Source organism: Centroberyx gerrardi, chromosome 13, assembly GCF_048128805.1.
Source record: "Centroberyx gerrardi isolate f3 chromosome 13, fCenGer3.hap1.cur.20231027, whole genome shotgun sequence".
Taxonomy (NCBI): domain Eukaryota; kingdom Metazoa; phylum Chordata; class Actinopteri; order Beryciformes; family Berycidae; genus Centroberyx; species Centroberyx gerrardi.
In genome coordinates, this window is record NC_136009.1 from 1,431,623 (window position 1) to 1,553,582 (window position 121,960).

Here is a 121,960-nt window from a genome sequence, read left to right on the forward strand (position 1 = left end):
TCGTTACAACAGCTTCCATTATAGGTTTACATCCACAAATATGAATTGAAGACTCTTTTAATACGTTTCAAAGTTCAAGAGTTGAAACAGTAGCCTAGTTAAGTAATGTAATTGTAACTAAAACGGATTGTAAACTATCCAGGGTGATGATTCAAAATCAGTTACTCTACCCTGCAAATAAAAAAGGTGGTAAACTGAGTTTACCCTCCACTACATCCCTATTATGATGGCAACAACCTAACTGAATAGATGCACCTACACATTTAAATGTTGGAAAACAAATCTTAGGTGATGTGGAAATAACATAGGCCTAAACAAGCTGCTGAGTAGGTCACATCATCTCATTTAAGAGGTTATTATTATTAATTTAAGCGGATATTAATTACGTCATCTGGGTAGGCTATTAGTGCTACTATAGGGGCCATAAAGCTTCAATGACGTTTAGGCGATCTTGCTGTGTCAGTCCCGTTCATCCAGACCTACTGACACACGTCCACTTAACACTGCTGTAGAGATGGGAAAAAATGTATAAGGGCGCCATCTGCTGGTCACTATACCACACGACCAACACCGCAAACGGGGATGTAGAGGAGGGTAAACCATGGAGGGGTAAACCCATTTATTTACCCTCCGTGGGCTAGCTGTAGGCAAGCCCACTATGTCGTTCTTTTTTCACCCTCAAAACATGAGTGCCATCTCCTCCTACATAGTCACATAGAATGTTCAGAGCAGAGGAGGTGATGCCTTAATTGCCCAGGCCAAGGCCCAGGTGTGCTGCTGAGCTGACATACACACAGGCACACAAACACAAGGGTTCTCCCCATCTCTCAATCTCCATTTGACGAGTCAGAGAGAGATAGAGAGAAGGGGAAGAATGGAGTTGCAGGTAGTTGCTGCAACTGCAAACATACACACGCCCACACATGCATGCAAACATACAGACATGCACACAGACACACACAGTCTCCTTATAAAACACCCAGGCAACCACCTAGTAAATCACCTAGAACGGTGGTTCTCAACGTGGGGTCCGGGGTCCTTGAAGGGGTCCCAGGGGGTCCCCAGCAAATTGATGAATTGTTAAACTTCAGCAATATTTCATTTACAAGAAGTTAACACAATTAGAGAATGTAGAATAATGACCGTTTTGATCATAGTTTTACTGTTGTCTCTCAACCTACAATACAGATAGTCATGGAATTGTGGACAAAATCATATCCAACACTAAAAATATTCTCAGATTTGGGTTTGAGAGACAAAATCTCATCAAAATGGGGTAATTAGTAATTAACTAGCAAACACTAGTAATCACCTAGCAGCCACCTAGTAACACCTTAGAAACCACTAGTAATCAACTCAACTTACAACCACTAAGTAAGACCCTAGTCACCACCTTAGCAACCACTTGTAATCACCTAGCAACCACCCACTTACAGCTAGCCCACACATTTTCTCCAGGAAACGCAACTTTCTAGTTTGATGAATAGTTTAACTTTTTTGCTGACATAAATGAATAGTATACATGATGGTAAATAGTATCAAACTCATGTTTTAGTTATAAGGATTTGACTTTGACTTTTATTAATTCATGTTTGCAGTGAGGTATACTGAAGGATATGGTCTTTTAAAAAGGGGGGGGAATTATAACTAATGCTTTTCTGAAAATATAATTGTTGCCCTATGATGATCACTGACTGGAGGTCATAGTTTACCTTAATGATTATTTACCACTACATCACTGAGGGCAATCAAACAGCCAGTCACTTTGTTTGTCTGTTTGGTCTCAAGACCTAAGACCAAGTTTTGGTGTTCAGTCTAAAGGACTATTACAGCAATCATCACACCACACAAGTTACTGAAATTATTTGATATTTACTCAAGTAGCTGGTGTACTTTAATTCCATACAATTATGATGCTTTTCCATCAAGATCAATTCACATAAATGTATGCAAATGAATGCATCCAACGCAAACTGACCTAAGAACAAGACATGATAACCACAATTCCAAGTCTGACACTGAACTTTGCATATTCAAAGATGAGGAAAATCCTGATTAGATAGTTTGTACTATGGGTCAGCAAATGTATATACGAGACAGTAGTACAAGTATAAGGACTGACCCATCAAAAGACAAACCAACACTTAATCGTCCAGTATATAGTTAGGGTTGACCACTAGGAAGGGGTCTTCTTCCGTCACTGGATCCTCTCCGTCTCCAGCCTTCTTCAGCCCAGTCTTAGTCAGCTCAATGATGATGTGGTCCTGAAACACATTTGCAGAGACTTCATCTCCAGATCAAAACATACAAGGTCTCAAGATCCCAGGAATTTAACATATTCTATGTTGTGCATCAGTGGGTCCCCTGTGGATTTTTCCTGGTGGAGTGAAAAACCTCAAACAGCATGGGAAACTATGGGTGTGATCACACCTAGGGTTGGTTTTCGTTCACACTGCCAAATTACAAACCAACCAGGACTTAGACCAAAGTCACATGGACTCACAAGTAATTTTTTTTTGGACAGAGTTTCGGTAACCTGTCATAGAGACCCGCATTTTTAGGCGTCATGGTGTGGTTATTGGGTGCCATCTGAGTTCATATTTACGTCAAATCCGATATGATGTGAACGCATCACCTGAGTAATTAATGTTCTACTTGCTAACAAGCTCATGCTACTTAAAATAACTCAATATACTCAAATTTCACGCCATGGATAAATCGGATGTAGGCAGGTCTCATAGTAGTGCGAGTGTTTTATTAACTTTTTGCATTATTGTCTTAATCGTGTTACAATTGCATTGTGTGCGTATGTAAATGTGGTCAGTGAGTGGTCACCTACTCTGTCACTACAGACATAAGTCAAGTCAATGAGACCCAAAATAGTTACGAAAACGTTTGTTGAAATCCTTACATAGTGGATGAGTCGGTGGAGGACTTTTTCTATCAGGTTTTTCTTTGCGATCAACTCCTCCTCCGTTTCGATCTCACTTTCCATCTCCTTCAGATACCAGTTGATCACCTCACTCCTCTTCAGACAGCACTCATCATCCACTGAGGGAAAAGACAAACACAGCATAATCTTATTCAAAAGCCATGGACAGCCTAACATGTATGGACTACTGTCTTGATGTCTTGCATTGCATCTCTTATTTTTATTTCTTTTCCTAGCACTTGTCACTGACCCTTGACCTCCTTACTATTGGCTGTTTGTAATGATGGTGATCTTGGAATTAAAAGAAAAAGAAATTAAAGGAAATTAAAGAAATTAAAAGAAATTATTCTAATGCCATACTTATTTTAAGCCACTCTTAAGAGTGTCAGCTAAAACCCCCCCCCCCAAAAAAAATTTAAAAAAAGTAAATGTAAAAGAGGTCCTCATTCAATGTAGTTCAGTTATTACCATGTCAACACTGTCATGATACTGAGACTAATTCCTTGTACATTTTGTGTATTTGGTAATCAGAATCTTTATTGGCCTTGTTTTGCACATGCAAGGAATTCAACTTAGCAGGTTGCTCCCGTCGGCCACATTAAACATACCACAAAAATTATAATAGTATATTTAAAAAAAAAAAAAAAAAATAGAATAGAAATTTTTGATAGTATCTAAAAAGAAGTATATTAAAAGCAAATATGATATTAAATAAATAAAATTAGAAATTTATGAGTAGGTCTGTTTTCTTAGGGTTGGGGTCAATAAAGCAGTTCTGATATTAAAATTATTAAAAGTCCAGCAACAGGATAGGCTCTGCAGATTTATGTATGTATGTGTGTGTGTGTGTGTGTGTGTGTGTGTGTGTGTGTGTGTGTGTGTGTGTGTGTGTGAATCCCAGCTGTTCCACTGCTGCACCATCAACCCCTCTCACTATCTTTCACTATCCCCTGCTTTTTCTGCAAACAAAATTGAATTTGTCTAAAATGAGTATTGTTACACATCTGGATTTTTAGAGCCCTATCTGATCAGTGAGCAAGCTGCTTCTTAGGAAATTCGAGACATTTTCACACTGATTTCTGATAAATTGGCTGAAGCTTCTCATTAGCATCTCAGCAATGTTAGTACAATTCTCTGAATTGTACTTGAATAATTGCTTTCAAACAGTTCCATTACTTATGCTAACTATTGCTACAGGTTATGGAAGAACATAGAAATAGAGGAATGTCATTCCCAATTAATATTACTACTAATAATAGGGCTGGTGCCAAATATGCAGATGCAAAAATACTTTCTTACACTTAAATGTCCTGCTTTGAATATCCACACCCCATTTCCCCACAGGGATCCTTAACATTTCATTTAAATAATCCAAATCTACTAAAGGGCTTGATTAGTTCTTAGGTTCAACTTCTCAAAGAAATGACTCTTCCCTTTAACCTAACATGCGAAAGTCAACAAGAGATGTAAAAAGAAATGTTGCAAGGGAAGGAAACAAATCATTTTTGTCAGCCTCCGACTCACTCTCCTCCATCTTCTGCATGTGGAGGACTACTAGGTTGGAAACTCTACGATACTCTGCAAACGACATCTTCAGGACCGGCTTAGCAGCCACAGCCTTGTCTTTCTGCTGCTCCATGTCCATCTCTCCTGCATGTCCATTGGTCCCATTGGTCCCATTTCCCTCTGCTCCTGGCAGGTCATTCTGGTCTGGAGAGAAGGACAGAAGTTCCAGAACTAAATCAACAAGGAGGCATCTCAAATGATCCCATTTTGGCCGTTTATCACAGAGTCGGCGTGCATTTGAGAAGGTAAAAAAAACAAAACACTAACAGGACACAATATCAAAATGACCCGAAGTGCACCCTTAAAGGATAAGGCTGGTGTTTTTTAATGCATTTCTTACCGTCAACAAATCCTATGAAAATAACAAAATCAACAATGTGTTTGCTCTACTCCCGTTACTTTTCGACTTCCCACGTACCGTTTTTAGCCGTCACCCCGGAAGTCATTGGCTCCAATTGTAAGCTAAAAACCTTGAAATACAGCTCACAAAGACATAGTTTCAATTTTAAAAATCGCTAACTGTTACCACAAAAAGTCAGGCTGTTGTAGTTATTACCAAATCAAATGGGAACAAATTCTTCATTACGCTGGGGACTATTTTCGGTGCTACGGAACTACTTTCCTGAGATCGCAAACATGTTTACAGCCGGCTTATTAAGTTGTTTGAGGAAAAAGTCGGCCGGCCGGTGCATCGTGATGATGAAATATTCTGCCCAGAGCAACAGCATGGCTCTTTGACGTGTTTTTAAATCGTTTTTTTAATACAATGGAGTTCTATGGCTGCTGGGACATGGCTGCATTGGGCATCGGCTACATGGACGAGATTTGCTGGCAAAACAAAATCATTGCTGATTGTTATTTTCATAGGATTTGTTGACGGTAAGCAATGCATTAAAAAACACCGGCCTTATCCTTTAAGTCCATTTTTCATATAGTACTGTCCTGCACACTGCAGTATGTTCTCTAGTGTAGTGGTTTTCAACCATGTTCCAGTTGCAGGAGTTTTAGTTATACAAAAACATTTCTCAGAGACAAAAATAATCTCATAGGCTGAGTTAAACCTCAATGGGCCGAGCCAAATAACCAGTTTTTCCTGGCCAATTACCCTAACGTTAGACTGAAGTCCAGTGAAAGACCCCGTTTACACTTGGCATTAAAATGCCATCTGTATCCAGATATGCTAGCTAGATAATGAAAAATCCGATCATGCCCTTTGCATTTATATGCATTTTCATCGTCTCCATTCTGTCCACATTGTGATCAGATCTATTTTTTTTTCGCACAATTGGCCCCCCATATTTATGGGTGGCCAATTTATTATTTTAGAATTCTTTTAATTATTATTATTATTATTTTTTAATAAAGCTAAAAAATGCTCAAGTTATAGGCCATTTAATTTATGATGAGGCTGGATGACGGCTGCGTTTCACTGAACAGGCAGGCGGCGCGCCCATGTGGTGCTGAAATGGTTAGTACAATCAATAGCTGTGGACAGCACCCGCCTGGTGCTGAAAATGAAATGATTTAACGATAATACAATAATGACATTGTCTTCATGAAATAAGAATGCAATTCAATAGTTTGATCCAGCTTATATTTCAGCAAAACAGAAGCACAAGAACTAAATGCAAATCAGAGGAGAGAGCAATTCGCTCCTGTGGCTGGTGCCACATGTCCTGACCGCAGCCACAGCCGGAAAAGGGTGTTTTGTAAAAATAGCCACAAAACTCAAATATCTCCTTTTCTAGGTCTACATTACTTACAAAACCACATGCTTTGCAGTGAGTATTTTTAGCAAACGTTATTAAGGAGGAGAAAAATAAATGACACCCAGGCGTCTATGGCCGTGTGGTGTTAATGTGAAAAATTGCATCTCCCGTCAGTCACAATTTTCTGGATATCCGATGAGATGCGCAGGCAATTATCCATGTATCCACAGAACCCATGACTCTTTTAATGTTGCCTGGTCATGGAGTCTTAACTTCAAGATTAACTTCAAAGATTAACTTCAACTTTATCCCGAAGGAAATTTGGTTTGCAGCGGGCATTAAAAACACATCAGGTCACATAAAAACATTGACAACAACAAGCATCAGAAATATACAATAGAAATTAACAGATCAAGTAAAAGATGAAGACACTCCTACCATACTGAATTAGAAATTGAAAAGTTAAAATGGGAAATAATACCCAGATCCAATATTAATGCACTGCAAGTGAAGTGCAAAATAAAAAACAAAATTAAATCGAGTAAAGTGCTGTGGCAATAAATAATAAATAATATAAGGGTGTGCGAGTCTAAAATTAGGCGAACAGATTAAGCCTGTCAATGGCTACAGGGATAAAGGAAGCTCTGGCACGCTGTGTCCTTGTTATTGGCATCCTGAAACGGCGGCCAGAGAGAAGGAGGTCAAACTCCTTATAAAGTGGGTGGTCAGGACAGTTAAGAATGAATTGGGCCTTATTGATAACCCGCTTACTGTAGGTGTCCTGAAGCTGGGCTTGCTGCACCCCGATCACCCACCAAGCTTTGCCAGCCTATTTTTACTGGACGAGGTGAGGCAACCAAACCAAGCCACAATGCAGTAGATAAGAACAGATTCGATAAAACACTGATACGCATTTGTAATCAGGGACAATCTCAACGTCCTTATCCTGGATTGTAGTGTGAATAATACTGGGCTGTGACCTTCGAAAATCAATAATCATGTCCTTAGTTTTAGACACATTTATCGACAGGTAGAAATCATTGCACCAAGTTATAAAATCATCAACCACAGGTCCATGCACAACATTATCATCTTACAGGCATCTCTCTGTTGAAACATCCAGGAAAAGCACACACTCAAACCATTTTTAAAATATATCGGCACTAGGGAGGTAAGCTACAACAGGTATGTAACGGGCCAAAGGCCAAAAAGGTAACGTTGGATCCGAATGAGGCATTTTGAGTAGAGTTCTTTTAGTTTGTGTGATGTAGACCCATGCGTAGGAGTGTAAACACGAAGTGGGGAAGAATCACGTGAACGCGCCAGGTGTGGGGAGTAAAGATTTGCGCTAAATAATGGTGCAAATATCGGGTAGGTATTGTAGGTAGAGTAAGTATTGACAGAATTTTCATTTTTGGGTGAACTATGCCTTTAAAGTTACAAAAGTCAAAAGTAGAATTTTGTTTTTGTGAATAAATGTGTGCTTGGGGCGGGGGCCAGCTGGACAGCACTGTCAACTGTATGCTTGTCTTGACTGGATAATGTAACAATTAAAGATTAAATGTAATGAGTCCCAACTTCAGTATGAAGAAACTGCATAAATACAATGTAGCTCATATATTGAAATACATTTATATTTAGAGCACTTCTGATAAAGTAGTAGCATTTTTATTGGTGACATATTGTGCCATTATGCATTTTGCTTCTATGTTACAGTAAAAAGTATTCTTTCGCATAATTAAGTCCATCCAGTTACCGTTAATCTCCTGGTCATCTTGCTGTTCCTGGTCGAAGTTGATGTCAGGAGAATCAACCCGGATTATGGACTTGTTGAGGAGACGAAAAGCCTCTTTCACATGTTTGGGATGGACCTGAGAGTAACCATTGGAGAAAAAAAAAAAGTAGTAGAATTTACAGTCATTCATTACTACTGCAAGGTGGCTAATTAAAAACCTCCTTCATACATTTAGGAAGCATCTGAACAGTGTAAAACAGGAACCAATCTGAGGAAATTCAACTTTAATCCTGGGACCCTGTCTTCTCAAACTGCTGATGTTGTCATGTTGAAACTCACCACAAACACACCAATTTGAGGTCCTGAACTATAGTTTAGGAGTAACTGTAGTAACAGGCCGTTTATTCACTAATCATGAGGTTCTCTGGGCCAGAGCATCAACGTTTTGACATGCCACTTGGCTGTTAACTGTTATGTAGTCAAATCTATGTTTGTAGCTGAACAAGGCCAGCACCCTGATGGTATATTTGAATACAATACATATCAAGATATTAGGATAATTAGACATTGAAAACAGAGATAGGACCTTATAATTCTGTAAGGTCAATCTGGGTTTGGTTCTATAAGGTTCTATCTAACTGTTTACAATGATTTAATGGAATAATTTTATTATCAAGGCAGTTTTGAAGCACAGTAAGACTACACTGCATCAAAATAAATCAATTTTGGTATAGTGCTTTTTTTATGTCAGAGTCCAGAAAAACAACATTATGTAAAATTGCATTTACTTAAGTTATTTTCATATTAATTTAACAATTTTCCAACCCTAAAGTATTAAAACAATTTACAGCACAACATCTATATCAATTCAGTGATACACTAAGCAGCATGTCATACGTTTGGCAGCTGTTACTTGCCCTAAAGTAAGATAATTGCATTTTCTGCACATATTTGTGTAGCACTTCTGGTGCACTGTTGTTTGCATCTTACAGAATTCCATGAGGATGATTGGACACCCTCTTCCTGGCCTTCTTTCTCCCTTGATGCCCAACCCTCATTGTCTCCGCTTCTGCCTTTGTCTTCCTTTTCTAATTGATGTGGCTGCTGTTCTCAGTTCATGTTTCACTCCTGTCTGCTGTTCTCTTCTGTTCATCTGTCTCACTCCTGTCTGCTGTTCTCTTCTGTTCATCTGTCTCACTCCTCTCTGCTGTTCTCTTCTGTTCATCTGTCTCACTCCTCTCTGCTGTTCTCTTCTGTTCATCTGTCTCACTCCTCTCTGCTGTTCTCCTCTGTTCATCTGTTTCACTCCTCACAAATGCAGTTTCTGATAGAGATTTCCATCTTTCTTTTATATTTAACCCCAAAATGTTATTCATAAAAAACAAAAAACAAAAAAACACTACCACACCAACATTAAGTAACATTCAAATAATATGTGGATCAATTTTTAGTCAGAACCTTATAATTCCAAGCTTGCGTAACAGCAATCATTACCAATTCCCACACAGTAATGATTAAGACAGGGATCCCTTATTTGCATTTCAAGTGACCCCAACATCAAACACACATCAATTGTCTGCACAGTCCAAAAGTCCCTGACCGATTTGAAAATAATCAAATATTATTGCAGTATTTTTATAGTGATGAGGAGTTTCCCCTCCGTCTCATTTTTATGTCTAGGGATACAATTGGGGTCCAAAACAAAGCTGGGAAACCGTAGATTATAAAATAAATGAAGGACATGGGAAACATAGGATTACAACTATCATGTGTGTCGGTGTGTATACCTCATCAGAGCAGTATAGTCTGGCCATAGCCTCGGATAGTCTCAGCATACTTTCTAGTTGGCGCACAGTGATCCTCCAGGCCGACTTGGTGTTCCCTCCGCTGTCTCTCTGCCTCAGTCGTTTATACTGATCCACCACAAACTCCTGAGCCTCCGACGTGATCTGGGAACAGGGGGTGGTGGTCATCATACAAATGCATCGATAAATGTTCCTAGTTTACATATCAGAGAGGTGGACGTGTGCAGTCGTACTTGTGAGCTGCAAACATCCCCGAGGCCAATAATCCCTTTCAACTTTTTTCCCCACCTTACACTAGGCTTGGGCTGATATTTAGGGGTCCAAGCACTGAAGGTGCTGGAACCCTATTGTATTTGTAAGGATTCTTATTATTATTTTTCTCCGCTAAAAGTATGTGCAGCTCAGAAACTGTAAGTCCCAGAGCAACCACATTTGGCAGGTGGGTTCCTATGGCCCCCCACTACTCAGGCAAGGCCATTCACCCATGTCGACCAGATGGTGGCGCTATCACAAGCAACTTTACGTTTTGGCCTATAACTTCTGAACTGTAGGTCGTAGAATCCCGCCCATTTCTGTCTACTAGATTTTCCGCCACTTTGAATTTTGTCCGAAACTCTTTTCGCTACTCTTCCTAGGCCGTTCATCCGATTCACACGAAACTTGTGTGTGCAGAATCTTGGGGCCGTCCTGTGCATAAAGGTTATTGATAGGTCAAATGGTTTGGCTTTTATCGACCAATAAACTTTTTTTAACGAAACACGCCATAACACTCAATTGCCCATAACTCATTAACCATTCATCGAATTAAGCCAAAATTTGAAACGCATTTTGAGAAGTGTTGCATGAACACACCCCCAAAAGCATTTGGAGTTCCATCACTAGTGGGCGCTATAAATGCAAAAAGTTTATATCTCGTAATCGGCTACATGGATTCTTACGAAATTCGGTTCGCACGATCTAGGGTCATGACTCAGTCGGTGCATAAAATTTGGCAATGATTGATTAAAGTGGGCGTGGCTTATTACAACAAATCTAAATAAATCACCCGTACGTCCTACAGGCCTGAAATTTTTTCAGCACATCCACTGAATTGTGACAACAGTTTGCCTCACTGCAACCTATGGTCAATTCAGAAGTCTGTCACTATATTTTTCAAAATATGCAAAATCAATTAACATCTATATCTCCACAAGTCTTCATTCATATGCTACCAAAATTGACAAAGACATTCTCTAGATGGTAGATATCAAGTGTGTCAAATGGTGTTCAGATTGGTCAAACTGTGAGTCCGCAGTGATATTCAATATCTTACTGTAATTAATACTGTATGCACATCATTTTCTATTTTGCCAAATGTTTGATCAAACTTCACCAAAATATTTGACTATACACCCAAAACCAGCAGAATGATGTGTGATTTTTTTCTGAATTTTATCACTAACATTTTGACTGTTGTAAGCGTTTTAAGTTTAAATAGACAAAAATACCCTAGTTTTGTATGTGATGTCGTGAGAAGGTGTGTGGAAACCATGTCTCCCCAGTGGCGCAGTCAGTAAGTCACCTTTTCTGGGGATACAAAGGTCCAGAGTGCGAATCTCCAGGTACTACTTGCCAACAATGCAGCAATTCATGCATATGGTATGTTTTCAAGTGCTTATTGACGTCATATTAAGTCGAAGGTTGCCTATTGTGACCCTGTGAAAATTTCTTTTTATTATGATTTTTCTCTGCTAAAAGTGTTTGTGCAGCAAAAACTGTAAGACCTAGAAACACCAAAAAATTGGCAGGTGGGTTGCAAATTCCACCCACTACTCAGGCACATATAATGACACTCATTGACCTCAAGGTGACGCTGTAATAATCAAGTTTACGTTTTCACAATTAATAATGTGGCGCGCTAGTACAGTTATAATATTCTTTCTGAGGCTTTCAATATGGGTTGGACTAGCACCTGTGACCTATCACTTGTCGCTTTGTTTTGTTTCCCCACTGTGGTAAAGCTCAGGTCTTTGGACCACAAGGTTGTGAGTTCAAGTCCCTGATGGACTTTGACCATTTTGAAGTTTCATGAAAAGTAAATCAACACTAAATCACACAGTGCAGAAAACTCAAAGCAGGTGGTTGACATCATTTGTCAATGGCAAAATACCTGAATGTCATCACCGATTGGGGTGTGGCCAGACCTTTCAACCCATAGAGAGCAGTGCAGCAGCAGTTTTCTTGCCCATGTGACTTACTACTGTTTTATTAGTTAATGGAGAGCACTACAATGTTCATAAAGTGATTAGCACTGTCAGTCTGTCAATCATTGGCTGCAGTATCACAATACTTCTCCCTTTAGTTAGTTTCTCCTCAGTAACCTGATAACAGGCGTTTAGCTCAGTAGGTAAAGTGTGTGCCTCTTGTGTGGAAAGTCGTGGGTTCAAATCCAGGCTTGTTCTTTAGAAGTCATTAGTTGTCAAGCACAAGCGGTATGTGTTCTAATAGAAAGTCTGGCTATTGTGAATAACTTCAACAACGTGGTTGCAATGAAATGCTGAACTTTACAGAAGTCACGGGCCAACACAAAAGCTGGTGCTAAGCCTTAACTAATAGAGTGTGTGTCCGATCTTCACAACCTGTCAGCTTTTGTGTGTCTTTCTACCTTCTGTTTTGTCGGTCTTTTCAAATTGTGCTTGGACCCCGCAATTGCCACTTGCAGCTATATTTGATATTATATTGCGATATTCCCCGCGATATAAGATCGCCACCATGTGTTGCATAGATCACAATTGTACAAGCTTTTAAACTTACAAACCTAAAATCTACTAGTGGGAGGATAAAAAACAAAAATAGTCATACTTGAAGAGAAAAATGTGTCTTTTTAATTCAAGTGGGTTCCCTTTTCCACAATCAGCCCGTTTTGTGGAAATAGCAGGAATGAGCAAATTATACCAAATGGTCATGATGAAGAAGAAGAAGAAGAAGAAGAAGAAGAAGAAGAAGAAGAAGAAGAAGAAGAAGAAGAAGAAGAAGAAGAAGAAGAAGAAGAAGAAGAAGAAGAAGAAGAAGAAGAAGAAGAAGAAGAAGAAGAAGAAGAAGAAGAAGAAGAAGAAGAAGAAGAAGAAGAAGAAGAAGAAGAAGAAGAAGAAGAAGAAGAAGAAGAAGAAGAAGAAGAAGAAGAAGAAGAAGAAGAAGAAGAAGAAGCTTGGAATTTGATGTAATTTAGAAGAAATAAAATACCCCCCAAAAAACCTGAAATAAACAAACAAATCAATAAATAAATATCGTCCAAGCCTACCCTACACTGTGTGGCAAAATGATGCAAATTCGCCCTATGCATGTGTTGTTCCCCTGTCCTACCCTCTACCTAAGCCTTAAGCCTATAATCTCTCTGCTGATACCCGCCCATACCCACAGTGGGCCCAAGTAAGAGCCAAGCATAATTATTACACTAATGATACAGTATTGGATGCTGCCAAATGCGGGTCCCTTCTACAAAAATGTTCCCTCACCCTGTAAGTCAGATTACAATTGAACCTTATAGTCAAGGCACAGATGACACCTTGAATTTTTCTTTGAGTCCACTTCCCAAGCCAAAATAAAAATTGGCAGACTGACCTTGGGCTGGAACTGCCTGGCAAACAGGATGTACCTCTGGATCTCATCTGTAGAGTAGACCCTCTCTACAGACTCCATGTTCCTGTAGTGGAGGTCCACGATGCGACGGGCTATAGCATAATCTGTTACCTGAGGAAGGACACAAAACCCATGGTAAACTACAGTCCATTCACCAGCACACTTACCACCAGGGTCCCATTGTGGCCCTGATGTTAAATTCCATGACTTTCCATAACTAAGGCAGAGCACTTCCACGACCTAAAAATGTTCTGTTTTCCTGGCTTGTTAATATTTTTCAGTGACATTCTGATATTGATATTCCAGGAATGCCATGACTAGTGGGAACCCTGTGGCACTACCCTGTGGCACTAAGTTACCTTGTGTACAGAGAACATTTAAAAAAAGGGATACGCCACCTACAAAGACTATATAAGTTTTTTCTCCATCAGGGTCGTGCTGCTTGGCAGTAATATCCTCAACCTCATCACTGCAACAGCCCATTAACCGCTCATCATCCGTTAGCCCTCATGATCGGTACCCACGCCACATGCTAACAGTTAGCGACGTCATTCTCATTGATTTACAATGGCCCCCAGGTAACACTTTGAAAAAAACAGCGCATTAAATATATTAGAGCATTAAATAAATATTTAGTCTCAGTAGAACAGGGTATGCTTGTTTGTTTGGGGGTGTGGTAGCTGCTGCCAGCCCAGTGAAGACGAAGTACTGGTGACACTGTTGACAAGTGATCGCTGGTAGGATGGAGAGTTGATTCCAAAAGAATCGATTCTCGATTCCATCAAGTCGATTCTGAGAATCAATTCTACTAATTAACGGAATTGGAGTAGACTCCTTTCATTTCGACTCCAAACTCTGGAATCAAAACAGTTTAATTTAAACATGTTTGTAATTAATTCATTCTGATTTAGGCCTATCTATACTAATCTGTGTTCAATTGCCTTCTGATCCATTTCACAAGTGGGAAGGGTGGAGGAAGAAATTCAAGGCTCATTGGTTGAATGCCAACTGGCATACAGCTTAAACTTTTGTGTTGATTTACATTTGGAATTAGAATAGTGTCCATCAATTCCATGACAAGGAGTCAGAGTTGGAATGGACTCCAAAAAATGTGGAATTGTCCATCCCTAATCGCTGGGAAAAGCAGTTTGAAACACCACAACAATGACCGCTTGTGACCAATATACTAATAACCCAACCTGGAATGGTGGCTCATATTAAGCGAGGTACATTACCATAACTTAAAAAAAGCCAATCAACTCTGGAAAAATTGCATCACCATTCCTAGAGTATTAAAATAATAATAATAAATAAATAACCACTTACTTTCCACAAGGATTGTAGCATTTCCAGCCCATCTGTCATTTGCCCACATAAAAGAGGGCTTCTAGTAGCAGGTAGCTTACTTTAGTTGACTATTGTGATTAACACTGAACAATAGTGTATGAAATCTTGCATATTTAGTGTGCTGAATCCTATAAAATTCTTTCATAGGATTCCTGAGAGTAATTGATGCAATAGATTGCACCCATATTCCATCACTGTAGCCATGGGGAACATGAGGCTGACTGAATAGGAATTGTTTTCATAGCCTCAATGTGATGACACAATATTGTATCAATGAAAAGTATGTTCACTGTGCCTTAATGACGGACAGTGATAAGTCTATTTATTAATGTATTTACACCATCTGCAATTTTCCTCCAGCAGTCCTCTCCAGCCTCAGCCCCAGTGTTACTTTTCACTGTTGTAATGCGTTTGTCTTGCTATATGCATTCATTATATTAGGCTAGGTTGTTGTTCTTGAGAAAAACATGTTAGTAATCCATTTCTTTCCCATACTTACTATATTTACAGTCTACTTAACTTGTTGAAATTGTCTGTATTATGTGTTTACATAACCCCACAACTATATATAGTCTACTGCTTTCATTGGTTTACAATTTTTTTGCTTATTTTTATAATTTTCCCACAGGGATCAGTGGTTTCATCTTATTTTCATCTTATCTTAAATCGACTGCTCTGGATCTGTATTATGTATCTGTATTATATTATCTGTATTATGCCTGATTCTTTGTCCTGTCCCAGTACCAAGCTGTGTTTGTTAGGCAAGACATTTGTATACATTCATTGATGTGTAAAGCCACTGCGACAGCTATGTGTGGACGGTCCTACCTCGTTGCACTCGTCCACCAGGATGAAGAAGAGGTCAAAGCGGGACATGATGGGGGCAGACATGTTGACGTTCTGTTTCAGGGACTTGGACCGGTTGTAGCGGCCGTCGATGGGATTGGCAGCAGCCAGGATGGATGTACGAGCATTCAGTGTGGCCTGGAGGATAAACACTGCTGTGACTCCTGGATCAGTTCTTGCTAATCAAATTACTGGACTATTCCACAACATAATTTTCCATGACCAGTATTTGTCTGCGTCTATGTTCAAATGTTATAACTTATGTTGAATAACCAATTTGAATATATCAGGTCTTGATTTGGCTTGCTACGTCCATCACCTGGCACTGACATGATCAGACAAATTGTTATTTGAGTAACTAGTCTTTCAAATTTGGATGTGCATAATTCAAATTGTTTTGCAGATCATTTTCACTGCAAGTCAAATAAATACAATGATGTGCTTGTTGACAAGCCTCAGTGTAGAGAGTACATTTTATTGAGCTTTAGGGATGTGAGGGTTTTTGCTACAAACTGCAGGAACAGCTCAAAATTGTGGAGAAATTTGAGGGACTTGTGAAAAAAAACAAAACAGATTACAAATTTGTAATTTCCTGGGCAAGTAGTTAGCAGGTAACTGTTGAAATGTTTATGTAACCCTTGATGTTGTGAATGACAATTTCAATATTACCTCTAATGGATGTGTTGCCAAATGAGGCATTTCCTGATAACTGAAAATAAACCAGGCAATAAAAATAAAAAAAATAAAAAAAATGCAACTCTTACAATCAGATATTTCAATTTTTCAATAACTATTTCAGCATCTTATTTACTGTATCCCGGTAGTACTGTCAACTCTTCGCTGGAGCAGGCAGTAATGAGCCATCTGATCAGGAACATAAAATACCAGCAAAACAGCTGAAAACCAGTAGTCTCATTAGAAATGAAGGGGAGTAGGGTTCATATAACTAAAAAGTAATATCACTGATTAATATAGAGGGTTATGTTGGCCTGTAAGTCAAACAGTGAGCAGTGTCAGAGTATGTGAAATAAAGTGAGTGAGGAAGAACGTGTGTGTCCAGACCTTGACTCCAGCCTTGGTGATAGAGATGGTCTGCTGCTCCATGGCTTCATGAATGGCCACCTGGTCCTTCAAATCCATTTTATCAAACTCATCAATACAGCACACGCCCTAAGTCCAACACGGGAAAATCACAACCACAGTTATGCGCTACTCCAACAGCATATTAAACAGAAACAGCAGATATAAAACAGTTACCATACCCTACCCAGAATCAAACATCAACACACACACATGCACACACAGTGTTATTACATTGTCAGCCAGCATAAGGGCTCCTGCTTCAATGACAAACTCATGGGATTCTTCATCTTTGACCACAGCAGCCGTCAGACCGGCAGCACTGCTGGCTTTACCACTGGTGTAGACCGCACGAGGGGCGAAGTCCTCCACGTGCCTGGCAACACACACACACACACACACCCTTAATGTATGTACAGTAGACACCCTTAATGTATGTACAGCAGACACTATGGGTTAGATCATTTTGTGTCCTGACGCGTGTAATTTAGAGTCTGGTCCTTAAAGTGTGCTCTGTACCATTAGGTGGCTACAGTCTTGTCAACTATTAATGGATTAGTGCCATTATTTACATGGTTGAGGAAAAAAATACATATCTATGCTGTAATTGCAGCATAGATATCCAACAGCTGATTTTTCAAAATTGCCTGCGTTTTATTATGCAGGGCTCAATTGAACTTTTACTTTTTTTACTCTGTAAATGCAATAAAAAAAATTGCATGTGTTGAGAAAACAATACGCCAATTGACAGTCTGACAGTCTACCAATGCATTTTGATCACTATTTATCACATCATTTAGAAGAATTTGTTCATAGAATTATTGATTAATCCAGTTTTTGGTGTCTTGAAGAGGGGATCAACTGCATAATCATGGTCATGTGAGTATGGCGACATAGTGAAGTGGTAATGCCAGTGTAGTGCAGACCAAAGTGGGAGACTTTGGTTTGAATCTCAAGGTTTCATCATGTTGCCTGAAATAAATATCTAGGCTATGGACTGTTAGACCCGCAAACGTAGCAACATCCCACAAACGTAATAAACCACAAACGTAATACAAATCTGCAGCTTTTAATGTAATAATACCACTAACATAATAAGCTTCCCACAAACGTAATAGCAGTTGCCTACCACAAACGTAATACATCATTTCCCGCAAACATAATAATTATTACGTTTGCAGGGATTTGTTACGTTTGCGGGAAGGTGAAAATCTTCAGCTTTCAAAATTGTAATAACTTCCCACAAATGTAATAAATCACTAATATAATCAAAATCTGCAGCTTATACAAGTTGCTAACTCTAAATGTCTTCAACAGCCAATGACATTTTCTTCCAACATATTCTTGTCCTTTAGGTTCTTGCCTGTTTAGACTGATCAAGTGTTGTTGCAATTAAACCCCATCATATTAATTCCAGATTTATTCCAGGTTTTATTACAAAGCCAAGTGTAAAAAATCTCAGGAGAGGCAAAAACAGTAGCATGTCACTCTAGCAATGAAAGATTTACAACCAATCATACTTAACCCTATACAAAAGTTTCAGTACAAACTCACCTGCTGTACAATTAAACTATGCACAAGTAAAGAATGTAAAGTATTGATTGTCAGTAACAGCTGGATATTATTTATCCCCATTAAAGGGATACTCCACCCAGAACGTGATTCTACCTGATTTTCATTCCTGTTTGGAGCCAGTAAACTAATTTTTTAGAATCGTTTTTTCTTTATAAAGATAAGATAGTTTAACTTCTACATGCTAACGTTTTGCTAACAATGAATAGAATCTTTAATCTTCAACCTTTAGAAAGAATTAACTATTCTAAAAACTGTCTGGATGAGTTTATTGGGTCCAAAAGAGAGTGAAAATGAGGTAGAATCATGTTTTGGGTGGAGTATCCCTTTAAACACAATAGTAGCCTATGTTTGAACCATTTAAATAAAATATGTCTGCATATCAAAAGCCAAAAACTTGAATATGTATTTTGAACAGTCTTTCATTCTTTGAAATAATGAAAAGGAAACATTTCTGAAAATTTCCCAGACAAAAGAAAAGGATAAATTATATGTTACATTTACTTTAAATAAAAGTCTTTAAGTTAAGCGTCATCCAAGCTCTCATTCACCTATTATTGTTTGAAAGAATTATTTGATAGTTGCGTAAAACCACAGTTCTGACCAGTTTTGATCAGCTTGTACAGTTTCATAACACTGATAACTCATGATTTTTGTAATTCTCTGAACAGTTGTCGCTCGCCCGTGTCACTTGCCGTTAGGACACGGTGTTAGTGATTGTAGCTGTTTAAGTAGCGCTTGTAGTGATGAGCAATAGCTCATCATTTTATAGCTATCAATCAAAAAAATAAAAATAAAAATAAATAAATTCCTTTTGGGTCATCAGTCTGAAGTCTTAGTCTAGTCAATTAATGAGTCTTCTGTTATTTATGGTCACGCAAGTCGCAAGTCATCAAATTTGAGACAGATACCACAGAGGCTGAACTTTCTAATCAAGGCAATGAAGACCACAGTGATGAAGCAGATGCAGGCCTTTCTGATCATGCTTTTGGCATTTCTGAAGAAGCTATCCTGACACTTCCAGAAGAAATTATGTCCATGATTATAAGACACACCCTGGATTTGGACATGTCCATGATTGGCACATTCAATAGAGTGTCTCCACTGTTCAGAGAATGAACTGGAAGACACCTTCCCAGGATCTATATCAAACATCCGTTGTCTGAACATCTTGATATAGACAAAAATCATGACACAGATATCAGTGTTCTGAAACTGTACAAAGCAGCAGGTCGGAACAGCGGTTTAGCGCAACGTATCAAAGAACTTTTCTCAAACAATAATAAGTGGATGAGAGCTTGGATGACTCTGACACACTTAACTTTTGGGCACTACAAGGTGAAAGACTTTTTTTGGAAGTAAATGTAACATGTTATTTATCCTTTTATTTTATCTTGGAAATTTTCTGTTAGATACGGTGGAATTCAGATTCATTTAGTCAATCGTTTGCAAGCCTTTAATTTTCAGAAGTTTTAAGAAATGTTTTGTTTTCGTTATTTCAAAGATTGAAAGATGTATGTATGTATGTTCAAAATACATATGTTGGCTTACAATATGCAGACATCTTTTATTTACATGGTTCAAACATAGGCTACTATTGTGTTTAGTGAGGATAAATTATATCCAGTTGTTACTGACCTCTTGTTACTAAAACAATACTTTGCGTTGTTTACTTGTAAATATTTTAATTGTTGAGCAAATTCATACTGAAGCTTTTGTATAGGGTTACTATGATTGGTTATAAACCTTTACAATGTTTTTGCCCATCCTGTGTTTTTTTGCATTTGTCTTTGTAGTAAAACCTTGAAGAAATCTGGAATAAATATGATTGGGATTTATTGCTCATTTGTATACACAACACTTGATCAGTCTAAACAGTCAAGAACCTAAAGGACAAGAATATGTGGGAAGAAAATGTCATTGGCTGTTGAAGACATTTAGAGTTAGCAACTTGTGTAAGCTGCAGATTTTCATTATATTAGTGATTTATTACATTTGTGGGAAGTTATTACAATTTTGAAAGCTGAAGATTTTCACCTTCCCGCAAACGTAACAAATCCCTGCAAACGTAATAGTTATTATGTTTGCGGGAAATGACGTATTACGTTTGTGGTTGGCAACTGCTATTACGTTTGTGGGAAACTTATTACGTTAGTGGTATTATTACATTAAAAGCTGCAGATTTGTATTACGTTTGTGGCTTATTACGTTTGTGGGATGTTGTTACGTTTGCAGGTCTAATATGGACTAGGCTACATTTACAAGCTTGGAAAGAAACACTTACGCAGCTGCAATTTTTTTCCCAAACAAATAATAGTGCCAATCCAATAAAAATGAGCTCATGCTAAATGCATACAAAGATGTAGCGTGACAAGACAATAGCCACCTAATGGTACAGGACATACAGTAGATTATACAGAGAAGATACAAAAATGGACAGGACAGCACATAAAGGACACAGGATAGGACAAAGTTGCCACCTGATGGTACAAGGCTGTCATTACACAAAACAAGACAAAATGGATGGAGGATGGAGGATGGAGGATGTTTAAGAACCAAGTGCAGGCGGAAATTTGGTGGGATGTGAAGGCAAGGCCAAAGTAGTGTTGTGTGTAAATACATACTTGAGGAACTGGCTCTTGGACGTGCTGGGGTCTCCGACGATACAAACATTGACGTCGCCCCTCAGGGAAGTACCCTCCATGGTCGTCTTGGCAACGCCACCAAACAGCATTAGCAGAATGCCTCGCTTGATTTCATCATTACCTGGCAACCAGACACCGACGAGGGGGATTTCAATTATTATGAGTTTAAGTGGCGTTTGGAATCAGAATTTGGCTGCTGCTACAATGACCCAGTTTCCCTACTGGGTCACAAGTTTTATCTCATCGCAACAAGACCGATTTAAGTAATATTCTGAGACATGTTTATATAAATAAAACTCTGTTTTGCCACTCTCCATCACTTGATTGATATAACAATACTCATTTAACCTATACCCAGTTCATGAAAAATTATGGGACTACAAAAAGGAGGCTCAGCAGACCAGTAATCAACAAAGAGGAGCATCACTGAATATGACGCAAAAAATGGGTATACTTTGAATATACGTACACACTGAAACACAGCAAATTTACCAGTGAGGTACATCTCACATGAGGCAGAAAGTACAGGAAAAACAGAGTACTCGGGCAGAGAAGAAACACACCACACATTTCAACCACAAGGGTCTTCCTCAGGCTGTGCAACCAGAGTGAATAGTGCACACCTAGGATAGAGAGGAAAGAAAATGTGTCAGCGGGAGTCACAACAATCCTGACAGGTGAGTAAAAGGTCCAAACGGGTACCAAAAATCATAAACAAACTGGTCAGAACTAGATTGAGCTATGTGTGCGTGTGATTGACAGACAGGTAGGGACGCCTACTTGCAGAGAGCTGTCCTGGTTGGTTGTTAAGATTCAGGCACCCTGAGATTTTGGAGTGGCTGATTACAGGGCCTGGGACAGTCACAGAGACCGCAAGACAGAACAGCAGGGCACAGGCAGGCTGTATTTTTACTCTGATCTCTAGTTACCACAAAACCTGGAGATGCCAACTTGTAGTATTAATGCACCACTATGCAACCTCAGACTTTGGCTGCACAAATTGGCAGCAAAGGGTTAACTGAATTTTTCAAAGTTTGAAGGACTTCATTCATCCTGTGCGATGACATCGGTTCAGCCGTCATTGGTGAGTAGCTTTCTCTGGACGGAGCGCTGCCTCACTGCTGCTTAGGAGACTTTTAGATTTCCCACCAGTGACCATATGGACACCAGAATTTAATATGAGTAAATAAGGTTGCTCTACTACTCTACAGTATCTCAATTAGTGGGGATGGGACTAATTCTCTGTTGCGGCCTCACTTCCTGATTTAGGCTGATAAGACGGCTGGATTTTTACGTAAAAATATTGCCTAGTGCAGCTTTAAAAAAAAAAACGTTTTACCATGGATGGTGGGGAAGAGGCTGCTGCACAGGTTGTGGTAGAGGTTCTTGTCCTGGCTCATCTCAAACACCTTCTCCCATTCCTCCACAGTCATCTGGCTCTTCACACTCTCTGCCGTCTGGTCCTCCTGACGCAACTCCTTACCTCCAAACTGACACACATGTGCACACACACAGACACACACAGTGGGTTGATAGGACCAAATGTCCTCACATGAAGAGCCTTCCTTAGAGGGCAGTTTGAGTTGATGCTTAGAGGCCTAAACAAGAGTAAAAGAACCAGGGCCTCATTTTTCTCTGCAGTTAGATTGATTTTCGCATGAAATGATGCTGCGTTTCATGCCTGTATAAAAACTGTGTGTTTCACACTGATGAGTGACCTTGTCCTGCATTATATTGACGACTGTCTGGTCTCATCTATTCATGCATGTTCCTCTGGTATATGTTGTGATAGTTTCTTATGAGTTTGTGTGTTGTATTGTGCTTTTGTATTTCTAGTAATTCTGTGTTTTTATTGTAAACCTTGTACATAAAGCAAATCCCCACCCCCACAAGTCCTGGAGGAAACATTTACCAAGTGACAGGAGTGTGTGTGCGTGTGTGTGTGTGTGTGTGTGTGTGTGTGTGTGTGTGTGTGTGTGTGTGTGTACACTAACCCGTGGGTTGGTAGGAGCGACATGGCAGGCTAAGAAGGCCAGTCTATAGGACAAATCCCTGACACCAAGAGCCCTCAATCCTTGGATCCCATCAGTGTCAAAGCCCTCCTTCCCTGTCACTCTGGTGCTGGTTTCTGAACGAGTTGCTGATGGATAGAGAGAAAGTGATCCGCAGCCAATTACATCAAGAGCGACTGTAGGATACCTTAAATTCCTCCGTCACCAACATGTAACCAATCAAGAATTATTTCCATTCACTATGGAAATAGGGGAAATCATTAGGGCATCCAAGTGGGGAAAGGCAGCAGGGAGAGATTTGCCACCCGCCCATTAAGGCCTATGTAGGCGATTACAACTGTGACTACAACAGCACCCTGTACAAATGGGCTGCTTGGCAAGTTCAATGATAACCTGAAATGGAGTAGTAGGGAAGTAAAAAAAAATGCAAATGCAATGCAAATCAAGAAGCATCTTTATTGTCAAGGAGAAACTAAGACATAAGATTCTACATTGATGAAGAGGCAGTTCCAATAAGAATTGACATTGACGAAGAGGCAGTTCCAATAAGATTCGACATTGACGAAGAGGCAGTTCCAAAAAGATCAGAGAAGCCTGTCAAAAGTTTGGGAAGATGGTATGATACAAAACTAAGAAAGAGCAGAATCGGGGTTTATGACTGGATGTGATAAGAGGTTTAGAGCACAGAGGTATCAATGTTACCAGGCAAGTTTAAGTTGTGGTGTCACTGGCACTGTAAAACAAATCTACAAGGAGGCATAACCACGTCACGTGTCAAAGTCCCTGGAAGCAGCAATTGAGTGAATATGACATCACTGACAAAACATGGTAGGCAATTTGTTTAAAATTTCCACTCCTTTCCAAGAGGGGGTTAAATATGCCTATAGGTGTACTACATAAACCTGTTGTACTGTAGCTTATGTTAATTATCAAACTAACATCAGCAGGATGGCAGCACAGACAGAGTATGAATATGACATTCATATTTCATGCTGGGTGCGCATAAAAACTTTGGCTATGAGGCGTATTATGGACTGGGGCTACATCAGTTATGATAGGGCCACTTCATCAATAGCAGATGTCTATTTTTGATGATGGAGTAGAAAATAAACTGGCCCAAATGGCCTCCACTTTCCCTCGCTCCCTGCTCTCCTCCACTCCACTCCACTCCACTCCTCCCCTCGTCTCTTGCCAGTTACTTCCTGGTAGGAGAGGAGTGATAGTGAGGGAGGGAAGGAAGGAGTAGTGAAAAAGCTTTGGGATGCACCCTTACAGTCCCAACATAGATGATCAACGACAGTCTAAGGCCTGAACTAGCACTGTGATCAAGTACACAGACTGCTGAAAGGAATATGAAAGGAAGCAGGTAGCTGAGGCTTAACAGCGACGCTGGAAATCCAGCGTACACCCTGTGGAGGATGGTTGCTGTGGATTTGTAGCCACATCCACCACTAGTTTACTCTCAAACCTGCTCTCACCCACCCCTCTTTCCTCTAAAATCCAAGTTAGGTTTCTACATGGATGCTTTCCCAAAATAGCTACCTGCGGTAGTCAGTGCTGCCACATCGGGTACTACTATGAGTGTCCCGGTGAAGTCACAGCGGTCTCCAGCCTGGGCCATCTCCACAGCTTCTGCTCTCAGAACCACCTCGACACTCCGCGGGATCGATCCCCGGGGCAACTCTGCCTGAGTTTCCTGGATTCGTACCTGGGAGAGGGTGAAACAAACTTTCATTTTAGCGTTCGTTTGTCATGTATTGATTGAAACTTGAATGGATGCAAGTGAGGTAGAAGGCAATAATCTACTCCTGGTTGTGACAAATTACAAGCTTACCTCGGCTTTACATTTGCACCTGGGAGAGAAGGAAATGCACATATATGCATACACGCACACACACACACAGACAGCACACATCAAAAGGTCTCACTTTAATACAGTCTATAAACTAAAATTCCTCATGTACACTTGGATGTGTATGCAAAATAAATGCCCTTCGTGGCCAGTTTTATTCAAAGCACCTTACAATAGTGCAAGAGCATCCATTTTCAGGGTCAAACTCACAATCCTGGCAGTGCTAGTGCAAAATCTTTAACCATGACAGGTTTAGTACTGTGCTCTAGAACTACACAGGGCCTCTAAGGCTAAAGGTCAACACTGACCCACCTTCTGAAAGTCGACAAAGCGGGACTTGTTGGGGTCCAGCATGAACCTTCTGCGGTTGGCGCACACAGGGTTCTTGCAGATAGACGGCTGGGTGTATTTGAACTGCTGCTCCACTTCCTTGATGAGCGACTGGCAGTCCAGACACAGGAAGGTACCGCTGACCAGCTCAGGATGGACCGGGTGGCTCCGAACCACCTGGCCACTGATCCGGAGGAGAGAGCCAACACGAGCTGTAGACAGCTCCCGGATCCTGGGCAGGAGGTACACTGGTGTCAGTTAGGGTAAGAACGATATATTGGTTTAATATATGACATATGGGGCTGATATTTGCTTTTTTTTTTGGATGATGGAGGTTCCTACCTGACCACAGTTCCAGAAGGTGAAAGTGTGGTGAGTCACCCTGCCTCACAGAGCTACTAACTCTAAAACTAGTCTGGGTTTCAATGGAAAGTTTTAGTGTCCCATGGTCTAAATGCCATTTCAGAGTAAAAACCTGGGGGAAATGTTGAATACTTGGCTGGTTTTGGAATTTCAGGCATGAAAATTGACACATTTATAGCCATTGAATATCGACACAAAATATGATCTATCAGTTTCAGTCAATAAATATTAGTATTGGCCCTCAAAAACCCATATCTGTTGAACCCCAGTGTTAATAATGCTACAGTATTGCAAAGCCAAAATCGCAGGTCTAAATGTTAGTTATTTAGCAATATATCAAAGGATGAATGTTTTTCTGTGATGTGTATTGAAAACATACTTTTGTCTAGAAGGGAAGTCAGAAAACGCCACGTAGAACTCTTTGGATGGAGGGATGGTGCCATGGTCTCTGGCAAAGTGGCGCACCGCCCGACATAAATATGAATAGACCCTGTAGGAGACAGGCAGTCATACAGACAGGCTGAAACTAAGGCTGGACAGACAGGGGCATATCTTGTCAAACGTTTCTGGCAAGCTACATCACCATTTTTTAACTGAAGGAGTGATGAGCTGGACAAGTTCTCTTAAGTTATTTTTATGGCATTTCAGCCAGAATTGAACCCACAATAGGGTAGGGCAGGCAGAAAATGGCCTGTCTGGGAAGATGCCACCCCTTATATATTGGGAGATGATGGAAAGAATTAACAATAGAGGTTGTGCTATATTGAGTTATGGTCACCTGTGCTGCAGTCATGGGAATGACAAAATGCCCGACCTCCAGAATATTATTACTTTTATACAAAACTTTTAGAGTAGCATCAAACATTAAAAAAAAAAAGACACTAGCTTTGGGTTTTAATTTACTCATTTTAAATTGTCCCTCTGCCAACAAAAAATGAGTTCCGTGTTGCCAAGCAATAAACATCCTTGCTTGCTTAATTTCTCTAGGGGAGTTTACAAAAATTTTTTATAATAATCCCATGACCTTTCACTAGCAGGCTGACATGAATAGTTTTCTCTAGTTAACACAACTGCCTAGTGCAGTTTTCAAATGCCAATTTCAAATCAAATGGAGCATTGCGTTAGTTCAGGCAGAACACTGAAGTTGTGCACGCAATCAGATGATTGGTTATCAATTGTCCAATCCAAGCTGACTCATCACCAGTCACATTCAAACAAATCAATGAGGCAGTCTTTATAATCTGCCAGCTCACACTGCCGTTCATTCATGCCACTGCTGCTGTTGACCCAAGTCGATGCAAACTCCTTCCACCACCCCAATCTCCTCCTGTTATCAGTTCCCAGGATGCTTGTGCAAGCGATTTCTGAATTATATCTGGTTTTATGTTAGTTTCATATTATTAATGATACGTCTACTATACCTTGGGGGGTTTATTGCGCTCCCCGCAGAATCTCTTGCATGCCGTTTGGATTCATTGGGGAGCATCCTCAAGAGCAGAGCCTTTTCCGCCAAATACAACTGTATAACCATTAGTGCTATAATGGTCCAAACTCCTTTGACGTTAAGTGTCTCTGATTGAAATCTACATTTTAGAAAAGATTTTCCAAAGTGTGCAAGAAGGAAAAATCATCAGGCAGGGTGTTTTCACTTGCCCTACTCTACCACGATGCAGTCAACCTCAAAAAGCCAAACATTCAATTAAATAATTAAACCTATTGATAGAGGCACTGGCTACTTGACCCAACTAACCATCCCATTACCTGTAATACTCCTCCTGGATGGTGGTGGCCAGTTGCTGGTTGAAATGCTCTATGTTGGTGAAGCTGACAGTCAGGGTGTTTCTCTCAGGCCGGATCAGCTCCTCGGCATCGGGCAGGTACAGCAACTCACCTGTTGGGCTCTGAAACCTGCAGGGTAAACCAAGGTTTTGGTTGCTGTGTATAAAGGCAAGGTTATGGCATGTGTTATGACCTCAAAACCTGATTATGGAGAAGGGTTTTGTAGCTGATGCGTACAAGTTAAACACCGCAGCGGGGAAGATTCCAGCGAAGTCTGGGTGCGCTCAAGCATGAGCGTTTTAGAAAATGACGGCTGTAGTGAAGATTTGCGCTAAATAATGGTGTAAATAAAGGTCTTAATTTTAAGGCATTTCTTTTGCCCTTTTTGGAACTCTAAAGACCTGGTCCCCATTGACTTCATTTGTTTTGGATAAGGCTGCTACGGAGTTGTGCTGGCAACCTCCCTGTGTGTTATATGGACAAAGAAACTTCACCTGTGTTTCAGCTGGCGTGAGTGCAAGTAGATAATGACAGAATTTTCATTTTTGGATTCTGTGAACTATTCCTTTAAAACAGGTATGCAGATTTGATATGCTGGACAGTAGAGTTTCATTTATGGAGGCCACAAGCACTCTACTGATGTGTGAGATGTGTAAAAAAGCAAAAACACAAAACCATTAAAAATTAAAAAGGCTAAGGCTAGTGTTGCTCTAGTCAATGGTTTGGTCTAGCTCGGAAAAACAAATGGAGCCAATCAGTGCCTCTGTGGACAGGACTAAAGTTTGAACCGTTCGTGCAATGGTTTTTCAAAGACAACATTTTTGTCAAAAACCACCAACATCAGAAAATAATGTCAGAGCGGCCGGATACGTCAGTCACTAGTGATTGGTTCGGGGAAAATCAACCCCCCCCCCACATACAGAAAACGGCTAACAAGGAGGCAATCTGAATCTGAATATCAGGCTAGGTAATTTCTACTTCTGTGTCAACGCCACGCCATCGGTCTTTACGGTGCTGGCATCGCCCGCAGAGGCTGCCGCTGTAGCTTACATGCTCCTCCAAAAATAACTGTGCATAGTGCGACATGGACAGCAAGAACTGAGATTGGCCTGCTTCGCATTTCCTCCTACCTATATCTGGTTGATGTCCGCCAATAGTGAAGACAACATGGAGCAGAAGAGAGACTAGCTGAGGTTTGCAGATATGTTCATCTGTAGGACACCTCATTTCTGAATTATAAAGACTACCAGATGTCACTGAATTCATGGTGAGAAATAGAGTTGAGACGTGAAGACATGGGCGTGACTATTTCTCGGTTCAATTCCTTCCGGAACCGAACGTCTCAACTCTACTTTGACGCAGAAGCATAACTTGCTCTTAACTAAACTCAAAACCCAAATCTGCAAAGCATGCTACTGAAATGGCCATCTGCTATTCATCTGCCATTTCAGTAGCATGCTTTTTAGCATTTGATGTCAGGCTTTACACAGATTTGGATCTGGGGTTTAGTTACTTTTTAGTTGATTTAGTTCGTTTTTTAGATAATTTTGGCCTTGGTCAGCACGGTCCCTTCCATCTCATACACCCAAGCCTCCGCCAACAGCAAAAGAAGCAGAGCGGTGAGTCTTGCGAGTGTCGCCTGCCTACCAGGAGCAGTGTCGCTCACTCTGGTCCTTTGTTTGTGAGACCAAGAAGCTGTAAAACATGGAGGCGAGCAACATTGAAAAATAGCCTACAACTATTATAAAGGGTACTAATTGGGTATTCCATATCAAATCAGCAAGGCCCGACACACACTGTCTCAGATCTCTATAAATATTCAAACGGTGGGGTCCATGAGGGACTTTTGGTTGTAGTTTTGGATTCCTTGTACCTTAATCATTAATTGTGCCAAAGCTTGTCCAAATCAGTCCGAGTTTTAAAATTGACAGTTAAAGGAACCATCAGAAATCAAAATGGCCAACCTTAGCCCAAATTAACTAACATGTATGCAACCAAAGAACATTTTTACAAAAAAGTGCCAGGAACCCTTCTTCTTACTGACACTGTATCAGAGGTTACAAACTAATCTGAGACAGTGGGTGTCAAAACCTTGTTTTTGTTTTCAGGTGAACTGACATGGAATGGCCCTAATCTGCTGCTTTGTCTAGGCGCTTTGGATGCTGACGATGATGGCAAATGCATAGAGATAATGATGAACAACGGAGTGCTCCTTTAAACTAACAACTATAAGAAAAGAACTAAAACATCTATAAGAAAACTAAACTAACAAACTAAGCCATAAAATCTGGACCCCATTCCCGAAAAGAAAAGGGGAAACATAACAGTACAAAAACAAGCGAATACAGCAAGTTATGCTGTTTGTTCCTTACATGGGCACCACCCTTACCAACATTGCAGGTCATTAGGGTAACTAGGAACACCTGGAGAAAGACGAAAAAGGAGGGAGAGAAACAGTAGCCAGGTGTGGTACTCTCCATAGTGAGCCCAAATTTGAGACCTAAGATGGCAGAAGTCCATTTTGGAAATAAATCTAAGATTTCACATAGGTTATGGGAGCATACAAGACCAATGTTCCCACTGAGCTGATGCTTCGGTGACCTACATCTAATAATGTATTATACTTAAGATATCAGATGTCAGTCAGAAATGTATTGGAAATCAGCTGACTTTAAACATTTTGTAAATATTAGATGCAGGGACTTCGCCATGGAATGTCCAACCATAGTCCATCCAAGAATCTGCATGTTTTAAATACCAAACCAAACACTACAGCAGCTGATTTCACTCACTGCTTAGTCCCTCCTCTCTAGTTGAAGGTGTTAAATCAGTAGCGTTTGGTTGGAATGAAAACGAGCAGACTCTTGTGTCTCCGTGGATCATGGTTGCCAATTGTTGGTGTTGGGTTTAGTTATCCGATGCTTAGCCTACCGTGCTTTTGTAAAAAGGTCACACCAAACTCCATTCTCAATCTTAGGAGTTTAATGCTGCCTTGCTTATCGGCAACGGTAGGCTACTTACCTGGTACAACATTTTGACGTTGTATGAATAGTTAGGACACGCTCTTCAATTCGGCATGCATCCAATACACCGGGCATTATTTATTTAGAAAAAAAACAAAACGTTTAGAACCAGTTCACCTGTTAACATTTTCCACCGAAACACACCATGGCGGGCGGTAGCGAGCAATGTGACCCAATTCTTAAATCTTAACATTTAAATTTTGTTGAAATGCAGTAATGCTTGGTGGGTTATGGTTTGCCTATATACCGAATACATCAGAAGATACTGATGACTTATAAAAGGTCTTAAGTCATGTTCTACCAGGTATGTACGTTTGCCGAGAAGCAAGGCAACACTGAACTGCCAGACTTTGAATGTAGTTTGGTGTGACGTGCTCTCCATACAAGAGATCGGAACGCATCCCCGGAGTTCCTCGCATTCATTTGTTTCTCATTTCAAAAATGCATATCTTCCAACAAGACCTCTGTTAACATACTTACTCTTCCAGAAACTCCAGAAATAACTTCTGACATTTCTCAGAGAGTTCGTCCTTCAGTTGGACTCCGGTGGCTCCAGTCTGTTCAGGATCCATGGCAGCAGCGGTGTGTAACTCTACTGTTGACAAAGTGTTTAACACAGGTGAGTTCTGTCCTCTAATGGACTCGGAGCTCCGCCCATTGGCCTGACAGCCACGTGCCATTGGCCCTGATGACATCTTTCTTTTAATCTACAAGACATTGGGCCTCATTCACGAAACTTTTCTTAAATTGTTCTTACTTTTGTTCTTAAGAAACATGCCTACGCAAAACCAACGTGGGATTCATGAAGCATGCGCAGAGTCTCGATTTTTGCTATTCCAGGTGTATCTGATGATGAATGCCACTTGTTCCTTAATTGGATGCGCGTGCCTGTTGATGCTGATTAGCATAGGTAGACGCCCTGGCAACTCCATAAAAGGTCTGCTGTCTGAAGGGTCGTGCGCAAATGGAAAGCATTACTGGAGTGGTGGAGAATGGCAAACAGACCCAAGAAGAAAAATTCAAACTCTGAAATAGAAGTGTTGTATTCGGGAGTGAGAGAAAAATATATATATACTTTTTAAAAGTGTAAGCGGTGGAGTGACAGCAACTGAGAAAGAAAACATGGCAAGAAATTACTGACGCTGTCAATGCTGCAACATCAGAAACACACACCTTGAATTAAATTAAAAAGAAACGGTTTGACTTACAGTTAGAATCTAAAAAGCGAGGGCGATAGTGTAACTCCAAATAGATGCAGTTTATTAGCTCCAGGCGGAGGGCAGGGCGCTGCCAAAATGTTTGGGGAAATAATATGGAGACTGTGCTGTCAGGTGTCCAGTCATCAGCGGAGTTGGACACTGGTTTAATTCAAGCAGCATCTCCATCTGATGGTAAGCTCAGACTTTAGGCTTTATAATAATATTGCTGGTTTTGACTGTAGCTATTGACAGGAGCTTTCTTCCTGCGGTGTCCAAACTCACCACAGCCTTCCAGCTCAGTATGCTGCGCTCGCTCTGTGGCGGAGCGAGTGCACGTATGATAATTATATAATCGCTGCTGAGGGGTCTGAAGGTTTATCAGGTGTGTCATTAGCAATGTGGTCAAGGCATAACCTCTATCACCTAGAGACAAACTAGTTAGTCTTGAGACTCTGGTTAATTTAACTTCCATTCAGTCCTATATGCGCCGTGCCTCTCCAGCAGCACCTGGTCAAGACGCACGACACCCTGCTGTTCTGCAGCACCAACGAGTCGTGGATCCCTCCTGGACAGCTGGAAACCACATGTAGGAGGTTTAGGTTGGCGTCACAAATTAATTGAATGTTTATGGTGTGTTATTGTTTGCGATTTAAATGAAAGCGTTTGGAGACGGTGCTTTGATGCGCACATCTATTGCTCCTGTGGTAAGATAAGATAGAACTTTATTGATCAATAAATAATATAATAATATAATATGATAATATATATACGATACTAATTAATCACTTTAATCACTCATGTTTCAAATTGAATAGAATTGCCTATGAATTTGTTCATATCGGCCTAGCTTTGTTAGTATGGTTATTATCACCAGGCTTACAAATGGCCTGAAACACATTTTGTTGTTGATATGAGGTCTGGGACTGCTTTAATAGATTTCCCTTAATGAATAAGGCATTTTAAGCAGAAACCACTTCATGCGTAATGCCCCAAGCATGTTTCCAAACACACGTAGATTTTGATCGTACCAAAGAACAAATTCAGGTAAGAAAAAAAATGATGAATGCCGAAATGTTCGTGGAAACGTTCGTAAGTACACTTTAAGATCAAATCTGATCGTACGCACGTTTTGTGAATGAGGCCCATTAAATCTAGAGAATTCTCGTTGACCAGTTAGACCCACTGCCTTTAGTCTCTCAGGCATGGACACCTTCACCAAAATACATAGCCCACATGTATTTATACACACATCTATCTATCTATCTATCTATCTATCTATCTATCTATCTATCTGTCAGCCAGTCCGCAGCACTAAGTTGTATGAAGATAGAGTATTTAAGAGTAAAACATACATGCTTTTCTGAAAATCTAAATGATTTTGTTAATATTGGTGTTTGTGGACCATGTGTGAAACATAAATACCATTTGATATATTGTACCAGATTTATCTTAGAGCTGCAGTCCCTTGGCAGGTTACAATTAGAAACATACATAATTTCTCATTACATAAACATTAATTATCCATTAAAAAGAACAGCTTTAAAAGAGTAAGGTATGATGGGTTTTTAAGGGATTTATTCATGGGTTGATTCACAGAGACACTAGAAATTAAGGGATTTTATGCCTTTTGTGCATGGTTTACAGGATTATTAATGAGTTATTAATGGAAAGTCCCTGTCTCCCTGAATTTTACATTAAATTAGAAAGTAAGCAGTCAAACATTAAGGGGTGATTAAGGAGGTTTTGATGGGGTCTCCTCTGTTAATAACATCCTTAATTAATTTTAAGGGGATTTTGCATGAATTCAAGGGTGAATTAAGAGTATTTTAAGGGATTACTGGTTCGTAGAGTATACAATCCGCAAAAATACAAACACATAACACTAACCCATAATAGACACTATTATGGGTCTAATAGACAACATTTTAAAACTAGTGCAAAGTGCAAGTCATGAATAGTATAGCCTACACACAGTTCTGCTCCAGTCGTCATTGTCTTTAACAGGTCTTGGAGCCCATTATGATGGTTGTTACGTAACAAAAAGGTAGAAATATTATCAAAAGATGGTCAATGGAAATAGAATGGGGTGGGAGTGTCAACATGCATACACATAAATCACATCCCTACTGTTAATGGTGTGTATGAATGTTTTTTTTTTTTTAGTAGATAATGATTTTATTATTCTTGTATGACCACATAACTTAAGTACCTTAAAAATATGTAAATAAACACAATATCTTATGGAGATGAAGGGCGATTGCATTGTTACATTAAGAGAGCAGTCTTTCAATATTTAATGTGTGATCTGCACATTGTATTATAATATGTTGTTATTTATTTATTTATTTTTTTAAACAATATATTTATTGACATTTTCAATTTTGGTTTACAGCATTTGTGACAGGGAAAATACAGTGATTACCAAAATCCTCCCTCCCAAACCAATCCTCGCTGGTCACTTCCCTCCCAGCCCCCTTCCCAGCCAACCCAACACATACGCCATGAAAAATTCAATTAAATAAATAAATGAAAATAAAAATGGGGGGTTACAGTATACTCAGTAAAGCACAAGCAATAAAAGGCAAGACGTCAACAGTGGAGAAGTACAGTGAGTACAACCATTTTATCAAGTGTGTTATACCAAGAAGAAGAAAAAAAAAAAAAAAGAAAAAAAAGATACCTGTTGTTACACCATCAGTAGTCCTTAACCAACTGACTGTGAGATGTTTTCTAGATACCACCTAAAGTCACTCCAACATTTGTCAAAAAGACAAGGTTTTTTTTTTAAGATTGAACATTATTTTTTCAGAGGCCATATATGAGGCAATTTCTTTAAGCCACATGGAGACAGGGGGGGGATCTTCACTCTTCCACGATATAGCAATGCATTTGTTTCCAGCTATCAAAGCTAGTTTAATGAAGCGTACCTTTTCCCTCTTATCAATAGGCAGAACCGATATGTCCCCTAGCAAAATCAATCTTGGAGAGCAAGGTATTTCAACTCCTGTGATCTTTTTGAATGCATCCAGGATAGAACCCCAATATTGTTCCAATGTCATACATTTCCAAAACATATGAATAAGGCTTCCTGTTTCTATCTTACATCTAGGACAGAATTCTGAGATGGTGTTGTTCATTTTGTGGAGTCTTTCTGGTGTAAAATAAATTCTATGGATGAGATTGATCTGCAAAAGCTTGTGGCGACTATTATAAGAGAAATTTTGGGCTCCCTCACATATTGCATCCCAGTCACAGTCTTCAAAAGTAAAGTTAAGATCTTGTTCCCACTTAGCCCTAGATTTTAGAGTTTTATTTGCCATAAGGTCCAACATTCTACTGTAAGGTAAGGATACAATACCCCTGGGGTGTTGAATATCTTTTAAAATCTCATCATTTGGAAGAGAATCTAAAGGGATTGGATGCCCGCCCTGTTGTGTGCTAATGTAGTGTCTGACCTGTAAGTACTTAAAGAAATCTGCAGTGGGGAGGTTGAAGGCACCACTTAGCTGTTCAAAAGATTTAAGTACGTTGTTTTCATAAAGGTCTCCAAATGTTTTGATCCCCATGTTATGCCACATCTTAGTGAGACCATCCCGTAGTGCAAATGGTAAAGCAGGGTTATTATGGAAGGGGGTGTTACTATGTAATGGTTTTACACTTTTGAGACGTGATTGTATAACTGACCATAATTTGGATGTATGATTTATAAATGGGTTGTCCATGCCATTCTTCAAAGTATGATATGACTGAATAAAAGGAATGCCAGCCAGCGGCACATCTGCTGCGTGGAACTGCTCTATTTGCCTCCAAGCAGGGGGGTTATTCATCTCTGTCTGCCAAAACCAGATAACTCTGATCTGAGCAGCCCAGTAGAAAAGTTCAAAATTAGGAAGCTTCAGTCCGCCGTGCCGAGGAGTGTTATATAGGGTTTTAATTTTAATTCTGGGTACCTTCCCCCTCCATATGAATCTAGATATCACACTTTCCAAATTCTTAAAAAACTTACTTGGAATCGATATGGGAAGGTTTGGAACAAGTAGAGAAATCTAGGCAGCACATTCATCTTTATACAATTCACACGCCCTATCAAAGAGATAGGTAGCTGCTTCCATCTGTCCAGGTCCTTCTCCACCTTCTTAAACTATAAGTCGTAATTAAGTGAGAAGATTCTATCTAACTGAGTAGGAATCTTTAAACCCAGATATGTAATATATTGAGCATCCCATCGAAAAGGGAAGTTTGCCCGTGGAATTTGTTCAGCTGAGGGGTTAAGGGGTAGGGCCACACTTTTTTGCAAATTAACTTTATATCCCGATATTCCACTATATGTGGAAAGTAAAGCTGTAAGGGCTGGCAGGGAGGAGTTTAAATTTGTTAGAAACAGGATTATATCATCTGCATATAATGAGATGATGTGGTCCGCATCCCCAACCCTGACCCCTGAGATGGAGGGTTGGGATCTTATTGCGATGGCTAAGGGCTCAATTGCTAACGCAAAAAGTAAAGGTGAAAGCGGGCACCCCTGTCGGGTGCCGCGTGAAAGGGGGAATGGGGATGATATGTCTGAATTTGTCTGGATCATGGCTGTGGGATTGAGGTACAGTAATTGAATCATACTTAACATATTCGGGCCAAAGTTCATTTTACGTAGGACTGCAAAGAGAAAGTGCCATTCGACGCGGTCAAAGGCTTTCTCTGCGTCTAGTGAGATAGCCAAGACTGGGTCATTCATGGACTTAGCGCAATGCACTATGTTAAGAAATCTCCTGACATTATCGAATGAGGATCGGTTTTGGATGAATCCGGTCTGGTCCATATCAACCAGTGTGGGGACTATTTTCTCAAGCCGGATAGCTATAATTTTAGTAAGCATCTTATATTCGCATGACAAAAGTGAAATAGGTCTGTACGAACCACATAAATTAGGATCTTTCCCTGGTTTCAACAGAACTATGATGAGGGCCTGCTCCAAAGTTTGGGGTAATTGATTGTTTTCAATTGCGTGATTGAACATGTCTAGAAGGGGGTCGATTAATTTACTTGCAAATGTTTTAAAGAAGTCAGTTGGGAAACCGTCAGGCCCAGGAGCTTTCCCCCCTGGGAGCCTAGCCAGGGCGTCTAACACCTTTTGATTCCGATCTGTGTTTCTCCTGATAGCCTTGGACTATCCAAACCATCTAGAAAATAACACATATCATGGGTCTTCTCACCCTGTGAGGAGTACAAGGATTTATAAAATTCTGTAAAGGCCTGGTTAATGTGCCTGGGGTTGCGGACCACGTCACTCCCATCTAGTGGCTTAATAGCAGGGATACATCTGGTGGCTTCCTCCCTTCTAATCTGCCAAGCTAGTAATTTCCCTGACTTGTCACCCTGTTCGTAATGGCGCTGTTTCAACCTAGCCATTGCATTTTCCACCTCCCGTGTTGTAAGAGTATCGTATTCAGCCCTTTTGGCAATCAATTGATCAAGAGTCACCTGTGTTTAAGAGCGAGAATGTTCATTTTCAAGGGATTTGATGTCAATCTCTAGGGACGTTGTTTTGGATTGATATTGTTTCTTTTTCCAAGAGGAATAGCTAATTATAGAACCCCTGATATAAGCCTTTAAGGACTCCCAGATTATGGATGGGGAGGCAGAGCCTGTGTTTGTGGTGAGAAACAAATCAATCTGCTCATTGATTAGTTTGATGAAGTCCTCATCATTGACCAAATGAGTGGGGAACCTCCAACGTTTAGGTTTTTTGTTTTGGTCCTGTTTGGCCAAGTGAAGTAGGAGAGGGGCATGATCTGAGTGTGTCTTAGCTAAATATTCACAAGATGTGATGATGTACTCCTTCCCTGCATGGATAAAGAAGAAGTCAATCTGGGAGTAGCTGTTGTGTACGTGTGAGTAGAAGGAGTATTCACGAAGAGATTTATGCCTCTCCCTCCACACATCAATTAAATTGAGATCTGCTAGTTCTTTTTTAAGGGCCCTAGCAGCTGAGGATAGAGAATTAGAGGTTGAAGAGGATCTGTCCTTGGCTGGGTCCAAAACCAGATTGAAATCTCCTCCAATGATAAGCTCAGTGGGGGGACAAGTTATATTGAGAAAAAGATTCACAAAGAAATTTGGTTCATTCTGATTTGGTCCATAGACATTAAGCATGGTGACTGGCTCATCGGCCAGAAAGCCTCTAACCAAAACATATCGGCCACCATTATCCTTCTCTACATGTTCCAAAAGAAAGGGGATCCCTTTTCTAATTAAAATGGCCACCCCCCTTGCCTGAGAAGTGAATGAAGAATAGTGTGTATGAATGTTGAAAGCTGCTGAACCCCTGAGCCCATGTGATACTTACCATGTATGCTACATCTGAATGCTCTACATTTTAAAACATGAAGTCGGCATTTGGACTCAACTACAGGATTTCAGGAAGACAATTTAAGACCTTTAATGCTACCTGGAAATGAATTTTAAGACCAATTTAAAAGAATAAAGAAACACAGCTGGAAAAACCATACAGCCAACTTAGCTAGTTAAAGTTGTGAAACTATAGATGAGCAGAATAAGAAAAAGGACACCAGGAGATTAGGGGACAGAATGTTTAACTGTGTTCAGATACAAAGGATATTATAGAACTACTAACAAGGTGTCATTACTATGAAAAAAAAAGACCCCTAATAACTGGATTTAAGACATCTTAATACTTCGAAACAAACAAAACAGACCATTCTTGTCTGATGATATTTCATTATGGATTGAGATCAACACATTACCAGTTATTTTCCATTCCCACTGCATATATTGTTTAGTAATAAAGGAGACCATGGAAGGGATCTAATCACTGATGCCTGGTCAGCATCTTCCACTATGGGATGGTTTATTTCAGTGCTTTTTAAGCATTGTCCTGGGACATGTTCACTAATAAAAAATAAACAGATGTAAAGTACTTTGAATGAAAAAAGTGCGTTTATTAATGATCCACATAAGTGCACAAATAAACAGAAGTGCTTTTTTTTTCACTTGATACATGCCAATATGACTTCTTTCAAGAAATCATCATAAAACAATGAAGAAACTCTGAAAACAAGAAACCTTCTCCAAGACAATTTCACTTTTACCAAGTAAAGGTCCTGAAACAAGTTACATTGTTGTGAAAAAAAAAAATCTAATTTGTTGAAAATGGTAAAATTATCTGCCAGTGCAGTAAGATAATTTCACACAAAAAACCCCCAATAATAATAAGCTTAAGTCTGGATACAAGATGAAATAACTTAACAAGTTTGTCAGTTTTTGCAGTGTATATACTGTATGGGTAAGACATCTCACACCCTTCAGACAATTATTATTGAACATAAGAGCAGTATAAACAGGAAGGACACCACTTTCCCACTTGCTACCCATTTTATGGAACATGGACTGTCTGTGTAACCGTGTCTTCGTCAAAGCAGAGGCCCAGTGGATTTTAACGTGGGCGCTATCTCTCTGGAGGGACTTGAGGAACTATATTTCTCATGTTGCCTCTGATTTTTTGTTATATGTGCATATCTATGCAGACATCTTTATATTTACCATTTGTATACTGTGGCTATTGGTAACGCATTCTGGGACTCTCTCAGGTGATCTCCCCTTTTCCTATTTCTAGGGTCCTCCTCCACTCCTATTCAATACTACCTGAGGAAGAGCTTTGTGCTTGAAACACGTTGCATAGCTACATGTATATAAGCCTTTTCTTTGTTCACCCCTTGCTCACTTATAATAATAATAATAATAATAATAATAATAATAATAATACATTTTATTTGATGGCGCCTTTCATGGCACTCAAGGTCACCTTACATCATATAAGCCCAGCAATAGAACATACAATAAACAACAAAGCAACAGCAATAAGACATGAGTACAATCAACAGCAAGACATGCAACAAGCAACAGAGCATAGCTCAGCAAATGAGTAAAAAAAAAATCGATATCGCAGCACAAAATAAGATGCAGCCGATGCAGTCAAAGTGAGTAAGCTAGTTTAAAAAGGTGGGTTTTAAGAGCAGTTTTGAATTCTGTAATGGAGTCCAATATGCGGATGTGAGGGGGAAGGGAGTTCCAAAGTTTGGGTGCAGCATAGGAGAAGGCCCTGGCACCCATTGTGCTGAGGTTGATGGTTGGTAGAGCCAGTAGACCTGCTGATGAAGACCGCAGGGAGCGAGAGGGAGTGTAAGTCTGAAGGAGGTCTGTGAGATAAGCAGGGGATAGATTACGAAGAGCCTTAAATGTTAATAATAAGATTTTAAAGTTAATCCATTGTGACACAGGGAGCCAGTGTAATTGAATCAGCAGGGGAGTGACATGTTCAGTGGACTTTGATTGTGTAATAATCCGTGCTGCAGAGTTCTGGATGAGTTGGAGTCGGTGAATAAGTTTGTTGGGGATGCCTACCAGGATCGCATTGCAGTAGTCAATGCGTGATGTGACCAGAGCGTTGACTAAGACTTCCGTGGAGTGTTGTGTCAAAGCAGGGCGCAGTCTGGAGATGTTTCGCAGATGGAAAAAGGCAATCCGGGAGATATTGTTTATATGACTGGAGAAAGAAAGGGTACTGTCCAGGATAACACCAAGGCTCTTAACCTGTGTGGAGACAGGTAAGGTGGCTCCAGCGATGGGGAGTGAGCAAATATTAGTTTTTGAGAGTGTAGATTTAGAGCCAATGAGGAATAGTTCAGTTTTACTACTGTTGAATTTTAGGTAGTTGTTTGTCATCCATATCTGTAAATCATGGAGACAAGCAGTGAGGGTACTGGAGGGGAGAGTGTGAGTGGGCTTAGTGGAAACATAAAGCTGCGTATCGTCAGCATAACAGTGAAAATTAATACCATAGTGCCGGAAGATATTGCCAAGAGGGAGGAGGTAAATAATAAACAGGAGTGGCCCCAACACTGAACCCTGTGGAACTCCGTGGTGAACTATGGAGCTTTCTGACCGGTAATTCTGAATTTGTACAAAATGTGTCCTGTCTGCAAGGTAGGAGGCAAACCACTGATACACAGTGCCCCCAACTCCAATACTGGCCAGACGATCCAAGAGGAGCTGATGGGATACAGTGATGTGATTTTCAGTTGGAAGACTGAAGTCACAAAGGACAGTGGATGGGGACAGCTTCATGGCGCTTGTTGATGGTAAGTCGGTCTGCATAATGTTAGCAGAGGCCAGCTGCTCATGAATTGTAGTAATTTTGGAGTTGAAAAACGTCAAAAAAGCAGAGCATTGCTCATTATAAAGGTTACTGTTCATATTGGTTTCAGGTGGTTTGAGTAACCTTTTCACTGTGGAGAAGAGAGTTCTAGTATTCCCTTCACCTGTACTGATGATATTTGCATAATAGGAGGTTTTAGCTATTAAGAGAGCATTTTTGTAGTGGAGTATATGATCAAAATACATTTGTTTATGAACAGCAAGTCCAGTCTTGGTGCAGAGCCGCTACTTTTTGCATTCAAGGTACCTCCTGTTTATGTTTTGACATATCTTTGGGCTTTGGAAGACCTTTCCCGCTGTTTTTTTTTTTAGATGTTTGCAAATATTAAATATTAATAAACATTATCACAACCCCAAACCCCACAGATTTTGTGGATTATGCACACTTACAGCTACAGAGGCAAATTTATGTGTAAAATACAGCCGTCTTATCAGCCTAAATCACAAGTGAGGCTCCAACAAAGAAGAGCATCCCATCCCCACATATTCAGATGCGGTAGATTCATTCTATTTAAAGCATCACCAACTGGCCGGGGCTGCGGCAGTTTACTGACCTTGCATTACAGAATTTCTGGATATTGAAGTTGAACCAGTTTTCAAACAGTTAGCTCTCACTGCAGAGGTCTTGAGTCACATGACTTGGACTCGAGTCCCAATTTTAATTGCTTGAGACTTGACTTGATGCATGAAGAGAAGACTTGAGACTTGACTTTGACGACTTGAAAAGGTTTCTAAAGTCTTGACTTGAGATCTTGTGTTTGTGTAAATGACTTAGATTGAAAGTGATTTGTTCCAGCAGATGACTGAATTTAAATTCTGTTTCCTGAATTTGTATGGAATGATTGAATTTATTGAAGTTGAAACTGATTATAGAAATCAAACTCATGATGCTCTTACCAAGTTTGTATCCTATTAAAACCATATTGCATTGAAAAGTCCTAGATATTTCGTTTTCTTTAAGATATTAAATTGATACTGTACTATTTATTTGTTCTCACTTGACTTGTTCTACATTTAGACTTGCCTTTGTAATCTATATTTAGACTTGAGACTTGTGCCTCAAGACTTGAGACTGACTTGGGACTCGAGCAAAGTCGACTTGGTCACACCTCTGCTTGGCACCCAACCCAACTGGATCAGGCTAATGGTCATGTGATCCAACGGGACTGCCAACATTCAGCCTGTGAGGAAGTAAAGACCAAGAGACGGGCACAGAATACAGAAACCTTTACTTTTTATTTACCACACATTAAAAAAAGTGAACCACACTATACAAATGCGAATCTGCGAGCAGGTAATGAAGCAGAATACACATCCTTCCTTCTTTTACAGCAGTCTCCTACCACCTCAGTCCTGGCTCTTACAACTGGTAACACTATAATTCCCATTAACATAATACAATTTTGCAGCTAATAGTTTAATAACCCTGTTTATGTTCTAAATTTCCCATTGATGTAATAAAAGTTGCTTGCCATTAACATAACTTTTTTCCTGTCAACCTTACAATTGCATTTTTGTGTTTTATTATTCAGGTTTTAAAAATGTAATAACTGAACAAAATGTAGTAACAAGTCAGAATTCGCTACACATTCCATTCAGATTATTTGGTTGGTAACAGTTTACACAATGATGTAATAATTATGTTAACAGGGAAAAAAAAGTTATTAGGTTAACTTTTATTACATGAATGGGAAATGTATAATGTTAACAGGAATATTACACTATTAGCTGCAAATTATGAATACGCTAACACTGGATCGTCTCAGGGTGCCAGTCTGGTGTATATCTTTACGTTTTTTGGTTCCAGTGTATACGGAAAGTTCAACCGATCCTGGAAAAGTAACTGAATGGATTACAAAAAGTCTTCTAGGCTTCCTCACTGCTTCTCTCTGGATGTGCTACTTTAGACTGACCGACCCGCTGACTGTCAAACAAGTAGAGTGTAGCTTCTTTACATGGCTTCACCTATTTACCTATGAGTCTCTTCCACTTGTGCTATTTCCTGTCCCCGACTGAGTTACACCGATTGCGAGTCGTCGCGGAACTTAAGCGAGCGACTCATAGACGTCTTGCGTCAAAATGCGGGTAGGCGGTAGCATGCAAACTCCCCCCACTCTGGATCCAGTAAGGGCTTTTATTTTTGGCTGGGGGATTATTCTGCCTTTTTAAGATAAAGATAGAGGGGGTAGTGTCTGCGAGAGACCTCTGCGTTATTTACAGATTTAAAACATGTTGATATCTGGAGGTGATCCTGAGCAGTCCTGATGGGATTTAACCGACAGCCACAGAGCAGCCAATCCCATTGCTGAGTTTTAAAAGGATGTTGGGCTTCACGTCTGATCACGTCGTGGCGATTCTCAAGACATCAACGGCAAAGATCCCTCCGCCACTTCTCCGACTCTATATTTGTATTTTTTTTAAATGTTAATACATCCGTTCGTGCTTGCATTGCCGACGTCACTGATGAAGGTATGGTGGAAATCATGTCCCCGTCCTTCTTCGTGGAAATGACTTCTGGAAAAAGAAATGAAAAAAAACCCCAAGAGAACAAAAAATGAGGTGGTGTGATGGAGGGATAAAGAGGAGGAGGAGGCTGAACTAAGCCAGGTAGCTGTAAGTGTCTTTCTCTCCATCTACTCGTTCCAGGTACTCCTTCTCAATCAGGATGTCGATACATTTCTGGAAAACAAAACAGATCTACTGAGATAAACAGGTTAATTACTGACACAGAAAATACAAACGGGCACAATGCAATCTCACTTTTGGAACCAAAGATGCTGAGAACATATGAAACATACAGAAGAGGATTAGTGCCACATGTGAAAAATGTATTTCACGTGGCACTAATGCTCACATTATTTATCAGAATTCTAAGTTTAAAGTCAGAATTCTGACTTTATTCTCAGAATTCTGACTTTAACCTCAGAATTCTGACTTTAACCTCAGAATTCTGACTTTAAACTCAGAGTTCACATTTTGTGGCCCTAATCCTCTTCCATAGAAACAAGTAAATTCATAGATATTAGAGAAATTCCTATGTGTGCAGACAACAGGGAATCAAGGTTGAAACATTCGAATCCAAACTAAATGTACCCAAATCATTCAGACTTGCGTAAAAGCACCAAAGTTGGTCTGCATGTCGCTGCAAAAAAATTTTTCTATCTGACAATGAGGCATATGGTTAAATTTGGGTAAAAAAGCAAGCCATGTGTAGAATTGAGTTGTCTGTGTATAATCTTTCTGTGTGCAAAAGTTACTAAACAACTACAAATCCTTTTTACACATTCACAAATATACAACAACCACAAGCTTTTTGGGTAACGCTTTATTTTCTGGGTCCGCAATTTCCTAACAATTTCCTAGAAAGGAACTGTTCATTTCTTAGGAAGTTTCCTGGAAATAACCATTACATTATGTACTAATTACAGTGAAAATAGAGAAAGAGTTCAAAGGTAGTTGGTAGTTGGTAAGTACCCAATCTCGGAACCCATCGTCTATCGGTCTGATGACGATTAGACTCTGGGGGCGACGGCCAATATTTCGGGGTTTCCGGTGTAGCCAGCGGACATCCAGGCCAAGACTTCCCTTTCCGTGCGCCGGTCATTGTTTACAGTCCGATTAGTTGAGTTGAGACGTGAGAATGGAGCTGGAGTTGAGTACAATACACAAACATCAATACTTTTTGTAGGTGTTTTAGGTCCAGACGACATTTCGGCTAATCTCTATAAACAGATATCTGCATGTGAGACGTCGTCTCTCAACTCCAACTCCATTCTTGCGTCTCAAGTTGCTAATCGGACTGTAAACAATGACCGGCGCATGGAAGAGGAAGTCTTGGCCCGGATGTCCGCTGGCTACACCGGAAACCCCGAAATATTGGCTGTTGCCCTCAGAGTCTAATCGTCGTCAGACCAATAGACGATGGGTTCCAAGATTGGTAAGTACCTGGTCATTTCTTTTGGAGTTCCCAAGACAGAACCATTAAATTATGTAGTAGTTATATAGAAAATAAAAAATTAGAGGAAGGAATTCAACAAATAACTATATTACATAACTATATGAATAATGACTTTGGTTACAGTTCCTTTCTAGGAAATTGTGGACCCAGAACATAAAAACGTTTGCTTTTGAAACGTCTGTTGACAAATTATGATAGTGATTTGAGCAGACAGGTGCAGAGGTGCAGGTGCAATCCCCTCATGGTCAGGTCAGCAGATATAGAGGAAAACCCATTTGCTGGTTAAAAAAAAATGGCCGCCACAGTCGATTGGTACCATCTTTCCCGTGGCTGCAATTCTGAAAACATTCAGGTTATCAAAAGGTTCATGTAGACCGACCTTGGTGCCTTTACACAAATCTGAATGATTTGGCCTACTTTGCCTAGGATAGTATGTGTACATCAGTTTCAGTGTGTTTCTACCTTAATAACAGGGACTCTAGGTTTGAACCTAGAGGATAACTGGTTGAGGACTTCTGCCAGCAGCTGTTGGTGTTTCAACACTTTACGCATCTTCATAATCCTCACAATGGCAGCCTGACGAGACGCAACACAAGAATGAGAGAGAAAAATACAGAAAGAAGGAAGAAGGGATAGAAGACAGAGAACACAATATTGGCAGGAGGGAAAGGAAGAGAGAAAGGGGGGCAAAGCAAGAAAGAGCCAGACGTAGGGAGAGGGAAAAGAGAGAGAAACAAGGTAGTGAGGGACAGAAAGGAGAGGAGAGCTGAAATGCGATATTCGATATCGTGGGAAATATCATGATATTTGGTGAAAATCGCCATATTTCCCGCGATTGCAATAATATCGAATGTCGGCCCAAGCCTAATTCACACATTCAGCAATTTTAAACATCTTAGTGGAGACAATATGGTCATTACAGTGTTTTTTTTCAGAAATCATTCAGGTCTCAGGGGAAGAATAATATCATCAGGAAATTAGTATAATAACTGTAGTACCCCTTACTGCCATATGTACCCACATTTCTTACTTCTTTCCTTTCTAACATCATACAGTTCGAATACGCTTGGAAGACATCTCGCACTCTGATGGATCATTGACTAATGGCAAGCCAGGGTGTGACATTAACACTAGTTAATTTTGAGTGTGGCTGGTAAGTCTGTCAGTTCATCAATCAAAAAATTATTTCTGTTTTCAAATAACCCGTATATTGTGATTTGCCACTTATCTCATCCATAAGCGGTCCGCCATTAATTAAGGAAGTATGGCCTCTATGGATGAATTAAGAAATCAGTGGTAAAAGAACCTGCAGCCTACTGTTCCATTACTAAATACAGTTCAATTCATTCAATATGTCTACTTTATTTTTTTACATTTTGAAAAGCTGAATACTTTTGGTTTACTGGCCTATCACACTGAATTGACAGATTACACCGTATGGGACTTTTGTGCTTGGTCAATTTAATTGACCAATTTAAATTAGTTTTTGTTCTTGATAATAAATTACTGGAATAGTCAAGGTAAGACTTGATAGATTATTCGAAAAACAACATAATTGATAGTTCCGGCCACACTGAAAACGGCTTCACTTCTTCCTAAGAAATTAAATTAGGTGGTAAAATTCTGAAATACTAGCCCATGTGGCCAGCTGACTAATATGTTCATGCCCTGTCGGAATGCGCGATTCTTTTGTTTTTTAGGTACTACTGTGATCCTAGCACAAAGCAAAGTGGCTAAACTGCTGAAATACTGGAAAGAGACCACGGATGACCAGACAGCACCTGGATTAGCAGCTTCCTGTCCTCCTCGATGTTCTTGTGAGTGGTTTCCTGCTCCTGTTTCTGCTCCGTCTTCATCGGCACATTGATGTTCACCCGCAGTTTCTTACTAGGGGGTGAGATGGTACAGACAACCTTTATTGACTTCACCAGCTTCAAACTTACAGCTGGGTTAGGGTAGCTGCCCAGTACAGTCAGTCTCCCACTGTTGGCCACTGCAGCTCCACTACAGTGCTTAGAGGTTAAGGTCAGGCACCAATGGTGAAAAAACATCCTTTCATCCTATCAGAATGAAATTTTATATGTTGAAAAACTTTTTGTTTCATGACTTTTAGTAATTTAGTGAATAACATTCAAATTAGCCATAATTCATAAAAACATTTGAATTTGCATTGGAGTTACAACATCTATTCTCTATTGCAAAAATCCCTATATTTTTATTAAGAAGCAGCAGTTCAAATTTGATGGCCATATCTACAAGTTTATTTTGGATACAGGGAAGATGTCATTTGGAGAAAATGGCCACTTTTTTTAAGCTAATTTTGTTCTTGGTGTACTTAATGCAATACAAAATGTATAACTATTTATAGTTATTTTTGATAATTTTATATTTTATGGACACCACAGCAGTTATAGGAGCAAAATATTACATCTCCAAATTGACCAATTCAGCCAAAAACACCACTTTCACCTGTGATGCTTCTCCTCAAGGGCACTCAAGGGTACTAGAAGGCAGAGTGTCTCTGGTTCACTTCCCTGACCCAGATTCCTCTAACCTTTACTTTAAGCTGGGAACTCCATTACAACTTTAGAAATGTTCAGGTACTTTAGGAGATGTGCAGATGTACTGAACTATTTTTTACACTGTTTATGCTTTTTAAGATATTTAACTTTTATTCTTATTTTTTTCCATAGAAATGAATAAAGAAATGTTCAGATTTACTAGAGTGAGATGTGACATCTTCAGCTGATAAAGCTTAATCTATGAAATACATACAGCATTAACATCATAGCATCAATGCTTTTACCTCAGCTGCTCTGGATTCTTTTTTTTGAACACTTAAAATACATTCCGTTAAAGATTTTATTATAGCCAGTACCCATTTGTACACTTGCTACTGGGAAAACTTCCAGCATTAGCTGATGCAAGCACGTGTGCAGCTGCTTTCAGATTTTATGTGGAATTTCTGTACATTCCACATTTCTGTGGACAATGTATTTCTCTAGTTTTTATTAGCATTATACCCCATGATACAACATACTATATTGCATGTATATGTATCTATATAGTATGAAAAGCAAAGAAAGGATATGAATCAAACACAAAAAGCATGACATAATGGGGAGAAAGCAGGAATTTCTATCTCAAGCAGGGCTTGACATTAAGCTTTTTGAGGTACTTTTTTACTTGTCCAAAAGCATATATCACTTGTCCAAAAATACATATCACCAATGCACAATACAGTGTATGCTGAATCAATAAAAACAAGAGCTGCCTATTACAATGACATTTTATCACAAAATAATCTTTCACAATCACAAAGATACCTGAGATATATTATTAATTTCATGGTTTCATGGTGCCTTTGACAAACAGCTCTTATTGAGTTAACTGAAGAGCTAACTGGAGGTTACTAACCACCCTAACTCTAACACAGCCATCGCAAGGTCCATGTAGTTCTATTAACCTCCTTGGTACATACCACAGTGTAATTACTCTGCTCTAATCTGTACCATACATAATGACATTCACTCTCATTCAGAAATATGACAGCCATATTCAAATAAATACTGTAGTTACAATATTCAAACCCATTTATTTCACTTGTCCGGTCGAGCAACTGGAGACAACATTAACTTGTCCGACCAAAATATCTACTTGTCCTGGACAAGCGGACAACCGTTAATGTCAAGCCCAGTCAAGGATATGGCACTTGTGTGTCCAAATGCATATACACCAGAAAAAGACAAAAGCCAAACCTGAGTAAGGTTAGGCAGGACTTACTTCTTGTAACCCAGGAAGAGTTTGATCAGAGTGTCTGGTTTGAAGTCCACCTCATCCACATTGGCATTTTCATCCTCCAACACCTCCACATACAGAAAACAGGAAACAATATTTAGTATAGCCAGAATAAAACACACAGAAATTAGCACTCAACATCTCAACGTGCAGCGACCATATTATAGGAACTGAAATTGTCTTGCATTGACACAGCTGTTTACAGAAAACACTCAAAAACATTTAAAGTGGTTCAACAGCTGGTGCATAAATAAATTCATGAATAACCTCTTTAGAGCCATTTTGACAATTGATGGTATATTAGTTTAATTAGAGGGACCTAGTCAGCTAGGTCAGGTCAAAGTTGAGAACTTGAGAGAGTGACAGCCAGCCACTGGATTGTCATGGCTAATCAGCGACACTATATGATGAATGAGGTTGTCAAATTTGGATGCTGACATTTGAAATGACTGGAAATGCCTTTCTTCATGTTCTTCAAGTTCTGCATGGGTGACATGATAGAATAATATTCCCATCTTGCATTCTTAAAGGATACATGTCCACTCCTTGCTTCAACTTTTCCTTTAAGTGGTGATTGAGAATAAATAAAAGTATACTTTCCTCTACAGTAGCTATTTTTTAAGGATAAGGCTGGTGTTTTTTAATGCATTGCTTACCGTCAACAAATCCTATGATGCTCTACTCCCGTTACTTTCTGACTTCCCACGTACCATTTTTAGCCTTCAACCCGGAAGTCATTGGCTCCAATTGTAAGCTAAAAACCTTGAAATACAGCTCATGGATCAAGACATAGTTTCAATTTTAAAAATTGCTAAAATCGCTAACTGTTACCACGAAAAGTCAAGCTATTGTAGTTATTACCAAATCAAATTCAAATGGGAACAAATTCTTCATTACGTCGGGGACTATTTTCGGTGCTACGGAACTACTTTCCTGAGATCGCAAAGTGTTTACAGCCGGCTTATTAAGTTGTTTGAGGAAAAAGTCGGCTGGCCCGGTGTAACGCGATGATGAAATATGCTGCCCAGAGCAACAGCATGGCTCTTTGATGTGTTTTTAATCGTTTTTTTAATACAATGGAGTTCTATGGCTGCTGGGACATGGCTTCATTGGGCACCGGCTACATGGACGAGACTTGTTGGCAAAACAAAATCATTGCTGATTTTGTTATTTTCATAGGATTTGTTGACGGTAAGCAATGCATTAAAAAACACCAGCCTTATCCTTTAAAGCCTGCTCTGGATCACTGGCTCCAGACTAGTGGTTTATAACCTCAGTCAGGCTCCAGGGAGCTGGTTGACGTACGTGTATTACGTAAGCAGAGAGCTCGGTATGTCGCCAACTTGCGTTAACGTATAAGTGCCTTGTGTTAACTATGTACCAAGCCTTGGAGATGACATTATCAATACCATGTGTCTCCTGCTTAAATGTTGCTGAACGGAGATGAGCACTGAAAAGCTCAAGCAGCTACAAGAGTATTTGTGTTTGTTCTCATCTTTGTATGCACAACTGGCCATAACCTGTGCCATAACCGGCCATTATGAAAAATGACACCTGGCTATTATCAGCTGACAGTGGTGGATGTATAGACCTACCAGGAGTTTAGACTTCAACAGTATCTGAAGAACTTGAACCAAGATGTCCTGAAAGCAGAAAAAATGTGGTCAATATATATGTCTGAACAATTTCCAAACAGGCAATATTCAAGAGGCGATCGTAACCCCAGCAGCCACATTAGCAGCATCATTGTCACCCAGATCTAGGAAAGCCTAGGGGACCTAGATATCTCTCTCTCCCCTCTCTCTCTCTCCCTCTCTCTCTCTTCCTCCCTCTCTCTCTATCTCTTTAAATAATGACATATAGGCCTAAATAAATTAAGTAGCCTATAAATAAACAAACCTAAACATGTATCCTTGTTTACTTTTGTGGTAATTCAATAACAGATGCAATTTTCAAAAGGCAAGTGATAATTCAAAACCAGATAGATCATCATCCTACAATGTATTGCATTTAAAACTTGCATCAGTGCAGATGGATTCATCAACAACAACAGTGAAGGCCCTGGTAAGTTGATCATTTAATATATTTGTGCTTCTGTGGTGATATAATGGAGATATGACCATCTATAGTGTTTCCTATGGTGTTTTCCTGTGAAATGCGCGCCGCGGCACGCAGAGAAAATAGACTAGACGCCGAAACTGGCGCTCCAGATCGCGAGCCACAAGCGGAGCTCCGTGCCGCACAGCGGCCAGTGTGAACGACCTGACCTATTAACATGGGCGGCGAAAGGAAGCGGCCTCCGCTTCGGGGCCGTTCCGGGGCCGTTCCGCGGCTGTTCCGCGTCCTGTGTGAACGCGCCGTAAGAATCTAATCATCAACACCATTCTGTTAACTGTATAGGTTTACACCGAGGGGAGCTAAGCTGACGCTTAAACCGTTTTTTTTCCTATTAAATGGCATCCTAGCTGTGCTGGAAATATCTGGTGACATCACGTCTACGTTTGGCCAGTAATCCATGTAAATGAGAAAAATACACCACCAAACAATAAATTGGGCCCATAAATAAAAAGGTACATCGATCTTTAAGTTAAAGTGTTTTAGGGTGGATTTTTCCTTTAAATCAAGCAGACTGCTCTTACTTCTCACAAGCGTTTTTAATGTGTTATCTAGCTTGTACAAGTAATTATTTTTGCCAGGTCAGATATAGATTTTCATTGAAACTCGATAATTGTGTGGCCAAAGAGTGGTCTCTACATCATTTTGACTCAATCACTGACCAGGAATAGACTGCCAAGGAGTCAAGGAGTCAATGGGCCTCTCGGGCTGCAGCTATCGATTATTTTAGTAATCGAGTATTCTACCGATTATTCCATCGATTAATCGAGTAATCGGATAAGAAATACTTTTGCTTAGAGCAATAGTAAATATACAAAAGAGAAAAGCTGTCCGCACGAAGCTGTCCATACGACACTGTGATTTACTGAAAACAAGGTGAAATAATAATTATTATTGATATTTATTACTAGGCCTAAATATCATACAAGTTCATAAGACTGGCTAATGTACATTTATTTACTATGTTGAAGGGTTGCCCTACACCTGCTGACCCTACTCACTGCAATCAAACTAAACTGAATATACCTGCTGTATTGGACTGGTGCATTTTAGGCTCCAATTGCTACTTACACCACCTGATATTTTGCTTTCTGGGGTATTTTATGCATCACTGTGAGGGGAGTAGGTGTGTGTGTGTGTGTGTGTGGGGTGTGTGTGTGTGTGTGTGTGTATGTGTGTGTGACTATCATAATAATAACATGAATGAAGCTCAGGCTTTCACAAATTGACTGCAGCATTTTATTTTCTGTGGTTATTTTCTTGAGCAAAACTTAGCTAACTTAGGGACATCATAACTAGCCACCATATTGATTTATGTTCTTAACTAGCCATTACATATAGCCATAATTAACGTGCATTCTTTACTAGCCTTCATCTCATCCCGTTTTAAAATTAAGTGCTGACTCCGCCCACCTGGGCCAGTTTCGGCGTACGCCGGTAGCAATTACAAGTGGACCCTATCCTACAGTCCCTGCTCTCAGCAGAGGGAGGGGGCTACACTGTGTGTGGGAAGCGCTGTGATCGTCAGACCTCTCTGGATTAGACAAGCAAGTAGAGAAAACCGGCATCAGCCGAACCAATTTATTGCCAAATGCTTTGGGATTCAACACATTAACATTGCTTCCCATGGTCAGAAAAAGTCGGCAGATTTGTCGCTAGTCGCTTTTGAGAAATAAAGTTGCCAGGGGGGTCTGAAAAGTCGCTAAGTCTAGCGACAAAGTCGCCAAGTTGGCAACACTGGATCCGAAACTTTGGACACTTTCTGTCGTTTTCTCTGGCCTGTCTCTTCTCTTCGCCCCTCGCTATTTTCTCTCTCTTTCTCCAGCGCGTTGTGCAACAGTAATAATCATCCGTGCGAAACACTGAGCGTGTATATAGTTATATGGATTAAACGAAGCTTCGATGCAAAGAATTTGCATCGATGATTTTTAGTAATCGAGTTACTCGAGTTTCTCGAGGAATCATTTCAGCCCTATGGGCCTCATGCAAGAACATTTTCGTATTTTTATCGTAAATTTCTCGTACTTTTTTCGTGAGGTGGACTCGTATGAGTGTGCCACGTCAGATTCACCAAACGCTCGTATCTTCAGAAAACAGTCGTAAATGACCTGCGTAAACATGATGAATTCCACCTGTTCTAAATGAACGTGCGTTCACGAGAATAGTCAATTAGCATAATTGACGCCCCTATAATACTATATAAGGTTAGGCGTCTGGCCCATATGTCAGGAAGCTTCATTCATAAAAATGACACGGAAGACTAAGGAGAAGTCTACCAGCTCTGAGACTGAAGTCCTACTATCAGAAATAAGTCAACCAAAGCAACCCATTAGTCAACAACAAAGTTTTTTTTTTGCTTTGGAGAACGGCAGGTTGATTGTACGTGACTCGTACGACAGGTCTGGACCACTCGTAAATTTTGTTCGTACCTAAGAGAAAATTCTAAATACGAGAAAATTGGTGAATGCGGCAAGTTCTCGTAAATCGCTCGTACGAGTGATTTACGAACAAATCTGTGCGTACGAGTGGTTCTTGCATGAGGCCCAATGAGTTGACTCTCAATCTCCAGCAGCCTTCTCCAAAACAAATGGAGTGAATGGAGACCGTTTCTTTAGAATTCCATAAAGGGCAAAACATGTCCATAAAATTACTCCAAACAGCACAATCCAAGTGTTCTGAAGCTAAACAATTGCAATGTGGGTCCAAAAGTCCAACATTTACCTCATTGTCTCTAGATTTTTCGCACTTGTTCTGCACCTTGCCAACCGCCACTACAGTAGCAAGCAGATGTTGCTTTCAAATGCTGTCGGAAATATTGTAGTTGCGGATAGAGTTTGCTTGAACGACCCAATAAAGTGGTAAATACAATTTTACATTTTACCCAACATTCTCACTCTTTGTTTAACTTTTAGGTGCCATGCATAACAACTTTAAGCCAATAAACATATTAAATATCAATTACAAAACTGATGCGAATATTCTCCTCTTCATTCTGCCGTTGCAGCACAAAGTAGCTCTAGAGACCACTTGGTTTTCAAAATAGTCACCAAAAAAGGCTGCTCTGGTTTCAGGGTCCATTTTGTTATTTCTGACTAAAAAGTACTTGAATACATGACGGGTTGTATTTACAACTGTAAAACTCGGAAGTACGAGCTGACGAGGAGCTCATGAAGACAGAAAGACTCTTCCACCAGATCACTGTAGGGCGACCAGTGCTCTGTGAGTGGGGAAAATCTAGGAGATAATGAGGTGAGTATTGGACTTTTGGACCCACAGTGCAATCATTTGGCTTCAGAACACTTGGATTGTGCTGTTTGAAGTAATTTTATGGTCATGTTTTGCCCTTTTTGGAACTCTAAAGAAGCGGTCTCCATTCACTCCACTTGTTTTGGAGAAGGCTGCTACAGAGCTGCGCTAGCTAACTCGCTGTGTGTCATATTGACAAACAAACTTAGATAATGACAAGTTTTTCATTTTAGGGTGAACTATTCTTTTAATGTGGGCAATGAGACTGTAAATGTGATTAAGAGCTATACTAATAAATTTGACTTGATCTACTCTATGAGTTGACACTGCTGTTTCCTGTGTGTGTGTGTGTGTGTGTGTGTGTGTGCACTCACAGTTTTGATGTGTGTGCTGTCTGTGAGCTGTTGGACTGTGTAGACATCCTCAGTGTTGTACTGTAGTAGGATGGCCATCTGGAACGTAGATGCCTGCAGAGAAAAGATAAAAGCAGACATGTTAGCCAAATACCAGATGGTGTGCTACTTGCTTAGGTGCATAACCTTTGTGTAAGCTTCTCTCTCAAGCGGCCAAAGCCACGGGTGAATTTTGAAGCCAATACAGAAGTGGCGGCAGGCGGCGATTACTCTAACCCTAACCCAAACCCGGTCAAACTCCATGCAAGACAATGGGACCACAACCCAACTTCTTGCTAAAAATATAAATTTGGTAAATTTCGGTAAATTAAAAAGACGTTATGGTCTCAGTAGCTAATTTCACTTCTTCTAATGTGTATCCTTAGGGCGATATTCAAAATAACTGTGTCATTAACGGGATATAAAACGGGGTTGTTTTCCTAGTGACTGACAGGTCGCTTGTCCAGTGATTGACAGGTCGCCGATTACGGGCCAATACCAGGCGATGCTGTGGTTCTGCATACAACACTCAGCCTTGCTTTGACTGCTCTGGCTCCAAAAAGTGTCAACAATGGCGGCGATCGTAAACCCAATCTTCCAATCATCGAAAATTATTTTATTGAAAATAAATCCCAAAAGTTCATCATTGTTATCGTGGCAAATGTTTTTGTATGATGTAATGATCGAGAACATTTTATCTTCCAGCTCTAGTATCAGCTAATGTTGGCCAACATACAACAAAGATGGGTACCTTACACACCTTATACTACCAACATATATGACATTGCTGTGAGGTTGTGGTGGACAGATACTTCCAAAGCCACTTTTGAAGTGTTGTGTAATGACAATGAACCATTGTTCATTCATGGCAAAAATTGCATCATTATTTATTTGACAAATATGATTTATCGTGAAATTTCGTTGCTGGCAAAAAAAACCTTCCACTTCACGCAAGCATAAAAACGTTTTTTTTTTAAGTATTGACAAAATTTTATCACGTTGCCATTCCCATCCAACTTTTCTAATTTGACACATCACAGTTTACATTAAAATACTTGGATAGAAACCCACCTAATGTAAAACATCATTTTTAAGAGGCATGTGTGATTACCTGCGGTGTGTGTGTGTTTACCTGCAGTGTGTATCTGTTCTTGAAGCAGTTGGTGACCAACTCCCCTTTAGACAGGTGGTAGAGCCAGGTCAGCTTCCTGCCACTGTGTCTGCTGGCATAGAAGGCTGTGAAACGCTGGTAGCTTCGCTCCAGCTAAGACCAACGAGAAAGAGGGGGCAGATGAGAAGATGAGGGGAAGGAGTGATGGGAGAAAAGAAGGGAAGAGCGTTCGGATTTGTTTGTTTGGATTTGACGATTTGCAGTTTGGATTTGTTTGTTTGGATTTGACGATTTGCAGTTTGGATTTGGGGGAAGTGAACAGAAGAGAAATTAGAAAAACGGAACAGACATTGCAGAATGTAGCAGTAATACAGTTAGTAGTAATTGTTACTCTGTCGGTACCTCTGAGGGGAGAGCGAAGGTACAGGACTGCTGGAATGGCCAAGAACCAGAACTGAGGACCTGGATGCTGAAGTCCACTACAACACACACACAATCACAAACACACACACACAAAAAGATCTGTTACTTCATGTATTCATCTTCCCATAATTCCTTTACACCAACTCCATCTCCCACAATATCTCTCGTCTTTTACTGCCTGTTTGGAATGATTTGTAATCATTGTGTTAAATTTGATTAAGGTTTGTTAACCAGTAGTGCTCACAGTCTAAGGGCTCGGAGTTGATGAGGTGCTTCTTGAACTGTTCGTTGAGGTCTTTGCTGACTCCAATGTCCTGAAACATGCGCTGTAGCTTGGAGGTGTACTCAAAGCCACATGCTTGCTGTTGGACAGAAAAGGAAAGTTGATTGTCCCATTGGTCATCTTAGTCGTTGGATGGAAACATAGACACCAAAGTCAACCATGTGTCCCCAGTATATCATTGGCTCTGGTGCTCCAGGTTGCACACACAAACCTTGCGCGGCCATGGTGGCCTCGCGAGGTTTGGTAATGCGGACGCTACATACATTGGAGGAAGACTAAATAATGGATAATATATAATTTTTTCCACTCACAGAGTGATCAGAAGACTTGTAGGGAGTAATTTTATGGTTATTTTTTGTTATATTTGGAACTGTAAAGATAGGTCCTCAAAGACTTCAGTTGTTTTGGAGAATGCTGCTACGAAGTTGTGCTGGCAAACTCCAGTAGTGTTATGTGGGCTAACAAACTTCACCAGTGTCAACTGGCATGGGGGTGAGTAGATAATGACAGAATTTTCATTTTTGGGTGAACTATTCCTTTAAGCATATAATATGTTGAGTGATGGTAGGCTCCACGCTAAAGGCCATGACATTGTGGCTCTGTGGACGCAAGTACGGAATAGCCTTAACGCTTAAAGGAATAGTTCACCCATTATCTACTCACCCTCATGTCAGTTGAAACACCAGTGAAGCTTGTATGTCAATATAACACACAGCGAGTTAGCTGGTGCAGCTCCGTACCAGCCTTCTCCAAAACAACTGGAGTGAATGTTGGCCATTTTTTTAGTTTCAAAAAGGGCAAAACAAAGGGCAAAACATGACCATAAAATTACTTCAAACAGCACAATCCAAGTGTTCTGAAGACTTGTTTGCCTTCAGAACACTTGGATTATGCTGTTTAGAATAATTTTATAATAATTTTTTGCCCTTTTTGGAACTCTAAACTGTCTCAATTCACTCCACTTGTTTGACTGTTGATTATGCGTCTGTAACAGGGTCCGAAATTAACAGTCGCCAAGCGCCAAATGCGGGTAGATTTTCCGTTTGACGAGTAAATCTCGGAAGGCTATCCGCCACATGGCGGGTAAATGTTTGTACCAAAATAGTCATGTAATAAAAAACTATGCTGAGAGTCTCTACCGCGTTTTGGTGTTGGGCGCGCAGAGAGAGCAAGCGAGAGAGAGAGAGAGCGAGAGACAGAGAAAGAGAGAGTGCGAGAGAGAGAGAGATCACGTCTGTGTCGGAGTTTCACAAGGGCGGGGCTGAGCTCCTACACACACACACACACACACACACACACACACACACAGGAGCGCCAGCCACAGACCGTCTCAAGCTCTCCTAGTTTAGCGGCACTGTTTACCGTACAGGACATCAGCTACTCCACTGTCACTTGCCGCCGGTCTGCTGCTAGCTACCGTTAGGCTAACTAAATAGCTATTATGTGGCGATATTTACAAGGAATAAGCCAACCTTTAAAACGAAAACCCACCGCCACTGACGAAAAGGAGGATGAAGCAGCGGAAGCACATACAAAAAGAAAGTTTTGTGAGAAATGGAGGATGGGAGATAACAGAGTTTCAAGAGACTGGCTACAGTATGATGCGGAGGCTGTGGTGATGAGTTGTTCCATGTGTCGCCAGTATGCCAAAGACAAAAACAGAAACAACTCATTTGTCATCGGATAATGCTAATATAAGATAATAATAAGATAATAATACCTTATTATCTCAATGAAATGTACTGAAACGAATGTGTAGATATATATATATATATATATGTATATATATATATATGTATATGTGACACAAAAAGGCAATTTATTATTTTGGCCGGTAAAAAATATGCTTGGCCGGATCTACCAGCCACCTTGGCCGGTGAGTCAAAAAGTTAATTTCGGACACTGCTCTGTAATAGCATCATCAGTTTACCTTAGCACTAACCGCCAACTTACTGGACGCACTAACCAAATTCCGTGACATTTGATATTTTAGAGGGTGATTGGCACAATGGTGTGGCCTAGATTAAACCCTGGCCTATACCTGTATTTGCAACATCAGTGGTCTAAATCTGAGTCAAGACATGTTTTATGTATTGTCCTCCAAACCCTCTCCCCCATCTTCCCCATCTCTCTCCTCTCCATCTAATAAAACAAAAATTCTGCAACAACAATATCATAAATGTACTACACCTTGAGTTTGGAGATCATGCTAGCCTCGGCATCGTCACTGGCGCTGTTCTGGTGAACTAGCCTCTTGGCAAGCATTTTAGCGTAGAACTTCTGGAAGACGTCTTTGTCTTCTATGTACTTAAACACCACCATCTAACAAAGGGATGGAGGAGTTGTATTCAGTCAGAATGAAAATATAAAAATCTACGATAAAGGATCAGCTTAAAGAGTAACTAAACACCAAATAGCCAATAGCAGGTGGCAATTTCAATAGCATGCCTTTAGATGCCAGGCTTTACACCGATTTGAGTTTGGTGTTAAGTTACTCTTTAAGAAGGTTTTTGTTCCCCGTGGGCTAGGGTTACCATCTTGTCTGTCATACAAAAAACAAACGATAACACAAAAAGGCAGAAAATAATGGAAGGCAAGAAAATGAAGGGGAGAGGTGGGTCAAAATGCATAGTGCTCCATCTGTTTTCTTGTACTGAATTTAGGATGAGTACACAACTCCTTTAATTTCTCTTTTCTATAACTCACCACTTGATTGAGAGTGTCTTCAAGTTCTGCCTCTTCTGGGTTTTTAGAGCTGGAAAGCCAGACAATAACAGCAATTACAAACTTTTGGGTAGTGATACCCCTTCTGTGTGCAAAGCTGTAACTATCTACAGCGTTGCACTGTAAAATGTATTTCCCTAATTTGTGACGCTGGCAATTACAGCAAAGCAACACATTCATCACAACAGAGAAAATGGACGATCTTAAGTTATCTAAAGCAATATGTTCTGACAAAACTTTTGGCAGAATTCACCTGTGTGCAAATAAGCATTTCTTTGATGAGGTATGTTATCTGAAAGGTTAACATTTCTTAACCTGTAAATCTTTCCATAGTTAACATAGCAAGAAATCTTTCAAGCTAGAAGGAGTCTTAGATTATCATGGCGAAGACACTGTATGTTTAATCTTCAATATGTTATATTTGTTTTATACTGATGTAAACTGTTCTGTGCTGCTGAAATGATCCAATTTCCCTGCACGGATCATTAAAGCTTTGTGTAATCTTATGTTAGATTGTATAAACAAACAGGAAGCCCACCTCTTCTTGAGCAGGGAGTCACAGTATCTGGCCAGCAGCTCAGGTGACTTACTGGACGACTGAACCATCTTGGTCACAGCATTGTTGTTAATGAAGCGACCGCAGGCCTGGGGGAGAGACAGAACGAGGGGATGGTTAATGTGATGAGAGTCGCAAGGTGTGAATAAGTATGCTACCAAAGCTGAATTCACGTTTCTGGAGATATTGAAATCCTTGTCACTATGTTTTCTGCGGATGTTGGAAGACAATGATTCACACAATACAGTGCAGTTACAACTAACTCGTTAGTAAAATAAAATGTTTCCATTATTTGTCAGTTTCCTGCAATTTGTTTTATTTAAATAAAACTATAAATACATAAATACTAAAAAGGTTGCATTAGTCATATGCACACAATAATGCCACTATTGCCCTGACAGCCGCCAATGCTTCCTGACACAATAAGCTAATTCTGCCAGGCAACAAAGACTATTCTAAAGACTAAATCATGGAGGCTTAAAAAGTTCCACACCACTCAATATCCAACTTTCTGTGCATGCAAATCTTTGTGTGTCTTGATAGTATCAGAGTAGGCGTGAGCAGGCTAACCTTGTCCAGAGCAGCTACGAAGCCAGCATCATTGTTAAAGGCTGACATGACTAAGGCGTTGTATTTTTTATGGACGTCCAGGATGGTCTGGACATACATCTTAGGGTCCTAAAGGAGGAGACAATAACAACAGAGAGAAAATTAGGAAGTTAGTAAAAAATAAGTTAACTAAATAGACAGTAGCAGGTTTCTATCCAAGTATTTTTTGCAAATTATGATGTGTCGAATTAGAAAAGCTGAATGGAGTTTTTGTCTCTATTGGAGGCAGAGTGAGAATCACATGCAACAAACATCCCAGACTGGATCCAAAGCCAGGACGCCCCAGCCAACTGAGCCACCGGGACACCCCATGGAGACAGCAAAATGCAATAACATTTTCTCAATATCAAAAAAGCTTTTACACTCACTTGAAGAGGAAACGTTTTTGTTGATAAAAAAATATGCAATAAATAGTGATGGAAATGCATTTGTCGAATAAATAATGACATTGGCTTGGCATGATCAGCCTGATGAATGGTTCAATTTAAGTGCACGTTAAATATTTGTCCACCACAACCTCCAGAAATGTTATATATGTTGTTTCTAACTTGTGTAAGTCTCTGCTGTGGTTGTATGGTTGTATGGTTACGGTGGCGGATGGGTGCAATTGCTCTATATGCAATTGCTTTGGGCCCTTGTAGTGCATTTACACCTGTCGGCCACCATAGTTGGTACATTAGAATATCATACATGTTATTTCTAACATGTATAAGTCTCCATCGTGGTAGTATGACCATTAGTTGGTACATTAGAACATCGTCAAGTGCATTTGTTTGTTTTCGGCTTCAGATGAAAGCATGAAATATGACCAATATTAGCTGACACTAGAACATTATTACACGGCTTTATTGAATACTCAGTTCTGACCAATGAACACATTCTGAGTTATCTGTTATTTCTGACATAGCTAGTACTAGTACTGAGCAAATAAATACGTAACGGGAGTGGAAAAAACACTGCAGATTCCTCAACAATTACTACTGCCTTTCTCCTGTCTTGAGAGCTATTTTCTTACATTGAGAGCGGAGTCGCCACACTTCTCGATGGCAGCCAGGCCCTGGTTGTAGATATGAGCCTCCAGCAGTTTCTTCAGCTCCCCAAGACCATCGGTGATCCGAGATACCAGGTTGTACATTCGCCCCAAGTCTGAAGGAAAAGGATGATGAGGGACAGAAAGAAGGTAGAGAGGGATTTGAGGAAAAAGGTGAGAAAATGAGTAGAGAGCGGGGGGGGGGGGGGGGGTTGTTGGGAGGGAAGAAAGATGAGGAGAGAGAACACTGCCAAGTGAATTTAAGTTATACTTAACGGGATGGCGCTAGAGTGAGCGGCTGTGTGCTGGTGTCTCTCCCAGCGTATTGTTTAATTTGCAATTAATTTACTAACCTCAGTCCACAAAACTTACAAGGACAGTTTAGTGATATAACCAGGAAAATGCGCTAGCGCTAGCGCTAACTCTGCTACTGGCAACGAACATGGTGGCCATTTGACTTCTCCACAACCTGGACTTTCCTCTGAAGCTTTGCTTAAACACATTGCAGAGGTGGTCGCCGAAGAGGGGCAGCGATCACAAAAGATGTTTAATGATGTGTTCGCCAAATTCGAGGCTAGATTGGACGAGAAAGTTGACACTATTTTTAAACGTGTGGAGGAGGTTGCCGCGGCTTCCGATGTCCTTGCCGAACGTCAGACAGGCGCGGAGGCTCGCATCTCCGCTTTGGAGGACGACACCTGCCCCATGAAGGAAAAACTGGATGGGATGGGGAAACTTATCACGGAGCTGACAGATAAGATTACGGACTTAGAGGGGCGTTCCAGGCGGGACAACATAAGAATTCTTAACCTTAAGGAGTCAGCTGAGGGAAGTACTCCTTTACAATTCTTCGAGGAATTTATCCCCAAACTACTGGGATTGCCAGTCACCTTCATCGCAATTGACTGTGTACACCGGGGATTGGGAACTCCTCCACCTGGTCGGCCCCGCCCTGTCATCGCCAAGATCCACCGTTCAAAGGATGTCGCCATGATTTTGTCCACAGCCAGACGTGAAGGGACTTTCCAATACGAGGGTTAGTCTATCCGCATCTCTCCTGACCTTCCGCTGGCTGCCCGGATGGCACGAAGAGCCTTCAACCCAATCTGCACAGAACTCATCCAGAGGGGTGTTCGTTTTCAAATGAGTTTCCCTGCCATTTTATCTTTTAAGGTGAATGGTGTTCAGAAGTCATTCAGATCCGCAAAGGATGCCAAGGCTTTTTTGGAGGAGAACCGTTGATCTTTGAACTTTCTCTACTTTACACATTTCTTGTTATGTCAGACTGAGGGTGAGTGAAATACCAGTTCTTGTCCCCAAACTGGAACTCAATACGTTTACAGTATTACTTATCTATTCACTATTTATTTATTTTTATTTTATTTTATTTTCAGTATTATTATTATGTTACTTCGTTATTATTATTGTCTTAATTGATAATCTATTTTTCTTGTGATTGAGTTCCTCTGTGGGGGTCTACTGTTTACTCCTACCTGTCTTAGTTTTTCAAGGAGGGGCGGGGGGAGACAAAGCATTTTTTTTGTTAGGAAGTCTCGTTTTTCATTAAGCTAGGTTAAGAAGACAGGGTTGGTTTGTTTGTTGTTGTTTTTTCAGTTATTGGGGAACCTATCTCTTGGGCTTTCTCCGCTGGAGTTATAGATATGGGTTCATCCTATCTTCTCCTCGTTTTATGTTCGTTTGTTCTTGTGGTTTGGGGATGGGTGGGTTTCTTAAGGACCAGGGTACATCAGTTTACTCTTCTTTGTAGTGCACTCAACTTTTTTACCTTTTTCTCATTTTCAATGGCAGTCCTCATCGCTGGGCCTGTGGCTTGATCTTTATTATCACTGTTCATGGCTGAGGGAGCTCAATTGAAATTTCTCAGCTTCAATGCGAGATATTTAAATAATCTCATGAAACGTGTTGCTATCTTGGACCGCCTTCGTAAAAGGGGAGTCCAAATAGCCCTGCTACAGGAGACTCACATAGTCAGGCGAGATGTGAATCGCCTGTCTAGCAAATTTTTCCGGGTGATTGCATACTCCTCGGCCATGAATAAATCTAAAGGGGTGGCTATCATTTGTCGTCGTAACCTGCATTTTGAGTTATTGGGTACGTGGTCAGACAACGAAGGCAGAATAGCCATTGCAAAAATTCGTATAGAAAGCAGGGATATTGCACTTGCTTCAATTTATGCACCAAATGCCTTCGATAAGGAATTTTATGATCTTGCAACTAAATCTCTTTTAGACCTTACAGGCTTTAAACTCATCATTGGTGCTGACTTTAATGCAGTAATGGATCACTCCATCGATAGGTCTGGACAGAGTGAAAGCTTAGATCAGAGACTGACTTCAGAGGCCTTTCGGCATGGGCAACTAACACGGGGGTTGTGGACCTCTGGCGCATTATGAACCCCACTGCCAGGGATTTCACCCACCTATCAGCAAGACATAAAAGCTTTTCACGAATTGACTTCATTCTTGCCTCTAAGGACATATTCCATAAAATTAAGGATGTGGGACTGTTGCCTGTTACCCTCTCTGATCATAAGGCAGTGGTCTGCCTGGCTTCATTACGTGCCGCCCCATCACGAGCCCCTAGGTGGCGCTTTAACGCCACACTACTCCGCGATGAATCGTTTAAGTCCCAGTTTACGGCCCAACTAAAAGACTTCCTTAACGTTAATAAAGGCTCTGTTGATGACCCAAGGATACTTTGGGATGCTACAAAGGGTTTCATCAGAAACAACACTACATTTTACGCATCCACCCTTACGATAATTAGATCAGCCAGGCTTCGTATGCTGGAGTCTGAGTTCGCGGACTTGGACGATTCGTTACAACGTAATTTTGATGATGGTGTTGCTCTTCAGCGTGAGCTAGTTAAAAAAGAGATAAATGCTATCCTTAAACGACGTGCAGAATTTTTAATACACAGAACACGGCAAAATTATTACTTTAATGGAGCCAGGCCCAGCCAATGAGCATCTATCAGACATCAACGTCATTAGAGCAAGTAATGGTTGTATTCTTTCTGATCCGACGCAGGTTAACACAACGTTCCGCAGCTTCTATGCTGACCTATATAGCTCGGAGGTCGTCCATGACAGGAGCGCATGTGATGACCTTTTGGGCAACATTCGATTGCCTAAGCTGTCAGAGGAAGATTCGTCTTCACTGAACGTTCCTATCACCATTGAAGAACTTAGGGAGGCAGCGCAGGACATGCGTAGGGGTAAATCCCCCGGTCTGGATGGTATCCCCCCAGAATTTTACACCACCTTCTGGGACAGTCTAGGCCCATTACTTTTGGACATGATTCAATTCTCACTAAATAAGGGATCATTCTCAAGAGACGTAAATATTGCCATAATTTCACTCCTGCTTAAAAAAGATAAAGACCAGACAGAATGTGCAAATTATAGGCCTCTGTCCCTCCTGAATGCTGATATCAAAATTTACGCAAAAACTCTTGCGCTCTGACTCCAACCTTTTATGACCAGACTCATTCATTGTGACCAGACTGGCTTTGTCAGATCCAGGCTGGCATCGGATAATGTCAGGAGGTTACTGCATATAATTAATGGTGCTTCCGGCTTTCCCTCTCCTGCAGCGGTGCTCTCGCTAGATGCCATGAAGGCGTTTGACCGCCTGGAGTGGCAGTACCTCTGGTCAGTGTTGGAGGTTATGGGCCTCGGGTCCATCTTCATACACATGGTTAGGTTGTTGTATGCAAACCCGACTACAATGGTATTGACGGGCAGGATTTGCTCCTCTTTATTAAACGTAGCCAGGGGCTCCAGGCAGGGCTGCCCACTAAGTCCGCTGCTCTTTGTACTATCTCTGGAACCTCTGGCCCAGACAATACGCCAGGATAATGCTATAACACCCATCACCATATCCGGGTCCCGACATCACATATCTTTGTATACGGACGACGTCCTGCTCTATGTTGACAATGTCCAACAGTCAATCCCTAACACATTGTCTGTCTTTAAAAAGTTCAGTAACATATCGGGTTATAAGATAAATTGGGCAAAGTCAGCACTTTTACCCATGAATGAACCCATGAGATGTTTAACATTGCCTTCAGTTATACCAGTGGTCAACCACTTTAAATATCTGGGTATTGAGATTTTTTCATCTCTGCAGACCATTGCTAAAACCAACTTTGAGGTCTCTCTGACTAAAGTCACCCGTGATTTTGATAGATGGACTGCGTTGCCGAACTCTCTCAGATCTCAGGTTTCAATCATTAAAATGAACGTGCTTCCCCGGATCAATTATGTTAGCTCAATGCTGCCCCTACCACCTCCACTCCGTTTTTGGGACAGACTGCAGTCAGCAATTACAAAATTTGTTTGGAGAGTAAAGCGCCCTCGTCTCAAACTATCTACAACACAGCGTGACAGATTGGCGGGGGGGGCTTTCCCTCCCTAATTTTAAGTTGTATTACTGGGCCTTCACACTCCGTCCTCTGGCCAGCTGGTACAATAACACAGTTGAGGTTGCATGGCGAGCTCTAGAGGAGCTCTTGGTACTCCCATTAAAATTGTACGAAGTGTTGTTCTCCAACACAACCGCAAGCCAATGCAAACATCGCTTTGGCCCAATAATATCTCAGCTGATTGTGGTTTGGAGGGCAGCAGCGAAAGTGTGTGGTGTGTCATCTAACTGGAATCCATGTTCTCCTATCTTTAATAATGATGGGTTGTTGATTGGCAAGCGGCCCATTAAATGAGGTAAATGTCGTCAATGGTACGACAGGGGTATTCGCAAATTTAAGCACATTTGTGGAGACAATGGCCTGCATTCTTTTGAGGATTTGTCTATTCAGTTTAATTTACAGCGTTCCACTTTTTACTTTTATTTGCAATTAAGGACTGCCATGAAGACCTACGGGGTCCCTTGGCGTGCTCTGCTTAAAGCGCATCCACTGCTCGAAGTATTATGTGGGGTTGGGGGCACAAGAGGGCTGGTCACTAAAGTCTATGGTTACATATTAGAGAAAATGTGTTTTCCCTTGTCGCTAGACTCTATTTGGCGAGCTGATATCCCTGATCTGGAGCCAGATTTTGACTGGGAGATGGTTTGGGCCAATGTAAGGCAGTCGTCCAGGTGCCCTGATCACCAATAGATCCATTTCAATTTCATCCACAGGACATATATGACTCCGCGCAAGCTTTATATTATGAAGGTCAAGGCTGACCCAAAATGCACTCTGTGTCCTGTGGGTACAATTGGTACCTTTTACCACATGATTTGGGAATGCCCGAGGGTGGCGCGGTTCTGGGAGCTGGTAGCGGATAAGCTCTCCGCTATGTTGCAGGTGACTGTGCCCCTGGCCCCGTCCGTGCTGATCTTAAATGAGCTCTCTCAACTTAACTTACAAAAATCTCAAGAGCGTGTGTTTTTGTCCGGTCTTACGGCCGCTAAAAAGATGGTGGCTACCAGATGGAAACCGCCACACGCGCTAACTCTGCAGCAGTGGGTGCTGACTTTTCTAGATGTAGTCTATCTTGAGCTGTCTACGGCGCGCATCCATGGGGCAAAGGAGGGAACCATAAGGCTTTGGACCCAAGCAGTGCAGGATCTTAAAGATCTTCTGAACTGAATGCAATGGATTTGTGTTTTTCCTTTTGGTCCTGGGGAAGAGTGGGTGGGTTTTTTCCTTATTGACCGTTCTCTTTTCTGGTTTTGTTTCTTTAGTTTGTTTTTGTTACTATGCAGACATTTTTCAGTGTACTGCCACGGGTGAATTCAGAGATATGGTGCTAGCAGCTGATTTCAATACTGAGAGTATGGCTTATCATTTTGAAATTTTGACTTAATTTATTTCTATATATATAGGCCTACCTGGGTGGCGAAGGTATGTGTGTTGGTGTGTGTGTGTGTGCGCATGTGTGTCTGTGTGTATGGATGTGTGTGTGTGTATGTGAGTATGTAGTTTATGTATGTATTTGCACATGTACATCTTTATATATACATTTTTATTTTGCCAATATTATTATTATTAGAATTGTATAATTTATTTATTTTAATTTCTATTACTACTATTTTTAATGTTATTTTTATTTGTTTATTTTTTCTAAGCTGTACTTAGTATAAAATGTCAACCTCTTTTGCACATCATATTTCTGCTATGTTATGTTTACCTTTTTAACTGATTGTATGTCTGCAGTTTTTTGTTGAAAATTAATAAAAATTTGGTCCAAAAAAAAAGTTATACTTAACGGCTACTAGTAATGTAGACTAGTCTTCTAAAATATTTAACATATTCAACAATAATGCGCTGTGATACTAAAGATTCTTTGCACAAGTTCTCAACCTCCAGTTCCTTATGAATAGAAAATCCACATTCCACACTCGCCTGGCCATGCGAGAGGAGCAATAGACCGTGGCATACTGGCCATATCAGAATAGGAGGCATTACTGGCCATGTGACTGTAAAAGTACATTGACTCTGTCACTTAAAGGTCCCATATCGTGTAAAACAGGATTTCCCTTGCATCTTTGATTATAGAGTTGGATGTGCTATCTAAACATCGCAAAAGTATCAAAACGCACGGTAGCCACCTAAATCCACACAATCCATATTAGAAAAGCAAGCCTCTAAACGAGCCGTGTGGACTTCCATAACTTTGTGGCGTCACAAAGGTTCGCTCATTATCATTTTTGTAAGAAATAATAGACTAACAAAGCATTTTTTTCAAAGCGGTTGAGCGGTTGTCATTGTTTATTACCGGAGAGTTTTCCCTACCTGTAGCTGCCTGTTCTAATGGGTTGTGGTGTCTCACATTTCACTCTTGAAACGGTTAACCAATCAGAACAGAGGGGTCGTTAATATTCATGAGCCTTAAAGACACAGCAACAGAAACAGCGCTTTCCCCTTTGTAGCAGAGGGGTTGTGTACAGTTATCAGAGATGATTTAATGCGGGATTGACTAATCAAATCCTAATCCACGTTCGTGAAACGGACAAAGCCCGAGCTCAACTGATTAGATAATTCGATCCGGCACGCGTCCAACTGGATTGTCACCCATAGGAATAAGTAAGCTAGCATAGTGTTTTTTTCAGTTTCTTTTAAATCTGATCAAGCAACTGGTGTGATTTTCATTGAGATTTTCTTAACCATTTGTCTAATTCAGATGGACGTGTCGGCGGGAGCAGATAAATTGCCCACACTGAGAGAAATCAGTGTGACTATGAAAAAATATATATATCTTTTACTTTTCGACTCAAAACTTCATGTCACCATTTTATTTGTGAAAAAAAAAATTTGAAAATGCGTATCCCTAAGACCCATACCTTCATTCTTGTCAGCGTCCAGTAGGTTCTGGAACTCAGTGTGGAAGATCTCGAGGTGTTTCTCGATGAGGACCTGCTCACACTTCCTGGCCAGCTCATCCTGAGTGGACTCATGGAGGTAAACCTGAACACGACGCTGCTCTTCTAGAAGACGGCCTTCCGCCTGGTAAGACAGAAACAACAGATGGTCCAATAGCGATTCTGACTGCTTAACCTTTTAGTACTGGACAATACCAAGGACTAATTAGGTAATTACTATGCATCTATCTACTTAACAACTAGCAGGATTTGCGGTGATGTTGCGGTGGTGACACTTCATTGTTTCCCTACATATGTGATTTTTGAGCGAGTCAAAGCTTCCCAGTTCTCTAAAACTTTTATTTGAAATTCTACAGGAATAAATGTCTCAGAAATGATGCTTGGATGCTTGTTAACTCATTAAAATCAGGAAAAAATACATGATTTGCCAGTTCAAAACTAGCAGCAGACCACTACATACAGTAGATGCAATAAGACCGTCTCACACTGTCCACAATCATAATCAGTCAGAATAGAGTGACCCATCAACCAAGTTGCTCACAGATGTGTACAAGCAGCCAGACCACCCACCTTCTTCATGTACTCGGTAACAGGGTTCTGTTGGAGGAACTCGGTACTCTCTCTGGTGTAGAAGCGCTCAGTGTCAGCCAGGAACTGGGACTCAAAGTACTCCTTGTACACAGACAGCGTGGGGCCTTTAGCAAATGCATCATCTTCATTCAGACCCAACTCCACTGGACAGGTGAAAGCGAGACAGGATTAATAAAAAAAATAATGCAATATTGACTACCGCTCCAGATCACAAGAGCAGGCAAGGAAAGGAAGGCTTCCTTGACATAGCATTCTGGTGCTGTGCAGAATCCCTGGCCCTCGAATCAAGTTGTGCATTGGAAAAAATCTTTCACTGTGCTCAAATTAAGCAAATATTACACATTGTGTCTCTTTAATTTTTCTCCTTTTCAGGTGTTGAAAAAAAGTTTTAGATCATCAGCGAAATAAATTTTGATTTAGCAGATATTTGGAAATTGAAAAACCAGATGCAATTAGATATACATGGAGAAGAAGTAGGCACGCAAGCCAAATACATTATTTTTTAATTTCATATACTTTAGTTTCTAGTGTCACAAACGACTATGATTACTCACGATTGGATCATAGACTCATATAGTATCCTAAAGGGCCTGGTTATCGGAATTTTAATCAATCCTAGAAAATGCAAAATTGTAGGAAAAACTTAACTATTTATAAATTATTTTTTCTCCATAATGTCAGATCTGCTGATCCTCACATTTAAATGCTTTCGGAGAACATTGAATTAAATGGGCCTCTAGGAATAAAAGACAGGCTCTTTTATAGAAGAATAAATGAATTGAAGAGATAAATAAACTGAATACTCAAATAGATAACACCACCAACCCCACTCTGGAAACATTACTCCAACAGGAATTGGAAATGATATACACCGAAAAAGTCAATAAAGTGGTGTGGATGGAAATGGGGTAAAAGTGTCCTTTCTCAGATTAAATGAGAGAAATCAGGCTAAAAAGATCATTACAAGATTAATGACATCTGAGAGGAGTTTAATCTTAACATCACCAAAACTTGTATGACAAGAGGAAGTAAATAATTTAAATGTTTTCACTCGGGGTTTCTGGTACAACTTCACCTACTTCCAAGGTGCATGGAGAAGGGAAAAAGGTCTAAAAAGGTCAAACCTCCTGCAACACTTGTAGTATAAAGAACAACTTTATTGTTAGACCAACGCGTTTCGGCTTGTGGCCTTCATCAGGGTCATCATGAAACACATTACAAACAACATTTGTAACATCTATTCAAACCAGTATCCTACCGTATGACTGAACCACTCCACTGATGAGCCTGGTGTTGATGGTCTCTCCATTACGCTCCTTCTCAATCAGCTTCAGTACAGCATTGGTTACCTGGACACAAAACACAAAATTCATACTCATTGAAATTATCACAACATAAAGCTCAGTTGGAAAAAAACAACAGAAACTGGATATTAATTGACAATAGAGCAAAAATAAGGCAATGATTGCTCTGATTAGACATCACAGAAAATGACTTTAATTCAGTAAAATCACTTTCCACATTTTTAACGTAGGCGTAACATAATTTTAAGTAACACAAAACAGCCATACTAGCTGTAGCAGATCTTGAGTTTTAGCGCTGACTCACCTGTTTATTCAAAGGCCTAAAAAGACACTCCCTCCATGTCACTAGAGCAAGCTGCAGGGAGAGAGAAAATTAACAAGGAGTTAAACGGGGAGAAAAGAAAATTAACAAGGAGTTAAACGGGGAGAAAAGAAAGTTAACAAGCGTTCCATAAACATTTGGTACCTGATACGGATAGAGCGCCATTTTCAGGGATTAAATTTAAAGCTGCACTAGGCAAGATTTTTAACAATTAGCTGTCTTATTAACCTAAATCATGAAACAGGGCTGGAACAGAAAGAACGTCCCACCTCCCCTCATTGACACTCCATAGATTCACCCTATTTTCCCAAATTAAATTCTGGTATCAGTATGGACACCGGTGGAAAATCTTCACACAGAGAGTGAAGACTGGAAAATGTTTTATGAGCATCTTTAAAAGAAAAAGTAAAATACAAGCAGCGCTGGGCGATATGGCTGAAAATGTCATGATAATTGTTCAGTCGCAACTATTTGAAGTTGTGTTTAACTGCAGTGCGAGTGTTACTGTGTTGAAAGGAGATGTTTTAATCACTTTTGGGTTCAATGGTTGGAGAGTGGTTGGAGATATTGTGGAGTTATTGCGCTGTGTGAGTGTATTAGACAGCAGCTCTCCCGGGTAACTGAAGCTACATCAAGCCCTACAGTGAAGTAAGTGCTGAAATTTTGAACACAATCAATAGTCATGATGGTATAAACTAGGACAATAAGGCCCAAGTTGAAAATAACTTTCAAGGATGAGGAACTTTGCTATGGTCATCATCAAAAGTTATTGAGCTGGTTGTGTTTAGAAATGTAGAAAAATTTCATCGAGATAATTATCGATATCATTTTATCGCCCAGCACTAAATACAAGTTATCAAGATACCCCAAAGGACGGTGGAATTTCTGATGAAGTTACCTCTGGCTGCCATTTGGGGCCGCCAACTTGAAAATTGCATAGTGCAGCTTTAGATTCTGCAAAATCTAATGGAAAGAGCTTACAGGTAAGGAACTTGTTTCTCCTGAATTGCACCTTCCACTTAAGTGCTATAGTGCCCACATTTTAGCAATCAGGTAATTTTGTAAATGCCAGAAATCATTGCCAAGACATATTATTAATCTAAAAGAAATCTGTCCAAAACAAAAAAAGAAAATGAGACAAGAAAGAAAAACATAAGCAAAGTGAAATGAAATAAAGGGTAAAAGGAAAGAACACAAAGAAAAAGAGAGAAAGAGAAGAGGAGGAATAAGAAATTGTCATTTCACCGAGTAGATTTCGTAGATGCCCTTGCGTCCCTCATCACATTCCCGGCGGACCCAGTGGCGGTTGAGGTAGGCACAGATCCCGTTCAGGACCTTGCTGGAGAAACGATAGTCCTCCCACTGCTGGGTGTAGAACTTCAACACCCCCTCGTCCATCAGGTCCTCCCCATCCTGACCAGGGAGGAGGAGGCAAAGGGAGGGAAGAAAAAGTAGGATTGGGTGGAGGGATAGAGAGAGCAGTGGAGATGGACGAAGAGAAGGAATGGGTTGGGTGTGGTGTGATAGAGGGATGGAAGTTTGTAAGTAGGCAAAATATTATCAATTCTGAAGGGACCCATGACAATAACTTAAATGAATTCTGAGTAACAAATGAGAAAAATTGTAAACAAATATTTACCAGTGTTAACACAGGTTTGAACATTAGCATATTAGATTTTTACAATTTTACACCCTCACAGAAATGTGTTTTCCATAGTACTAGAATATAGCAATAAAAACAGATTGGGTCACTTGTACTGAGCACTGTTGGTAACCAACCTGCCACTTTAAAGGAAAATTCCACCCTCAGATACTCTTACATTGTTACGTTCAATGCATTCCATGGGTTATTTTGTGATGAAATGTTGTAATTTATTTTTTTGCAGTACCCACTTTTCCTCAACCTGCATGATCTACTTCTACTCCAGTTAGTGGTTTCCTACATTCTCCAGAATGCCTTTTAACAACCTCCAGAGAACATGCCTGAACTTGTTCCATTCAACTGTGGGTGACAGAGCAATGGCGATGGCAAGAAAGTGAGGTTTTCCAGTCGAGAAAAATCTATAGCCACACCCCGTACTCAAAACACAACATGACTTGTGGCTACATTGCCTTATGGTCTATTGAGGTTACTGTCAGTGGAGAAATCAGTATCTCTACCTCTGCTATGATGGATTTCTCCCTGTATGATTTTAAACGTCAGTACAAAATGGCAGCTCTAGAAAGAAGCCCTTGCTCTTTGATTCTGAGGGACTGACACCAAAACATGATGTTTACTCTTGATGTTTTAGATAGCTCACATATTTTCTTCTCTTAAACTCTATTGTAGCTGCACTGAAAATATCTTGACTTGACGTCATATCTATGTTTGGCCAGTTATCCACAGCAATGTGAAAAATACACCATCCAAAAACAAAAAGGGGCCTAGAAATGCAAGGTACATCACGAACAATAGTTGTATTTTTAGATGCGAAGCAACTCATGGACCTGCAAAGTAAATCACTTACTCACATCCTCACAGTTAGCCTATCTGGCCCCTAGTGCCCGTTAGGAGCCATGGTAATGTCTACAGACAACACACTGAGCAGGATCATTCAGTGGCCTCCTCTCCGCAATACAGCTGAACTGTGTGGGGTGCTTCGGATCTATGACACTGTGTGTATTTGTTAAACAATGTTTAAGTGTTTGAGGGTGGATTTTTCCTTTAATCTTTCTCTACAAACTACCCAAAGAATTACTCCCACAGCCACACTGCCGTTCTCCTTTATTTTTACCTTGAGCAGGTTGATAAGGTAGGACTTGAGAAACTCCTTCAGCCTCTTGTAGAGCTCCAAGCCAACAAACTGGGCCCCACCAGGGGTGGGGGATTTCTTAGAAGGCTTGGATGGCGGGGGTCCGCCCCCCCGTGATTGGTTAGATTGGTGAACACTGGTACAGTAGTTATAGACATGTCTGGGTGGACATTGGGTAAAGGCTAACAAACAGAAGCAGGGGAAATTAACTGCAGCCACAAGGATCTCGGTAATAAGACACAGCAGAAATAAAGCCAAGAATGTTTGTTACCATCTATGGCCTCGTTCATTTAAGCCATTTAGGTTGAAAGTGGAAGATTTCTCATCTCAGTCACACTTCTTGATCAAATTAAGCACCACAGTTACTATCCCAGCCAACTGTTCAACATTACTGTGCATTCGCACTGCGAGCACGATCGACAAGTCAGAAGTGCTTTCATTTCCTATAGAGCTGAGCGGCCAGAGCAGCTCGGCTGATGTGTGGACGGTCAGCAAGCTTGTTGGTGCAGAAAAGTTGGATGAACTTTTTGCGACCATCCGCTATCAATAGCTGATCAGATTTCCACACTTGTTTCTCTACCGATATGATTTTGTCTCATAAACAATAGTTCGCCTGGAAAAGGCAACATGGACAAGAAGCTGATTCTCGCAGTTTGTGTTGGTTTTTACAGTTTTGGTTGGTTTTGGTACAGTTGGTTTTTGAGAAATAGCATATTTTAATTGGCCCTCCCTTTAAGAGTTTTCACTCAAATTTTCATTCACACATAGGGGTTCATTCATAAAACTTACCGGCAGGTTTAGCGTGACGTTAGGGGCAGATACCGTCACGGTAGGGTGTTTTCTCATTCATAAACGTGAAATACCAGGACGTTATCAGCGTGAACATTTTCCCCGAACTCCTACCCATTTTGATCATTTGCATTTTGTGAAAGCAATACATAAAAGCACACCTGCCGCAAAAAATTCCACCTGCTCTGGCCAGATGGTATATTGTAAAAATACATGTTTGCCCATCAAAATAAATTGAAAATATTTTTTAAAAAATCCCTCGTTCTGACATGTCTATGCGGCACACAGGCGTGGACAAGGTGTTAAATATGTAAAGCTTAATTAACATGTTACATCTTAACCAGCGCTAATGTGGCTCCATTACGGTATTCACAGCTGTGGTAAATTTATGAATTACTGGGTTGCAGATTTGGCGCGCCACTATTCTGTTCCGCTATTCTGAATTTTATGAATGAGCCTCTTAAACTTGTACAAAAGCTTGTACTTAAGCCAGTAACACAACAGGACACCAAGGACACAACAGAACACAGGACTCCTTTTTGCTTTTTCTTTTTCATTTTTCATTTTCTTTTTTACTTTCTTCCTAGTCAGATGTTGAAAGGATACGTGTAGAGTTCCATGTAGCGTGACTTCGCCATGCTTTGTCTGGTATAGACCTAGTTCAAGAAAAAAAATTAAAGAGTTACTAAACCATGCTACTGAAATTGCCGTCTAATACTTCTAATCTTTGGTGCCAGGTGATGTCACCTTTTATAGAGTACAATAGGTGGTGAGGGAGAAAACTTGCATATTGTAGCTGTACAGAATGAATAAATGGATGAATGAATGATTAAAAATCATACATCTGAATAAAACCATAACACACACCACTTACTATGAATTGCAGGTCAGACATAGCAATTTTCACTCAAAAATACTTACCCTTCACAAAAAAAGAGTCTGTCTAATGTGGCCCTCTTAGAAAAAATATCCAAACAAAATTTTAGCACTGAAACTTGCCCTAGGACATAGCTCGAACAGCCTCAAGATGTCACTCAATTTGCATTTAATTGCATCAAGCACAAATTCGGTCGCAAACCATTCAACACTGACTTGTGTGTGACCCATTAAAAACTTGACCACATACCATGGCTTCGTTCTTCATTTGTCCTACAGCACAAGCATTCTTCTCTGTCAAAAAATAACTTTTTAACCTCCCCTGCCAAGGACTGGTAAACTAAAATAATTTACCTGCCCAGAATAATTGCTGCCAGCCAAAATAATAAATATGTCACCCTACCCATTTTCAATGCTACTCCTTGTGTAGAATCAGGTACTGTGTTCATTTAAAACTTTCACACTCACTTATAGAATGGATCAAGTCTGTAATTCATCATGATGTGCACAGAATTCAAATTACAAGAGAGAATCTTGAAGCTTACCACTTGTTGCCTCAAGGTATGTGGTCAAGATTTTCTCCAAGGTTTTGAAAAGGTTGAATTTGGACTCAAGATGCAAGTGAATGCAAACGAATGACAGAAACATCTAGAGGTCTTTGGGCTACCTAGGAACAAAACTGGAATTGACCCAGGGATGAACATCAAACCAAAGCCAACATGACATCACCAGTACACAAACCTGCTGTATTCCTGCCCTCAGGTCATCCCAGATCTGGTCCAAGCCAATCTGCTTCAGCCCATGGGGGTTCTGGCTCCTGTTGGATGACATGATGGCTGCCCTTTCCACTCAGTCCGCTTTACAATGTCTTGGAATGAGGCTCTGAAACCTCAGTCCTCCATAGAAGGAGTAGGGGGGTAAAGATGAAAGCTTAGGGGTTCTTGGATTACCCCCCAAGTTCAAGTGGTGATCAGGGGTCCCCTCTGCCTACAGACCTATGGTGAATACAGAAACATACTGTAATACATCAGAATCCACTTTAAAGGTCCCATATTATTTGGTTTTCATGATGTTGTTTTCAAATATGCTATGACTCAGGATAGGAATAGTGTTCATGTTGTTTTGTAAATAAATGTAGTTTAGGTAAAAGTGGAATTGAGTTAGTTAAAGCCGGAATAAGCGATTTTCTAACCACTAGAAGGTGACAGAAACCGCAACACGTTTGTAAATAAAGCACAGCAAAACTACTGCTCTACAGAGGCCCCTAAGGACAAACCTAGCAAAGCACCGTCCATAACGGCTAGCCTAGTAGCTAAGCTAACCGTACCTACGGACGCCTGCCAGGCGTTTCTCCCGCTGAAGGTTACATGTCCCACAATGACAAGTGAAGAGGTAGGTAGCAAGTTTACTAGTTTAACAAGTTTACTCGCTCGCTTCATCGATTCCACCATTGCGAGAAGTTTTTTCAGGAATGGGAGGGGGTGAAGGCCACTTTTAAACAGCGAGGGAGGAGACAAGCTAGTTTTAAAAAAATTAAAAACTACTGAATGGAGGAGCCTCGTTTCAGAGCGGAATTTGACAACAAGCTTTAGAAAAGAGGTGAAAACAGGAACACAGCTGGCCCGCGTGTGTGGATATTGGTTTATATCATTATGTCTCAAAGAAATCTCTACATAGCACACGTTAGTTTCAGGATTGGTTGCTGCAAGCTCCATCCATATTGGACCAATTTTTGGGGATTCCTCTCACAGGTCTTTGGCCAACCTTTTGGCCCATCTCCTTTGACAGCACTTTTTGGCATAGCTCCAAAGGAAATCAAACTTCCCAGACACCAATTAATTGCTATTGCCTTTGTCTCTTTGATCGCTAGGCGGCTGGTCTTACTGAAGTAGAGGGATGAGGCACCACACTCATATGCACATTGGATCAGAGACCTAATGCAATTCTTGCAACTGGAAAATATATTTGCTGTAAGAGGCTCTACCTGGCAGCCGTTCCTCTCTTGTAGATAGATAGATAGATAGATAGATAGATAGATACATACATACATACATAAGAACTTTATTAATCCCAGAGGGAAATTCAACTGATATTATGTTGAGAAATTAGAACTAGACCCTACCACGTAATTACCATGGTTTATGTATGCAAACAGATCTTGGAAGTTGAACTGTTTCAGTGATGAACTTACACAAATAAATTTCTTTTGGAATATGAACTGCTTATTTTATTCATTCAATTACACATCGTTTCCCTTCCCCTTTCTGTATGTTTTTACTTGCCCTTTTATTGCGTGTGGGTGTAGGTCAGGGGTGTCCTCTTTGTTTTGTGGTTTGGGTGACATAATTTGGCATAGTTGTATAGACTATCAGTATGTGATTGTAATAATTTTGAAAAAGAGAAATAAAGTGTTACAAAAAAATCAACAGAGAAGAGCATCCAATCCCCACTTATTTAGCTGCTGTAGATTCAACCTATTTGCCAAAATGCTTATTTCCTGCATTCCCTTGCTGGTTTACATCACTGTAGATCGTTTTCCAGTGCTTTCATCACGTTATGAGATAATTAGTATTTATCCTTCGTCTTGGTTCTCAATGTAAATATTTTGAAGCAAACTTTCTCTAAATATTATAAGCTACTCCCAGTAAAGTAGAGGCCAGCTATTTTGAGCTGCAATTGTGTAAAATCTAGCTTTAATTTACGTTTAATTTCACAGACAATAGCTGCTTCTAGTAACCTTCTTTGCTCGTAGAAATTTCAATGCTACTGACAGTAACTAGTTAACGTTAAAATTTCCCAGCATGCTAAAGCAAGCAACCAGATTATCTCCAGTATGGGTTGGTAGTTTGAAAACCATCAACTAAACTCAGTCTAACAGACAGACAAGGCCTGCCAACAGCGATACTACTGTTGCTCTCTGACAGCTAGCTTATCAATAGCTAGCGCTGTGACGGCCTGCCATCAGCTCCATGTTAGATGGCACATATGTGAATTCACGTTAAGATTGTTTTGCTTTTATAGAACCAGCACTTTAGTTAGCCAGGTAGCTGGCAACGACGTACTAAGCTGGTTAAACTAACGCTAACGTTAACTGGATGACGACATTAGCAGGCAGGCTAATAGGTTAGCTCTCTCTTACCATGGTGGGAGTTCTTCCTCCTTCAGCTCTCCGGATAAAACAAACCAGGATAAACAACAGAATTGCGGTAATGTTTTAAACGAACAAGTTGAACAATTTATTTTAAAACCCAGCGCCCATTGGCAGGTTAATTCTACTCTGTCACTGCCACAACAAAGCTGGAAAGATGCACTTCCCAGTCATAGTCCACGGAATACCTGTTCGTCTGGAAACCAATGTGTAACGTTGGTTCCGCTTGCGGCCAAAGAACACTACACAACTCTACTGTACTATACTGTAGGCCCTTCTAACCGTTTCTTTCTTTCTTTCTTTCTTTCTTTCTTTCTTTCTTTCTTTCTAAACATAGAATATATAAGAACTATACATATTATGGTATAGAAAATAAAATAACTTAAAAATGCCAGGCGTTTCATACATAGCTTTCTTATTCTTTCGTATTTTATACAAAGTAGTGCCGTACATTTTCATTTCATTTATAAAATGCAAAAAAAATGTCTGGGACCATTTGTTCTTATGTGTATGAATTTTACCCATTATAAGCGACTGGACAAAATAATTAATATCTTTATCTGAGTCAAATGATTAATTATAGATTATTAATCAAGTTTAGATTATTGATATATTAATATGCAATATACAATAAATATACTACACTATAATTGGTATATGAATAAATCGTAGTATCAAAACCATTCACTGAAATAATATGTCCAGTTAATGGACATGGTGACAAATTAATACAATTTTAATGTTAAAACTTAAATTTATAAGAGGTAATCATGTTGAAGCCCTTTGCACATATCCACTATTTATTGTATAATATTATGGTTTTTGTAAATTATGTGATTACATGTTAGCCCTGTACCTGTTAAACCACGTATGCTCAGACAAGAGATCACAATTTCAAATATATCAAAAAAAGGTTAAAAGGTTCTTTAAAAGTTTAAAAATAAGAATCAACTGAAAGAGGAGAATGAACATCATACCAAATGCAGTAAATTTTAAACAATATTTACAAACAATATTTACTTTCTATGCCTCAAGGTCACACGGCTTTAGAACTAGCTTCATGCATTTGAAGTAGGACAACAGAGGGAAAACACAATGGCTCCTGTGCAGAACACATGAATGATTTGAATAAATATTAAACATTAGTGATAATAATACATTTAATAGATCTTAAATAGATCAGTGTTGATCTAAAGTTAAAGATAAGGACTTGTTCTATAAAAATATTTGATCAAATTTCTTAACTTCTTAACTTAAATTTTAAGACATGGTTTGACCCAGTTTCAAGAATCAGTGAACTATAAAAATATACTGAAGATGTTGTCAGTTGTTGACCACAATGTTGTCTGTCTTTCTTTTTCCATTCCACAGAAATCATATAGACAATATTGGATAAATTATTTAAAATTTTGAATGCAACTTCCTTTAATATGCTGCTTATACAATATTTATTTAGGATTTTCCAATGTTTGGTCCACTGTATATCTTTATATAGAGAATCTTGCATGTGGAAAAGTAGTCTGATAAGGTATTCCTCGTCTGTTTATTGCTGTATCTATTCTTTAAAACATTAATTTTTCCTACGAACAGATTGTTTCATACACCAATATTATTTATACAGCAAGAGAGTTTTGATGGGAAAAAATGTGTTTATAAGCTAAAACCCAAGCCAAAAGTACCTGTTTATGAAAATTTGACTATTTGACTAATTACCAATTTACTTTAAGGTACTATTTAGTATCAATATCTAGTACTTCAAGACCACCTTGTTCAAGACTATTCCTATGAACATCGCTATTGTTTAACAATTTGCATGCCTGTTCTTGGGACACACCCCTATAATGCCTCCTGTACAAAATATCAAATTACAAATCAATTTGGTGATTCAGAAGGGAGCATTATGACAGTGTGTAGACTCCATCCTTTATTTTCTCCTTTTTTTCCCCCGCCTTTGACAGTTGTAGTGACAAACAGGAAATATTGAGAGAGAGAGAGGGATGACATGCGACAAAAGTCCTGTGCCGGATTCGAACCAAAGGCGTCACAGACATAGAGCGCGCCCTAGACCACCGAGCCACCGGGACACCCCCCCTCTTTTCTTTTTTTTCACCATTTTCACCATGGTTCGCACCCTAGACCACTGAGCCACCACTCTCTCCTATTCCATCCTTCTATTAACATACATTATTTGCATAGTGGTAATATATGGAGCACTGTATCATTTTGCAGTTCCTTATGCTTGGAAAGCCTAGCATAACAAAATGAAGTTTGGACTGATTCTCATATTCAGCTCTTTCTTCATGTGTTCTTAACTGGTATGAACACCAAAGAAGAAGAGCACAGACAAGTCCATCATACTTTGCCAAAGTTACAGAGACTTGAGCTAGGCGGAGGGGAGGCAGAACTTTTTTCTTTAGATATTCCAAACATATTCAGCTACAAATGCTTGGTTTTTCACTCCACTTAGTCTTTCATTCCACTCAGATGCAATCCAATTGTAAGGTAGAGAAGCTGGTGATTTTGCTGTACGTCATAAGAGGCAGCTGCAGTGCCCAGCCCGGCAGGGGCTGTTGGATCCCCTCCCCACAAAAGTCAGCATGTCCAAGCAGCTCAGAGTAGTGACGGCCAGGAAGACCTCGTTGACTCCCTCCAGACTTGCCTGGTCCCGCATGTTCTTCACATAAAAGATCCTGAACACGTTGTACGGCACAAAGCACACTACCAACACTGCCACAAAGCACAGGCTCTTCACTTGAGCCCAGAACTCCTGGTGGGAGAATGTCAGGTTCCCGTGGGTTCTGTAGACCTGGGCTAGTATCCAGATCTAGAATAGAAGAGAACTTTTTTAAGTAGACTGTCGGGACATTATCCCAGCCTATATCCAAACATACAATCTGTACCAGGCGCAGGGTATAAAAGCAAGCATGAAGATTCATATTCAGACAGGCAGTGCTATAAAAAGTAAAAGCAGGCACTGACCTGGCACCAGGTCAAAGCCAAGGTAATAATGATGATGATACTGCTCAGGATGTAGTTGAAAATAGCCACTGCTGGCTCATTCAGTTCCCCACCAAAACGGAAACACTGGTACGTGTCTGTTGATGTGGTGTTGTCGCTATCCGTCGACCCATACTCCAGGATTGCCACAGGGAGAGCGACTATCAGCATTAGAAGCCAAACAGCAATGCTAGCACCGACCGCGTGTAGTGTCCGGTAGAACTCCATGCGGTCACTCTGCTTGTAGAATGCAAGGTAACGGATCACCAGAATGATGATGTAAAACATGAAGGCCAAGTACATGTGGGCATGGATCATACCACTCACCACCCTGTAACAATGAACAGCAATTACTGGTATGAAACCTCTGCTCTCTTAAAGGATAAGGCCGGTGTTTTTTAATGCATTGCTTACCATCAACAAATCCTATGAAAATAACAAAATCAGCAATGATTTTGTTTTGCCAACAAATCTCGTCCATGTAGCCGGTGCCCAATGAAGCCATGTCCCAGCAGCCATAGAACTCCATTGTATTAAAAAAACGATTTAAAACATGTCAAAGAGCCATGCCGTTGCTCTGGGCAGCATATTTCATCATCACGATGCACCGGGCCAGCCGACTTTTTCCTCAAACAACTTAATAAGCCGACTGTAAACACTTTGCGATCTCAGGAAAGTAGTTCCGTAGCACCGAAAATAGTCCCCGATGTAATGAAGAATTTGTTCCCATTTGAATTTGATTTGGTAATAACTACAATAGCTTGACTTTTCGTGGTAACAGTTAACGATTTTTAAAATTGAAACTATGTCTTTGTGAGCTGTATTTCAAGGTTTTTAGCTTACAATTGGAGCCAATGACTTCCGCGTTGACGGCTAAAAACGGTACGTGGGAAGTCAGAAAGTAATGGGAATAGAGCAAACGCATTGTTGATTTTGTTATTTTCATAGGATTTGTTGACAGTAAGCAATGCATTAAAAAACACCGGCCTTATCCTTTAAGGAGCTAGAGACATCTCACATATGTTTCATATGATGAAGCATTATATAAACAAGTCTAGTAAGGGCCCACAGCAAACACAGGTTACATGTGGCTCTTTCATTTGAATTAGTTGACATCTCATATGAAATTACTTGTGAAAAAGGGTGTACTACTTAAGGCTGTGAATAGATAGGACTTTTTTTTCTCCTGCATCTGTGAGCGTCACTAGTAACAGAGAGGTCAAAGGGCTATCATTCTGGTTGCTATACAACACGTTTGACTACAGCTTGCAAGCTATCTAATTAGCGTTAGCTAGCTAACCCGAAGTAACAACGGGGATAAAATTGTTGAAATTAAAACTGGACAAGAGAAAGTTAGTGATTGCTCTGCTTGCTGTTGAAGAAGAAGCTGAGGAGCCCATTCTGAAACGGAGGATGTGGGTACAGAGGAATTTAATTGGTCATTGGTCATGTGACCCTTACAATACACCACCATTAGGCAATTCCATAGTCAAAGATTCAATACAGTCAAACCCATTACATTTTCTTTACCAAATAAATATTCACAAATATACACGCAAATAATATACAAAAATAATCTTATATAGTAAACTAGAAAAATAGAATCACACATAAATGCACATAATGCCATGTGTATGGATATCCACAATCTAATTCAGTTCCTATCTCATAAAAATGGCCTTAGATCAAGTGTCATTAACGGGACATAACTGTTATAAAACGGGGTTATTTCCTAGTGATTGACAGGTCGCCTGTCCAGTGATCAACAGGTCGCCGATTATTGGCCAATAGTAGCCGGCGCTGTGGCTCTGCGGACAACCCTTGGCTTCGCTCTGGCTCCAAAAAATGTCAACATGGCGGTGATTATAAACCCAACCTTTTGGCTTCAGAATGGGTGACGTCACACTCACTACGTCCATCTTTTTTCACAGTCTATGGTATAAACCCAGACGGAAAAGGTGGATTTACTCCATATACCTTCATTTATACCACAACTGCTCTACAGTACCCACCTGCAGAAGCCTTGACCTAGCCGCCAGTCCCCAGAGACGTAGGAGTAGATCCTAAAAGGAACAGTGAGGAGGAAAAGGATGTGGACAATGATGAGGTTGATGACAGCCGTGGTGGTGACGGACCTCACGTTGGACTGCAGGATGTTAATCATCAATGACATGCTGATGCTGCCTCCCACTAACACCAGGGTATAGATGGAGAGCAGAGCCCATCTGTAGGTGTCAGGCAGGGCGGTGGAGTTGTTCAGCACCGCAGATCTAGCAGTCACTTCCATTTCACCTTGATTGGTCTAGTTAAGTTGTCTTGTCATCTCTTTTCTCTTCTCTGCTCAGCTCTCCTCTCCTCATCTCCTTTCACCTCCTCTTGTTCCTCTCTTCTCTTCAGGCTCTAAAATAAGAGACAAGAGATTGACGTTAGTATGTACTGAGAGTTTGAGCCATGCGCAAAGCCTATTAGTTATTTTTAGACTTAAAGGGGTATTAAGTAAACTATGACCATAGAGCCAGTAGGAATTGCAACATCAGCATGAGTTGTCTCCTCCTACACAAGTGACTGAGCTATGGTGGCTTGTAACTGACACAGTCACATTTTCACCGAAGTTTTGAGACATCCAATATGGATGTCCTGGAGACAGTTTTTAGGAGAGATAATTTCATTGAAGTTTTTAATTCGGTCACAGCTTAAATAGATCTGTGTATCATCTGCATAAAAGTGGAAAATTATATTTTGTGTGTGTATGAGATGTCCTAAAGGCAGCATGAAAATGGAAAATAAAATTGGACCAAGTACCGTACCCTGAGGAACCCCGCAGAGCAGTTTTGAAGTGGAAGACCTAGAGTCGCCAATACCCATACTAAAAGTCCTTGTTTAGTAGATAGGACTTGAACCAGTCGAGACTTGAGCCAGAGACATCTACTCAGTGCTCAAGACAGCCAAGGAGTATAGCATGGTCAACTGTGTCAGATAACATAACCCTAAGGAGAGTAGTTTCAGTACTGTGGTGAGCCCTAAAACCTGACTGAAATCTGTCAAACAGTTTTCATTCAAGAAGTTGATTTGCAACAACTTTGTCAAGGACCTTTGCTAGGAAGAGAAGTCTTGAGATTGGTCTGAAATTGTTAAGATCATTAGGATCAAGAGTTGGCTTTTTTAACAGAGGTTGAATCAGAGCATTTTTGTAAAACATAGGAACAGTAACCGTGGAAAGTGAACCACTTATAGCTTGCAGAATAAAAGGACTGATTGTATTAGAAACTTGAGTTGAAAGAAAGCAGCACACCAATATAATAATAAAAAAGAATATAACAAAGAAGACGTCACCTCATTTTCACCAATTTATTTTTTGGCCTTGACTGCTAATGCGTTTCGGTATTACACCTTCATCAGAGCATCAAGACAATAAGTCACAACGCTTTCTATATATACTGCACAAATCAGTGTAACAAGCTGCACCGGCCGGGGGCAGTGCCCTAAATCGAAGCCACTTACAAAAAAGAAAAAAGTGTATAATACACAGAAAAGAGATATACATATATATATATATATATATATATATATATATATATATATATACATATAGGCCTATAGATGATGCAAGATAAGACTCAATGGGTTACCACAGTAAGTAAAAACTGATAAACTGATTTATTGATGATATTATTTTGTTTTGGACATCTTCCCAGTCAGAGTTGGATAAATTTGTAACCTATCTAAATAATACCACCACATTTCTGAAATTCACCATGGAATGTAGCCCCTCTATTGTTAATTTTCTAGACTCCATGAACAAGATTCAGACAACAATCTACCGTAAACCAATGACACATAACACTATTCTCCATTATGGAAGTAATCATCCCTCTCATCTTAAAAGTAACAGTCCCGTAGGGCAGTTCCTAAGACTGAAGCGCAACTGTTCTACCAGTGAAGAATTTGAATGTCAGGCTGAACAATTGGGCCAGAGATTTACTGAGAGAGACTACCCCCAAACTGTAATTCAGTGCGCAAGAAACACCCCACGTTCTACATTAATGTCAAATAAGAGGAAGGTGGACCGCGATGAGAGACTCTGTTTTGTCACCGAGTTCAATCACTGTGCAGGTACAATAAAAAATATAATTTCTAAACATTGGCATATCTTGCAGACTTAAGCGATGCTCCAGTCAATAATAAAAAAAAACCTGCATGTAACATTCCGAAGAGCGCGTACAATCAAAGACACCTTAGTCCATTCTTCTCAAAAGTCAGAATGCACCACTTGGCTGTCACTTAATGGTAATTATAGATGTGGGAGCTGGGCCCAGTGCAACAACACCACTAACTGTAAATATTTTTCTCACTGGACGCAAATATTTTCACAGACAATTTATCAATTGCAAATCCACAAATGTGATATATATGCTTACCTGTCCATGTGGTAAGGCCTATATTGGTCAGACAAAAAGGCCTTTAAAAATTCGTATTTCAGAACATAAAACTGCGATACGCACCGGCAACATGGATTACGCAATGGCCAAACACTATCTTGAGGTTAAACACGGTCCACCTTCCTCTTTGAGATTTGTTGCACTTGAACAAGTCATTTCTGCCAGAGGGGGCAACCTTCCAAAAATGCTCACACAGAGAGAGATGTTTTGGATTGATAAATTTAATACTATGTGTCCTACTGGTCTTAATGATGATTTCTCGTTTCTAATGCTTTCTCTAACTTGAGTTGTATGTCTTGAATGTTCTTACTGGCCTCAATGATGATTTTTCATTCAGGTGCTCTCTCTAATTTGAATTGAGTGTCTTGAATGTCCTTACTGGCCTTTATGATTATTTTTCTTCCCCCAATTTGAATTGAATATCTTGAATGTTTTTGTCCAGGAGCAACCCAATGATATTTAGTTGCTTTTTGGGGCCTATTTATCTTCATTATCTTCATTATCTTCTGATTTTAATGATTTATGTGTAGGCATATATCTTTTTGTCTTGCACAGATGTGTTATGTTTGTACATGTATACGTAGGATATTCATATGTGTATGTGTGTGTATATATGTTTTTCCTTATAGTCTGTGTTGTAGATTGGATTTACTGACCGATGCGTATTCAGGTATCGCAGTTTACTTATTGTGGTAACCCACTGGGTCTTATCTTGCATCATATATATATATATACATATACATATGTCTCATACATATACATATGTAGCAGTCATGGCCAAAAAATAAATTGGTGAAAATGAGGTGACGTCTTCTTTGTTATATTTAGGGGTCCCAGCACCGAAGGTGCTAGAACCCTATTGTATTTGTAAGGATTCTTCTTATTATTTTTCTCCACTAAAAGTATGTGCAGCTCAGAAACCGTAAGTCCCAGAGCAACCACATTTGGCAGGTGGGTTCCTATGGCCCCCCACTACTCAGGCAAGGCCATTCACCCATGTTGACCAGATGGTGGCGCTATAACAAGCAACTTTACGTTTTGGCCTATAACTTCTGAACCGTAGGTCGTAGAATCAAAATTCCTTTCCCACTGGATTCCTTGGGTCATTCCGCATCGATCTATGCATAGGCCACGCCCATTTCCGTCTACTATAATTTCCGCCATCTTGAATTTTGTCCGAAACTCTTTTTTCGCTACTCCTCCTAGGCCGTTCATCCGATTCACACAAAACTTATGTGTGCAGAATCTTGGGACCATCCTCTTTCAAATTTGCATAAAGGTTATTGATAGGTCAAATGGTTTGGCTTTTATCGTCCAATAAACTTTAACAAAACACGCCATAACACTAAATTGCCCATAACTCATTAACCATTCATCGAATTAAGCCAAAATTTGTAACACATGTTGAGAAGTGTTGCTTGAGCATGCCCCCAAAAGCATTTGGAATTCCATCACTAGTGGGCGCTATAAATGCAAAAAGTTTATATCTCGTAATCGGCTATATGTATTCTTACAAAATTCGGTTTGCACGATCTAGGGTCATGACTCAGTCGGTGCATAAAATTTTATAATGATTGATTAAAGTGGGCGTGGCTTATTACAACAAATCTAAATTTCTAGACATTTCACATTCCAAAATTCAAAAAATCTAAATACATCACCTGTACGTCCTACAGAGCTGACATTTTTTCAGCACATCCACTGAATTGTGACAAAAGTTTGCCTCACTGCAACCTATGGTCAATTCAGAAGTCCGTCACTCTATATTTTTCAAAATATGCAAAATCAATTAACATCTATATCTCCACAAGTCTTCATGCATATGCTACCAAAATTGACACAGACATTCTCTAGATGGTAGATATCAAGTGTGTCAAATGGTGTTCAGATCGGTCAAACTGTGAGTCTGCAGTGATATTTAGTATCTTACTGTAATTAATACTGTATGCACATCATTTTCTATTTCACCAAATGTTTGATCAAACTTCACCAAAATATCTGACAATACACCCGAAACCAGCAGAATGATGTGTGCTTTTTTTCAGAATTTTATCACTAACATTTTGACTGTTGTAAGCGTGTAAATAGACAAAAATACTCCAGTTTTGCACATGTGATGAGATTGCCTCAACTTGTGAGAAGGTGTGTGGAAACCATGTCTCCCCTGCTGTCTAATATTAGAAACATTCCGAGTAAAGAAGTGAGAAATCCTGTGAGAAGTGAGAAATCCTGGGAAATCTCTCAGGAGAAGCATGATTAAATGGATCAGAGGGAGCATCGATGGCACGACTCACAACGTTAAACAGCACTTTAGGCTTGGAATGATTATTCTCAATGAGGTTGGCAAAATAAGCACATCTGGAATTTTTAACCTCTGCATTATAGCGTTTCATCAAAATCCACAGATTATCTAAATGAGCGGGAATCTTGGAGGCCTTCCAGAGACACTCTGCCTTGCGCCAATCACATTTTAATGCTTGAATATGCTCATTTATCCAAGGCAAAGAGGTTTGGACTTTCTGAGCCTATAAGGTGCCATATCATCTAAGATGGAGACGCAGCTGTTATTAAAATTATTTAATAACTCATCAGCAGAGGATGAGGGCTCTAAATTACCTAGAAAGTTGTTAAAGGCAATAGTGAATTTAGCAGCAGAGGTGGAGTTAAAAATTCTAGACCATGTTTGATTACAAGAGCTTATAATACAGAGAGGCAAAGCCATATAAAACAGGGTACAATAGTGGCCAGAAATGTAAGCATCTAAGCACATTAAATTGCTAAGCCATAACACCAAGTCAATAGTGTGACCCTTGGAGTGAGTGGGACAGTGAGAGCACGTGCTAAATTGAGGTTAAAGGATAACGCTGGTGTTTTTTAATGCATTTCTTACCGTCAACAAATCCTATGAAAATAACAAAATCAGCAATGAATTTATTTTGCCAACAAGTCTCATCCGTGTAGCCGATGTCCAATACAGCCATGTCCCAGCAGCCATAGAACTCCATTGTATTAAAAAAAGTATTAAACACGTCACAGAGCCATGCTGTTGCTCTGGGCAGCATATTTCATCATCACAATGCACTGGGCCGGCCGACTTTTTCCTCAAACAACTTAATAAGCCGACCGTAAACACATTTGCGATCTCAGGAAAGTAGTTCTGTAGCACCGAAAATAGTTCCCGGCGTAATGAAGAATTTGTTCCCATTTGAATTTGATTTGGTAATAACTACAATAGCCTGACTTTTCATGGTAACAGTTAGCAATTTTTAGGGGTCCAAGCACGTAGTGCTGGAAACCTATTGTTTTTGCTGGAATTCTTTTTCTTTCTTTCTTTCTTTCTTTCTTTTTCTCCCCTAAAAGTGTCTGCAGCTCAGAAACCGTAAGTCCTACAGCAACCATATTTGGCAGGTGGGCTCCTATGGCCCCCCACTACTCAGGCAAGGCAGCCCACGCATATTGGCCAGATGATGGCGCTATAACAAGCAACTTTATGTTTTGGCCAATAACTTCTGAACCATGTATCGTAGACTGAAAATTATCGTGTCCATAGATTCTTTGGAAGGTGCCGAGTCCAACCCATATCACTTTCAATGTCCACCATATTGTATTGTCAGCCATTTTGAATTGTTTAAGAAACACTTTTTTCGCAACTCCTCCTAGGCCGTTCATCCAATTCACATGAAACTTGGTGTGGAGAATCTTGGGACCATCCTCTTTCAAAGTTGCATAAAAGTTATTGATAGGCCAAATGGTTTGGCTTTTATCGACCAATAAACTTTAATGAAACACGCCCTAACACTAAATTGGTCATAACTCATCTAATCAAGCCAAAAAAAGAACAACATGATTTTTGAAATCGTCATACCATAATTAGTAAACAGAACAAAAATTATAATGATATCTTGAAAACTGAGCGTACGGTAGATGGAAATGTGCAGCTGCAAATAGTTTGATAAATTGACAATGTGATAGTTTGATCAATCTTCATCAAACTAAAGACAAATGTCTGGACTCTCAAGATGATGTCTGTAAAGCCATGTGTAAATTGATTAATGTGGGGCACTAATACAGTTATAATATTCTTTCTGAGGCTTTCAATATGGGTTGGACTGGCACCTATGACTAATCACTTGTTCCTTTGTTTTGTTTCCCCACCATAGCACATTAAAGTGGAAGTTGGCAGAGTGGTAAAGCTCAGGTTTTTGGACCTCAAGAGTGTGAATTCAAGTCCCTGATGAAATGAGACCATTTTTGAAGTTTCATGAAAAGTAAATCAACACTAAATCACACAGTGCAGAAAACTCAAAGCAGGTGTTTGACATCATCTGTCAACGGCAAAATACCTGATTGGCATCACTGATTGGGTTGTGGCTAGATTCTCTATTCAACACATAGAGAGCAGTGCAGCAGCAGTTTTCTGGCCCATGTGACTTACCAGGGGCGATTCTAGGATCAGACCTTTAGGGGGGGCTCAGCTCCTAATGAGAATGTGACATGCATAGGCTACAGTGCCTTGCAAAAGTGTTCAACCCCCCTGCTAAATCATTAATTTCACTGGATAACAATGAATACATTCATATTTTTCTATATATGATATTTTAATTTACAACAATAATACTTTTAATGAATTACTAGTAAGTAACATGAGTTTTACACCACAAAATATTTTTTAAGAAAATGAAAAATTGAATATGCTGTTTGCAAAAGTACTGCAAACCTCAATTCAATTAGGTACACAATGTTACCTTCAGAAGCAACCTAATTAGTTGGGTGGTCTATTGTAGTGTATAATAATAATGGTTCAGAATGAACAATCATAGATTTCAATATAATACACCTGTTTTAGAGAGGACCCTCAGTTAGTTAATAAAACCTGAGGCAAAGACTCAATCATAATGACCAGAACTTTCCAAAGTAAGTAAAAGATCAAGTTATAGCAAAGCAGATATGAGGAGAAATGAACAAAACATTGTTTCAGTCTCTGAACCACATGGGGACAGTCCACCATATCATCAAGCAATTAATGAATGTGGGCAAAACAGAAGCTGCCTTGGCATTATAACTATGTGGTCTTGACTACCTGTCCACTTTCTCACCTGGTTCTTGCGCTCTCTCTCTCTCACTCTCTCTCTCTCTCTGTGACGACTCCATCCTGCTCTCTCTCCTTCTCTCCCTCTCTATCCTCCTCTCTCCCTCTTTGTGCTGTCAACCAAAAGGCAAATATAACAACCAAACAGAGTATTTATAATCTAATAAGAGGTATAAATTGATCCATATCAATTTATAACATTATTCTAATTGAATATTGGGTTGCTGTAGGCAATGCAGTCAGGTAACGTCATTTTGACCTTACTCTCTCACCTGAACCTGGCTGTTTTCTTGAAAAAAAAAAATCATATATCTATCTATGGAAAAACAGACATTTCCAATGAGTGAGGGTTTGTTCCAATGCTTCAATTCCCTGTCTATAAATGTACTGTAAATATACCATAAAGCCCAATTCTATCAAAATAAGAAACATTGTGACTACTTTAACTAAAATAATAAAGTGCATCAGTTAAAATCTCCCCAAAAGACCACCTGAAGACCTTATGACCTTGAAAAAACACTTTAGAAAACTTCAAAACTTCAAACAATCAATAACTTTTGAAAATTGGAGATTTGTGCGATTTTGCCAATTTTGATGATTGGATGACAAGCACTATTTTCTGAAAATGGCTCAGTAAAACCCACTTCTTCTTCTTCAATGTACCTGGACATCCCATACATTTTCTGAATGGTCTAGGTGTCTAGATTCTGGGTCTAGAGTTTCATGAGGCTGTGATTATCCTAGAGCTCACAATAGGTCATTTTATACAGTAAGGTCAGGTTTTAAAAAATGCTGTCATCACATTGAAATGGTTACTATGAGGCCATATTTCATCACACATGAATGCAATTGGGGTCTTTGGATTCACAAGAGTCTCAGCTTTGTAGCCATACCCAATTTCTACAATTCCATGACTGTTTAGGTACCACAGTGTGCAGAAATAGGGACAGAAAAAAAGGCGAGAATAACATCATATCACTGCATGCAGAACACTGTATCTTTAGGACCCTGGAGCTCATATACCCTATGTAGCTGACATATGTCAGACATGGCTGTAAAGCTAAGACTCTTGCGGTTCTAATGAACCCAATTTCATTCAGATATCTTGATGTGAGAGGTCAAGGGACCTGTTTGAATATAGTCATGCCCATTTACCTTTGTCAAAAACTTTGCCGACTTTGGAGCTATGTTACGCCCGCTTCCTACGTATTCGTCTGGATATCTAGTTTCCGCTAATACCGGAAGCTCCGTTCTAGCTTAAAAACTGAACTTGCGAGAGCTCGTCAAACATGGACTGCGCCGTGGACCCGGTACCGGCGGGTCCGTAGGGCTTAATTATTATTATTTTTTAGAGGGGCTGAGATGAAATTTAGGTGTGCTTGAGCACCCCTAAAAAGAGTCTAAAATCGCCAATGTGACTTACTATTGTTTTATTCGTTAATGGAGAGCACTAAAATGTTCTATAAAGTGATTAGCTCTGTCAATCTGTCAATCATAAACTGCAGTATTGTACCGCCACATACATCCCCCCAGAATTCACCATAACAGAGAAAGTCAACGTGGAGGAGGACGGATGACCCGACCCAGTTCCTGGCACAAACGCCGGGAACTGCAGGAACGCTGTTTCCAGCAGGAAACGGAAATGTCGAATGGCGAGGGAGAGGCCGAGGAGCTCCCGATCGAAGGTGCTGTACTTCCGTTCACTGGGCCGTAACTTGCGGCTGAAGAAAGCGAGCGGTTGCCAGGCACCGCCCACCCACTGCTCGTGCACTGCGCCGACGGCATAATCCGAAGCGTCCGTGGTGATGGCAATCGGGGCCGTGGGAGACGGGTGCGCCAGCATTGCGGCATTAGCCAGAGCAGTCTTAGCGTCCGTAAACGCCTTGTCCCTCTCCGCAGACCAGTCCACCGCGTGTTTGGGGGCCTTGCCTTTCAGAGCCTCGTACAGGGGTCGCATGAGTCGAGCAGCTTGGGGGATAAAGCGGTGGTAAAAGTTCACCATGCCGAGGAACTCCTGCAGGGACTTGATCGCGAGAAATTTGTGACGGCGTCCACCTTCGACGGGAGGGGGACTGCCCCGTCTTTGGTGATGCGGTGACTAAGGAAGTCGATGGTGGTCAGCCCAAACTGGCACTTGGCTGGGTTGACGATCAGCCCGTGCTGGCTGAGCCGCTTGAAGAGAGTCCGAAGGTGGGACAGGTGTTCCACTTTGGAGGTGTTGGCGACGAGGATGTCGTCCAGATAGACGAAAAGGAAAGGCAGGTCCCGTAGCACCGAGTCCATGAGGCGCTGGAAGGTCTGTGCCGCGTTCTTAAGGCCGAACGGCATGCGCAGGAACTCGAACAGTCCGAATGGGGTGATCACCGTTTTGGGGACGTCCAGCGGGTGGACGGGCATGGTGGTATCCACGAACGAGGTCCACTTTGGAAAAGATGACTTTCCCCGCCAGGTGGGTGGAAAAGTCCTGGATGTGCGGAACCGGGTAGCGGTCCGGCGTCGACACGTTGTTGAGACGGCGGTAATCGCCGCACGGGCGCCACCCGCCGTTGGGCTTCGGGGCGATGTGGAGGGGTGAAGCCCACGGGCTGTTGGAGTGGCGGATGATGCCGAGGTGCTCCATAGTCTCGAACTCCGTCCTGGCGATGGCGAGCTTGGCCGGGTCGAGGCGCCGGCCCCCCAGGCGTAGATCGGGGGGCCGGTGGTGGCGATGTGGTGTTCCACCCTGTGCTTGGCGGTGGATGACGAGAAGGTGGGCTGCGTGAGGTCCGGGAACTCGGCGAGAAGACGGAGAAACTCGTTCGTGGAGAGCATGCTAGACAGTCTGATGGAGTCTGCTCCACTGAGTGTACACGCGTATGAACTGAAGGTGACAGCGTCGATCAAGCAGCGGTGTTTGACATCCACCAGCAGTCCATAGGCGCATAGGAAATCCGCGCCGAGGAGGGAGACGGACACTTTTGCCGTGACAAAGTCCCAGCCAAACCGCTGTCCGCCGAAACACAGCGCCAAGTACCTCGTGCCGTAGGTGCGGATGGGGCTGCCGTTAGCGGCTACCATGGGGGGGCCGTGTCCGCCGGCCAGGATGTCCACTCCCGATGCGGGCGGTGGTGAAAGAGCTGGGGCAGGAAGCAGCGCAGCCGCGCAGTGTTGTTGACCAGCCAGAAAAATTTATCAGCCTCCTCGGCCAGAGCATGGCAGTCAGTGATGGCGGTGGCAGCCTGTACCTGGGAAGGCAGCTGTCGCAGGAACAGGTGGACGAAGAGGAAATCGGGTTTGTGCCCACCCAGGAGATTCAGCATCCTGTCCATGAGCTCAGACGGCTTGCTGTTGCCGAGGCCTCGCAGAGAGAAGAGCCGGCTAGCCCGCTCAGCGTCGGAAAGTTCAAAAGCTCTCAACAGGTGGGCTTTGAGTGTTTCATATTTATCCTGCAGCGGGGGAGTTTTGAGGAGGTTCACCACTCGGGATGCAGTTGAACTCCCGAGGGCCGACACCACGTAAAAGTATCTTGTGCCGTCCGCAGTGATCTCCCGAAGCGCGAACTGCGCTTCCGTCTGGGTGAACCAGGCCGAGGCCGACGATTCCCAGAACTCCGGTAGTTTGAGGGAAACTGCGTTAGTCGCCATGTTCATGAAGAGCTGTCACTGGAAACGTCCAGCAGACAAACGTCGGGGTCACCAGTGTAGAAGTGGCAGGAAAGTTGAGACGGATAACTTCTCTCTTTGAATACACCAACTTGTGTGTCATTTATTTTAACCACAGAGCAAGACAATTTACTTCGCGCTCAAAAACACAACATACGTCGAGCAGACGTCAGACTCAGAAAAACAAACTTTCTTAAAGGGACCGTGTCTCCTTAACCCTGAGAAGCACACAATATAACTGTGTGTGTTAAACATACCCAAACCACAGATTATGGTGAATAATGTCTATAGAGTCTGCCACAGTATCACAATACTTTGTACTTTGGCTCAGTAGGTAAAGCATCAGCCTTTCATGTGGAAAGTGGTGGTATCAAATCCAAGCTTGACCTTTCCGAAGTTGTCAAGAACAAGTAATAGAAAGTTTGGCCGTTGGGAATAACTTCAACAATGTGGTTGTAATGAAAAGATTATCTTGACAGAAGTCACGGGCCAACACAAACGCAGGTGTAAAGCCGTAACTAATAGACTCCATGCCCGATCTTCACAACATGTCAGTTTTTGTGTGTCTTTCTACCTTCTGTAATGTTTTGTCTATCTGTCTGTCTTTTCAAATTGTGCTTGGACCCCGCAATCGCCGCTTGCGGCTATATTTAAAATTGAAACTATGTCTTTGTGAGCTGTATTTAAAGGTTTTTAGCTTAAATTGGAGCCAATGACTTCCGGGTTGACGGCTAAAAACGGTATGTGGGAAGTCGGAAAGTAACGGGAGTAGAGCAAACGCATTGTTGATTTTGTTATTTTCATAGGATTTGTTGACGGTAAGAAATGCATTAAAAAACACCAGCATTATCCTTTAAGAAATCACGTAACGAGTTACGTAATATAACGCGTTACGTAATATTATTACTTATCTGAGTAACGAAGTAGTGTAACGAGTTACTGTTTTAAATCAAGTAATAACATTACAGTTACTTTTGTAAGTACTGTAATAATATTACTGGTTGCGACGATTCAAAGAGCAACTGAAATATATCCTCTTGTCTTTTTTCTCAGCTACTGTAGGCCTGATGTAACCTCTTGTTTGCTGTCCCCGCACACGCTCCATTTTTATTTTATTGTTTATTTTACAGGGGCAATGCACAATTTAAAAGAAATTGCACCAGAGTTAGCTTCCAGCTAATTTGCATGTTATCCCTGGGCAGGAAATGCAAACAACACACACAATCACAGGACATGCTATACAATAACAAAACACAGTACAATGTACATAAAAAAGCAGTGTATAGTAGTGACTATAGCAGAATAAAAAATATCAATACAAGGCAATCATTTGTGGTGACATGATTGAGTTGACTTAAGCCAGATCTTTAGGTTTGATTTAAAAGCTGCAAAGCTTTCGGACCGTCTGATATTGGAAGGTATGGGATTCCATTTTCCAACTATTTAACAGAAAAAGCTGATTGACCAAAGGCTGACTTTCTGAACTGTGGTACCCAGTCACCCCTCACTGAAGCTCTAGTCCCCCTAACATTGCTGTTTGGGGTAGTCAGACATCCTTTTAAGGGAGGAGGTGCAAGATCATTGACAATTGTATACATCAGACATGCATCTGAATACAATAAAAAATTATCAAAATTTAAGAAATTATATTTCCTCAGAATATTGCAGTGGTAATCCCTAGGTTTTTTATCTAACACTTTCAGGGTTTGTTTGATCACCCCACTCCTGGTACCATGTTTTGAAGCAACCACACTCACCAAGATCATTCATTCAAAAGCAACTTTACTCAGAGAACCAGTTCCTTAAATACTACAGTCTAGAGCGCCCTCTTCAGGCATTACATAAAACAACATATCAATACAGTTTGTATAGTGAGTACACTGGCTTAAGTGTAGTCACACCTGCCTGAGACCAGGTTGTAATGCAATATGACAAATGAGGAAAAATCATAGAATGAACAAAAAGCTTTACTGCTGATAAGGACAGCTGATGTCTGATGCATTTAAAATTATTTAGATTAAATTTAGCATTGCTTACAACCTTTTTAATTTGCTTTTTAAAAGACAAGTTTGAATCAATTACAATGCCTAAATATTTGAAATGTTTCACAGAAGTGATGACCTCTCCATTAAACAGGATGTCTGGATCAATTGAGTTATTTCTCCTTGTGGTTAAGTACATACAGACAGTTTTACTCATATTAAGAGTTAAACAAGAATAAGCGAGCCAATCTGACACTTTGCTCATGGCAGCTGTCAGTTTGGCTGCAGCTTGTTCTTTGGTCTTCGCATGGGTGTAGATGACTGTATCGTCAGCATACATTTGGACTTTAACATCAGAGCATACTAGAGGCAGATCATTAATATATAAACTAAATAAAATAGGTCCCAATATGGAGCCCTGCGGAACACCTATTCACCTTATTCCGCCCCGCCCACTTTTAATAGTTCGCTTTTTCCGCATTTTGTCATCCCACTTCCACTAAACTGTCACTGTCAACATCCGGTCAACTTTCGGTAGCTAGCTAAAATGACAAACACATCAAATGTTTCAAAATGGGAGCACACAGAAAACAACATAAGAAGGTCAGATGGTCTTATATTGTCCCATCCGTCGTCAGTCATAACGTGGGTAGACGATATGAAGAAGTGGCCAGAGGTAACTTATGGGGACATATTCAATTATTTCATCCTGTCTCAAGGAGTTGATGGCGAAAGTACCGAAGCCTACCAATATCTACACAGCGGGAAAGTGGGTCATGTACTGTTACACACAGAGGGCGATTTCATCTTTTTGAAGGCAGATGTGAGCCCCAGCCAGTCGAGCTGCCCGAACCACTCGGCGTGGGTGCTAGTTACCAACCTGGGATCTGTGGAGACTACTGGATGTTCGTGCATCGCTGGCTTGGGAAGGTCATGCAGTCACGCAGCCTCAATATTATGGAAGGTAAGACTCATATCTATCATGCACATTATTATTATTATTATGTATATTGTACTTGACGTTTCATGATAATTAATATCTTGCAAAGTTTGTTTGTGTTGTTAGCATAAATATATAAACATAAGTATATTAACATGTGTTTGTTGATATATACACAGCTGCTGAACTGATGACCATCTGTAGGTTAAGTATCTTGTCAAATCTCTTAATGGTACAGTGGAGCAAGGTAAGTGAATGGAGTCCAGGTAAGTATATGCAAAAGGTAAGGTAAAAGTAAGGTATGGTAGGTAACATTAAGTGTAATATTAAGTCGAATCACTCTTTATCACCTGATATGAGGAATATGCAAAAGGTAGGTAAACATCAAGTGTAATATTAATGATTATATGATTTTGGATAAAGACAACTGTGAAAGTTTTTAATTATTGTCTTTTATCTTTTGAGTATATAAACTCATCCACTATATGTCATACACTTACCTGCACTATTTATGCTCTCACATACCAATACATATTTATACTACTGTCCATACTGTATATATCTGACCTATAGTGTATTCATATCTATACTACTGTCTATACTGTACATATCTTGTCCATAGTGTATACACCGTATTCATATCATACCTCCAGCTATTTATTCTGTATATAATGTCTACTAGTAGCATTACTTGTACTTACACCAGCACTATATATTTTATACTTATGCTTATACCTGCAGTGCTTACGCGTAACTGCTGCACATGCTCATACTGTATATATCTCATATACAGTCTCTATATCTCTCAGCTCATACTGTTTCTAAATACGTTTGGTCTCAGGTCGAAAATGCAGTGTCCAGTGGGCTTACTGGCATTGCCTGCACCGATGAGCAGCGGCTCTGGAATGTGGGGACCCAGAGGAACCTTGCCCCGAAGCGGTTGATGAACATCAACCGCGCCAGGCACAGTCGTGTGTGCAAGTGAGCCCTGGCTGTCAGCAAGCCCTGATGGAGTTTTGAACTCGGAGGAACTGCTGGAGATCAACCACCGAGCCACTGATGTGCTGCTGACGCCCGAGATAAGGCCCATCCATGTACCTCTGCCTCCCACTCCTACATTTTACACCCAGGATGAGCTGAGAGAGGGTCTCAAACATCTTAAACTGCCCGTGTCAAGCCTTCTGCACAAATGTCTGAATGCTGCACAGGGACAGGAGCCAGAACAGCCTGCATCCTCACCACATGCTGACCATGATGGCACCAACATCTGCCATAGGTGTATGTTGTTTTATGACACTTTTGTGGCCATTGCTCCCAACAAATGTACAGCATTGGAGCGCGTAACCCTCGAGCAGAGTGCCTTTCACTTGTGGCATGACTCTCGTAAGGTAAGAATCACTGCAAGCACGGCAAAGAAGGTCCCCATCAGAGGCAACCCTCAAAACTACATCAGAGAGCACCTCTACCCCAGGTTCCATGGGAATGCGGCAACTCACCATGGTACAGAAAGCGAGGCATCGGCCTCCCAGTGGCTAGAGGGTTGCGGGTATGCAGTCAGCCTCAGAGGCACAGTCGTGTGTGCAAGTGAGCCCTGGCTGTCAGCAAGCCCTGATGGAGTTTTGAACTCGGAGGAACTGCTGGAGATCAAATGTCCTCTCCTTAAGGGTAATGAGTCTCTGGAGGACCTGATCAGAAGCCAGAGGTACGACGTGAAGATGGTAGAGGGGACGCCTCAGCTGCAGCCAAATGGTCCACAGGGCTTCTACATGCAAGTGCAGCTTGGCATGTTCTGCACAGGGCTGAGGGCCTGTAAGCTGCTCATCTGGGCTCCATCACAGCAAGTTTTGCTACAAGTCCCATACAATGAGCAATTCTGTGCCAAGACTGTAGCTAGACTTAAAGCCTTTTATTTTAAGTATATGCTCCCTCATGTGTCAGATGAGTTTCAGGCAGGCCGCCTGTTGCTTTCCGCAAGATACTTGCAGCTTTGTAAAGAGTGAATATTTGTTGTCACCTACTGAACTGTCTCTTTTCTCTCTCAGGAGTCAACATTGGCAAGAACAGGCATCTCATTTCAACATATTGTTGTGCCGTTTCCCCTGCACTTGACCTTGTCTGCCCCCTTGTGTCTGTCTACATGTATGTATGTATGTATGTATGTATGTGTGTATGTGTATCACGTCCCCCCCTCCCCTCTGTGTCATATGTCAATCAATGTTTGATGTTTTTTTGACTGGGGTGGGAAAAATTAGGACTTAGGATAGGATAATAGGTAACCATTTTAAATCAGTTGTGATGAGAGTTGAACAAGAGATATGTTTGTGATGTGTTTTTTAGTAAATGTTAGTTGTATAATATGTTGTAAGAAGGGAAGTGTGTTTTCGGGAGCCTCCTACTGCCCTTCATGTACAGATCATATTTCACTATTGAATTCTTATTATATGTAATAAACCAAGATGGAATTAAGTTGCAAACTTGTCGACATGACTTATTTCTTCAAATCACAAGAGTTTATTCCTCTAAATCACAAGGTTAATCTACAGAGCTCACATTGTATAGGTTTGTAAAAAAAATAACTATTTCCAAACAGGTAATATCTTGTCACATTGTATAGGTTTGTAAAAAAGAACTATTTCCAAACAGGTAATATCTTGTCACATGGTATAGGTTTGAAAAAAATAACTATTTACACTATTTAGCAAAAACACACCAAAATGTATGGCCAGAAGTGGAGCTCAGTCTGTCTCCACAAGTGGAGCGCGCCTTAACGGCAAATTTACACTCTTATTAATCTTCTACATCAGAAATGATATCACCACGAAGGTTACACAGGGCTGCACAAATTCTCAAAATTTTGTCAATTTTAGGGGCGAGGTTAATTGGAACTGTTTGAGAAATTATTTTGAAGTTTTTCAGCCGGCATATGACCCGCTCAACATGGACCCGTACATTGGCGATGCGCCTAGTGTTGGTGGTGTCTTCTTCAGAGAGTTACATGCCTCTATTGGTGAGCGCTGGAATGACAAGTTTCACCTTCCTTTCATAGAGGAGATCTTTGATGGTGAAGCCTCTGTCGGCCATGACTTCATCACCTGGACGGAGGTATTCCAGGAACCCTGAATTTATGAATTTATCACTACACCTTCCTCCATATGCTGGTGAGATGAACATGATCAGTCCACATGGTGCAATTGAGACAAGGTATTTAATGGTATTCTGGCCGTAGTAATGGCTGTAGGACTCACCTCTCGAGTCAAGGTTACGTGGCTTTTGAAGGGGTGTCTCTGAACAGTCAATCACACACGTTGTGTTTGGGTAATGTTCTCTGAAACACTGAGGCATTGTTGCCTGGACTGTCTCTCTGGGAAGCCATGGTAGGTAACACCTCATTTTCTCCTCCATGAGGTCAAGCCAGTACGAAATCACCTTACTTACAACAGATTGAGAGATGCCAAACCTTTCAGCAAGGTCCCCCTGCATTAAATTCAGATGCAGATTCATCAGGGTCATCAGGAGCTGATCCCAGGGGTGTGGCTGGAAGCTGTTGTTGTACCCTTTGGTAAGGTCCTCGGCCACAGAATGGAATGCATCCAATGAAACCCTGTGTAGAGCTGACAAAGGTGGTTGCTCCTCAGCAGAGTTATGTACAACGCAGCCGGCACAACGCACTGTGTTCCCATATCAGATGTAGGGGGCCTCAGGTGGAGTGGTGTTTTTGAAGTGTAGTTGTGGTCAGAGACAGATGGATCCTCCCATTGTGTTTCTGCATCACAGTGTGTAGGCATGTCGACGTGGTCATCCTCACAGTTGAACCGGAACTGGATAACCGGAACCGGAATATATATATGGTGACACTAACACGTTTGATTTTCCCCGGGTTTAATTGTCCTCCAGCGGTAAAAATGGCTTCGCCAGCTAAGCGTAACCGCTTTTAAAACCTTCTGGAAGCTGTCAGATTGTGCTGTGAGACAGAATCTGCAAGTTACGAAGACATTGTGAGTTGAAGTCTTTCGATCGAAATCGCTTGTTCTTGTTCGATAAAACAAGACACAAGATCACCTTCACTAAACAGCGGGACCTACCTGGCTCTCACCGCCGCAGACAGGCGCTGTTTTCCGGGAGGCAGTGCGCTGAAGAGTTGGTACGGAGGATTGATCGGGTTGCCGCGACTTTTCTCCATATAAGTTTGGCAACTTTTTCCTTATTTGTTTGGCGACTATTATTGTCTGATCTTATTACTGTGTGGGTTGAAGCACTGGAGGTTTTGTATGTATTTTGAAAGCTTATTGTTAGCCAAGATAGGAAGGATCTGTTTTGTTGTCATACTGTGAATGTTGACCCTGAAGTAAGGAGACGCCCTGTATTTGGTACCAAATTAAAGGGGAAGTTGTGTTTTTTTACATGGATGATTGTCAATTTCTTTTTATTTTTGAGTTATAGCTGTTTGTTTGGAGTGAGCAAGGAAATGCAGCAACATTCTAGAATTCTACTGGGGTCTAGAGGGTTAAAAAAGCAGCTTTGAAAATTATTTTGCCTACACACAATGTTGTTTTATTTTTCAAGAGCTCACTGTGAGCTTGTAGGCATTATGCTACTTAATCCTCATTTAGGCACTTTATTTTATTTACTCATTTATTGTTTGTTTACATTTGCTGCCAATCATAAGTTCTTAATTAGGAGTGAAGAGGTTGTTTTATCCCACTACTATAATTGGAGAGCGGTTTGTGTGTTTGTGTGTCCCACCATGGAGGAGAGGAGAGGAAGATTTGAAAGAATTAAACGTAGCGTATGTTTACTTCTTGTCCACTCATTGATATGCTGTTGTGACATCTCATCCACGCTTTTCTTCTTCAGCTGATCAAAACAACAGACATCCGACAGATAAAACACATCATGTCAGAGCACTAGAAATTGCAAAACGTAAAATGTATATAGATTACTTTATAATTCATGAGTCACTCAAAGAAGACTGTCACTGCCATCTTCCCTCAGTATACAGGCTTGCAAAACTGGCAAACTACAGAGTTCTTCTCAGCTCCGATTACCGATGAATTAGTCCGTTAACAACTTTGTGTCAAATCAGAATCAATAATGTTATGTAAGATAATCTGTGCAATTATGAAGTTGTACGGCCAAATATATCAGTATAAGATGCACTGTAGCATGAATTATATTAAAATGCAGCTAACTAACGTTGGCTAGCCCCCTAGCTAACCTAGCTAACTGTGACCAAATATCTCAAGTAATCTGAAATAAACTCGTCTCGGCTGATCTTCTTCATTAACAGTACTTGGTGTTCCACCGACGAGTTGGAAATGTCCGATGCAAGTAATATTAACACTGATTTAGTTGTTGGCTGGACTGCAACGGCGGGGCCAGCCCAATAAACGCGAATGTCTGTCATTCACTGACTGACTGACTGACTGAGTGAGTGATGAAGTTACACCATTGGTCGGCCATGGCACGTGGCACACCCATACACGGTCCAGCCAATTTATCACAACGGAATATTCTGCTGCTCTTGGATGTAACACCCGAAGACTAAAGACTTCTGAAATTATTGACCAGACCATTTTGTCTATCTCTCCAAGGTAAGTGAAATGCTTCATTAAGTTAGTACATTACACATTTACCAGAAATTGAAGTTAACGTTACACGACGACTGTGCTTTAGCTTATATGAACAATGTGGCCAGATTTTGCTCTCGACACCCTAATTTCGGCCGCATTTTGCTCCCAAAATCCCAGTAATTTCGGCTACACTGACTGTGCTTTATCTAACGTTAACAATGTGGCCGCATTTACGGCGAGACTGCATTAAGTTAGTCGACATGTCGGTGATTAAAATGCTTCATTAAGTTAACTTAGTACATTAGTTACACATTTACCAGAAATTGAAGTTAATGTTACACAACGACTGTGCTTTAGCATGTATGAACAATGTGGCTGGATTTTGCTCCCAAAATCCCAGTAATTTCGGTGACACTGACAGTGTTGGAAGAAGTAGGCTACTCATTTTGCAGAAAATCGGGCTGTGAGCCTTAAAAAGCAGTTCAAACTAGCTCCACCTCTAGCAGCTACAACAATAAAATGCCGCTTATGCATTGACTCATCAGTATTAGTAATGTAACGTTATTTTGTTAAACCGTTTGTTCTGTTGTTTGTTACTATATTACGCTGTTATTGCGCTGGTAATGCCGCCACTTCCTGTATCCGTTTCAAATTAAAAGCCCTCTAGCGACAAGGCTTTTATTGTGAAACATCTGCAGGATCGTGTTGTGTAAAATTCTGTGACTTGCACGGCTCCCATACGGTACTTCAAATGTAGCTACTGCCATCTTGTGGGACTTGTATTTTATGACAAAATACAATTCGGCTGAGACATTTAACACACACACACACACACACACACACACAAAGACAAACTCGGAGCAGACAATAACACAATTTTAGGAGTTTGTCAGTCAGTAGCATGACTTGTGATTGCTCAGTATTTACATCTCTCTTGCAACAACTACAGCCGCATATTGATCTTGAATAGGCAGATACAGTCTAATAGAAACAGAGCACTGTAAGTTAGTAAGTGCTGCAGTATCTGCACCGACGGTTACTAGCCGCCATGTGTACAATTCTTTCCTGATGTGTAATGTCCCTTTTTGTTTTTTACAGCCATTACAGCCATGGCAGTGTATGGGTTGCGCCATAAGGTCTTGCAGTGGCCTTTGTCTGAGATCAGTGGTTATGTGCACAAGACTGTTTACCCAGACAAAATGCGATCCAACGAAAAAGAGGTAAGACTATACTGTTCTCTGACACTTTTGTAAAGATGCTCTGATTACTTATTTGTCCAGTGTGTTAGCTTGAAAAACACATTAGTATTTTAATATTTTTTTAGGCATTGATGAACAACATGTTATCTTCTATTCCAGTTTGTCCTTGTCATTGGTGACTCGCATTTGAGATCCTTTGTGGACGGCTATGTTGCCATGCCAGAGGGCCGGTTCAGCTTTGGCTTCATGTCTACACCTGGAGGAGACGCTGATGCTTTGCGAAGGGAAATATACCACGCTGATGACCCTCCTCTCACTTCTGATGTAGTTTGCCTACTTGCTCCAAGCAACAACTTGAACTCCAGCTGCACCATTGAGATGGCCGCAAAAGATTTTAAATCTCTTCTACAAGCTGCTTTGTATCGCTGGCCCCAGGTAGGCTTTCTAATCCAATGTGTGATAAACGTATACACCCCTACATTCTGAGAGTGCACAAACTTCTGTCTACTGTGATGTAACACTTGTTTTGTTTGTTCTTTATAGCTTTTTGTGTTGGATTTTCCTATTCGTCATGGAGATATTCCTCTGGAGTACCAACTTCATCTTTAAGAAGAATACCATCGAGTGGCTGCTCAGCTCAATGTCCGCTACTTCTCAACAGAAGCTTTCTTTCCATTATGTGATAGGTATGCAAAATATGTTGTAATTCATGTTGCTCCATGTATTATTACTGTATCATAGCAAACCAAATTTTGTCATGTTGTCTATGTGTATCTGTACTGTAATTAATATTTCTTACATATACTTACATAACTTTTGTTTTTAATACAGGCAACTGTCGTGTCAGGATGGTGTTCACCTTAGTGATGACTACGGGATGGACATACTGGCAAATTTGATATGGCAGACGTCATACTCTGTATTACACGTGCCTGTCAGTCCTGCTCCACTCAGAGTGCGTCCTGTGCACCAACTTCGCTGAACAAAACGTTGCAAACCAAAGCACTACAGCCCTCAGCCATACAGCCAAGTCCAAAAAGTCCAAAAGCCGGCCTCCCACCTGCCGCCCTTCCACATATGCTTGTTCAGCTCCATGTGATTACTGTTGCGATGTTTAAGATTATTTGTTACTACCATGTACCCAGTCATGTTTACTTTGATCACTGCTATTTATTAAATAGCAAGAACTCAGTGTTTCCATTTTCAGTGTTTCCATTTCTTACTAATTCTGCATGTTTCTAGATACAAGAAGGAGATGTCAGTATAGACGGCGATGGTTACCAGCACATTTGGCTAAAAAGATGTTCATTGATATTTGCCAGGTAAATTTCTTGCAAAGACACAAATTCAGATCTTTCATGTTGACACAAATTCTGCACTAATGTTTTGCAACACGTAATCATCTAACGTTGTTCAATTCTATTCACAGGGTGAAGCTATTCCTATGTACTACCCATTATCTTTCATGCCTGTTGAGGAGCCTGCATTTCTGCCCCAAGATGATGAGACACTGACACCATTACCTGACCCAGAAGACCTAGTCAATCCTGTTCCAGTCAGAGGGCATCCTGTTCAAGCACACAAATGTCCAACACAACGCCACAAAACAATACACCAGTCCTCAACCTCCAATCTGCCACCCTTCCATATCTACTTTTTCAGCTCCAGGTGACTACTGTTGTGACTATAATAACTTAATCAGTAATACTATACAAACATACAAGTACTCAGTATTTTTTCCCAATGTTACATGTTTCTAGATGAAAGAATGGCGCATCGGGATCAACATCCATGTTTACCAGCACAAACTGCTGAAGAGATGGACATTGGTCAGGTACATTTCTTTCAAGGACACACATTCTGAATGTCTGCAAATTCATGTGGTTTATGACCTTGCCAGGTACTTCTCTCTCCTACATGAAATTATGCTACACTGTATAACACTTATTTGGAATTAAATGACTTAGCACAGTTAAATTATGTTGACAGGGAGTTGACGTTCCTGTGTGTCATCCACTGCCATTCAAGACTGTTCATGAGCCTTCACCTCACAACACAAGAACAACACTACATGTCCAAGAAGGAAGTTCTGTTGTTCCAGCTCCAGGTGACTACTGTTGTGACTATAATAACTTAATCAGTAATACTATACAAATATACAAGTACTCAGTATTTCCATTTTCTTCCCAATGTTACATGTTTCTAGATGAAAGAATGGCGCATCCGGGTCAACATCCATGTTTACCTGCACAAACTGCTGAAGAGATGGTCATTGACATTTGTCAGGTACAATTCTGAATGTTTGCAAATTCATGTGGTTTATGACCTTGCCAGGTACTTTTCCCTCCTACATGAAATTATGCTACACTGTATAACACTTATTTGGAATTAAATGACTTAACACTGTTAAATTATGTTGACAGGGAGTTGACGTTCCTGTGATCCTGTGGTCATCCACTGCCAATCAAGACTGTTCATGAGCCTTCACCTCACACACAGAGTGACAACACAAGAACAACACTACATGTCCAAGAAGGAAGTTCTGTTGATCAGGTGTGTGGGATTGGCAAGCTTTTGGATGTAGTGGGTCTGAAGGAGAATACTGTCAAACAGAATGTTAGACTGCTAACACACACACAGGAACCACCAACATCAATTACACACAACAAAGTAGTAGCAAAGTTACTAATAGGAGGTGCTGGTGAGGACAGTTCTATATTTCGCATTGCTATTTCTGTAGGTGCCAAACATAATATCCAGCTTAAAAGTGGCAACCCCAACAAGGCTGATGGTAACTGCCAGGGCTTGAAATTAACACCCACCAACCCGCCAAATGCGGGTAAAAATTTACTGTGGCGGGTAACATTGTAAAGTTACTAGTCACTTTGGCTGGTGATGAACCAAGCTCTAAATATTTGAAGCAGGCTGTGTGGTAGAATCGATTGCGCGAGACCGCGAGTATACATAGCAGTGTTGCCAACTTGGCGACTTTATTTCTCAAAAGCGACTAGCGACAAATCTGGCGACTTTTTCTGACCATGGGAAGCAATGTTAATGTGTTGAATCCCAAAGCATTTGGCAATAAATTGGTACGGCTGATGCCGGTTTTCTCTACTTGCTTGTCTAATCCAGAGAGGTCTGACGATCACACCGTTTCCCACACGCAGCGTAGCCGAGCGTAGCCCCCCTCCCTCCACTGAGAGCAGGGACTGTAGGATAGGGTCCACTTGTAATTTCTACCGGCGTACACCGAAACTGGCCCGGGTGGGCGGAGTCAGCACTTATATTAAAACGGCCTACGACGCGGCGTGCATAACAAGTGCAGTATTATATATTGATATGCAAATTATCGTATGACGTCATCTAGCGACTTCTAGCGACTTTCTGAGCAGCCAATAGCTACTTTCCTTGGAAAAGAGTAGGATAAAAATGAAAACAAAGGAGGGGAGAAGGCGAAAATTAGGACATTTAATGCCAAATGGCGATCGGGTCGTGAGTGTCAAAGACCACGAAAACTGCGAAGAGCGACCTCCAGAGCTTGACAATCAAGCAAAGCCAAGACAGGTGTTTTGGAGGAGAGTGTCGCCGTTAAGAGCCTCATATCGATGAAATCCACACAATTTGAAATCAACGCAATTTATGAATATCAGTGAAAAACTGTAATTTACAGATTTATTATGCTATATCTTTTATTTTTTACTAATGCTTATGCTTAAATTAACCCAGTGGCACTCATAATCTGGTTTATTTCAAGAAAAACATTTTGGCTAGTGGAAATTCAGATTGGCTGGTAACTTTAAAATCTAGTAGCCATATTGGCTGGTGATCAAAAAAGTTAATTTCAAGCCCTGGTAACTGCCTATATGAATCTATAATTGATAACATTAATTCAAGAAATTGCCTCATTGAAAACCTTACAGAATCACCAGCACATTACAGAATGGTGTGGAATACTGTGGGAGAATATATAGTAAAATCAAGTCCATACTACCCTCCTAACTAGCTCACAATGGCAATCATTTTGAAAGTTTGATTCCAGTATCTGACAAAGATATTGAACAAACAATTGATTTGGTAGAGGCTTTTAAACAAAACCAATATAAAATTCCTATACATTTGAAGGACACCTACAACTTGAATGACAACAATATCAAAACCAAATCACCTATGACTATGGCAGGAGTAAAAAGGAAAGAGTTTTCATTACACAACTTAAGTGTACTCAAGAAAAGAAAGGAGGACCACACAACAGATCTATTTGATCAATATACTGAAAGTATGCAGAATGTGTGCAAGATCTGTCAAAAGCAGTCTAGAAATTTGCTAATACACTTGCAGAAATCTAAAACATGCCAAACCCATTACGACATGGATTCTTTACAAAAACAAGCCAGGGCAAAACAAAAATCAAAACATACTGAAGCTCAGGCTTCTTACAGGCGAAGGCAATTACTGGAAGATCCAATCGCATTCAGACAAAAACATGCTATGGAGCAGGCCACTACAAAACAAAAAAATACAGAACAAGATCCCATAGGAACTAGAGCCAAACATGCCAAAGTGCAGGCAGCTACCAAACAAAAAAATATAGAAAAAGATCCCATAGGAACTAGAGCCAAACATGCCAAAGTGCAGGCAGCTACCAAACAAAAAAATATAGAACAAGATCCCATAGGAACTAGAGCCAAACATGCCAAAGTAAAGGCAGCTACCAAACAACAAAATATTGAAAAAAATCCCATAGGAACTAGAGCCAAACATGCCAAAGTGAAGGCAGCTACCAAACAAAAAAACATAGAAAAAGATCCCATAGGAACTAGAGCCAAACATGCTACGGTGAAAGCAGCTACAAGACAAAATTTCCTAGAAAAAAATCCAATTCAATATAGATTAATTACAGCAAAACAAAAAGCAGCACAAAGAGGGAAGATATTTGACTATTTAAATGAAACCCAATTTGGTAGAATAAAACAGTTCAGAACAGATGTGAGAGAAGGGCCAATCTTTGCTTGTGTCTGTTGTAGACGAATTCGGTTTTACAACCAAGTGAAAAGGTATAATGACATGCTCAAAAATCAAATAATTGAAAAAGCCACACATCCACATATATTATGCAGTGCTATTGGTGAAATTCCTGAAGACATGAAAGTGAAGGATGATTTTTGGATATGTCATGACTGCTGCAAAAAACTAATGAAAAATCAAATTCCTACTATGATATTCACCAGTCCAAGGTTATTTAAATAAATAACCTTGGACTGGTGAATATCACAGACTATGAAGAACTCAAACTGAATTAGAAAATGCTCTCATTGCTAGAAACATTCTCTTTCAAATGGTTTACCAGCTTCCCAAGTCGAGGTGGAGTGCAACTAAAAAGCAAATAGTTAAATTCCCCATATTTGAACAAGATATTGTTAATACAATAGAAACATTACCTCGAACACCAGATACAGCTAGAATTGTAAAGGTTCAACTAAAAAGAAAGAAGTCCATGAAAAACACTCACATTGACCAATATATTGATGTTTTCAAAGTCATGCGAGCCCTACAAACATTAAGAAATCTGGGAAATCCTTATTACCAATTCACTGCTGACCTTGACGAATTTCAAATACGATGTCTGGAGGAGGATCCTATTGGTTACAACTCCTTATTTAAAATTGACAATATAGATAATAAAAACATTGACCAAAATGTGCAAAAACAAACTGATGGTAGCCTTCCCAGTTCTAATGATAATGTTGAAAGCGCTAATCTTTCCGACTGTGATGATGAAGAAGAAGACAGATACAGGACCAATGACCCCATTCAAAAGCAAAAATTTGACACAAACAGACCAACAGTGTTTCTTAAAGGTCCCATATTATGAAAAACACGTTTTTCTTTGCCCATACACATATACTTTAGTCATCCTTCAACCTAACAACCCACAGAATGTGAGACGTGAATGCCTCTGCATTGTTGCCCCAGCCTCCTTCCTGGGAAAACATGTGCTTCTACAAGCTGTTTTGATTTGGCTCCCCTTGTGACGTCCCAAGGGGAGCAATTTGCATACGCCGACCTCCAAGGTGGATAACCACTCCCAGTCCCCTCTGCTCCTCTGTGCGCTGTTGTTGTTTTACTTCGCTACTACAGCTTAGAAGATATCAAAAGCAAGAGCAAAACATGCTAAATGTTCCGTTGTTGGCTTCAAGGCTGAACACAAAGCTCTACATTGCCTCCCAGCATCGGAAGATAAAAAGATTGTTTTTACAATAACGTTCTGACTACAGTAAACTTAGTTCAAATTTGCATGTTTGTGCTAACCGCTTTACCTCGGACTGCTTCGTAAACAAGTGTCAATACAAAGCAGGATTTACATCAAAACTGCTCCTGAAAGATGGATTTATCCCAACTGGATGTGGCCCAACAGCAAACTTGCAATCGGTAAGTGTCGCCACTTCGTGATAATATTTACAGTTGGGTATGGTCAGCTGGGCTTGACAACATGTCCCGCTTTGCTAACGTGTGTAAAGTTATGTTCCATTTGCTTGTTTGCGACATTGTTTTCATGTTTATTTTTTAATACAGTCTATGGTGCTTTGTTGCTAAGTCAGTTGCCTTGTCTGGAGAAATGTGTCCGCTAACGTAGCTTGAGAATGACAAATGGTTACGGTAGTTTATGGTATTTCAGTCCGATTAGCATTGGGTAGCGATTTAGCTTTAGTCCCGATGAGACAGATGTGGGCCTGTGAATACGAGGAAGCCTGTTGGCCACAACGACAACAGTTAGCAGTCGTCTAGTTAACCAGGTCCCGAAAGGACAAACCTACTATGATCGAGGTTAGGGGCTAGTGCCGTTAGTGGCATGCTAATCTAGCGTTAGCTAAGGTTAGCTCCTCTGGCTCACTTTGCAGACACATCTCCTTACTAGACAGCCACACCTGTAACGTGGCAAAACTCGAACAGTACTTTGTTTATCGGGGACTCTGGTCACCGCAAACATTTCACTTCTAACGCCAAATGAATGGAAGGGAGTTACTGGCTGATGACATGTAACATTTCACGTTCTGTCTTTGCACCTAGTCTGGTAACTCTAGTCTTGTAATTATGGAGGTAGATTTCTATCAAAAATAAACAAACACAAAAGTATAATCCACAATTATTTTTACCATCCACACGCAAACACCTCTCAATTTGTGTTCGTAGGTATAATCCATAAATGTCTTTTTGCCATCCACACGCAAACACCTCTCAATTTGTGTTTCGTAAAAATAATCCACAAATGTGTTTTTGCCATCTACACACAAACACCTCTCAACTTATGTTTCGTAAATCATCATTTGAATGAATACAAAAATTATACTCACAAATGCAAATAACATTCTCAGATATTGCTGTATACCCATCCAGCTTGCTGGTTCCTGGCACCGTGCTCCATTACAGCGATCCGTTCGCTGACTTTGGGCGATTGTGTCGAGGTCAGAGACTTGACAGCGAGGACGATCTCAGGGCGCATCCATTTCTTAAAGATAATGTGCGATTTTGGCTACTTGTCCTAAAAGTGGTGCTGATGAGCCGAACACACATCGGGCCGTGTTAGGTAGCGCCGAAGAAGAAGAAGCTTTGCGTGTGAATCGACACGGGGAAAAACAGCGGAATATTTGTCTCAAAAATCTGTATGTAAATCCAAGCAGATCAAGCGTGTCCTTCGATCCACAAATGTAGATTCGCCAGTTCGCAAGCCAAGCTTTTGATTTGTAAATGTAACATTGGAAACATATCTGAAAATGTTATTTGCATTTGTGAGTATAATTTTTGCATTCATTCAAATGATGATTTACGAAACACAAGTTGAGAGGTGTTTGTGTGTGGATGGCAAAAACACATTTGTGGATTATTTTTACGAAACACAAATTGAGAGGTGTTTGCGTGTGGATGGCAAAAAGACATTTATGGATTATACCTACGAACACAAATTGAGAGGTGTTTGCGTGTGGATGGTAAAAATAATTGTGGATTATACTTTTGTGTTTGTATATTTTTGATAGAAATCTACCTCCACATGTAATCAGCTGGGGTTGTGGCAAAAAATAACTAGAAAACCTGAAAAACGAGACTACAATAATTGCTACCTTTCTCGAGGTTGTAATGTCCTATTTCTCTTGATGTGTTTAGAATCAACTACATAGTAATTATTGAGGCTGTAGTTTGTGGTAATGTTACTGGATTGCAGTATATTGTAAGGCGTAGGTATTACTCATGATGCAATATCCCCAAAAATATTTGAGATAATTGGTTGCATTAAACATTGCTATTCCCTGAGGCCAGCACATCTCAGACAGTCATTAAATAAATATACAAATGTTATAACAAAGTATAAACTATAGTATAAAATAATTTTTGAATCAAAATTTTGCTACACATTTTGCTACTTGCCAGTGTCAGGCCACACTAGTATGCAATGTATATTTTTTTGTAATGGAACAACTGATGACTTCTGTGTTTCTGTTACTCCACAGATTACATCGATGAGTTGATGGACCTCATCTAAGTCTTCCAGGACCCTGCACCTTATGTGAGCCAGGTTTTGAAGATCCCCATCCAGAAGACCTGTGCGCCCAGTCTGACAGGCCAGCCAAGGAGGACATCATTGCAGCCACGTGTCTCGGTTCAATCAAGAGGCAGTCTGAACCTGACGCAGCTGGCAGCATCAGGGAGCTCACAGCATATGCACAGCACCACACACACTGGTACACTACTCTGACCCTGTGACCTAGAAAGCCCCGGCACTAGCTGACAAAGGATCTGTAGGCTAGACACTGAGAAGAGGGTACACATACTGTCAATATATTTCATTTGAATACTTAGTCTCTTCTTTTGTTGTTTTGGTTAACTGGCATGAGGTCAGGTTGTAGTTGGGTGTTTTCCACGAATACATAACAGATAACTAAAAACATCAAATTATAAATCACTTTGGTGATTGATACTGCACTACTTTACTACACTGCAGTAACTGCTACAGTGGAACACTCCCGTGTGTACACTCACAGATGTAGATTTTGTAACATAACAGCACCCCATTATGGTCCTGCATAAGCAGTGTTATGTTTTTACATGTGCCTTTTTTATGCCTTTTCTAAAATAAAATAATTTTATTCTGTATGAACAGTCAGTGTTGTGGTTACTTATTGGTTTCACATTTAATTTACATGGGTGTGTAAAGGGAAAAACGTATATAATCCCACACACAGTGTCTACACTTATATGGTGCTTTATTACATTTCAATGACTGAAATGTAATAAAGCACCATGCAAGTGTAGACAGTGTGTGGGATTATATTACTTATTCAGTAACTTTTGTCCCATGCCCCTGTCACTAAAAGACTTTTAGGTGTGCTAAAGTTTTTTCTACATGGATGTGTAATAAAGTATAACAACACAGTTATTTTACTCAAATTTATTGTCATGTAAAGTATTATCAAAAGTCACATGTTCAAATCAATTCATGCACATAATGCATAAAAGAAATTTACTGCTCTATAATAATAATAATAATAATAATAATAATAATAATTGATTACATTTATATAGCGCTTTTCTAAGTACTGATTAAGCTGATTCATTCTTCTGAGAAAGGGTAACTGTTATTGAATTTTGCAAGCTTTATAGGAACATTACACTGACAATTACATTTATCTATATTATATGTTTATTATTTAGCACAGACAATTTAGAGTAGTAGTGAGTACTGTACAAACTAATGTACAGGACAAACAAAGGTGTCAACTCTAAAAGAGGTAAGATGTTATGCACAGGGGGAATGACCAGCAGGCCTCCATGAGATGCAATATTTGAATATATCAGTTACAGTTCTAAAACTGTTGCGCTAGCGTTATAGCTGAATAACACTGGCATAAATTACGACAGTCATATGTCCAAATGGTAGATAGCATGGGACATAACCATATGTTTGCTGGTCGTGACTATATTTGTATCCCCTGAAGATGAGTTCTTCTTTTGCGTCTTCACATCAATTTGATGTAACTGAACATAATAACTGCATAATGTCTGGTGTGGATTTGTTTCCTATCGCTAGCCAGTACAACGGCAATTGTAAGACACTTCATGGAATAACATTACAGCAGCTATCCAAGTAGCCAGCGAAAAGCTGCCGACACCTACTGTGTTGACAAGCTTACTAGACAACCTCAAACCACCGGCACCGGTGAACGTCAGGCTGAAAATGAATCAAACAAACCATACGGTACAGTTACCGTGCGAGACACTCCGGCAGGTAACGTTAGATATCGTTTTTATGGGATACAAATTTGTCCGCTATGGCTATCCAGAAAGACCACATAGCCGACGCAACCACATACACACGCACGGTGAGAAAGTACGAACAACACACTGAAATTTCAACCTATCGTTCAGAGACATCCTGCTGTAACCGTGTCTGTAAAACTTCGGCAGCTGTCTCCTCTTGTTCGGTTGACAGATTCCGTCTCAAAAATGTACGGTTTTACATGTTCTGTCACAGAGTTTTCTTCTACACGGAGCTGCCATGTTGGTTTTGGAGTTTTTCCACGTCCGCACCCTCCCCCCTCACCCAGCCGATCAGGCGGCCAATCAGAGCAGCGCCTCATTATCATGGCATCCCCGCCCACTCAGAACAGCGCATAGTTAATAAGGGGAGAAATTGAGAGGATGGAGAGGCCCCACAGAGCCTGGATTTGTGTTTTTTTGCAACAGAATTCATAACCTTATTTTAAAGACCACTGAGAAATGTTTTAAATAGCTAAAAAGAGCATAATATGGGACCTTTAATGACTATCCAGAAGTAGATGTAAGACGCAATGTAACCTACTCAAATGAAGACTCTGCCATCAGTTGCTCACACTCAAATGAACCCATACAAATAGCACCTGGCGAGGGTAAAATACCAACCAATATCTTGCAGGAGCATGATTGGGATGTCAAGTCATTCCCATGTCTTCATCCAGATGGCAAATATGGCTTACATGATAAAGAGAGACAAATTCCTATTAGTATGCAACAATATTTTCAACAAAGACTATTAAATGTTGATAGGAGATTTGCTAACACGCCCAGCTATGCCTTTGCTGCTTTTGCTTGTAATGAAAAACATCAGCTTGAAAGAAATATAAATATATCTTTCCTAAAAGGCAAAAAAAAAGAAACAAGCAATGCCAATCAAAACCTGACATCAGCACATTCAGAAGTAGCTGCACACCCAACCAATGAAACACAAGCCAACAACCCTTCTGAGTCAGATGTGTCTATTACAAGTAGTGTTACTGTACTGCCTAAAAAAGATACAGAGGTGGATTGTGAAACACAAAAATCACAGCCTGGCCTGACTGATGGGCAACTACTACAACTTTTGGCCAATTTTGCTGATCATTGGATTTCTTGCTCTTTGATGGATCCCAGCACTAGACATCTTGTCTTAGAACTAAACAAACATCACCATTTCAAAAAATCCTGTCAGAAAAAAGGACCAAACTGTAGATTCCATTTCCCACGATTCCCCTCACTAAAAACTCTGATAACAGTTCCAGCAATAATTAAATATCCTAACAATGCAGAGCTGAGGGGAAAAAAAGCTTACTGAGTCACGAAAAATAAAGAAAACGATCACAAGTACTTTAGAAAATGAAGAGTTCATGAAAAAAGCTGTGGCAAAACACCAGGGAACTATAGATACTTATCTAAAACTTTGTGGGCAAGTTATGGTAATTGAAAACATCTTAAATGAAAGACAATTGAACGACCCTGTCACAACCGTCATACAAGATGAAATCTTGATAACTGAACTCAATAACTTCATTGCATCAGAATACAAGTTGGCAGCATATCAGCTCTAATGATCTCAAACAGTTCATCAATTTGAAAAAACAAGACATAGAAGGCATTCCAATTAATCAAATAAAAGCAGAACGACTAGAGCTAATTCTAACTACAACAAATCTTGAGGGGAACTTTAATGAGAAACTTTCCAAATATGAAGAGGCTCTCACTCTATCATCTCGTGGATATGAGGTCATTCTACAAAGAGATATTGATGGAATGCAAACATGGACATGCAAATATGTTTGGATTATTATGCAGTAATCACCTACATCACAGACTATTACATGAAGGATGAGTCAGGAACAATTGAATTTATTAGAAACTGAAGAAAATGATACCCTCAGAGAAAAAATGCATATTGTTAAAAATGCTTTTTTGACAAACAGGCAAGCTGGAGAATGTGAAATCTACTACAAACTATTCCCTTTCTTACACCTTGCACAATCTAATATTTCAACAATCTTCGTTCCCACTGGCTTCAAACAAAATAGAGCAAGATTTTTGAAACAAATCTCAGAAAACACGAGACAGGACTTTAATGAAGTTATTGAAGTTGAAGGAAAAGATGGAAAATATTACATTGAAAAAGAATCCATTTTGGAAAAATACACAAGATGAGCTACAGAAGTTAGTACCTTATCATATGCACAATTTGTTCAAATGAACCCTGCAGTTCTGCACCAGAAAACTATGACATAATGCAAGATCTGTATAAAGAAAATGCACAAGACACTGAAAACATATCTACAAATCTGCAACATATCATTTCAGAAAATGAAATAATTCATGAGTATCCAATCTCTACCAAAAAGAGTCTTCCCAAGTACATCCTCCTCTATACACATCCACTCCAGGACAATATAAGTGGATGAAGCTTAGATCCACAAGAGTTTCAAGGTTCCATAAATTTAAACATATTGACAATCCCCATGAATTTTATTACTCAGAACTACTACTTTTCTACCCATTTCAAAACGAACAACAACTATTCCCTAATAATTTTGACAAGTGTCATGAATTCATGATTCATGATTATACATCAAAAATGAAACGGCAATTAAAAGTGTCAAACAAAAAATCATGCCCCATCTGGACACAGTGATAGAGGCCAGGGAGCGAGCTGAACAATTCATTTCAAACATTGGTGATGATCTTGATGGTAATAAGGAACAGGAAGATGAAGAAGTAATGGAACAAGGAGAACAAGAACACCCAGATATGGCTTTCAAAGATCCTTCTGGACTGTTCAATGATGACCATGATTCAATCTGGAGATCGAACATTTAGAAGAATTGACCTTCAACATGACAATGAACTGTACTCCAAAATCAAAAACTTTCGACATAGACCAAAGAGCTGTTCTAGACAAAGGCCTTCAATTTGCTAGGCAATACCAAAGAGCAAGAAAACATGGAAACCCTTGGCCTACTCCTCCTCTGTTGATTGTTCATGGAGGCGCTGGATCAGGTAAAAGCCATATCATTGATGTCCTCGTACAAATGTTAGAAAAAATATTCAGAAACAGTGGAGATGATCCAAATCACCCTTATATCTTAAAGTTGGCTTTGACAGGCAACGCTGCATCAATTATCAAAGGCCAGACCATTCATTCAGCTTTCCAATTGCCTTTCAACAATGACCTAATATCAATGGGTGACAAAATTAGAGATGCAAGCAAACAACTACAAAACTTACGACTAATCATTATCGACGAAATCAGCCTTGTAAATTCAGACATGCTCTACCAGCTCCATTTTAGACTTTCCAAAGACATCTTTCAAAACAATTTACCATTTGGAGGTGTTGCATGTATTGTATTTGGAGATATCCTTCAAATAAAACCTCCTCTTGGTGCTTTCATATTCAATCCACCCAAAAATGAGAAATCCAAAATGGTACATGCAATTGATCCCCTCTGGAAAAATTTTTAAGTTATATCTTTAAAAACAAACCACAGAGGGTGAGGATCGACAATATGCTGATTTACTAAATTCCCAAAGTGGGGTACGCGTACCCCCAGGGGCACTCGCAGTTACGTCGGGGGTACGCCAAAAAAAATCTGTAGTACCGTCTCTGTGTCAAAAATAAACCCACACTATAAAAAAAACACTAACACTAAAAATCACAGTAATTAACAGTCGGCAGTCGCATGATCTTTAGCAGTGTTTTTTTTTCCCACCCGCATTCTGCGAAGACCCGCCCCTACTCTGCCTCTGATTGGCTCTGACCCTGATCAACCACTGTTATGTCTTCATATAGGCCTACATTATGTTTGTTATACTTACTTTTTGTAGCAGGCTTACAAACATGGCAAAATGTGACATCATATGGGAGTTGGCCGTCTGTGGAGGTAGAGGAGGTACACAGCAGGAGGTTGAATGTTTGAGGGGGTACAGGACTTTAAAAAGTTTGGGAACCACTGTACTAAATAGAATCAGAATAGGCAAATACACAGACATGGATATAACACTTTTGAAAAGCCGAATACATACCATTTATTAGCCTGCCGCAGGCAGGCTAATAAATGATAGTCGATTTTCGGGAGGGATCGAGGGTGATACAATATGGTAGTACTAGTATTGCATGTCAATTACGGCACGTTCATTTATGGAATATGCAACGTAACAGCTAACATTACCTTTAAATGACATAGCTAATAATGTTAACGGTAACGTAGTTTGGAAATGTAAACTAAGTTACAGACTCCGCTTCATTTCCCCCCTTGTCCTGTCATCATCTCTTACTACTATACTACAATCCAATACAACTGTTCTGCCATAAAGTTTACTTTTATGATGCCTATAATGTTCAGTTTTTTTGACACTGTCATAGAGGTGTTAATTCAATTATATGTTTAGCATTGAGCAGGGATGCAAACTAGTCACCTTTAGGATCCCAAAATAGGGCACTTAAGGTGAATGATTTCTGAGTAGTTTTGTGTCTGCCCTGGTATCTGTCACCTTTTTAACTCTCCATGAGTTTGCATCCCTGGTCCCTTGGTTACAGCTCCAAACCTTTAAACCAGATATTATATTCCTATAAGAAACACAACTTTGTACAAAAGAGCGTTACAAACTTAAGAAGAACCGGATAACCCAAATATATCATTCTAAATTTAATGCAAGAGCCAGGGGAGTAGCAATACTTGTTAAGAAAAACATCCTGTTTATTTCCACTAATACTATCTCTGGTATTAATGGTCGCTACATAATCGTTACAGCATTGCTGTCACGAAACATAATTTTGGTTGTTTATAGCACAATAACATCTGATTTAATGTGATGAAGAAGTGAAAGAATCATTTTGTATATATATATATATATATATATATATATATATATATATATATATATATATATATATATGTAATTTACCACAGCTGTAAGGTGCTGGAAAAGCTTGAAAATGCACCTTGAAAATGCTTGAAAAGTGCTTGAATTTGACTTTGGAAAAGGTGTAGGAACCCTGTGTTGTGATTTGGCGCTATACAAATAAAATTGACTTTCCTATACTGAATAATTAATAAACTCTACCATTAACTATTACTGAGTGTCATTTGCTTCATTATAAGCTCTCTTTCAAATCAAACATATGGTTATGCACTGTAACAGTCCAGCATAGAGCAGAGTAGGAGAGAAAACAGCTCTCCGTGCGCCGAGAGGCAGGAGGGAGAGCACACAGTTAAAGCACCCCAAATAACAATCACTCTGACAAAACACTCTACAGAGTGAGTCTTAGAAAAATGAGAGACATCCACAGATAGAAACAGATGAAAGAGCAGGGGGGTTAACAGATAATTAGAATAGTTATAATTAGAATTAAAATAAGTTCTCTTTCAAATCAAACATCCCAAGATATGAGTGGAAAGTATTGTTCTTGCAACTGCAATTATTACCTTTTTTTTGACTCAATCGTAGCTTAACCATGTCGTGTGATATGCTACTTCAGTACACTTTAACAACAAATATTACTGATACCACTACAGAAAATTGCAGATGAACATTTAATATCCAGGAATTCACATTATAGACACTACCACTGACAATCCCTGTAACAAATTGGCCACAATTTCGCACATTGACCATACACGGTCCAGCCATATACTAAGTTTTGACCTAGTCTTGTTTATAGTCACTTTATTAAGTTACAGCAACAGTATTACACTCTCTTCAGTACGACTGAACGGCAGTCGGCAGACAGTGTATTGACCGCAACAACTGGTAAAGCAAAGCATTATGGGAAGGGCTAAAATCCTCAGACACAGATATTGAAATCACCCAAAATCACAAACCTGCCATATCTAGGCAGGATCAATGACAGAAGCTCAGAAAATTCTTCTATAAAACCAGGGGCAGATTTGTGGGGTCTATAGACTAATTACACACAGACACTGAGTCTTCCCTTTAATTAGGTAAGGAGGTGCGTTAAACAACCCTAGGTGAATGCAAGAGCATTTGTAATAATCTTAAAAGAGCTGCCACTTTAACATCTGGTTTTAGCCATGATTGTGTAATCATAAAAACATCAATATCACTTGACAATATAAAATCGTTAAAAATAAAAGATTTGTTCGAAATATCTGATATTAAGTAGTCCAATCTTAAGAGATTTAGGAGACACAGATGATGAGGTAGGCAGACAAGGGATGGTAATCAAATTAGACGCAATTACAGAGCACACAAAATGATGCTGCCTAACTGACCAATTGAGAGGCCTCCTATCTATAACACTTGAAATCTTTCTGGAGTGGATGAAAATAGGGCAATCATATTACAGTCTGAAAATCACAACAAATTGTTGATTAACTTCATGTTTGGAAAGTAACCCAAAATTAACTGAAAGTAAATCAGTCATTATACTGAGCTTCAAAAAGCCAGTTAATTATTGATTAAACAGGTAATCAGTAATCTGTAATGGATTACATTTTGAAAGAAACCTATGCAAAACTGGTTCTAGGGTGGGATCAGTGGGAGGAAAGTTGGATCAGCGTTAAGAAAGTTCTTTTACTATGGAAGAAAAACATTTTGATTGTCCAATCATCAGTTACAGCATTAAGTTGGAAACATAAATAAATAAAAAAAACTCTAACCAAAGAGGAAGTCAATGCAAACCAACAGAGCAGCACACACAAATCTGTTTTAACTGCGAGGAAAAAAATAGTAACAGATTATTTAAATTGCCTACAATCAATAAAAAGTGTGTCCCTTTTCTGCCTGACCTATGAAGTCTGTAAAAGTTAATCAGAAAAACCTCACCATTTATTTCCTAATCAACCTGTTTTGTCTGTTTCTGCCTATGAGTAAAGTTATCTGACTATGACACCACATTGTATGATGCAAATAAACTTACCTGGCTTGTTGTTGATTAACGCTAAAGCTTTCAAACTAGGAAAATACTGACTGAAACTATTTGAAGCTATGTGAGTGTTGTGAAGCCGGAGTTGTCTCAGTCTAGTGGGTGGCTATTGCTGAGGCTAAGCCAATGATTAACCAACCCAATCAGTGCTGCTCTTGTCAAGTGACAGAAATCTGCTTGGATTTTATTTTGTCATGAACTGTGTCTGATGGGAAGCTAGAAATGAGAAATTAACATATTCACTTTTTGTGTGTATGCGTGTGTGTTAATCCTTTTTGGTAACCAGGCTGGTCAGTGACAACTGGAAGGGGAAGTACATGCAGAGAAAAAGAATGATTACATTTATGATTAAATTACAGAGGGAGATACATCTCACGAATATCAACATATTCATGATCTTTGAATGTTACTGCTTGTGTAGTGATATTCAAAAAAGAAAAAAATATTTTGGGGTTAACTATATCTAGCCCAATATCTCAGAACTGCACTCATCCAGATAGAACAACTTGTCAACTCCATATAATTGTCACTGTAAAATCAACACTTATGAACACAAAGCAAGCAAATTAAAAAAAGAGTGGACAAGTCATCTACAAGTCACCTATCAGAGTCCATCAAAGCATACAGATATGAAACTGTCCAGGGTTATTTACAGAAGAAGACTTTGTGCAGAGAGGACTGGTGATTCAGACCTTTGATCAGATTCCTCATTCCTTTTTCATTGTTGAATTTTATATTGCACACCATGTTGAACCATTACAGAAAAGTGAAGCAGAAGTTGCACTTCCCTGTGGCTGAAAGTGGAGTCAAAAGAACAAATCTAACCATT

General features: G+C 40.2%; 3 protein-coding genes across 4 annotated transcripts; all 3 read right to left on the reverse strand.

The window, feature by feature from the left end:
* Positions 1-2,144: 2,144 nt before the first annotated feature.
* mcm6l (MCM6 minichromosome maintenance deficient 6, like) lies at positions 2,145-30,786 on the reverse strand. The gene is made up of 17 exons (XM_071925962.1): positions 30,695-30,786; positions 27,174-27,320; positions 25,792-25,902; positions 25,032-25,281; positions 24,410-24,575; positions 22,850-22,995; positions 22,195-22,345; positions 20,835-20,976; positions 16,873-17,014; positions 16,621-16,728; positions 15,541-15,696; positions 13,348-13,476; positions 9,730-9,891; positions 7,964-8,078; positions 4,457-4,642; positions 2,912-3,051; positions 2,145-2,264 (listed from the first exon to the last, which is right to left on the reverse strand). Exons 1-17 carry the CDS (start codon positions 30,784-30,786, stop codon positions 2,145-2,147), a joined length of 2,463 nt encoding a protein of 820 aa, XP_071782063.1.
* An 11,070-nt stretch (positions 30,787-41,856) lies between these two features.
* On the reverse strand, positions 41,857-78,230 carry cul1a (cullin 1a). The gene is made up of 23 exons (XM_071925961.2): positions 78,052-78,230; positions 75,654-75,907; positions 74,643-74,692; positions 73,230-73,407; positions 71,701-71,868; positions 70,438-70,488; positions 70,088-70,178; positions 68,809-68,972; positions 68,200-68,362; positions 60,875-61,005; positions 59,821-59,928; positions 59,233-59,339; positions 58,677-58,725; positions 58,161-58,292; positions 55,932-56,049; positions 55,667-55,743; positions 55,286-55,417; positions 54,136-54,228; positions 49,996-50,043; positions 48,386-48,468; positions 46,384-46,489; positions 45,065-45,178; positions 41,857-43,323 (listed from the first exon to the last, which is right to left on the reverse strand). The coding sequence occupies exons 2-23, from the start codon at positions 75,741-75,743 to the stop codon at positions 43,243-43,245; spliced, it is 2,334 nt and encodes a 777-aa protein (XP_071782062.1). The 5' UTR covers positions 75,744-75,907; positions 78,052-78,230; the 3' UTR covers positions 41,857-43,242.
* Positions 78,231-79,825: 1,595 nt separating this feature from the next.
* On the reverse strand, positions 79,826-121,206 carry LOC139932257 (putative G-protein coupled receptor 141). 2 transcript variants are annotated; one of them, XM_078287468.1, is made up of 4 exons: positions 121,126-121,206; positions 83,070-83,457; positions 81,132-81,388; positions 79,826-80,884 (listed from the first exon to the last, which is right to left on the reverse strand). In XM_078287468.1, exons 2-4 carry the CDS (start codon positions 83,342-83,344, stop codon positions 80,541-80,543), a joined length of 876 nt encoding a protein of 291 aa, XP_078143594.1. In that variant the 5' UTR covers positions 83,345-83,457; positions 121,126-121,206; the 3' UTR covers positions 79,826-80,540. The 2 variants fall into 2 exon arrangements, with proteins under 2 accessions (XP_078143594.1, XP_078143593.1); XM_078287467.1 differs by having other exon boundaries at positions 81,040-81,388.
* Positions 121,207-121,960: the final 754 nt, after the last annotated feature.

Coding starts and splice junctions, on each gene's coding strand:
- mcm6l (XM_071925962.1), bottom strand. CDS start 30,786: ATGGATCCTGAACAGACTGGAGCCACCGGAGTCCAACTGAAGGACGAA. Junction 25,903..27,173: donor ATCCAGGAGGAGTATTACAG/GTAATGGGATGG, acceptor TGTCTCCTACAG/GGTCTATTCATATTTATGTC. Junction 20,977..22,194: donor CCTCTTCCCCACCATCCATG/GTAAAACGTTTT, acceptor TCTGGTTGCCAG/GTAATGATGAAATCAAGCGA.
- cul1a (XM_071925961.2), bottom strand. CDS start 75,743: ATGTCATCCAACAGGAGCCAGAACCCCCATGGGCTGAAGCAGATTGGC. Junction 74,693..75,653: donor TGAGGGCAGGAATACAGCAG/GTTTGTGTACTG, acceptor TTCTTGAACTAG/GTCTATACCAGACAAAGCAT. Junction 61,006..68,199: donor GGACGCTGACAAGAATGAAG/GTATGGGTCTTA, acceptor CTTTTCCTTCAG/ACTTGGGGCGAATGTACAAC.
- LOC139932257 (XM_078287467.1), bottom strand. CDS start 83,344: ATGGAAGTGACTGCTAGATCTGCGGTGCTGAACAACTCCACCGCCCTG. Junction 81,389..83,069: donor CTAGGTCAAGGCTTCTGCAG/GTGGGTACTGTA, acceptor TCATTGTTACAG/GGTGGTGAGTGGTATGATCC. Junction 80,885..81,039: donor TGGCTTTGACCTGGTGCCAG/GTCAGTGCCTGC, acceptor CTTCTATTCTAG/ATCTGGATACTAGCCCAGGT.